Source organism: Rhinolophus ferrumequinum, chromosome 9 (assembly GCF_004115265.2).
Source record: "Rhinolophus ferrumequinum isolate MPI-CBG mRhiFer1 chromosome 9, mRhiFer1_v1.p, whole genome shotgun sequence".
Classification (NCBI taxonomy): domain Eukaryota; kingdom Metazoa; phylum Chordata; class Mammalia; order Chiroptera; family Rhinolophidae; genus Rhinolophus; species Rhinolophus ferrumequinum.
This window is the reverse complement of record NC_046292.1, coordinates 17,274,746-17,418,924: the sequence shown is the minus strand read 5'-3', so window position 1 is coordinate 17,418,924 and position 144,179 is coordinate 17,274,746. Positions and strand designations below refer to the sequence as shown.

Here is a 144,179-nt window from a genome sequence, read left to right as displayed (position 1 = left end):
TACAAAACTTCGGGCTTCCTGCTCAGCTTTCAGCTTTTTCTCCAACTGGCTGATGTTCTGCTTATCTTTTTGCTTCATTTGCACAGCATTATGTAACCTATATAGAAATGATTGTCATACAGTTTTACAATTACAAATGCCCACTATAAACCCTGGAGAAACATGGCTCCTCTTTTATCATTTTAAGGCCAAAGGAAACAGGAGGTTTGAACAGCAAGTCATAAATGTCAACTCCCAGAGTGCCCAGAGAAAACACACTATCATTATTATTTAACAATCCCTCAACACCGATAAAAAAGCTGCCGTACAAGATATAGAAGCAGACCTCGGCTCTATCAAGGTACATATTCTACAGAAGGTAATTCAGAAAATGGGACAAACAAGTTTCAATCAGAGGGACAGACAGAACTAATTCGAGTGCCCCAAAGCACCTTCAACGAAGGAACAGTTGATGGAACCACCACCACTGAAACTAGTATGGGAGGGGGAAAGTCTTTCTTTGCTTGAATATAATTATGCTGCAGCCTTTCCTTTCCAGCTGTGAGACATTTTTTTTTTGTGAGTATCCCAAAATAGATCTTGTAGAGTCACAGGATGCTTAAGTCACAGATAGAAATTTCAACCATATTCCCTTCCTTGCCTACTACCAACTCCACTATACACATCAACGTAAGGTGAGTTTATCTCATAGCAATAAAGATGAGATGTTCTCTAGTATTAGTGCTAGAGATATCACATATGTGGGTCAGAAGCAATGGAAAGGCTATTTGCTTAGAATGCTGTAGCTTTTGAGTTACATTCCTTAAAAATGTAGAAGGACTCTTCTTTCAATGGGACAAGCCCAGAAAGCCCAAAGTTTAGAACAGTAACCACTACTGTAGACACACACTGCTTAGAGATTTAACAATAGGACAGACCCACATTGAGTGAAGAAGTAATTCCAGAATGAATTAATGGAAAGCATAAAAGAATTCACAAAGAAGAGCTGGCCTTTCGCCTGCCTCTTCAAATGAAATCAAAGTTCAATGTCATTTTTCAGTTTCAGAAATCAAAACAAATATAGTCGATTTAATCCTCTGGAAACTTTCATGCAAAGGAGCAAAAGTTTCAAATTGTAGCAGAAATACTTCTTGTCAGTTTTACTTATATTGTCACAAAGGCTCAATAGTACTTTAAACTAAGAGAACAAGTTATTCAAAGGGAGAAGACAAAATAGTAATATTAATAAACTGTTTTGTTGAAATAAGTCCTTATAGATTTTATAACATGTTGAATATCTGGTATAAAATTAAATATTTTCAACGTTTTCTTGAAAAACTCCTCTGCTAGGTCCCTTTGTCATCATGATGCTTGTGCTCCAATCCTTGGAAACAAAAACTGTGAGGTCCCTTGGCTCAGCAAAGGCCCGAAGGTACACGTACTTGTTCTGCAGCAGCTCGTTCTCCTGCCGGAGCTGGCCCATTTCTGAGCGGATGCCTCGCTCGGTGCTCGAGAGGGAGCTGATCTGACTGCGGAGCTCTTGTTCCACTTGACGGCTGGCCTGCAGGTCAGCCTTTAACTTTTTAATGTCTTGTTCCAGCCTAGGAGAAGGAGAAAGGCAGCATTTTCATCTCAGGGAGGGCACCCACAGGGCTCTGTGGGAAGCCCTGGCTGAAGTCCCAGACTACTGGGTGGGTGGCGGACGACCCCCTCTGGCAGCTCCTGCGTCACCACGACTCCTGTCTGCAATTGGCTCTTTACTGAGTGCTTCTGCCTGGGTCCCCACCTCTTCCCAACAGAGGGTGACTTCTGATTTCCCCCAAATGTTTGTGAATACTGACGGGTGAGGATGGTACTTAGGAGTACCTGAGCTGCTAATAAAGGGAGAGTGGAAGGCAGGAAGGGGGTGGCTGAAGAGTAAGGTCCCTCCCAACTGTTCCCGTGCCCCTCAGCAGGGGAGAAATGTAACACCCAGCTCAGGACCCACCTGTGCGGAGGTATTTTAATATATCAGAATCTACTGTCTCAAACTCCCCCCAAACACAGGCTTAGAAGAAACCAGGGTCTGAGACAACCTCCTGAAATTGCTAACATCCTTGCTACATGATGTTCACACTTCTGGTGATTGTGACAGGAGGGGTCATTAGACTCAACGACAATGAAAAAAGGAACAAATTCCGTGCTCTAAGTATCATAAGAAAACTCCATCTGTGAACACAAGCCTTGCTTTTCTCTTCAATTCTTTACTTCTGTTCCATTTTCTTTCATACAGTAATAGTTTCATTTTAAGTGATACGTATGCAGAACTATTATGTGCACATGTATGACTGAAAAAGATCAACAAAAAGTGTAAAATCAAGCCCCTTTCTCTATGAGAGGACTCTACAATTTCATTAGGGTCCAACCAACACTTAAAATGGTTAAACAGGAACACAAGGAAGGCCATGATTAAATATATGCTAGAAGGAATAATAATGTTAAATGAGAACTTATGTACCAGCCACTGTTCTATAGACTTCAATACTATGCATTCATTCAATCTGCACAATTTATGGCTAAGTGCAATTATTATTCCCGTTTTTATAGATGAGGAAATCTAGATTCAGGAAAGCTTCCAAGGTCACACAGGCATTCTGTGTGCTAAGGTCACACAGGCATTCTGGCTCGAGTCCACTCCTCACCAGTAGGCTCACCTGTAGCTGTATCACCCATCGCATGGTATGGGTAGAAATGCCACATGAGTTCTGAGGAGAGAAGATGGGAACTGAGTTGGGCGTTGATGGCTGGGCAGATTTAGAGAAATAGAAGGGAAGGAGGCAGGGGCGTTCTAAACAAGGGGAAAAACAGGCTCAAAAGCTCAAAGACAGGAACAGCCATAGATATTAGCGGGAAAGAGCAATCAGTCTGGCCTCTGAGGAAGGCATGTACTCTGGGAACAGAGTGAGAAAGAACAGAATGGGTCTGGTAGATAGGACTGTGGACAGGACGGGCTGCCACGTGAGACTCAGAAGACACTTTTTCCTACAAAATTACAGGTAGGCAAAAATCCGTTTGCTCTGATGAGACTCTCGTGCATTTCACTAATACAACGTACCGAATCAGGATTTCTGGAGAGCAATGGTGCTATCTCCTTGGGACTGCCAGCTCCAACAGACTAAGTCCTGACAGACATGCTTCATTAAGCACTAAATCCCCCGGGCCCACCAAAGAGCAGCTTTATTTACCTATCTACCTTTAGCCAACTAAAACAAAAATCTCAAAAACAAGAAGTCACAAAGCATCAATGGTCATCTTCCAAGTACAGTAGCCCGTCCCCTGTCCAGTGACCAGGAGCAGACTGGAGACCTTGTGTTCCAGAAACACTGCCGGGTCTCCTGACAGTTCGCTCCCCAGGGAAGGGTCACAAGTCGACATCACGCCACATTTTCCCTATTGCCAGGGTTATTCCAGTTGAATGTCCTCCCGGAACGGCTCTAAACAATTACAGACTGGCATTTATACCATCCCACACCATCCCTCATTCATCCGAAGTAACCCAAGGGATGTTTTCCAAAACAGGCCGACGCTGTCAGGTTATCTCCATTAAGAAGTTTGGCTGAGAAACGTGTTAGGTAATTCACCTTTCTTGAGAAATCAATTTCACAGTTTGAAGATTGTATTTTTAGTAGAAAGGATGAGTTTTAAGATGAAAATAGGGACTTATCATGGTTTAGTAATAGGGTTTAGGATCAGGATTCTAGACTCAGCTCTGGTGCCAACTCTGTGACCCCGGGCAAAGCATGTACCCTTCCAGGACTCAGTTTCCCCATTGAAGGCTAATGATTTCTAAAGTTCCTCCCAGGTTGGTCTAGGATTTCTCGGCCTGACACACTTACTGCCGGCTGCTGATCTGTCTGTTCAGATTAGCAGTCTGAGCTGTATCATATGCAGTGGCACAGGAATCAAGTTCCACACAACCAGCTGACTGGGGCAGAGCATGTGCCACGTTGGGAAGGAAAGAAAACTTAAATCTGCACAGACTATACGTCAATAATTTGCAGTTATTACTTTTTTGCATTTTTTAAATCGATAAAAGCCAATTTTCCTACCATGAACTAAGAATAACAATATTCTGAATGAAATTTTAGAGCTCCCTAAAAAACCTAAAAATGCAGAGTTAATGCAGTTATAAGAGCAAAAAGTGCAAAATATCTAGAGTGTAACTTCTGGAGACCACAGAACACTTAAACAGTATTTTTTTATTTAGAACTATGAAAATTTTGTCAAAGACATGTAGTAGCACAAAACAACAAAAATAAAATGATGTGGTTTCAAGGGTACGTTCATGTTGTGAAAATTTCTAAGTTGTGTACTTAAGATTTACGTACTTTTGTGGATGTGTGTCATACTTCAATAAAAAGTTTATTTTCAAAAATAAAATAACTTAATTTCACAAGGCATAGAAAATGCTTCAGGAGTATCATAACCGCTATCATTAATTTTGTAAAACTCTGAATTATTGTTTTCCAAAGAGTTGTATCAAACCTGTGAGTTACCTACCAACAGCTTTCCCCAGTTTAAGAAACACTGCTCTACAGAAGCACTGCATAATGACATGTAAGATAACTTAAAGTGCTAAATGGTAAATTTGAAGTAATTCTTAAAATTTATGAGGGGAAATTTTTCATTATCTATCTACAGAAAGCATTAATTTAACCTTGAATGCTCAGTATATTTTAAAATCTTTACTAAGGTAGGTGGTAAAATGATTTACAATCTCTTATTAGATTTGTTTTTCTTAATTGCAAAAGTGATACCCAGTCAATATAAAACTGCATACAATAACAGAAAAGCATAAAGAATAAAAATGTAAATAACTCATAATCCTCTTCAGACAGAATCATTCACTATTTATATTTCGTTTCCTTCTTTTCTGTCTTTTTTTCTTTCTCTTTCTTCATACATGTAAATATTTTTAGTATTGGTGCGAGTACCACAAGTACTATTTACATATCTTAAGCACCTTCCCATATCATTAGGAATTTCTCATCAACAATTTAATTGCTGCATAATATTCCACTGTCTAGATGCACTATAAAATCCTATTTTCTGAGATATATCTCAATTTTTGCATATGCTCAATAGAAAAATGTATGCATGAGTTTTGAAAGAATTATGTGTATTATTCAATTGAACTATATCAAGCCACTCAAGTGCCAGGGGCATTTATTAGACAGATAACTACCACTTGTCTTTATGGTTTACTTAACCCTTTGGAGCTGAAGGTATTTCCTAGGTAAAACAGATATGTAATTTATTGATATGAAGAACCAAGAAGTACTGACTAAATGGTGCTAAGAGGTTAATGCAAAATCTTCAAATATATTCATGGGATTTAACCAAAGCATCAATAGCTGCAACCTAAATTAGAAACAAGTGGTCAAGAAGAAAATGAGGTAGAAGTAATAGTTTATAACCCTTACAACTCATTTCAGTAAACTGGGATCGAAAGAAAGGAGGAAAAAAATTCACCCATGAGCTCAGACCCCTCTTATCAGAGCTAAATCCTATTCTCTTCCCTACACTATAGAAGATCGAGGGGCAAAAGGGAAATTTCCTCCAGAAGAGCTACATCTTATCCAAAGAAAGAAACAAATTGGGCCGGACAGATCTTCACCAAACTTTGGTAAAGTTTAGGCAGGAAATAGATACACTTCCTGCTTGCCCAACTCCTGTGGTACTCGTTTTCACCCCTGCAAAGGCTGCCCAACGGTGTCACGACCTGGGATACAGACAGGGCCCGGGGCAAAGCCGGGGTCGGTGTCCAGTAAACATGTCCATTTCTGCCCAGTTAGGCAAGCCAGGGCTCTAATCAACTCAAATGGTTACCTTTTAGGTCCAGGCACCTTTCCTAGCCACTTTACTGATAATTTTAGAAGACAGCATCCAACCTCTAACCTTGTGAAGCTCCGGCTGAACTCCAGCAGACTACCTAGCTCACCAGCAAGAGATGGGACCATCCAGAGTGGAACTTTCCCAGGTCTCCACTCTGACGGCCTGGGCTGACTTCAAAGCAAAACTGCCAAGCTGAGGATCCCTACCTGTACCCACTCCCAACCTGAACTCTATCTCATCTTCTCTCTCATCCCTCCCAACTGTGGTAAACTACAATGTGAGGGGTTGACAATTATTTAATTTTAATAGGAAAAGATTTGCATTTTAGTAAGGGCAATCTCCAAAAGACTGAAGCTCCAACATTAGCCTTTCAGGCAGGCTCAGTAGGAAAGGTATCTTTGAGTATCTTGAAGTACACCTAGTAGAAAATACAGTAGTACTCAAGTGTCAGTTTTTAGTTGAAAGGGGTATTGTTTTTAAGTATCTGAAAAGGTAGGAAGATACTTATGTCTAAATGTTTGCAGTCCTCATTTTTTGTGAATTACTTGAATTACAGCCCACAATACTATGACTTCATTGAAAGTTTAAAAGTCTCCAATGGGTAGTGCCAAAAACTTCATGGTTTTTTAAAGCCTGAGGCTTTATGAGGCCTGACTGATAGCACAGAGGAACTTGATGGCTTTGGAGCAGTAAATTTCCCCAGGAAGTAAATCCTGCAAAAAAAAAAAGAGGGAGACCTTTTCTCCTACAGATGATTAGCTTCCCCAAATACTCTACGAGTCACACTCCATGCCCACTCCAGAAAACTACCTAAGTGCGTATTTCTGTGGGCTGCTGGCTCGACCCCATGAGCCCACCAGGAAGACAAGGAGCCTCGGCTCTGCTGGTTATCTCTGAACTCTAGAGAGATAGCCAGAGACGCTGTAGGCTCTGCGAGACAACACAGAACCTATAATTCAGCTTGCTCTGTAAGAAAAGGGACTTCAGAAGGTCATCTCCGAGTCATATAGCCAAGTGACTGAAGGATGGGTTTTTCTAACAAACCCGTCACATGAGCTAAAATGACACTCCTTGTTTCCAGACATCTTCTGCCTTTTATTATAGCACCCCTCTGGGAGGGAACGGCTTCCAATTTTCAAATCTTACTCTTCAAGGCCCAGTTAAAAAATAAAAACAGAAAACAAACTAAACAACTCTCCAGCATGAGGCACTGATCTTCAGGGCCCAAAGTTCCCTCTGCTTCTGAAATCTGAAAGCACTTACTGTTGGTGCTTGTTGTTTGGCATTAAACCATTGTCCTGCACTGCTTTTTAATTTGTTCTGGTTTTTAATCTTTTCCTGTGTATCGTATTTCTAAAAAGACTATAAGTTCTTTAAAGCCAGGGACTGATGGCGCTATAAAATTAGAAGCTGAAACTATATTTCTAAAGTTTGTTCCAATCCTTCCAGACCATGTCTCTAACTCCGATTCTGTGTCCATATCCTCAGTATGTAGATAGAACAGGGTCAGTGTGATGACATATGAGGCTCCAGAAACAACCTATCTACAGCAGGCCGTCAGATTTTTAGTTTAAATAGTGGCTGAAAGAGATAGAGGTCAACGGGTATTTGCTTCTCATGAAGGCAGGCGCTCATGAAAAGAATGAATGAAGAACATCTGCTCCATCTTGGTAGGTACCTAATTCCATTAGGAGATCCCCCGGTATACATTAATCATACAAGACAAGACTCGTTTGGGAACCACACAGCTGTCCCTGCAGAAAGCTGAGCTCATAAATCAAAGCTCATCCCCCAAAGAAATACTGTTTTACCCTCTTCACTAACTCCTCCCCGTCCTTGCCCCCCAGGTCATTCACACTGACGGGACTGGCAGCATGGGTCATTCACATAAAAACGTGAAGGTATCTCATCACTGACTTGAAGCTGTTCCAGTAAATCCTATAAACCACAGCTTCAGAAATAGCGAGATGATGCTGCCTCGGGTCTCACTGTGGTTCCTGCAACTGTTTACCAGGCACAAGGAACCCAAAATAATCAACAGCCCAAAGACCTGATTACTAGTGAAAGCATATCACACAGCACCTTATGACTCTGTTCCCTAATCTGTCAAACACGAAAGGTAGACATTCATTTTTGTTAAAGTAAGTGAAGAAATGCAGAAAAGGAATTCTAGAGACTTTTACATGACTGGTCATTTAGGGAAATGGAAAACTGATTTCTTGAAGCCCTTCAAGAATAAAGCTATGAGTACCACGAACTAGTATTTTTAATAAGATCCTTAAAGGATGTGGTCAGATTTGATAGTTTGTTATCAAAAGTCTTTAAAATGTTCATATCTGTTGATGCAGCATCCTACTCCCAGACATTTATTTGGAAGACTGCTGATATACACAAAGAAGTATGTAAAAGTGTGTTTACTGCATTATTTATAATAAGAAAAAAATCAGAAACACTTAAATATTCAACAGATGACTGACTAAATATACTGTATATTCATGTGTCTGACTGACATGCAACCACTGAGGAAGAATATTCTATGACAAGAGAGAATGCTCAGGATACAGTCAGTGAAAAAGACAAGTCACAAAACAATGTACAAGCAATGAGCTCCATTTTGTAAAAAGCACATGTATGTGTGTAAGAGAAAAATAACTGACAGGCTACATATTAAGATAGTGGCCGTCTCTTCTTTATCTTCAAAGTTGGATATAATCAACATACATAACTTGTTTTTAACATTTTAATTATTATTTTATAATTGGGGGAAAAGATATTTTAAAAGGAGGCTGTTAATCTGCTGTCCATGGCTTTTCAATGTTCATTGTTGCTCTTAGATTTGCCCACGTCATAGGCCAGTTTCAGAATAATCTGGAAGCCTCAGAGAAAATCCAACTCTTTCACTTTACCAACTTTTTAGGTCACTCCAAAAAAAGGGAACTTAACTTTTGAAGTAGAAATGCTTCAGTTCCTAAATCTACATCAGCTACTTCCCATTCATCAGTTCCTACCCAAACAACCGTTTTTCTAAATCAAGATTCTAGAGCTACAGTTTATCGCCCTGCTCTGCCTCCCTTAGGAAAGAGAGCTGGCATTGCTCTGACTTCAAGCTTGACATTATACATGTTCCAAGAGATGGTGCTGGGAGGTCCCGATTCTAAACCACCTGGCCTGTGTGTCTGTGAATAACTAGTGTCCATATCCTGAGTTTTGGTGTATTTTATGCTTTAAAATCCCAGTAGTGCTGGGTACAGGAGGCCTACGCAGTTCTCTGCACTGAACTGTTTGAGGAACACCAGAGACCCAAACTACCTTTCTAATCACAAGGCTGTCGCTGCCCCTCTCCTTCTAAGTGGTCTGAAAGCCTCATGGTCAGGTGTCAACAATAAAGGGTGTGTTCTGTGACTGGGGGTGGGGTGGATGTCAACAGGTCTATGTTTTCCAGGAGCACAAGAAACTGAAGGAGAGGAGAAGGCAAAAAGGTCCCATTAATACACGGCAGATTAGCTCATGGGACTTATTCCCTAAGAGAAAAGTCCTTCCTATAGGAGTCAAGTTTTGATTGGTAGGGCTGGGGGTAGGAGAGTAGGGAGTACAATATAAGAATAACAGGAAGGGTCAGGTGCAGAGGTTGCAAACTGGTGCGCCCATCTGGTCCATAAACATGTTTTGTTTGACCCTCCCCCACATGATGTAAAAAAAAAATGTGTTTTTAACTGGGAGATTTCACATAAACATATCTGTTTTCGGCATCTCTTCAAAACATCAGATTTAGCAACAGTGGGCCTGCAATCCCCCGCGGCCACAACTGGTTGTCCTGTTTGGAAGGATATGTGCTCCCAAACTCTAGGGTGCCCAGTGCAATACTGAATACGAATGATGCCAACTACAAACTGCCCCCTCATGCCGGCCGTCTTGCTCCCATACTTGTCTGAGTCTGCAATGCCTGCTCTAGAGCCAGGGGAAACATAAGGGCAATGGTCCTTTCCAGTTCTCGATTCTGTGCTTCTGTTTCCAATCTGTTACAGCACTCTACCAAGAAAGGTGAACTGTACCCCATGAGAGAGAAGAGTTGTCATTTTTCCCATAAAAAAGAAACCAAAACCTGTTTTAATCCTGAGAGTCCCAGTTAGCTAGAAAAAAAGGTCTAAGGGATCCCTAAGAGATTTGCACAGACTGAAGTAGACCCACACTGGCTGTCAAAGTATTCAAACAGCCAGTTTCTAAATGACAGCATGAGTAACATTTAAAGAATAGAGTTCCTTTTCCTTGGAGTATTTCCCCCCTTCGGGGAATCCACCCCTATCCCCTCAGCTGGAAATCTCAATTCATTATGAGCCAGCAGGGTTTCTGTCTCAGATTTTAACACAAAGTTTTAGAGTAGTTCCCTCTGAACTCTAGGAAGGAAACTTTCCAATTGTCTTACTAGAAATCCCTGTTTTATTAGCATAAACTCTCAAGTACTCAACATAAAAATGTTTCTAATGTGGACTCCATCCCTCAAATAAATTATGTTAGGCAAACATAAACACATGTTTACACAGAGAAAAAACTAGCTCACTAAACTTACTAAACAGAAATCTGGCTCACTACATATTTTTCCATGTAATAATTTCCAAATAATTTAGTAGCAGCTAAAACCAACATACTTAATCTACTCTAGTTAGAACCCCCAAGTGTCCAGGTTTCATAATCTTCATTCTGAAAATGTCATGAGTTTGTACTAAATTTCACCTCCGCTAGAAATGATTCTGTTACAAGTAAATGATGACACGCACCTGTGGAAGTGGAACGGCCTGCTCTGTTAGCCAGCTCTCACTGGGGAAGGTGACAGGCAAGTCACTGCAGCAGTAGTTGGTCAGCGCTGCGTGTGCCGGGGGCACAGGGAGGGAAAGCAGCCAGGGTAAAGCCACAACCGGCAAATCACTGTCTCCCTCCCAAGGTCAGATCTTCTTGTGCAAACCATTTGCAACACACAGCAAAATGTATTCCAGTGCAAAAGAGAACAAATTTGTTCTCTCTCCAGTACCAGAGATGATACGTATGTATAAGCAGTCAACACTTTCTAACGTGGGGAATTTCCTTGGAGGAAAAGTTGGAACAGAAACATGGGATCTGAGCTCCTCCAGCTACCACAATACCACAAAGACAAAGAGAATGGTCAGGGCTGGGGGCAGGGGGACCCACCGCGAAAGATGAACAAGACCCGGCAAACCGAGATTTCCTTCCAGTTCCTGTCTGAGAAGTGGCTTGTGCCAGATTCCTTGGCCCTGAAGACCAACCAACCCACTGCCAGAGCAAATGGCATTTTCGACAGCACTCCCTTAAGAGTTTTCTCCCCTTGTCTCTTATTAACTTCCAGAAGTTCTTGAGCCTCCTGCACAGGCTTGGAAAAAGTACTGACAGAGTACTGAATTTAAAAACTTCCTGGGAAATACCAAGGAATGGGGTGTAGAGTGGAAAGTCTTTTTATTTTTCAGAAATAAAATCGGTAACAACCTGCTGAAGAACAACAAATAGTTAGCCCCTGGATATCTGCTCCTTGGCCTGGTCTAACGCAATATTTAGGTTTTCCACTTTCAATTCAACTTTGAGTTGCACTGCAGTCAATGAAATTACTGAGGCCCAACCTCCCTTCTAGTATTTTCCCTGCACAAAGGTAATATTCATTCAACAAGTATTTATTATCTACTCTGTGCCAAGCACTGTGTACTGTGGCAGACGGGAGAAAAGAAGGTCCGTCCTCGTCAAGTTACATTCTATTATGGGTATAATAAGCTTGTGTAAAAATTTAAACCATATACAAATAGACAATGTAGAAAGTAAACATCCCCTACAATCAACTACAATTGACCATTCGGCATATACTATTTCAAATAATTTTCTGTGTACATGGAACTATATCCACTCATTATTTTGTAATCGGTTCATACTGGATAATCTGTTTTGCTACTTCCTCCTCTTTAATACCGTGTTTCCCCGAAAATAAGACCGAGCTGGACCATCAGCTCTAATGCATCTTTTGGAGCAAAAATTAATATAAGACCCGGTCCATCTAGGGATCTTTCCATTACCTTTTAAGATGGGTTTCTACCTTTCAAGAGAATCCCTTTATAACCTTCCCCACTTAGGACACTTCCCAGCCTTGGGGGAGGGCTAGCATGGTCCATACCAGGCCACCTCCCCCCCCCCCCCGCCCCCCCGCCCTGGGGTACCTGTCCTAGGAATGCTCTAGGCTTTACCTCCTCAATTGACTGCTGTGTCTTGTTTCTTCCTCACACTCAGGTCTCAGCTTTGGATTCTATTCTCACTTTGTGCCTGCAGTCTTGGGCTCCATCTCTGAATCTTCCTCCCCCACTTTCTGTTGTAACTTGGAACCAGCAAGTTCTTTGCCCTTCCTTGCCCAGGGAGCTAGGAGCCAGCCCCCACCCACTCCTAACCACAATGCAGGCCAGTACCTGGCCAGCTCCCTCCACGGGAAAGGAAAGATGGATAGTTGTAGGAAGAAGAACTGGTGTCTCTTTGTTGTTCTGGTAAATAGCATTAGCCCTCAATTTTCCTTGTTGCTTTGAAACGCTTCTCTAAGTTGACAAAATAGGGGTTCCTTGGATTTCTCTCTTCACTCCACTCTTTTTCAGGTTTTCACACCAAATCATACTGAATCCACTGATTATTAAAAATCAGTACCTAAAAATTGGCCCTTTCTTTTCAATGGATATATACTTTTGGTTGTGTGTGAACATCTTAAAATGTGGGGAAATGAAAACTCAGAAGTATTGTACACTGTCTCCTGTTGTTTTTCCCCAAACAATAAGACTACACTAAGGAGCCTTGTATAAGTCAGAGGTTCCACAACAATCTCAAATGCTGGGATATGGAAGATAAGATTAAATTCAGCAGTACAAAGGACTGAACTGCTTAGTCAAACCACATCTGGGCAACATGTACCACCAGCAAGTCCAGGCAAAGGGGAAAGCTGGATGCTTTTAGTTTTTGCTGTCTTCATCCCCCTTTTTAAGAGAAACATAAAATCATAAGGCATAAATACAAGGTTTATATGGGCTAGAAAGTGGAATGGAGAGCAATGACATTTTGCTCACCACTAGTTTAAACTAGAAGGAGTCACAAATCGCAGCCCACTAAAACACAATACTAATTAATACACTCATTGATGGACTAGAACATTATACAGCCTGTTGATAAAGTATGTTGGCATCAATCTATATGCTCCAAAAATTCTTTTCTAGGACACAGACCTGGCAATGTAAGTTAGATTCTAGGTATCAGTATAAGTTAAAAACCCTTCTTGGTCTAAGTGAGTAAGATTTCTTACAGTGCTTCTCTCTCCCTCCTTTCTCCCTCCTTCCTCTCTGAGGCAGGGTTACCACTTGCAAAAATCCTCATAAACGCTTTCTTCTTTTCTCCCCAGGCTCTCAAGTCTCCAAATAAGCAGAATTATATGAACAAACTAAGTTATACATAATAACATTTTGGTATACCTGAAATGGCCAAATGAATTTAGGGTCGAATAAAAGAGTGAGTATTCAATATATTACAACTTTCCCCACATTTCCACTTTCCCCTGAAGAAAAGGCTCTCCCCCATGCCATGGCTTCAAACTTGCTCAGAAGTTACTACAGCAGCAATGCACACACCACAGGCCCCCAGGCCTTCCACGTAGTCAATGGTGGCCTCTCCTGGGGATTCAAGTGATGGTTATACTCCTGGTCTTAAATCTTCCAGTTCAGGGCTCTTAAGTCTGCTGCTGTCAAGCTAAACCTACTCCAGAACTATCACTAACACGCAGATTCCATGTTGGGTGGCTCTAGGCTGTCTGGACCAGACTAATTCCCAAGTCAGATCTAACGAGAGTTAAATTCTCAGAGACCCCATAAGCTTTCAAGGGTCCAAGTGGATGATGGCCCCCTTCTATTCAGAGATAAGTATGCCCTTGTGTCTTTGGCAAAAGCAAGAATTTTTAATAAAAACACTTAGAACAGGATCTCTCTAGAAGAAAGGAAAATAAATGAATTCTGAAATTCTAAGCATTTCTTCTACAAATTTTAGCCACTGGAGCAAAAAATCTTGCTCTGGTGCCAATCCTTGGGCTAACTTTAGCTGTATGCGCATTTAAAACAAACAATGGTAGAACAGAAAAGAAACTTTGGTTCTGGTCCTGGCACTGCCACTCTAGCTGGGTCACTTGGACTAGCCATTTAATCTTCTAGAGTTCTTTTACTTCACTGATAAAAACACAGGGTTGAGAAGGCTGGTCTAGATGTCTCTTAGATCCATTATGTTTACCCCTCTAGCCCAAAAAATCTTCATTCTGAATTCTACTCCATTGTGTGAAATGCTTCTGTACTAGGCAAACTGGATATTTCTCCTTTATGACTCTTCACACCAGACATTATTCAACTACATTCAAGTTGACATCTTATTAAGAATAGGCACTGAAAAAAAAATAAAAAGATGAATCTTCTGTCTTGGGTACAAAAAAAATAAGTGGAAAGGCAATAAACCAAGAGGAGGTTTCTGCTTCAATATTTCTACAGAATATGGATCACTTCACATTGTGTATGCAAAGTTTTAAATTCTCTCCCTTAAGCAGAAAAACTAAAACAAGTGACAATCACCAACAAGAAACCCCAGTCTTTGGCTGTATTTGAGAGGGAATTCTGTGCCAAGTGCAAACAAAACTGTTGGCTCTCCTGCTTGCAGGCCCTGAAACTGCAGGAAAAGTGACTCAGGTGTCACACCCTGATCTGCCCAATCTTAGCGTGACTGCTGAATGATCACATAGACCTGCCATGGAATATTCCACATCAAGTGAAAATGAGGGTTAGGCTAAGTTGGGAAAATGATTTCAATATAATTTAAGTGAAGAACACAAAACTACACAAACACTATGGCCACAATTACATAAATTTAGTTGATGAAAATACAATAAAATTTTAACAGTAACTTGTGTCATAGTGGTGGGACTATTTTCTCCACCTAAATTTTCTATCATTTTTTCACACTAAAAATATCATTAAAGTGACCACTGAAAGAAAAAAATTTAAGCAAACTTCATTCTAATTTATATTATTTCTTTCTAACCCAGCATCTAGTTAAAAAACAACAAAAAAAAAAACAACAAAAAACTGAGTTTCCTCACTGTTTTTTCTGTTGTCTAGAATTTTTCCCATGTCAGAATTAAAAATGTTTTTGGCTACCAACATTGTAAGTCTGTTTCTAAATATCTTGGGTGAAGAATTCAGAAATCAAGCCGGCAGAAATTTTGTAAGATTTGTAAATATTTCTCAAACCAAAACAGGTCTTTGGACTGGCTTTAGCAAGTTCCCTGGGAAGGATCCCATAAGCAACACTTATTCCCAAGTTCCCCACCTTCCCCCACATTCCTTAGCCCTAGTGACCTATCAGCATACTTTTTCCTAAAGGGCTAAACAGTAAACACCATTGGCTTTGTAGGCCATAGGCAGCGACTCAGCGCTGCCACTGTAGCGCAAAGGCAGCCACAAATCCTACGTAAATGAATGAGTGTGGCTGTATTCCAATAAAACTTTTTACAAACACAGGCAGTGGGCCAGGTTTAGCCTGTGTGTAGTCGTTTGCCAACCTGTAGGATACAGCACAGTAGAGAATATCCATGGAGCTTGGAGAAATGGAGAAAAGACCTGAAGGACTGCTTGCTCCTTCACAGGGAATGGCCATCAAACCTTATTTTGACAACCACCCAGATCTACAAGAACTCTCCCTGCAAGTGGATTACTAATGAATTTTCCCTCCAAAAGTCACTGAATTGATTTCGCAAATATAGCAGTTCTCAGCCATGGATCCAGACAGACATAGCTATAGAATGTGTTGCAATTAATTTACTACTAATAATATAGTAATGGCTTTCAAATTATTATTATTTTTTTAAATGTTTAAAAGGGTAGTTCAGTCTTCTCCCTGCAGCCAGCCTCGACCAGTACACAGCTCTAGGTGAGTCTGTAGTAGCAAAGGGCTCCTGTACACAGTGTCAGCCCATTTACGCTGCATCAGAAGGAGTCTCAGAGACCACTGAGTCCAGCTCTCTCTGTCTGAAGATAACAAACCCACTCTCGAGCTAACAACTCAAATATGTGAAGTTTAGATCAGTTACAGTCTTAGTAATAGTCATCAAGACGTACATGAAGTCAAATAAGAGGAAACAGGAGATAGACCAGAAGGGTGAGAGGAAGTGTGATTCAGTCCTCTTATAGCCAAGTTGGATAATTTGCTCAGATAGTCTTCATTTTATAAACTTTCCTTGTTATTTACCATAGAAAAATTTGAAAGTGCATGAAAGCAAGAAGAAAAAATAAAGTCCCGTACAATACTACCATGGGGCAATAACTACTGTAATCATTTTAGTTCCTTTCCCTTCAAATGTTTTTCTGTGTACATTAAAAAAATGTTTTTAATAAAATCGTTTTCTACTTTCTTTATAAAATATTGTCATGAGCACTTCCCTATATTGTTTAATATGGCTCAAAAATACGATTCTGTAATGTCTGTATTAAAAGTCCATCAAATGAATGAACCATATAATTTGTTTAAATTTCTCCCCGTTGTTGGGTATTTAGATCTCATTTTTTTTAATACTACATTCAAAATTGAAAATAATCCTATGGATGCTTATAAAACTATTTAAGTATAATATTTTCTATTTATGTATTTGACAGAGGTATTCCCTAAAACAGAGTAATATTCTGGGACCCTTCAGATCAGGCACATCACGAGTGACCACAGGAAAAAGCATACACGCCAGGAGCAGGCACGGGAGCACTGGACCCACCTACTGGGAAACTGGCCATCTGAATGAGTCCTTGAACTTCTTACTAAAGGCAGATCAGGCAGGACAGTTGATCAACACACCAACTGGGGCCCCAGTGAGATGGTGTCTCAAGACTGAGCCTTGACTGCTCTCTCTGCAACACTCAACAGGGGAAAATTATTTTGACTTGACTGCTATTATTAAAATTGTATAAGAGAAAGGATATCCAAAAGCTTGTAGCAGATGTTTCATTTATAGCATATAGTAAATTTGTGGGATAGTCCCTTTGAAATAGAAGGTCAACTAATTGGTCTTTCTCCCAGGGGCATCTAGAGGAGGCTACTCTGCTGATTGTTTTCTCTGCAGGGCATGGTGGGCAGAATGTCATAACAAACAGATGTGGATACCAGCCTGGCATCAGCAAAAGCATGGTACACTTCTAAAAGTGGTCGGAGACTAAAAAACCTCAAGAGTCGTTAGCAGTAGAACCCAAATATATTCCCTTAATCTAGCTACCAATCAAAAAGTGAAAACAAATTAATAATCTTGTTTATATGATTTATAACGCTGGTAACCTTCCCCCCTAGAATAAACTGCTTCTTAAGCAAGCCAAAGGAAGAGGAATATAAGATAACTTTGTGAAAGGAAGGAGTTACAATTGCCCTCTTGAATTACACATTAAAAAAAAAAAAAAGCTCCAGTTCAGATCTCAGCTTCCAAATTGAAAAACATGAGGTAAAATGAACATTGGTATTTTATAAAATACATAAAACATACAAAATACAGCAAAATTAAGTCAGAGCCAGTCAAGGTAATACAACAATATTATTCTTCTAATTAAAGATGGGAAAAGAAACATTTCTGATTAAAATCATGTCTAACACTGTATTTACCCACGGTATTTTTTAAAAGAAATTACTTTCAAACCTAACTTTCCCCGAGTTATCTGGGGGATAATTTACATTTTAAGTGGAAAAACAAAAACAAGTACAAGGTGGTAAGGACAACTTTTCCCACCACCCCTTTTTGTATCTATCTGACAAAGAAATTTGCATGAACAGGACACAAAATCTTCTTTTTGTGTTTATGCCACAAGAACTTTGTAAATGCAAAAAGGAAAGGAGAAAGACTAAAGGTCTGCTTCTCAGTATCACTAGAAGAATCAAGTTACATGTAAACTTGTCAGATGTGGAAAGTAATCACGGTCACCTCTCACTCAGAACACTGGAAAGAGCTGGAGTCAATGCTTTAGGACAGTGGCACTGGGTGGCGAACAAACCCATGTGAAATCTACACTAAAATGTCAAATGCCACAGAGTTAATAGTTACAGTATCTGATCACAAACAATTCCTACAGGCCAGTATGGAAGTGTTTGCTTTTCAAGACCTAAGTCAAGTTTATTGGAAACTGTGGGTAAGGACACAGCAGGCACACTTACCTTACCAGTGCATCTGGTTTGCTTAGCTGGTTATTAGGAATACAGTTTTCCATTAAGTCCTTGTGTGTACTTGGGCTCTTGCTAGTGCATTTCTGCTTCTTCTCATTTTTACTAGATGAGGAAGGAATGCTCCCATTTGTGGCGCTGTGACTTCGAGGTGAGGAGTTCACAACTCCACTGGCATTTTTATAATTTTTTGAGGAAGCAGTGCATGAGTCCTCTTTCAAGAGATTTTCTGTACTTCCCACAAGATCATTATTTAATCTTTTACTATTGATATGGTTTTCCATATATTCAATTTCTTGTATTTTAGAGTCTACAGGTTGTAGAATATTGTTGTTATTTATCCCAAGGTTGTGTTTTTTGGCATCTTTGTCCTTTTCTTTCCCTTTTTCTCGGTATTCTATCTCTGGCAAAGTCGTGGAGAGTTTTTTATTGGCTGGGATACCTCCATTGTGATGTATAAGGATCGAGGAATCCATATCAGGTAATCCTTTGGCTGCTACAATACCAAAAACAAACCAACAAACAAAAAACCACACCGGAATATTTAGTTGTATAAAAACACAAAACAGATTGATTCAACAAACTGCATCATCGATGCTTAGAAACTCACTACATTAATCTGCAAAGTCATTTAGAAGTAGCAATAACTACACTACATCATGCTAACTTCAAGAAGCAAATCCAAATAAATTTGAAAAGCTGAACATTTAGAAAATTGCCATCACTTATAAACACCATTAATGTTTTCGCCTTGAGAACAAGATGAGGATTTTATAATTAAGTCATATTTCATTATCAGTCAAATCAAACTTATCTATCACTGGGGTGAGAGGACACAGGCAGATCATATTCTTAAGAGGCCATATTTTAAAAGATGCTTGGATTAAACAAACTGTTAATAACTTTACTGAAAAGAGATTAAATGAAACAAAAGGAGAAGTGTGATGTTAGGATATAGGGCGTCTATATTTTTTTCTTGACTCTAGTAAATGAAGTTTGTATCATTTACTAGGTTACTTGTAAAAATTTTCAGTATCAGGTCTAACCATTTCAATTTGTTCAAGTCTACTTAAAGAGATATTTTTACACCATACCACAGAATAAGATTTTGGCACATATCAACTGAAAATATGAACTTAAACTTTCAATTCTCAAACCAAAGAAAACTGGTACTGCTGTCAATTCATCTACTGAATTGGTTATATGCTCATTAGACAGGTCCTAATACAAAAGGTTCAATTTAAGCTCCACATTGAATTATATGAACCATTTAGAATAGGACCTATCCATCTTCGCTCTCTTCAGAAAAATTTTGATGTATAAAAACAATTCTATTTGTCTACATCTCCATTTTATTTATACTTTGGTTCTTGGCTTGCTTCAATTACAAACTCATAGAGTTATACATACTATTTTGCTACTGAGAATAAATATTTTAAAGTATTTGTTAACAAATAAAATATTAAATAAGCCATAAAAACAAAATATATAAAAATAAAATAACATATTTGCATACTTAAAGGCACATGGTCTTCAGACACTAGATAGAAAACATCACCCACCCTGTATTTTATGAAAAATATTTTCATAGAATTTTTTCATATTAAAAAAAAAAAATGGTTCCTAAAGAGGAATACCGTAAAACAGGAAATCCTTGGTAATTTCCCAAAGTCCTAGCAACTTTTCCAAAAACAAAAATTCTGACAGATACAATAATGAGTAACCTATTGAGCCAACAGCTTTAGGGTAAAGACCTACCTTCCTCAGACTCTTTGTCTGGCTTCTGTAACATCTGTTGCTCTGGGGGTAGGGCTTGTTGAAGAAGCTGCATGTAAAATTCGTTCTCTTTCTGCACTTCCTTTTGCTTCCTTAACCGCATTTTGTAGCTTACGTAACTTTTGAAGCCAAAGCCCAAAGTCACCACAGGGTACCCAATACTAGAAAGAAAATAATCCAGCCAGTAATTGCAGGTTAAAAACAAAACCACGTGCATCAAACACATGAGGACACCTAACACTGCAATTACGAAATAAATTCTAGGTGATGATGCTGACAGTTGAGCATTCAGTAAACACGTAAATAAATGTGAGGTCTCCTGTAGAAATCAGAGGCTGTGGGCAGTTGGTATGTAGAACAAACCCCCAGGGAACAACATGACTCCTAGACCATAAAAGGCTGCCCATCAGACTTTGGCATTCTTCAAACCAACTTGAGAAATTAACCACAGTGACTGTTGAATACAGTGGCTAATTCGTTAATTAACATTGAACTGCCTTGTACATTATTAGAACTTGGGCATCTATGCTTTTAAGAACTAACAGAGTAGAGATTTTACAGGTGGTCATAAGCAAACATTGTTAAGTGTTAAAAAAATCTAAAGGACATCATTTGGTTTTCAATACTAGAAGAGAGGGTCAAATTCAGGTGACTCTTTAATCTTCTTGCTGCTTGAGGGATATTATCACCAGCTATTCCTGGAAAATTAGTTCATAAACACTCTGTCATACATAAATTCAAGAAATCATTTAAATAAGTATCCGATATTATTAGTGCCAACATTTGGTTTATGCCACCAAATTAAACCTGCTGTACTTACTTACAACTCTAACCTGCGGAATAAAAAGTTGAAATATTTTCATTCAACTCATTAGTCTGCCTAATATCGTTTCAAAGCTTCTGCAAACATCGTCAAAACTCATATTAAACTTCATTAATATTAAAATTTATCAGTCATAGTCTAAAAGTGATCTCAATTTAAGTGACAAGTTTTATTGACCACGTTTATTTAATTCACTTATTTGTGAAAACACTTTTAAAATATTAGAAACTATTTTTTCAGTTGGCTGCTATTTATTTTGCTTTCTGCCATAAGTTTTAGCAAAAATTGGTTGTGTTTAGAAGAAACACAATTTAAGTGGTGATGTCTACAAGATATTAACAAGAATCAAGCTCACTTTTCTAAAAGGTTTCATGGTTAAGGTTAAATGAATAAAATATTTTAATATTCATTTACATTTCAAAAGGAAAACTAATATTCCTTTAAAAAGTATTAACATTCTCTTGCTTTTGTAAATGGCTAAGGAAATTATAAGTACATTAAAGCTTCATGAAATAGCCATATATTTCATCAAGACTTTTTGGAATCAACATGATATAATAAAAATAGATTAACAATTATCAGACACCTATATGCTTGGCATTAAGTTAAACACTTGGCATATATCACTTCATTTCATCTTTCCCATAACCCCATGAGACAGGTCCCCAATATACAGGTAAGAGAACTAAGGCTTAGAGAGAGTGATGTGTCCAAGGCAACAAAGCTGCTGGGGACAGAGCTGGGATTCTAACGCTCATCTGCCTGAACAGAGCAGAGAGCTCATGCTCTTTACAACCATGTTATGTTGTCTTCCGGGTTCATGTAAAATTTCTAAGAAAAAATTTACAATTGAACTTACCATTTATATTAAAAACACTGAATTGAATTATAGATTAAGAATATGCATAATACTCACCAGTGAGCAGCAAATGGACGACAAAGGTCTACATGAAAATTTTTGAGATCTTTAAATCTAATTGCTGCTTCAATATAAACAAAGAGTATCCACAGGGACACTGTGGGCAAACACACTCCCCTTTCTGTGGAAAAGCAGAAGAGAGGCAAGCATCAGTGATAAATATTAACTAACAGAACAGGTAGGTTGTTTGACAGATTGGTTCAATTACAGTAACTTTCATTAAAACTTTTACAAACCAATTACAAAGCAATCTGACTCAAACTGAAAGCTTTCATACGACAAAAGATACTATGGAATCATAGACAAAATTAAAAGACAAAGATTCTGGCAGAAAATACTTACGGTATATGTAAAACAAAGGAGTAATAGCCCTAGTATACAAAGAGCTCCTACAAATCAACAGAAATGCAACTGAATGCAAGTAATAAAAGAAAAAATATAGATGGTTAAAAAACATGAAAAGATGCTGAACTTCACTACTGATTAGGGAGACACAAATTTTAAAAATGAGAAACCATTTTTTTAACCTCTCAAATAAGCAAAAATTTAAAAGATAGGTAACAGTATAGGGAGAGTATGGGAAAAGGTTTTCTCATACTCGGCAATAATATAAATTAGGACAACCTTTTTAGAAGGCAATTTGGCAGTATAATTAAATTTAAAATACTTATACCTTTGACCCAGAAATTCCAATTCCAGAGATCTACCCTACAGAAATATAGAAGAGCCCTGGGATAAATGTGTAAAAATATTCATTATATTATTATTATTTGCAATAGTAAAAAAATAGAGAATTACTTTAAATGTCTATCAATAGGGAACTGCTTTATTTTGGTAAATCTATATAATAAAATACAATGTAGTTTTCAAAAGAATGAAGATCTGTACTAATATGAAATGATATGTAAAAAAATAAATTAAGAATGAGTTACAGCACAAAGAAATGTTTCTGACATTTAAGTACTATCCACATTTTTTTTCCCCTAACTACAAGCTCACATTCCTTTTAATTAAAAACAATTTTCAAGGCACGAAAACCAACTTGCAATAGAATAAGATACAAATAATGGGATAATTTTCAGTGATTTTAGAATCAAAATCTGTTGACTAGGTCGACCTTTGTCAAGACATGATCCACCTTTGTCAGGACATGACTAATAATGGGATGGGTATTTTATAAAGATGGACTAGACTACATAGGCATGAGGTCCAGTAACTGTGGCAAGAGCTTCTTTGAGACTGTATAAGGCAAGCAAGTTACAGAAATGAGAATAGGAAGGAATAATCAGTGACCTGAAGGACTAAAGGGCTTTTTACTAAGGATCTCTGGGATGAAACAAAAGAACAATCTTGGAACTAGAATCTTGGAACTAGAAAGACCATTTATTGAAGAGTGAAGTGAGGCCCAGAGTTTATATAAATTGGGTCCAACTTTAAGTCTACTTTTAAGGAGAACCTAAGTCCCCTTAGACCTAGTCCATGAAGAAGGAAGACATTCCAAGCTCTGTGAAGGTAGCTAATGGTCTCAACTGTTCTTACAGGTTTAATATACCAAAGAAAAGGGGTACTTTCACAATGGAGGAAGACAAACAGCAACCTAGGATAATGCATCTTCAAATTCATTTTAAGATGCATTTTCAAAAATTTATATTTCCCACTCCCTATATTAACTTCTAGCTATCATAATAAGCACGTTACAGAAAAAATAGAAAAATTGTAACAAAATACCTGTATTTCTAAACCTATCAAATAATAAAATAAAACCATGTTGAAAATATTTTTGAATAAATGTAATAGTCATGTTGTACATACATGTTATTTATCCTGTTTTTTTCCTCTTTATAGCAAGGGGAAATAAAAGTTTATAATAGTATCATTCTTTTGTGGCAATATATAATTTCATCAACCATTTCTAACATTCTTAAGGAAGAATTTTATTTATTTATTTATTCATTCATTCATTTAAGTTGCAAATGATTTTTTAATTTTTAATTCTTTCTGCAGTAAATGGCCTTCACTAGACAGATACCTCTACTTTTTTTTTTTGTCTTTTAACAATATTTTTATTAGTTTCAGGTGCACAAAACAATGTAATAGTTAGACATTTATCATTTATATCCCTCACACAGTGACAGCCCCCCTGCCCCGTTAAGGAAGAATTTTAAATTTTAACAACTGGAAGAGAAACTAATCCCAAATTATATAAATTATACTCTTATTTGTCGGGCCCAAGAAGAACATTGTTTTGTTTGTTTCAGCACTAATCATTCCAAATTAAAACACACCTCACAGCTTAGCTATTCCAACACACATTTCTGAGCCTAGGGTTGAAGAGAGCTCAGTGCCATTTATGACATTAACTTCATTGCTGTCCCGTGGGTCACTTACTGAACTTGTTCCCAATAGATTCTATTAACAGTTATATGAGTAGTGTTTTCTCAACTACTAAGACATTATTAAAGTAATTTAAAGAATCACTACAGTTCATTGGAGTCAAGGATTATCTGAGCTGGAAAGCTCCCTTAAACATTATCTAGATTACTCTACTTTCATGTGACAAAGAAGAAACTGAGACCTAGGGAGAATGACGAGTGTAAATGGCAACTCACTCAAAAATGAGGCCCACAACAAGGAAATATAAGTAAAAACTGGTTTGTAGAAAAATCACTTTAATTAGAGGGAAGCAGACCAGGGAACCATCATGCTAGCTTATAAATCAAGTGAGATATGAGAGAGTGCTAAAGGTGGAGAAACCATGCTTGTAGTGGATACTTTCAATAACAGAGCTGAACTGTGTCTTCTACATGGGCCAACATCACCCTCTTGGCACCTTTGAGAAGGGGATGAATGTTGCTCCAGAGAGCTTTTATTAGTTAGCGTTCCGTCAGTGGTCAAAATCCTACAGGTTGCAGCTGGGCCTAAGAATCAAGTTTCATGCAGCTTTGCAGACAAGTATAATGATCTCAGAGCCAATCCTCACATCCCCATGCAGCCCAAGTTCAGCTTTTCACAGTGGACTGGAGCTGTCAAAACATCTCATCTTAGTTTGAAGTAGCAGAAGTATAGCTCTAAGAAGGGAGATGACTAGCTCCGGTCAAGTCAAGACATACCCGAAATTGCACATTTTGGTTAAGAGAACCACTAAGAACCAGGGAGATCAAGATGGTGAAGTGCTTAAAACATACAAGAGAAAGGCAATAAAACCAGAGATATTTTGTCTATAGAAAAGAAGACTTGACGGGATGTGACAGTGGCCTAAGGCATGGGGGGGGGTCAATGTTTTGCCTCGAGGGGATGATCTATAGGCCCCCTGAAATTTTAAGGAAATGTTTTGTACATTTCTATATATTTTTCCTGGGGAAAGCCTCTTTATATGCTCTAAGAGATCAGCGAGCCCTAAAACAGTCAAGACCTGCAGGGTCAAAAATGTAAGGAGGAAAATTGTGGCTCAGTATGAGAAAGAATTTTCTATTACAGCTGCCCAAAAACAACAGTACTAAGTTCCTGTCACTGTAGATTTTTGATTAGAGATTAAACCACCATGTGCCAGGGACGCTGCGGGGATTCTTGTACCAAATAAGGCTTCAACTAAATGACCTTTAACTTCCTTTCAATGCTGAAATTCCAGGAACATTTTTCTTATTTGGCACATGGCTGTCTTCAAGTCTACCTAAATAAAAATCACTTCAACTTTTTAAAAAAATGTGTACCTCCACGATGAGAGTGGTAACTGAAATGCCTACAATTCAGATACCAAATCATAAAGGCTTAAACTTTTGATTCAATAATGACAAAAAGATAAAATATATTTTAGAGGTATATTATAATCCATTAGGAAAAGGCAACTTTAAAACGTCCACATTAAACTCAACTCTAAACAATTTACTCAAAGAAATCACCACATTAAAAGTTTGAATCTGATCCAATATATGGTGATGGAAGGAGAACTGACTCTGGGTGGTGAACACACAATGGGATTTATAGATGATGCAATACAGAATTGTACACCTGATATCTATGTAACTTTACTAACAACTGTCACCCCAATAAACTTTAATTAGGAAAAAAAAAAGTTTGAATCTAAGATTTCTACCCGTCTAAGAAACCATTAAGACTTACCTGTATGCCATACGTACTGAACCCATACGTATGTGCTAGCAGCAAAAAAAAGCCACTGTATGGGGATGAACAGCAGACATATTATATTTGATGTGAATGCTACACAAACAAAAAACACTGAGAAGGCCTAAAGGAAAAAACAAAACAAAACAAAAAACACATCTTAGAACCTGTTATTTTTCAAGTAGAGATGACTAAAAACATGTTGGACAATCTCTGAAAACAATCTCTGAAACTGCCATGCAGTAACTACAGAGCAAGTTACAACAGGAAATTTTAAACATTTAAAATCAACCATATAAAAAAAGCAGTGGTTAATTTAACACTAAAGAGTAATCCTATTTTTGGCCTCAAGTCATAAAGAAGAACTGGACCAGGACAAACTGAGGTTGGTTCACAGTGAATGTACTTGGGCTCCACAGGTGGGTTACCCAAAGAACTAGAATTTTAACACAGAAAAGGCTCCTCTCTCCTCACACTACATTGCTAAAGAGCTTCATTCTTAAGGGTGCAGTGTTGGAGCACAGATGGACCACAACAGTAGTAAGAACTACGCTGATGTTGATCATTTTAATAATGCAGCCTTCCTCTGGACACACCTCTACTATTGCCAACAGGACATGAGCTCAAAACCATCTTTTCAAGGCATGGATTTGCTCTGATCAAAGCTCCAGGCCCAGGCAGAAGAGTTACAGGTTTAAGATGTGGCTGCAAAACACAACAGAACTACAGGTCAACCAAGGGAACAAGACCAGGCCTGCGCCCTTGTTCTAACCCAGTAGTTCCCAATACATGGCCTGGGGATCCCTGGTTAGTCTCTGAGATCCTTTCAGTAGGTCTTCCAGGTCAAAACTATTTTCATAATAATAAGATGTTATCTATCTTTTCCATAAACATTCGCTTAGGAGTTATGGTGGTGTTTTCTAGAAGGTACATGGTATGTGATATTGCAATAGACTGAGTTCAGAAGCAGATATGAAAATCCAGCTTTCATCCATAAAGCCAGACATTATATAAATTTGCAAAAACCTTCTAAGTTTTTTGTTTGGGAGAATACAGTTATTTTTTTCATTAAAAAATGTAATTTGTATTAACAAGTACTAAGTTTGTTATTTTCAAGTTAATTAATAAATATTTACACTTTTTGTTTTAATTTCTAATATAGTAACTATGGACAGATGTAACCCATATAAATAAAAGCTCTTTGGAGTCCTCAATAATTTTTAAGAGTGCAAAGAGGTTCGGAGAACAAAACGTTTGGGAACCACTGCTCTAACTCTAACCCAATCACTAACTTCAAAAACACTTCAGAGTAAAACTGGGCAATTATTATTCCACTACTCTCCCTCCCAAAATCTTTCCTCCCTCCCCTTTTTTTCACTGGAATGACAGAGAAGGGAGTATGATTTGATCAATGGGTTTAGACAAAACAGACTTAGAGGCCAATTTCAGTCCATAGAACCTACTTAATCTCAATACAGTCACCTAAGCATTGCTAGTAAAATCTACTTTAAACAGTTTCACTATCAGTTCGTGGAGATTTTCTTGGAAGCGTTATTAAATTCATTGTACTTTAAAAACACGTATTAATAAACATACCAGTCCCTGGTATCTGAAGGAATCATAGACGCTTCTGATGAAAAGCCAAAATGGCCACAGGTATTCAAATCGGAACTCCAGGACAAAATCTGCCAGTAGGACAAGTGCCCACACTACCAGAAACTTCAGGTACAAAAATGTACTGCAAAATATAAAAATAAAGAATTAATTCGAAGTCATTTGTGAAGAACTAGAAAGAGAAAAATGTAACTGTTTTGCTTAAAAGGGACAAAAAGTATCTTTATATATCATGAAAACAATGGAAATAAAGGATAAAAAGAGATGCTGCCGTGGCACATCTAAATTTTAAAAGCTCTGGTGTTCATTCTGAGACCCACAACTATCAAAATAAGATGACGACCAAATATGCTTAATTCCATTTCAGACGGGAAAAAATTAAATCTCACCACTATTTTAAATGTGTTAAGTGTCTGACATCAGAATACTGCAACACTCTTAAAATTATAGCTTTCAAGCTGTTCTTCATTTAGAAGAAAATGTCACGGTTGAAAAGCTTCAGATTTGCTATTTCCCCACCCCTCTACATCTGTTTAACGTCTCTGAAATTCTTGATGCACATCCCTACATGCTTGAAGAATTCTTCCCTCCCCCCTTCTTGTTTCTCTATGTACTACTATTCATCTGCATTAACCAAATAAAAAAACCAAATGACTTCCCAAAATAGAAATAACTTAGGGAGCAGATGCCAATCACTACTAAGGGCTGTCAGGGCACGAAAGTGTACATTAAAGATGAAGCCCTAACGCATCCCAGCCTTGCTTTGGCCGCGATATAAATGTGTGCACCCAGTTCCCTCTGGACTTATGTTAAATAGAAACACACTTTGACAAGCCAATTAGAACACAGAGCTAACCACTGCAGAAGCTCAAAACAAGGTAAGAACATGGATAAAAGAAATTATTTTTCATATAATCTAAAAGTCCATTCTTCTAGTTTATTAATTAGAAGACCTGATAATAGAAGCGTTCAGATTTTACCTATTAATAAACCCCTAATTCTATGTCCTTAACCCTATCAATTCTGGAGCAGGTTAAATTTAGGTATAAAAGGGGGGGGTCATTTATAAGATATACAGATTTTAAATACCTAAAATCCACTTTGACTTGGGCTAGAGCTTTGCATGGTGTTTTGCAACACAAATATTACAATATTGATGGGATTAAATTAGCTGTTTGAATATACACCAGCAACAACAAAATCAAGACTTTTAATAAACAATTTTGAAATAAAGGTACAAAAAGACTTAATATACTTGGAGGGGAAACAATAAAAGCAGGATCCAGCATTGAGGATTCTTCCTATGGCCTCTCAAGCCACACAGGTGAAAAATGTCAAGAACAGACACATATGACCCTCAACGATCCAGTATCATAATGATATACATAATTTGCAACTCGGGTCAATTGCTAATACTAATTCTTGGTAGAACTCTTTGGGCTTGGTAATAAGTTTCGAGTAAGAGGTTTTCTGTGTAGAATTGAGGAACCCAAGGCAAACCAGAAGAACACAGGCTTAAATCTTAAATTCTACCTTTTGGTTTCATTTCACTAGAGTCATGTTAGCCAAATGAGGATGGGCTCCTAATTCTCACTTATTAAATCCCATTACTGGTCCAGTGGAGAGCAAGGCATATTTTGTTAGAAGGAACGACTGAGTCATGCAGGCATTCAGAAGCACAAATCTAGTTTGCAACTAGACTTCCAAGCTGCTTGGCTTTAAAACTTAAAGGCTTTTCCCCCCCTTGTTTCTAGGTTGTAAAGAAGAAATAATAGTCCCTCGTCCATGTTTCTAAGGCACTTAAGAAATGGCATGGAAATGTATTCACAGATGAATTCTTTTTTCCATGGGGCTGTCCCTGGAATGTGTCTGAATGAGACCTGGTAGTACTTCATCTTGTCTAGTTGTTATCATTCTTCAAATGGAGAAAGTAAAGTACAACCAACTGCTCTTTGCCCCAAATGCTCCCAAGGCACGGCAGGATCTAGTGGGCAACATTCCATTTCACTATTTAGAGAGCATTATCCACAGACTGGCAGCCTATTGAATACTTTTTAATAACTCAATCATTTAAACCTAAGGCAATACAGAAATGACATCTTTGTTACACTGCCTACTCTTCTTCAATTCTGCAATTTCAAGGGGATACCCTTTTACATATTTCATTTCTTTTCAAACAACTACTCTCATACCTTTGATGTTCCTTGCCAGCCAGTTCTGAGTCCCAGTTTACATGTACAGGTATCTATGGACACTTAATCATTCACAAAATGTGCCATACCCTTAGCTTTCCTTCTCCCCTTTTAGATGGGCCTGCATCTAAAAAAATCAAGAGTCAATCTAATTAACAAAGTTGACTCTACTTTAGGACTAGTTTTGAATTCTATTGATTCAGTCTTATAATGTTTAAGAAAGTTTATGACAGTTGCCTGATTTAGCATTCTCTTAGCCCTCTTTATCAGTAAATTATGCCTATTATCCTTCTATAGGTTCCTGTACAAAAGTTAAAAGACAAGTAACCTAAAATGACTGCTCATCACTGTAGAAACCCTAATTCCTTTCCTTCCATGTTCTGAAGGTCATAAGGTTTTGTCAAATCCAAAGAAACGACATTCTATAGGGGGAGAAAACTAGACAGAGTTTTAAGCCTTTACAGCATTGTAAAATATTTTTTTAAATCATGAAGGGAATGATTAAATATAAAATATTTTGTATACAGTTTATAATATGACTTATGTTAACTTGATGTTACTTTAATTCTCTGATCCAAATAAATTTACTAACAACTATAAAATATCTTGAACAAAAACTTAAAAGGATAACTACAACAAAAAGATATTTTCCATAATATAGTGAAACAAGAGCAGATTAGTAATATCTTTGGATGGTCTTACAAGTTTCTATTCTGGGTGTTAGCGTAATAAAGAAGAGACATGAGGAATTATTAAGCTTAACGGTGGTGATTTTTTCAAAGTGGATATTATCTGTAAGATTCCTTCTTCCCCATTCTATTTTTCCCCCATCCAACCTTTGCCATCTACAATTACTTTTTACCTGAATTTATTTAGCAATACACTCCCATCTATGGATTAATCACCTATGATTAATGAAAAGTAGTATTGAACATTCTCCCTTTTCCAAGTAAAGTGCACTTTCTCTCTAGTATCTCTAGCTGCGGGTCACTTAGATCATTTTCTGGAGTCCACATAATTACCAAGGGGTGGCCATCAATCCTCAGTACTTGACCTTTTCCTTAGGCGGATTAATGGCCATTTAGTTTACTTGTTCCTCACCACAGAAAAGACTCTGTGGAATACTTCACTGGCTGTGCTAGTAGCCATCTATCTCAATCCCTAGCTTTCCTGTCCTCTCTGTAATAGTAACTGTGAATTGCTTTTACCTTTCAGGATGCAGCATGACACTTCTTGCACCAAACGGCTGTCTCCTCTGTTATCAAATACGTCTCCCTATTTGGACATCACCTCTAGAATAGTCATCCAGCTGGTATTCCTGCTTAAGTCTTATTACGTATAATTAGAGTCTTGCTACTCAAAGTGTGGTCCATGGACCAACAGCATCATTAAGCATCATGTACGTGCTTTTTTAAAATGCAGTTATTTCTGGGCCCACTGCAGGCCTATTTAATCTAAGCCAGCATTTTAACCAGATCCTGAGGCCATCTGTGTATACATTAAAATTTGAGAAGTATTGGTCTATAATAAAACCTCTCATTGTCATGGAACTTCCACTGAATTTCACAATTACACTAAATGAAGTCACTTCCATCACTACTCACCCTTCAGCACACAGCAGGAACATCGCTTCCTCCAAAAAGCCCTCCCCGACGCCAAAGTAAAGACCCCATCATAAGCTCACATAGCATCGTGTGCCCTAAGAACATTTAGTCAAAATTGTATGAATAATGTTCTGTGTAATTAACTGTTTAAATGTAAAACCCTCCAGAACAAAGGAGCCCCCCATTTTGTTCCCTGCTCTATCCTCAGTGCCCAGCATAGAACCTTGCACACTGCAGGAGCTTAACAAACATTTGTTGAACGAATGGCCTGCAATGCACAAGAGTGCTTAGGACCGACAGTAGGGCTTTTATCAAAGCACACACTTACAATGACGATGGAGGGAGAGACGAGGCACAGGTGACTGACAAGGGTATCTGAACAAAGCAACACCAACAAAGATAACAAATACAGCTTCTGCCTGAAGGATTACCAGCCACCTGCTTCCAATCTGTTCTGACTGTTCTTCGTTGGGAAGAAATGAATCTAATCAGCCTTGCTCTGGATGCCAGACTATCGCTCCATTTGACTTACCTGCCACTGGCTCTGACTACAGAAGGGGTTCTCAAAAAGTCTTTTATTAGGATGACATTAAAGAAATCTGCAAAAATGGAAAACCACATCACTCTTCTCTTGGATTTATTATTGCTATTTTTATATGAACTAGTAATTAATTTAAAATTTTCTGCCTTAAAGATATAACCCATATAAACCAAAGCTATTTGGGATTCGCAATCATTTTAAATGTAAAGAGGTCCTGAGACCCAAAAAAAAAAAAAAAAAAAAAAAAGCGAGAGAGAGAGAGAGAGAGAGAGAGAGAGAAATGGTGGACTACAGAAAGTTGTGCCTAAGCCTCAAGATAAAATGGACTAGAACCAGTGCTGCATTCTAAAACTACATCCTTGTATAAAATCCAGAAAAGAGGAGCAGGCTGAGAATACCTAAGTTATTTCATATTTTTCTTTTCCATTCCAGAGCTCCTGCAGACTGCAAAGAGAACCTTTCTTTAGCCAATTACACACACACATTCAGACACATATATATATATATATATATATATATATATATATACACACACAGCTACTGCAATGACAAATCTAATAGTGGAAATATGCCAAATTTAAAAGGAATAAAAACACCCTAGAATGGAAATCACTAAAAAAAAAAGTTTTAAGAACTGTGTGGTATATAGTATTTTTACAAAATACTATGTAGACTACGGAGATATCAAGGACAGGTACTGTAACCTAATGCAACTGAAATTTGGAGTTTTGGAATTTCTGCTTCAAAAACACTTTCAATAGTGTGGACTCTGGGGTTTGGGATGGCAATGGGTTACGAAGCACATTAGGAGAAAGAAAATAACCCACAGGCCCTAGAAAAACTGTGTTAATGTTGTATAAACATTAGAAATTCATTTCATAAATGAATCAAGTGTTATGCTTCGTATCTTCAATAGTAACACTCATCTACCTAATCTAACCAGACCTCGAATTTATATCACACGCGTAACTTTTCCAAATGCTTTCATATTATCTCATTTTATTCTTACAACTGGGAAATAGGCAGGGTAGTTATTACCATTTTATAGGAAAGAAACCTGAGGAACAGGGAACTAATAAGCTGCAAGACAGTGCTGAAAGAGCACAGAAATGAGAGTTAAGAGACCGCAGAGAACAGTGAATTCTCATGTAATGCTGTGTTGCTGCGAAAACAAACAAAAAAAATTTATGTAACGAAATAGAGAAGAGATTAATTGAGGAAAAAAGCCAAGAAACTTTTATGTAAAATAGAACTCTATTTTTGTTAAAGAAATACACACATCTGCTTATATAGAAAAAGGAACTATCCTTATAAATTTTACAACAGTGATCATTCCATAGCAGGTATACGTACTAAGGTCTTTTATATTATACGCTGTCATATTGCTTTAATTTTAGTTATAACAAGCATGTATTACTTTTATTTTTGAATTGTTCATTTTGAAATAATTTTAAACTTATAGAAAAGCTGCATAAATAGTAAAGAATTCCCTTATATCTTTCACCCAGATTTCACAAATGATAAAAAGATTTTATAGTTTGTTATTATTCTCTTCCTATATATGTATACCTATTTTTTTCCCTAAACCATTTAAAAATAATTTGCAGACATACTACCCCTTTACTCCTAAATTTCTTGAAAATAAGGATAGTCTCTTATATAACCACAGCACAATTATCAAAATCAGGAAATTAACAGTGATATAGTACTATTAAGTAATCTATAGACCTTATTCAAATTTCAGTAGTTATCTCACTAATGTCCTTTATAGCGATCGATCGATAGATAAAGACAGATAAATAAATAAATCCGATCCTGGTCCAGGATCACATTCTGCATTGTTGTCATGTCTATATTGACTTTTTTTTTTAAGACTTTTTTTTTTTTTAAGAGTCTCATTTTTTTTTAAGAAGGAAAAAAGGTTAATGGCCTTGCACAAGACACTCTTGGTACCTGTTGCTCCACCTGGAAAATGAAGACAACGACACTTTCCGTACATGCAGTGGAGACTTTGAGAGGATCATATGAGTTACTACATAAACACCATTCAGAAAGGATGAAGTCGCACAATACAGTAAAACAAAAGGTGGACAGACTTTGAGGTTGGACAGACATGGGTCTCTATCAAGTAATTAAACCTCCAGCAACCTCGGTTTCCTCACTGTGAAACCAAAGCCAATATCCTTAAATACCCTTACTGGAACTAAGTAAGATAATGAAGATAAAAATGTAATAACAATAGTAGTAACAGTAAATAACTTTTTAAGTAATTTGTCTGTGTCAGGGACTATGCTAAGTATTTTATTTGACTTACCTCAATTATCCTTATAATAATCCTATAAAGTAGGTGATATTATTTACTACCTTCATTTTACAGATGAGAAAACTGACAGTTAAAGCAGATAAAGAACTTGTTCAACATCACACAATTAGTGTCAGGGACATTATTTGAACCCAAACTTATATGACTTTAAAGTCCATATGCTTATCCATCACACTGGACCTTCTCATCTCACATTACATGCTCAATAAATATTATTTTCCTTCTTTACATCTCTTCATACGTATTCAAGCTACATCATTTTTTAATTCTCCAAGAGAACCGAGTTTTAAAAAAATGAGCAGAGGTACTTTATGAAAGAATAAACCCTCAGTATCTTAATTCATAAACTATGAATCTGTAAACACACTATGAAGCTCTGTAGAAGAAAAAGTTTTAAGTGACATGCTCTTTACAGAGATAACAAATGGCACAAAAGATGAGGCAACTCAAGACTACTTTCCAATAACATTCACACTCCCAGAATGGTCACTGTAATAGAGAAACAAACAATTTAAAAATAAAAAGACAAGTCGTTTTTTAAAAAAGTCAGAAACACAATGAACCATGAGGTATAGCTTGTCAACCCTAGAAAAAGACAAGAAAATAACACATATTACATCTGAAAAAAGACTTCAGTTTGTATTTCTCTCATCTGAGACAGGATGTTTTGTATGACCATGAACATGGTACTCATTCTCTTTACAGTTCAAGTGTCCTCACTGTAAGATATGCAAAGTACTGACTTTAGTCCTGAGCAGCTTACTGGATTCTTAAAAGTGTTTTGAAGATGAACAAAGTAATAACACAATTTAAAAACAGAGCGAGATTATTTCTAGCCACCTCCCCTGAGCTGACCAGGAAACAGATCCCAAACAGCTCAAATGAATCACTGAAATCTACAGATTCCCCAAAACCGAATTTATCACTCAATTTATCACTAGCTGCATCATTTCAATCCATGAAACCTAAAAACCTCTAACTAAGAAAAGGCAACAGAGGAGACAGGGTGATGGATAAATTACTTCTGATGTCACAATCTCATGACTCAATGTGAGCACATGGTCCGTAAGGGAAGCATAGGAAAAAATACAAAGGAATGAAGGCCAGTGCTATGAAAGGGTTTCAAAGTTTGGGGATGACAGGAGTCTCAGCAGGTTGATGAGCTGAAGACAATTTGATGTCAGTTAAGATAAATGCCAAAGTAAAGATATAAAGCTTCAACAAATATATTATACTCTAACAGTCGATTACTTTTTTGAAAGTTTCCATTACTAGGATACATGTGCCTGAAGGTGAGAGACTTTGAAGAAATGGTCACTCAGGTATTTGAAGAAATCCATGTTGAAATAAAGACTAGCAAAAAATATGTGTTTCTGTTGGTATGTGCCATTACATTTATGCAGCTTGTTGAGCAGACAGCTTATTTTTCTTCTGGACCTATTTCTTGAAAAAGATCCAACTAAAATAAGTACACCCAAATCTAGTAAGTCTAGAGAATAAAGTAATCAGTATATTTGAAGAGCTTACTAAATCTCATCAGGAAAAGCAACCCAATTACATTATTTCACTTTGAAGTCTTAACTACGTTGGTAAAATTTCTATCTTACCCTCCAGACTCCATAAGATATATACTCGACAAGTTCTATCTTGTTTTTTGCCCTTAAGTGATACCTGGATGGTAGCCTAGAAAATGACAAAACAAAACACACATACACACTCATAAAACTCAAAAGGGTTAATATCAGTTGGGAGATCTGGGAGAAATGGCCAAAGAAAAAGACTCTGGAAATACAACTCTTTATAGAATATGAATTGGGTCCACCTAGGCATATAACAAGAAAGTGAAAAGAATTACTAAATTATTAAGTCTACCAAATCAGTCTCCAAATCTAGTGAGATTCAAGAAAGGCCATAATGAATCAATGTGAAGAAAAAGGAGAGTATCACTGATAAAACAGGAAGCTTTTAAGCAAATAATCTGAGGTAGATCATGTTCTCTCCTTTCCCTTCCTCAACCCATAGCAGTAATTTAAAGGGATTTTCAAAACATCTAGTGAAACTGAACTGCCAAGAATGCTCACAAAAGAAGAATCATAAATAAAAGTTAGACAAAAGTACTTTTTTTTAAAAAAGTAGTACACTACTACCAAAAATTAAGTACAAAATTCCAGTGTGGCAGATTTGTTTAAACGTATTTCATAGACACTATAAGTAAAAAGGTTTAGCAAAACACCCAGCTGGAAAGGTTAATGAAACATTTCAGTTTCCCCATTGTACCTACCCCATTGTACCAACACCTCTCTAAAACAAAACCGAATTTATCACTCAAATGTCAAGTCCAGCATTGTTGAAGTTAAAGCCTACCAAGATTACCAAAATGCTTTTAAGCTGTGAGGTTGCAACATTGGTATCTGGGGTTTCAGTTGCAGAACACATGTACAATCAAGGCAGCCAAGGGTCATGCCAACCTCCAGTGGCTTTAATAAGCATAGCCCAAAGGAGTCTAAAACTAGGCTTAGGAAATATCATTAAGGAGGCAGGAAAAACAGTAAAGTGAAATCTCTGGAGACCAGATTATTTGGACAAGGGTCTGAAAAAGGAAATTAGGAAGCTGAGAAGGATGCAAACTTTGACCATTTAAAAAGTCAAAAGCCAGAAAACTCTTCTCTGAAATAAAGATGGGAAAAGGTATCATATATTCCAGGAAAGTCCTCAGTCAGTCCTAGTTTTAAGGCATAAAACTATAAAAATGTAAGAGGCAGGTACAGTACTGCACTGCGTAAGCTTTAGGCAACATGTCAGAAGCAGAACCCAGCACGATGACAGGAAGTATTCATAAAGTCACAAGTGAAGAGGTACTTCCTTCAACCACCAGTAACAAAGATATGAAATAGTTTCCTAAAGCTTAAAGCATGCACCTTACTTAAAATTTTTATTATACTTACTTCGGTAAGTAACAATTTTAACTGCAGAGACTTTAAACATAAATGTTTCTGCCTCTGTCTTCTACTTATCACATCTTATCTCCTCATCTTCCTATTGTACAGTAATTCTCAGGTGCAAGGGAGTGGTGAGTATGGCAAGGAGAAAGGTGGGTGAATCACACAGAATCCCCTGCAGGCTTTTAAAAACTACAGAGCACTCCAACCCCACCTCACCTGGAGAATCACTGCATGTAGTTAGACATTACTGCTGGGAGTCTGTGGTACCCGTGTAAAGGCAGACACAGGGAGAGAATCTGCCATAAAACCCGAGCACCTCTGAAATGCAATAGTTAAGTAGAACTATTCTTTTTACTTTCTCTTATTAATAACTTTCGTTCATGACATCGAAAATACTTCCACATCTATCTGATTTGAGTTAGAAAATAGTCCCTCACTCAGTGTCTACTTCATCATAAAATAGCACAGGGCAAAATAAAGCTGGTAATGCAGCAGGTGAACCACTAAAACAGCCAACTAAAATTTAATTCAACATAAATATTTTTACTTGAACAGTTCTTTAGAACCTCAATCGCTGCACAAATTTAAGAGGGAATTATTATGGCTTACTAGACTGTAAACTCCTTGAAGACAAGGAATTATGTCTTATCCTGTATCCTCCATAATTCCCTGAACAACGCAGGCTCTTAAATGAGTAGACTCAATTAGCTTAGATTCATTTGTTTATTAATTCACTTACTCAACATTTATTGAGCACTGAATTCCTACTCTTTGTCAGGTTATGCATTGGCTCAGATATTTTTTTAAATGACATTGAATTTTAGCCCTTAATTATTTACATAAAAGAAAATGATCGCCATTCTTGTTTCCTTTCTCTCATTCTTGATTATTAACTCGACTGGAATAACGTATTTCTAAATATTTCAATTTTCAAACGACGGGCATATATTTAAATGTAGGCAACATTAACATAATGTCTAAAACCCATTTTCCTTCCATCTTGCCCCTGAAACAGCATTCTGTCACAGCCGTTATACTGACAACAATATCACTTGACAATCACCTCAGTCACAGTTGCTGGATTGGAGCCCATGATTAAAAGCGTATCAGCAACAGGGTTTTTTTCAACCAGACCAACAGCAACTGACCCTTGTTTTGACTACTCAACTTCTGTTTATAGTTGTATCAAATCTTATAGTCTTTCCTGCCTCCTTAAAGCCAAACATGTGATAACATGGCAAATAATATTTGTGTAGCTCGCTAGAATTTATAAAGTTTACAAACTGTATATACCTCCTTTGGTCCTCAAAACTCATTTGACAGATAAGAGAATTGGGGATCAAAGCTGTGGATGCCCTGCCTGCCCAAAGTGGCAAAGCTACGATTTTGAGTCTGAACCTAGATCTCCTGATGCCCTCAGGACAGTGCTCTCTTCACCACAGCTGCCTCTTTGCTACGCCAAAGCTCAGAAGAGTTGTATAGACTGAGAACATGAAAATAATAAGTCCATGAAAGGTTATGCTGTGAAAGAGTGGACAGTGGTTGTCAAAACTGTCAACAGAGCCTCAGGAAAAAAACACAAAGCTCGCTGTTTAATGAGACCAAAATTGGCCAGATGTTGAGAAACAAAATGGGCAATAGATTGTGTGAAAAACAATTTAGTATAGACTTAAATTTGATCATCAACAGAAATGTGATACTCACAAATTCTCAAACACCACAACTTATAAACTAGTCCACTTATTCCGTTTGCTTTAGAAATGATTGGAAATTTTCTAAATCGCTTTTTAAAAACAATTGGAAAAAAACCAACTACTATATCTTGTTCTTCAGTCCAATACTCCATACCATTAACTAAGAAACAGATAACTGGAATGCTTATTTGATATGTGATGCTCCAACGGGAAAAACAGGTAGAAATATATTTAGGTCTTTTATTGACATTGAACTTAAAGGATGCCAAATAAAAGAAAGCAAACAGATTTTAGAACTAAAGCATTGTTGGTTTCTTAAAATTTTACAGATGAAACTTTAAATCACTTTTCATAAGGTATTTACTTAATCTTTAGCATAAAAATTCAAATTCCAAATGATCATCAGTAAAATAATTTTCATTAGACAAAGAATTCACATTGATTCATACTGATTGTTGACAATGGGCAGGTACTAAACTGGACGTATTTGTTCAAATACAAAAAGAACTGAAATACAACAAAAGATATGTAAACAATATGGGATTCCCAATCTTCTTACTATATAAATGGAGGTACATCATCATAGGTTACTGTAAATAGCAGCCATTCAAATGTCACAGTTGTCCTTGGTCTACCAACTCTGTTTTATATACTTTTTCTATTCTTGTATCACTATTAATATTTAGTTGTTCAAATCTTTTTCAATAGCCAGGAAAAAAAAGGCCTTTTTTAATTCAAGAATTAAAATATGTACAACTTGAAGAGACTTTTCCCCATTATTAAATCTATAGGAGAAATGGTGTTCTTTTTCCCCTCGCCCCAGTTTTAGTTAAAATGGTCAGGTTTGATTGATTCAGCAGGGATTTTGGTCTGTTTTACTCACTGCTGTACTCTTACTAGATAGAACAGGGCCTGGCACATAGTGGATACATTTGTTGAATGAATGAATGATTACTATGATTTATGGTTCATTACATAAGAATATATCCAAGAACTTTTTACTTTGACTTAATGCTTTTAAAACTTGAAATAAAGAAAACCCTCAATGTTTACATCAGTCAGCTGCCTGTGAAAAGCAATCATTTCATACGTGTAAACAAAGCATGTGAGAGAGGTGTAGTTATGCGACAACTTACGTGTCATCAGCAACCTCACATATTTCTCTTAAGTTCCCACAGCTAAAAAGAGCTCAATTGTAAAACACCATGAGGACGCAATTAAGCCTATATCCACATGCTGGGAATTCTTTGTAAATTACTTCTCCACTGAAATAATTTCTTTATCAAGGCAAGTACCATGTAGCATTAACATTCTGAGAAGAACCAGAAAATAACAGTCGTACACAAATTTTGCTTAGGGAAGCTGTGATTGTCACTAAGTCGCCCCATGAACCTGTTGTCCTCCCCCCATCAGAGTCCTGGATTCAATTTCTATTTAAGGGCACATTGGTTTTCTTTTTGAAGGAAAAAAAAAATGCGAATTTGAGAAAATCGCTTTGAAAAGGTTCGAAGAATACCATCCGCTTGGAACTGGAAAAATAATGTTTGATGAGGAAATGATCGTCAGCTCCTTTTGAGTCTGGAGCGGGGCCACAGGGCATGATTTGGGGGTATAGATTTCATCCCTGGGTGCCAAGTTTGAGATACCGTAAGAGAAGTAGAAGGCAATAAAAAGGGTCAACGTGGCCACCTGCCCGGTCTGCCGGGGACCACGGGGCCACTATCTGTTCCCAACTTTGTCAGCCTTTCCCTCCAGTACACATGGTCCTCGAGCTGCCCGGCTCAGGTCCGCGACTCCCAAGCTAGAGCCGGGCTGGGATGGCCAGCGGAAGCCCGTCGGCCCGGTGAGCGGACCTCGGAGTCGGAGGCGCTGGCTAGGGGACTCGGGAGAGGAGGGGGCTCGCCGCCCCTCCCCCCGTCGGGGCTCGGGAGCTCCCAACGGCGGAGCTGCGGCTCCCTCAGGCCGCGCCCGCCGCGCCCTCCCAGCCCGTAAGTGGCCCTCGGCCACACCCCGCGCCCCCGGGGCGGACCTCCGGCGGACTGGCTAGGGCCCCCAATGCAGCGCTCCTCGGGAGGGCCCCCCGCGCGGGCGTGCGGCCTAGTCGGGGTTACATAACGGGGCCGGGCCCCTCTCGAGCGGCCCGGGGCCGCAGGGCCCAGGCCGGGGGAGGCGGGGGCGCTGCCGCTCACCTGCCGTAGATGCCCTCGGTGATCCGGTTCCGCTTTAGGGGGCGGCGGAGCTTACTGCAGTCAGCGTTCCGCCGCTTCATCCTCCCGCTGAGGGGCCGGGTGCCGCCGCCGCCGCCGTCTCTCAGCTCAGCCGCCGCCGCAGCCGCCGCCGGCCCGCCCCGCGTCGGGCCTGGACTCTACCCCTGGGGCCAGTCACACAGACATGGAGCCCGCACCCGGGGGGGGGGGGGGGGGGGGACGGGGAGGGGGGGACTCAGAGCCTCCTCCGCCTTCGGAAACAAAGAAATGACAATTCCGGGGCCCGCCCGCCCCAGCACCAGCCAGCCGCCTGCCCCGCCTCTTCGGCTCCGAGGGACAGCCCTCGGGGCCAATCGAAGGCGCCGCTACGCCGCTGCTGGCCAATCCCAGGGCCCGCTAAGGCAAAGCGGACTCTAGAACCCGCCTCTTTGAAGGACAGAAAAATACGCCAATCATTATGGTGTCTGGGCCGGTGCCTCGGCCTATCAGAAAAGATTTAAATAGAGGCTTATAAATAGGCCCTATAAATATAACATCCTATATTATGCCTTGTTGCGAAGGTACACTTTATTATTGGAGTGCGTTTCACTGTATTGTAATTCATACTATAGCATACCGTGCTATTTTCTTTGTAGGCTATCACTAGCACTAACGAAATCGGGAGGCCTGGGTTTGCGGCATGTGCTGTTTCTGCGTTGACATGTGCTCCAGTCAGTCGCGTCATTATGTAAGGGGCTCGCAGCATCCTCCCCATCCGGGAGCCTCCAGGGGCAACGCCGGGACTTTTTCTGCGGATCCTGGAGCGCTCGGCCAGGCCCGCGTCAGCGCACGACGGGGATATGAATGACAAAGCAAACCCCACCACACATACATACCCACACACACACAAACGCACCCTGCCAGCTTCCCGCGACGTGGTGACAGCGCGGCGGCCAATCGAAGGGAGCGCGAGGAGGGGCTACTGCGGTTCCGCCCCCTGCAGTCACGTCACGGGGGGCGGGGGCCGTGGGTGCGCGACGTCGCGCGAGGTTGCCGAGGGTGTGTGGGGCGGTGCAGCTGGGGCTCCACGTCCGCAGGGCGGGCTGGGCGGCGGGCTCTGCGGGCACAGCGCCTGCTGGACTGGGCGAGCGTCGGCGTAGGAGGCGTGTCTGTCCTCGGGCTGTGGGGACTGAGGGCTAGGCGAGAGGGTGCTCCGCGGGGGCTGGGCCTCCGCCGGTCTCCTCGGGGGTGGAGACGCCGGGCCAGCTCTCCTTCTTACCTGACACTCCTAGGGCGTTGATTTTGTGCCAGGCACCGTGGTTGGTGCTTTGCATCTATTTGTTCATTTTACTCCTCATTACTCCCCTGCAACATAGGTATGGCAAAATCACTACTAAAAAAGACAACAAAGTTTTTGTTTGTTTGTTTAAGAGAAAAAGAATACATGTCATTAAAGAATACGGGAGATGTAGATAGAAAGGCGCTGGAGGGAAAAAAAACACCTAAGTATCTCATCACCTTAACATAACCACTCTTTGTACTCTACATTTTTTCTTTTCTAGTACTATTACTGTTACTGTTGTTATTAAACAGAATAGTAATCATACTAGATATTCAATTTTGTATTCTGTTCTTTATTTAACATAAGCATTTTTATGTGTTACAATGAACCCTTCCTAAATATTTCTGATGGTTGTAAAATCTATCAAGTGGCTGTACCAACTTTACCACTCACCCACAGTGGTACTGTTAGGTGATCTTCCAGCACGTTTTTTTAAAATTCCAGAATGTAGATGGCATCTTGTTTTGTCATGAGCTTGGGTAGACCTCTCCCTGCCCTGTGATCACCCCCTTAATCAACACCCACTCCAAGGAGGAACTTGTAATTTAACCAAATGCACCCTCCTGGACCACTGCTCTCTGTTACTTTATCCTGCTCACACATCTTCCCCCAGCGCCTGAAAGAGAAAACCCTTTCTCTTTATTATGGCATCCAGAGCTGGTCACAGTGGGGGTCCACTCTCCTTTTCCAGACCTACCAGGCAAACAAGCCTTATCTACTCACTGTCCTCAAACCCACTACAACCTTATTTTCCCTCCTTCCTTCCTTTGCTCCCACACGGAGCATCTTCATCAGTACTGCTCCTGATACATGGTTTTTTTGCTGAGGCATGTCCATCCACCTAGTCAAAAAGCTTCTTGGGGTTTGTTTGGATCCATAGCCTGTGGAGATGCAGTTTAGAAAAATGGCATGAGTACTTGCTTTTTTAGACTAGGATTGAAATTCCAGCTTGGCCACTTACTAGCTTGGGCAAGTTACAGAATCTCTCAGAGTCTCTGTTTCTACTCAGGTATGTTTTAAGGCTTCCAGGATAATGGAGTTTCAAGGCAAACAAGTAATAGGTAAGAGCAAGTAACTACTGTTAACAGGATATTTGTTTTTTTATCCCTCACCTCTACTCCAGCATGTTGATAAAATGGCTCTGAGTGGCCAAGAATAAACTCTGAGCTCAAACGTTCACCGAGGCCACCCACCATTGTGAAAGGATCTGAATGGAATAGTCTGCTTGAAGCAGCAGAAAAAGGTGGATTTGTTGATGGAGGAGGATAACAGACAAGACCTAAATCAAATGGCTGGAGGCTTGAAGGCATTAGGAAGGACAGGTATATGGTGAAATCCTGGCTCCAGACTCCATGGGGACCCCAGATCTGAATAACCCTCATCTCCATGACTGCAAGGTTCCAGATTACCTGGGCCAGAGACTGAGACAACCAACTTGATGAGGCCATATCTGTGGTCCTTTCCCACTCCCCGCTGTGTCCCTATTATCTAGGACAGTGTCATAGAACACTGTGGAATGCATAGGTGAGTGATCCAGAGAAAAGATGATAGAGGCACTGGGGACACATGCCAGCTTTCTGGAGCTCACTGTCTAGCCTGCCATCAAATAGGTTCCTGACAAGGGCATTCCGTGCTGTGACAGAAGTGTGGAGCAGCTGGGAGCTATTGGAGTGTGTGGCTAAGTGCTACTGTTGGGCATAGAACTATGTGGCAGCAGAGAAAGGGCGGAGAGAATCTCAGTGTGATGGCCCAAGAAGAAGCAATCTGGAGGTCTGGGTTCCAGTCCCAATTCAGATGCCAACTCACTGGTGTCCTCAGTTGAGTCACCTGCCCACCCTGTGCCAAGATCCCTTTTAGAGACACTTCAAGCCTTATGTTTAGAAACAGGCCATGTTAGTTCCATTTTACAGATGAGAAAACTGAGGCTCAGAGAAAACAAGGTCATGCAATTGTAATGATAGAGCAATTTAGCTCAAGCTACAAGGTGAGCAAGACCAAGCCTTAAAGCTATAGGCACATGCTCTGGTGCCTGTAAATGGCTGCTGATGGTTAGGGTTGTTGATCTGGTAGTTGGCTGGAGTAGGGTGGTGGGAGTCCCCTCCTTGTGGAGAGCTCAAGGACAGGCTGCAGTAAGACTGCCTTTCTTCATTCCCTTCTCTTTCACTCCTCCTGCCCCATCTGGATCCTCTATTTTCCTGGCCCACCCTAGCCCAAGCCCCTTTGGCTCTAGCCTAATGCCAGCCTTTTCCCTCTGAGCCCTGAAATGGCCCTTTGGGATATTAAGGGTACAGAACTGGGCTAAGATGAAGCAGGCCTCCTGCCTTGCACAGAGCTCCCCAGCTCTTCACACCTCCACCACCAACCAGAAACCAGAAGAGATCAACAGTGGCCATTTTACAGATGAGTAAGATTGAAAGGGAAATCATTTGCTCTCATTCAAAAGACCAAGGCCAGACCGGAATTCAGGACTGTCCTTCCTCTTCTAGGACTTTCTGATGGGCCAGGGGTTAGGATTTGCACTTAAGCTTCAACTAAACTCAGAATAACCTGTAGAGACCACATCACACCGTTTCACAAAAAAGGAAATTGCATTCCCATCTTTCAGCAGCTTTGGATGGCCTAGCTGCCTTGAACTTTGTTCCTATCCCACAGGAATCACAAAAAGTTCAGACACTGGGATGGCCACCTCTTATGCAGGTATGTGTATCCCCCCAGAGAACCTTGTTAATGGACGGTGTTCACTGTAGTGCTTAGAACAGAAACAGGATAGAAATAACCCAGCTATATAACCCAGGTCAAATAATTGTTCACATATCCCCACCATGGAAGTCAGTGTAGAATAGAGAAGGATGACACATGGCACGGTGTGCAGTCACTGCTCTAAGTACCATATACATTTTCATCTAATTCTCACAACAACTCTATAAGGTATAGATTATTACTGACACCACATTACAGATGAGAAAACTGTGGCATAGAGCAGTTAAATAATTTGCCTAAGGTCACACAGTAAGTGATAGAGCTAGGATTAAAACCCAGGCAGTCTGGTGTCAAACCTGGGCTCTTAGCCAGCAAGCTATAGTGTTATGTAAAGATTTTCCTGGCTTGGAAACTGCTTGTGATATACTTACTGTTCATGAAAAAAGCAAGTTACCAAACAATATGTGCTATATAATCCAATTTTTGTAGGGGGGGAAGGAGGCATAAATTCACATAAATAGAAAAAACCTGAAAGGATGTATATACAAAGAAGTAAAACTGGTTTTTGGAGATGCTGAACTCATGGACGCTTATGTAAGTTTTATGCACCTCTTGATTTTCAAAGTTTTCTACAGTAGACCTGCCAAATGTGTGCAATAATAATAAATACACATATGGAGTGTTTTCTATACATCTGACACTTCATGTGTCATGTGTCCTACCTTATTTAATCTTCGCAACACCCTATGAGATTGACACTGATTTTTCTCCATTTTACAGATAAAACAAATTCAGAAATATTGATCGTCTTACCCAAGATCACACAGCAGACACAGGATTTGAACCCAGGTTGCCTGACTCCAAACCTCATGTTTGTTAAATGAATGAATAATTGATTTAGCCACATTTTAATCAGGCATGCCCAGAGCAGGATCACACCCTTGGTGTGGACAAGCTTCTCGAGAAGGAATGGAGGGCCTACGTACCTCCTTGGCCACAGCCCGTGATTGAGTTTTACAATTCTTGACTCAGGTGAGGAGGGCATGGTGAGTATTCCCAGAGTCCTGTTTTTACAGAAAATGCATGATTATGTGTGAAAGCTGCGGACCTCTCTGACTTGATTCATCACACCTACAGGAAGCCTGGCCACTCAGACCAGGATGCCAGGGTCATAGAACCACTTGCTCACCTTCATTTCTATAACACAGGTGCCAAGCCTGCTTACATAGTCTCACATTTATAATAATCCTGTGAGGAAAGCAGAACAGCTCATCTTATTTGACTCACAAGGAAACTGAGACTGTGAGTGGTTTAGTAATGGAAGGCAGAATTGTAAAGTAGTTAAAAGCACAAGCTGTGGCGTCAGAGGGAGGTGGGTTGAATCCCAGCTCTGCCATTTACTAGCTGTGTGACTTTGGGTGCTCCTACCACCTCTCTGAGCAGTAGTTTCCTTATTTGTAAAACAGAAGCGATGATGCCTGTACTCACAGGCTTGAGGGGAAGATTAAATGAAATAATGTATGCAGATGTGGATGCGTGGCTCGGCGCGAGCTCTGGGCAACGGGGCTGCCAGTTCAGTTCCTATGTTGGCCAGCGAGCTGCGCCCTCAGCAACTAGAATGAAGTCAATGAGCAGCTCCCGTGTGTCTAGATGGTTCGGTTGGAGCGCGGGCTCTCAATGACGAGGTTGTTGGTTCAACTCTCGCAAGGGATGGTGGGCTGCGCCCCCTGCAACTAACAATAGCAACTGGACCTGGAGCTGAGCTGCGCCCTCCACAACTAAGATTGAAAGGACAATAACTTGACTTGGAAAAAGTCCCGGAAGTACACACTGTTCCCCAATAAAGTCCTGTCCCCCTTAAAAAAAATAAGGTATGCAAAAGTCTTGGGCCAGTGCATGGCATTCCAGAAATGACAGTTCTTAGTCATTGAACAAATATTGAGCACCTTCTATGGACCAAGCATCGGGTGCTGAGGATACAACAGTCAAAGGTCCCTGATCTCCAGGTATGTGTTTCTGATATCTGGTGGAAAGAGTGTTTCAGGCAGAAAGAGCAGCAGATGCACCCAGCGCTTTTTTTCCTTCAACATTTTATTATGAAAAATTTCGAACACATACCAAAAAAGTTGAAAGACTTGTTCAGTGAAAAGTCATTCACCTCCCACCTAGATTCAACAAATAACATTTAACTCTGTTTGTTTTATGACATATCTTCCCTAGATCCCCTGTGCTTTGTTGTACCAGGTGACCTGCCTTGAAGATCTGTAGACAGACAATCTGGAACTGTAGTCTGAAAACAGGGGACTTTTGGAAGAGTCAGAGGGGAAAAAAGAAAACTCCCCTTTGAACAAATCTGTTGCAAGAGGCCAATTGCAGGGGACACCTCCCTTTATTAAAGAAAGCCTCTCTGTTCAATGAGGAGATTGATCCTCTTGTCAAGCACCCAGTCCCTCGCTGGGGCAGGATTAGGATGTACAGGGATTTGGGGTGCCATGGACCCAGCTAGTAGGGGTCACATTCATTTATCCCACACACCAGGGAGTCCTTCCTTAGGAACCCAGTTTATAAGAAATGCTGGTGGCCAGAAAAAGGCCAGAAATCAGAACCAGGGGTGACTATGATGGGCAGAGACTTTTGATCTCCGACCTCTAGGAGTCAGAGCACCTGCTCCCTTATTTACTGTTGAGGTAGCAGAGGGCTTGGAATCAATCATCTGTTCCTAGACGTTTCGAATTGGAGGAAGACTTAGAAGCTATCTGGGCTAGAGTTAAGCGGCTCAAGTCAGACTGCCTGGGTTTAAATCCCAGCTCCACTATTTACTAGCGAACCCTGGGCAACTCAGTGAACCTTTCTGTATCTCAAGTTCCTTGTTTGTAGCCTACGGCTAATAGTACCCACCTCCCAGGGTCATTAACTGAGTTCATACATATTAAGTAGCTAGAACAGTGCCTAGCAATGGGAAGTGCTTAGTAAACAGCTCCAGAAAACATCGGAAGCAAAAATAACCAGCGTTATTGGTTTGCAGCCAATTTTCCCCCATGCATGTGTTAACATATTGTTGTTATTATTATTTTACAAAAGTGGGACCATACTGTACACGCTGTTCTGTAACTTGCTTTTTCACCAAATAGTATATCCTCCACGCTATTTTTGATATACCTTAAAAGCATTTTCCTCTGAATTTTTCTGCATATCTTCAGAACCATCATATTGGTGGCAAGTAGTTTATTTAACCTGTCCTCTACTATTGGACATTTAGGTTATTCTCAATTTTTTCCAACTGCTGAGCAAGAAGTCAGTGATGCCAACTGATTGTATGACCTCTTGGGTCTTAGTTTCTTCATCTAAAAATAAAATGACAAATTCTACCAGGTGATAAAATTTTCCTACAAAGCACATATGAACCACTTCCAAGACATTTCTGACAAGTAGCCATCAGTTTCTGCTCCCATTCCTCTAGTGACTGGGTGCTCACTACCTCATGAGCAGTCTGTTTAATTGGGCAGCTGTAATGGTCAATGAAGTACCACTCCTGTTGGGCCAAAGTCTGCCTTCCTGCAACTCCTAGCCTAAGTTTTATTCTCTGGGGCCCCACAAATTCAGTCTGTTCTCAGTGACCAGTGGCTGGGGCTGTATAGAAGGTAAGGAAATTTGATTCCTTCTTCCTCCCTGCCTCCCTCCCAGCCTCCCTCCCTTCTTCCCTTCCTCTTTCCCTCCATCGCTTCTTCTCTCCCTCCCACTGTCTTACCCTCCAACCCTCCTTCCGTCTTTTCTTTTCTCCCTCCCTCCCGTTCTTGATGCTTATTATATATGAGACCTTCTGCTAGGCACATGGATATGTGTCATCGGAGAAGTTAGAGGCTGCAGGGTCAGACCTAGATCACAGGTGCCCTAAATCCCATTTCCGGGGACTGTCCACCACTGTGGGATGGGAATGCTAAAGCTGGTGGCCTTCCTCAAATGCACTGTAATATTTGTGAGCCAGGCATAGTCCTGGGCTGCTCTGTGAGGAGATGACCAGAGGTGGCGGCAACTTCCGTCTAGAATTGGATAAGGGCTCCTACCAGGTTTTTACTAGAGCTGGACCCAAGCCTCCTTTCCTTTTCCCTATCTACCCTTAAAAGGTTTAGAAACAAGTAGATTTAAATACAGATTCAAATATAAATAATTTCAACTGTGTAGCACTGAGGAGTTAGTTCTCTGTGGGGTCTGTCTATGTCCTCCCCAAGGTTAGTATTGTTCTTTGTTTTCATTCATTCATTGATCCCTTCTCATTCAATACATCCCTATTAATAGCTCACTGGGTGCCCTCTCTGACACCGTGGTCAGGTTGTAAAGAGAAACTTTGCAAATCCAAAAGCCACTCTGAGCTTCAGTTTCCCCATTTGTAAAATAGGAGTGTTGATCCATTTTCTGCCTTTCTTGCAATAATATGGTGAGGGTAAACTAAAGGAACCAATGAAGGAGGAGGCTTATACTCGGGTGCTAAATGAATGAATGCCCTCTTTTATACTGAGCACAGTGCCTGCCCTATAGTAGCAATGCAGCAACCACTTGTTGAATGAATAAATAAATGAATGATTGAATGAATGAATGAATGAATGTTGAAATAAATGCATTTCGTCTCCCTCCCTGTCATAGTCCCTCTGCTCCTGCGTTAACTCCATAGACAGGCCAGCAGAGCCAGCCTTGCAGCCGGAGATAAGGCCTTTGGCGGGTGTCTCCCCATCCCTCCCTGGAGTGGGTGTGGGGACAGAGAGGTGATGCCTGGTGCTGGAGGAACCACTGCACAGAGACGGACACAAGATGGGCTCTAAGTACCCACCTTCTGTGCGGGGCTGCCTGTCCCTGTGGATCTTAACACTGGAAGTGCCTCTCATTCTTCTCTTCTTCTTTTTCACCAAATATGAGAGTTCCTCAAAGACTCAGAGGGAGCTCATGGGGACCTATGGAGGTGAGTGCTCAGAGGGGAGGTGGCCACAGAGGCAAATAGCAGGGGCAGGGGAAGAGGTTTGTGGTCCCTCGGAAGCCTAGGTGTTCCTCTCCACAAAGTCTCTGAAGAAAGGGGTTCCCTCATCTCCTTCCATAGGTTACACAAAGACCCAGCCAACAATGTAGGCTCTCCTTTAGGACCAGTGTGGGCATCACCTCTTCCATGAAGCCTTCCTGGATTTGTCAGGGCAGAATGAGGGGGCCTCCTTTTTTGTGTTCCCAGAGTTCCCTTTGCCAAATAGTTTCCATAATTCTCTGCTTCTCTGCTTCCCACCACTTTTTTCTCCTTAGCAGCAAGGAATTTCACGTTGTTGATGGGTTTTTGGGGGTTTTTTCAATCTTTTTGTTGGTCTCTCTTGCTCATTTCTTTTTTATTTTATTTTTTAAATTTTTTATTGGGGAATATTGGGGAATACTGTTTCTCCAGGTCCCATCAGCTCCAAGTCATTGTCCTTCAATCTAGTTGTGGAGGGCACAGCTCACTGGCCCATGTGGGAATTAAACCAACAACCCTGTTGTTCAGAGCTCGCGCTCCAACCAACTGAACCATCCGGCCGCCCTCTCTTGCTCATTTCTGTACCAACCTTCTTTTAGAAGCTTTAGCCTATTGACCCTCTCCCACCCCAGACTTCTAACTTAGGGGCTGGGCAGTCTGCATTCTGTCTGCAAATCCAGAGCCATCAGGTATGGCTGAAGGGGAGTGTAGGATGATTGTTATTTTATACGTAGCTAAAAATATTCACAGACAGTGATGAGAACAACTGTAAATAAGACAGATGTCCACAGTGATGTGGCTTTCGCTTTTTATAAAAATTGAGATGAGTTTTCAAGCATCTCAGTGGACTGAGATATTGTTCACGATAATGGATGGGTCTCCTTGAGTGATGTTCCTGAGACAAAGGTGACACTTGAGTACCTGCTGGTTCCTAAGTGATGTTAATTGACTAGTTAACTAGAAGCAAAGGGAAGCCACCCCTGGGCCCTCAGCAGTGGAAAGTAGGACTAAGAGGTGAATAATGGGCTGACCCAGAGGGGCCCTTGGCAGAAAGGCAAGGCCCGGGCACAATTTTAATTCCTTGCCATTTACTTTAATTCCCTTCAATCCAATACAATGTAATCCAAGGCATTCATTCACTTATGCATTTAACCCTGTATTATACCCTGTGTGGGATCCAGACACATGTAATTAGAGCTGATATTTATTGAGCACTTACTATATACCAAGCACTATTCTAAATGCTTTACAATGAACCCTTACATTAACCCCGTGAGATAGGTACTATTAGGATCTCTGTTTTTTGTACAAGGAAATTAGGTGCATGGATGTTAAGTAATCTGCCCAAAGTGGCCCAGCTACCAATAACATGGCACATTTAAATTTAGGCAGCCGGGTTTTAATTTCCATGCACTTAACCATTATGCTTTATGTCCCCATTTTATAGTGAGGTTGAGTCACTTGTCATATAACTGGTAAGCATAGGAACCAGTATTCCAACTTTGTAGACTGGCTGCAGGGTCCGTGTTCCTCCCCCCATGCTGTCCTGCTAACACAGATACAAATTGTCCTCAGACACTCACTTTATATGGAAACACAGAGGAGGGCCCACAACCCAGGCAGGACAGCCGGTGGTGTCAGGGAAGGCTTCTGGACGGTGGTGACTGCCCAGCCAGGTCTTGGAGGCTCAGTAGGAGTTAACCATGTGAAAATGGAGGGTCAAGAGCACAGTAGGAACCATTGTGTTCGCACTCATTGGTGCGGACCAGGCTAGGGTTTGACAATGCAGTGTTGTTAGAGCATAAGGAGGGGTCAGGGCCTCGTGGACCCATTGGGTTGAGTAAGGAGTTTGACCTTCATTCTGCTGACCTAATAGGAAGCAGGAATGTGACAAGTTTGGGTTTGGGATATGGAGAAAGCCCTCCCAGGTCTGGCATCGGAAATGGGGGAACGGACATGACTTCAGTGGAGGAGACCAGTGTGGAAGCTGTAGTGTAGTATGGACCAGAGGACTTCAGGCTTTTCAGATTGTGCATACCATTTTTCTAGCATAAACACCATATGTATATGTTATACGAATACTCAAGTACTGCTGCGTGAATATACTTTATACATTACAATACATATGTACAAATTAGAAAATTCAAAAGAGATCAAAATGAAATATATAATATTTTCCAATTACTGCTCATGATGGTGTCGGTCAATCTCAAGGCAAGGTCTATTGTTACCGTTAATGATAGTGGATGTAAATCCATCCCTCAGAGTCTTCTTTTATTTTTAATTATTATTTTTTAAATTTTTTATTGGGGAATATTGGGGGACAGTGTGTTTCTCCAGGGCCCATCAGCTCCAAGTTGTTGTCCTTCAATCTAGTTGTGGAGAGCGCAACTCAGCTCCAAGTCCAGTCGCCGTTTTCAATCATTAGTAGCAGGGGGCGCAGCCCACCATCCCATGTGGGAATTGAGTCGGCAACCTTGTTGTTGAGAGCTCGCGTTCTAACCAACTGAGCCATCCTGCTGCCCCTCTCAGAGTCTTCTTGATAATTTCAAATTATCTTGGTTGACATCTTGTCAGCTGATTAGACTGACATTTTTTTAAACTTTGAATGTGACTGACAAAAAGTTTGCATAAGGAGACATACCACTCTGCCCTTTTTTTCTATGCTTGGCTGTCATTATTATTTTGCCTTCCATCCATGTAAACTATAATAAGTTATTTAAACCAGTCAATTCTAAAAAAAACACTTTTGAGACAATCAAAAAATCTGAATATAGCATGAAAATTATATGATATACAGGAATTACTAGTTTTATTAGGTGTGATAATAACACAGTGCGGTTTTTTTAAGCCTTTATTTGTTAGAGAAGCATATTGAAATGGAATGATGTCTGGGGTCTGCTTTATGCCAAAAAGAAAGAAAGAAAGAAAGAAAGAGAGAGAGAGAGAGAGAGAGAGAGAGAGAGAGAGAGAGGAAGGAAGGAGGTGGGGGGGGAGAGGGAGGGAGAGAGAGAGAGAGAGAGAGAGAGAGAGAGATAGAGAGAGAGAGAGAGAAAGGAAGGAAGGAAAGAAGGAAGGAAGGAAGGAAGGAAGGAAGGAAGGAAGGAAGGAAGGAAGGAAGGAAGGAAGAAAGAAAGAAGGAAGGAAAGAAAAACAAGTGGACAAAGATAATAAAAACAAGATTGGTTCTGTACGACAATCAAGGCTGGGAATGGTATGTGAGGTTCACCATGCTACTTACTCTCTCTGTTTTTGCATACGCTTAACATTCTCCATAATAAAGAGTTAAATAATAATAATAATAATAAACTCTTCCAATAGTTGCAACATGATGAATATGGAAAAACACACATCAACCCCTTCCCAGTGGCCCGATATTCCCTCAGGGCACGTTCCAAAGCTAGAACAGCTTCTAAATTGTCTGACAACCTGAGCAAGTGAGAGGAGGCTTCCGGGTTAATCTGACTATTAAATACTTGCAGAGTTGCAAACTTCACCATGTGCCTCTAAAGGCAGAATACCTTAGATCAGTGGTTCTCAGATCAGCTGCCTCACCATCCTCTGGGAACTGGTTAGAAATGCAGGTTCCTGGGCCCCAGTCCATACCTACTGATCAGAAAGTCTAGGGGTGTGGTACAGGAATCTGTGTTTTCCCAAGCCCTCTGAGTGACTCTAACACACACAAAAGTTTGAGAATTACTAGAGTTAGATTGATTCAAATCTTGACTGCTTCTTCTCCCCCCCCCCCTTACTTCTACCTCCTCCCTCTCAGTTCAAGCTGTTGTTTCTCAGTCTAGTTGTGTAGGACACAGCTCCCTGGTCCATGCTGGTGTTATGAGCCTTGCGCTCCCCTAGGCTGAGGGGGTTGGTCGCCAGTTGTCGCCTGCTGCCAGCCACAAGCATGGCATGGCAGCCCGCCAACCTCCGTCTGGCTTCTCACGACAGCTCCCGGGACAGCTGTTGTTCATAATCTTAGCTGTAGAGGGCACAACTCACTGGCCCACCTGGGAATCAAACCCACGTCCTCAGTGTTAAGAGAACGGCGCTCTAACCACCTGAGCCACCGGGCCGGCCCAACTCTGCTTCTTCTTAGCTGTCAGACCTTGGGCAAATTACTCAACCTCTCTCTACACCTACATTTCAACCTCTGTGACATGATGATAATTCTTATTTCATTAAGCTGTTGAAAGGACTGAAATAATTAACACATATAAAGACTGATACAAGTATTAGTTTTCATTATTAATAAACTTTAATTTCTCTCTCTCTATTTTTTTATTTTATTTTTTTTAGTAAAAATAAGTAAAACTAGATAGAGGTGCTAATATCTTCTTCCAGCAGCCCCTATGGAATGTCTGGACCACCTTCTGAGGTGTGTGTTCCCTACTCTGATGACACTAGTCTGGATAACCTGTGATGGGGCTAAATGGGCAGGGAGAAGCAGAGTCAGATTCAACAGATATTTAGGAGATAAAATCAGCTGCACCAGTGAAAATGAGGAAGGACTGAAAGATGGCTTCAGATGTGTGATTTGGCAGATGAAGGTGCCAGTGGGAGGGGCAGGTTGTGGGCAAATGGGGAGGGGCAAGTTGTGGGCATATGTTCATTCTGAGTTTGTGATTGAGGTGCCTATGAGACACTTAGGGAAAGCAGAGTGTATCAGTTATCTATTGCTGCATAACAAACCACCCCTAACGTTGGTGGCTTAAAATAGCAACCATTTAATTTGTTTATGATCATGATCCTGGGATCCAGCACTTTGGGCTGGGTTCAGCAATGTGGTTCTTCTGTTGGTTTCACCTGGCACCTCCAACCTGAAAGTTTGACTGCAGCGGACGGCCTCAGATGGCCTCATTCACATGTCTGGCAGTTGGTGCTGGCTAGGAGCCAGCCCATGTGGTGCCAGCTGACTAGCCCAGACTTCTACACATGGCAGCAGAAGAGTTACCACAGTAACAGAGGGCAAAACCCAGGGTACAGGTACTTTTCAAGCCTCTGCTTGTATCATGTTTACTAATGCCCCACTGGCCAAAGTAAATACAAGGCCCAACCCAGGTGGGAGGGTTCTATACTGGAAGGCATGATTCACTGGGGGCATGGCCATAACAATCTTTCACAGAGCCTGCTCTAAGGCTGCCAGATTGGGGGACTAGCCTGGGCCCTGCACTGTGACTACCATCCAGTTTCCCACTATACTCCTCAGAAGCAGGAAGGAGAGCTACTGAGAGATGAGAGGGGCTTTGCCAGCGACATGTAAATACCCCCAAATCCTGGTACCTTCCACATCTTAGCCTTGGCTGCCCCTTTAATTGGGGAATCTATTTCTCTTCCCAGGCTGATACAGGGGTGGGATGGGAGTAGAGGCCGTGGGGAGAGGAAGGAATAGTGGGGCTCCATGGATAGTCCTAGTCTGGTGCTGCAGAGGTCTTTGCAGTCAGCAGGGGGGAGCACAGTATGGTGGTCAAGCCTAGAGCCTGAGAGCAGAAGCTGGGCCTGGCTTCAGAGCTGATGGTACTGAAGTGTCTGTGAGCCAGAGCGAGTGGCAGAGGTGAGTGGGAACACAGAGCTAGAACCACAGGGGCAGCCAGGCCCAAAGAGGGGGGAACAGTCTTGCCCAAAGTCACACAGCTGACAAGTGGTAGGCATGAGATAACAATTACTAATGCTCATTATGCACCCAATGCTAGTCTGAGTGATTTGCATGAGCCAGCAAGCTCAATGCTCACAGCAATCCTCTGAGCAGGTGCCAATGTTTCATACCCATTTTACAGATTAGGAAGCTGGGACACAGAGGTAGAGCCAGGTTGTGAACTCTGACAACCTTAGTCAAAGGCTCACACTCTTCACCATTACACTATGTATGGAGAGTCAAGATGGTGTAGTGCTTAAACCCAGAGAGTCAATATTCAGATCTCCCACCACCATTTGCTACCCTGTTTCTCTGAAAATAAGACCTAGCCGGACAATCAGCTCTAATGCGTCTTTTGAAGCAAAAATTGGTATAAGACCCAGTATTATATTATATTATATTATATTATATTATATTATATTATATTATACCTGGTCTTATATTATAGTAAAATAAAACCAGGTCTTATATTAATTTTTGCTCCAAAAGACGCATTAGAGCTGATTGTCTGGCTAGGTCTTGTTTTCAGGGAAACAAGGTAGCTGTGTGACCTTGGCTAGTTACATCACGTCTCTGTGCCTCCCTTTCCCCCTTGTGAAACAGGGATAAGAATAGTACCTACTGCATAAGGTTGCTGCAGGTTAAGGCTGTAAGGCACTTAGAACAGAGCCTAGTACGTGGAGGGCCCCACATATATGCCTGCTGTTACAAGGATGGTAATTATTGCCTCCTCTCATGCTGCTGGGCTCCCAGGTTAGACTTTCTTTCTCCAAGTCATGGGACTTTCGTAAACATCCCCGAGGGCCTGCCTTAGACTGTAAAATTCCCCTCTGGGGCCCAGTCATTGGGGCCCCTGTTGCACATCACTCCTTATCACCCCTGAACAGCTTAGAGGCATCAGCTTATCAGACCAGTGGCTGACGCAGGGGCCCTGAGATGTAGAGACTGACACCAGCGGGAATGCCCTCAGCTGGGACACAGCCCTGAAGTGGGAGTCCAGGCAGTGAGGCTTGAAGGAGCAGGTGTGGGCCTAGGGCATTGGGGGGTCGGGAGAGGAAGTGGGAAGGAGCAGGGGGTGAGAGAAGAGGGGACTGAAATCAAATGTTATTTATTGGCCAGTATGGGGTGAATGGGCTCTGTCAAAACCTCCCGGAAACTGCCACCCTAACTTCATCCCCCTGGGGGGGATGTTCCTGTCAGGAACAGTGTGGGGCCTTGGGGAGGAAGGCCCTGAGCTCCGGTCCCTGGCATCAGGGGAGGCAGCTGTGCCTGATAAAGCCCCCGCCCAAGATCTTCTGACTTTCTAATCTTTAGGGCCCCACCCCTGCCACAATCCTGGGGACCCTCCTTGCCCCAACCAAGGATCGCCACCTTGGAATATGCCAGGGCAGTGAGGTCCTTAGAGAATGTCAAGTCCAGCTCCCATGTGTTACAGATAAGGAAACTGAGGCCCAAAGAGGGCAAGGGACTTGCCTAAGTTCCCTTAGCAAGGAGAGGGCAAACAAAAACAACAGGCAGTCTAGCCTGTGGCAGGATATGACCAGGATTTCAGAGCTTGGCTCTGCTGCTGGCATGCTGTGTGGCCTTGAGGAAGTCGCAGGCTCTCTCTGGTCCCCTTCTGTAAAAGGAGAGGAAAATGGAAGGGTCTCCCTACTCGTAGAATCTTCAGTAAGTCTGAACCCTCTGCCTATAGTGTTGCTCCAAAATGGCAGCTGTGTTTTTTTAAACAGATGTATTTAATAGAAGATTGAATATCTAAAGTGGAGTGTGCAGTGTCCACAGATCCCACCACCCCCAAGTATGCATTCCACCCTTCATACACATAGTTTCCTGCTTGGCTTCTGAAAGAACTTGAGCAATCCCAAGAGGAACCCCTATACAAAATGTGCCCAGCCCACCCCCATTCCTAAGAGGATGCAAGCAAGAGACTGAGACATTGCCTGCACCTACCACCTCCTTCAGGTCAGAGAAGAAGGTACTGGAAGCTGAATCCTCCTGAATTCTCATTTCCCCACGCACTCCCCCAAACCTCAGATCCCATGGAGGTCCTGGGGTCAGGGGTCTCCTACATCCCAGTGTTGTCAGATTGATCTGGGAACATTAGCACCTACTCAAGACCCTAGGTATGTGTGTTTTCAATGAAAGTGGATTTAAATGTACCTTGAAGGGGCTTTCTGAGACTTTGCAGAGTTCTGGATATGAGCGCTTCCTCATAGTCATCAGAGCCAGGGGCTGGAGACCAGAGGAGATCAGGTGAATTCTTACTGCTGTGATGGTGATGATGATGGTGATGATGAATAGCCACCATTTGCTGAGCCACATGCCAGGCACTGTGGCAAGCACTTGAACAAAACATTACTTCCTTCAGATCTCCCAGCATCCTCTGGTGGAGGTGAGGGCACAAATAACTGCCATTATTTTGTTGATGAGGAAAGTAAGTAACCTACAAGGCTACAAGGCTATGAGGTTGAAATATATAAACTGCCATTTTTATAGGTCAAATATGGTCAAATGTTGGCAATTTAGTATGGTTTAACCTAATAGAGAATGACAGAGCTGGAATCAAACATAACTGTCTAAACTTGAAGCCGGTGCTATTTTCCTTTTATTAAAAATATTGTTTACTATCTACAACCGGTTGTAGAAAATTTAAACACTGAAAATCTTAAAAAAGTAAAACTGTCCCAAACCAGAGATAATATTCACAGGGGAAAAAAATTCCTTCAAGGTCTCTCTCTCCGAGCAGTTATATATGTTAAAAATACCGTGTTTCCCTGAAAATAAGACCTATACCGGAAAATAAACTCAAGCATGATTTTTCAGCATGGCATCCCCTGAACATAAGCTCTAATGCGTCTTTTGGAGTAAAAATTAATATAAGACCCAGTCTTATTTTTGGGGAAACACGGTAGCTGGTGTTGGTTGATAAAATAGTCTGTACTATTCTTAGTGATTCTGTGCACTATACCATTGGATTCTGGCAACCTGACAATGGTGGTATGATTATTTTCCTTTTAACAGATGATAAAAATAACAGGGCACGTGGTGCTGTAGTTAAAGGACAGGCTTCACAGCAGACCATCTAGGTTTAAATCTTGGCTCTGCCTGCTGGGGTTCCTTAACTCCTCTGTGCCTCAGTTTTCATATCTATAAAATGGAGATAACAGCACACAAGGTGGGTGAATTAAATGAAACAGTCTATGTAAAATGATTAAGACAGTGTTGGCACACGGTGACCACTTAATAAATCTAGGCTGTTATTAAAGCTCAGAGACATTAAATAATTAGATTAAGACCACATAGCTGGAAAGTGCCAGAGACCTTGATTTGAACCCAAGCTTGTCTAGTTCTGGAGCTCAAGCTGCTAACCATTTTTCAAGTCTAGAGTTAAATCGAACGGTGCACCCTTTTTCTTCTGCTGACCTCTCCTGAACATTAGGTGTATCTCTTGCACTCACCTACCACCACAGCGGCCCCTCCACCGGGTCTGAGGTTGGAAAGTTGTGGGTCACCCAGATGGCCCTGATGCTTTCTGCTGGCCCACCAGGTCCCTCTCAGAAGGTGGCAAAGGGAGAGAACTGTTTTCTGTGAAGATAATTTGGTTCTGGCCAACAGAACCTCTGGGCCTGCTTCTGCTCCCTCTTTTCTGCATGACCTGAGCCAAGCCTCTGGCTTCCGTAGCCTTATTTTCTCATGTGCATCATCGGGAAGTTGAATTTGATCCTCAACAGCAGCAATAATTACCTTTACTGAGTGTCAGCTACTTGCCAAGCACTAGTCCTAATGCTCTACACTTGCTCATATCATTATATTTAATAATAACAATAATTGCTACATTTCCTGAGTATTCACCATGGGCCCTGCCTTTGTGCTTAACTAGCATTAGCTCATCTAATCCTTACCTCAACCCTGTATAGAATGCATATACTATCCCCATTACTCAGATGAGAAAACTGAAGCTCAAACCTGACCAAGTACTTTCAAATGATCCCTGTTGTCCCTTCCAGCTGGCATTCTGTAAAACTCTAATTTCATGCAACCCTCTACCTTGTTTGCTTTTCTTCCTCCTCCTCCTCAACATATCCTCCTTTAGCCATCTTCCAAGATGTTACCGTCATGGCGGCCCTCGGCTTGGGCTTCCTCAACTCGTCTTTGTGGAAACATGGCTGGAGCAGCGTGGCCTTCAACCTCTTCATGCTGGCCCTCGGGGTGCAGTGGGCAGTACTGCTGGATGGCTTCCTGAACGAGTCCTTCTCAGGGACTGTGGTCATCAATCTGCCCAGGTAACTGGGTGGCTACTGGATCACTTTTGGGTCCTTGAGAGTAAGGGGCCCAAGAGGGTGGGTACTACAAGAGCCAGATGTCCCCTTCTCTTTTTAGCACTGAAGCCATGTAATATTTAGGACATACTTATACTGACAAATTATTCATTGTTTATCTGAAACTCAAGTTTAATCGGGCATCCTGTATTTTATCCGTCAACCCTAGGCCCAGATCTACACCTCTCCCCAAGTCCTTTCTTTATTATTGAGTATGATTTTGTAAAGTTATCCAATCAATAAGGATTTAATGAAAAATTAATAGAGATTAGACAAAAAGAAATAGAAATGTCACACTCAAGAGAGACAGTCTCTTGAAAAGAAAGACGTACTCTTAGTCCTCAAATGCTGGTAGACAAGAAATAGCTGTGTCTTTACTTTCTTTAAATTAATTTTGGTCCGTTGAGGTGCATTTACATGAAATTCTAAGAACTAGCAAAATTAACCCACGTTGCTAGAAGTCAGAATAATTGTTACCTGGGGAAGGCAGGGGTTATTAATTAGGAAGGGGCACAAAAGAAACTTGTGGGATGCAGTAAATGTTCTCTATGTTATCCTGGGTGATGGTTACACAAGGGTATATATATATAGCTTTACGTGATTTTTGTGGGTTTTTTTTTTAAAGACACTAGCGCTTGTTGACAGGAGGAACTAGGTAAAATTTTTCCTTAAAAAATTTTTTTGTTTGTTTTATCCAACTCTGTATCTCTGTCATGCCCAGATGATGGTAAATCCTATTTCAGGCATCTTGGGGAACCTGTCACTTCTTAAGGTCACTCCATCCTCCTCTCTAAGACCCTGCTGGGCACTGCTGTTGCACATCTCTCCATGAGCCAGGCACTACACCAGGTGCTTCACAAACATTTTGTGTAATTCTTCCAGTAAGGATCTAACCTGGTATACAGGCAAGGAAACAGAGACTCAGAGACACTTGCCTAGGCTCACACAGCTAAGTGGTAGAAATGACTTTAGCTTTACGTATGCCTTCCAGCATACTCCAAATAGTTATGATATGAAATACAGTCTAGTCAACTCCCTACTGGTCCTGGAAAAAAAAAATCTCCACATTTTTTCTCCTAAAACGTTTTAGAGCTAATCCTCGTGGGAATTCAATAACTCCAGTAACTCCATGGGAAGTGACCAAGGGCACTCTGGGGACTCTGACAGTGGTGGCCCTGGTCTGGCGTTTCTGCTGCCTTTGCATAAGGTCACACAAGCCTTCATCCTCCTGTGCGTCAGTCTCCGGGCATCTCTGAGCTGTTCCCTCTTCTGACATCCTAACTGCAGGGACCTGTTTGTTCTTGGCTCAATCCAGGGAGACCAAAAAAGTCATTTGCAGCCTGAGTGAACTCCCCTGCCCAGCCTCTGACCACTTGGATCCTCCCAGCTGTGACCCCCTCCTGGGACTAGCATCACAGATTTGAACAATGGGCACCTTCCTGACCATCCCAGCTGGGTTGGGCTGGTGGGCAGTGCCCAGGCCGGCCCCCCAGATTAGCACTCTCTTTCTCCCTGAACCTTACTCACTCCCTGCTACCTGACTTGGCACTGAATTGTTCTGCCTTGAGTCACCCATGTCCAGTTCCTAGGGCAGGGACCTGTCCTATTCAGCTTTGTCCTTTGTTTTCCTCACGTAGTAAGGACTTAGTATGGTTACTGGAACAGAAACGAAAATAAAAGGAATCCTAAAAGTTGTGATTATTTTTAACGCCATATTTTTGAAAGGCCCAGGAGGGCTCCCCCTAGAAGATAATCACGATAACCAACCCTGTTATTGTGCTTGACATATTAACTCACTTTGCCCTCACAAATACCTCCATAGACCTTGCCTCTACCTAATAACAGAACACTGAGGCGTAGAGTGGTTAAGTGAATTTGCCCGAGAGCACACAGCCAGAAAGTGGCTGAGTCAGGATTCCACCTTAGGCAGCCTCAACACAGACTGCACTCCTAACCACTGTACTTCACTGTCTCAACACCTTCCTAGCCCCAACTGGCCCCTGAGGTCTGAAATCCCCCCAGTGGCACACATCTGTTTCAGTTATGCCTTTGCCTATTAAATGAGCACTCTCTCGAAAGACATAACACAGCCAGCCACAGCAAAACATTGAGTAACCCCCTACGCTAAATAATTCCTGGTCCCTGTGGGACTCCTTCCCATGCCCTTTGCCCTCTGACCTTCCCTCTGAAGTCCTCGAGCCTTAAGCAGGACGCTTCATCGGCAACAAACACTGGGGAGGCTGTGTCCAGACTTCAGAGCACAGGCTTTGGATCCAGGCCAGCTAGGTTTGACCCTCACGTTTGTCATTAACTAGCTGTGTGGCAATTGCCAAAAATATCTTCTCTTCTAGTCTCAATGTCCTCTTTTGTAAAATGGAGGTACTGAATGGTACCCTAGCACCATTTACATAGGGGTACTTGGAAGATTAAAATTTAAATGAGGTGACATAGTTGCAACCCTGTTATACATAATGCTATAAATTATTATTATTGTGGTGGTGGTGGTGGTGGTTGTATCATCATCATCATCAACTCCCAGGGGGAGGAGGGGATCGCAGAGCAACGTGCCCAGAGGAGGGTGGATTGGTTTACTCAGTGACACCTCCCCCAGGTAGCCTTCCCTGATGAGTCCAGTCCACACAGTTCTCTCCCTCTAGTGAATCCCTCTCGCCTCATTATATCGCGGATAGTGATATCAAGGCTCATGATGTCAGCCCTGTCCCCCCAGCTGAATCCCAAGTGCCTCGAAAACAAAAATTGTTTTCTTCTCCTAAATCCCCACCTTGAGCTTGCTCATTTGTCAAGGGAAGGAAAGAATCAATAATAGCGCTGATAGTCCCAGCTTCTGTTCCTGGGTTAGGTCTTTGTGCTGTCACGGTGCTCGACACACATGCACGGATATTCCTCCTAATCCCCACAGCGCTGCCTTGAGATCATTGTATATTCATTCTTATCCACAGATGGAGAAACAGGCTCAGAGAGATTAAATAGCTCCTCAAGTGGAAAAGCTGAGACTGGCTTGTCCTATTTCCAAACCCAATCTCTCCACTAATGGAGAGACGAGGGTGGCGGGTGGGCTGGTAGGTGAACAGCGCCCTCTGTTGAGCATCTGTGAGTGATGACGGCAGAAGAGGAAGCCATGAGCAGAATCTCGGTTGTCAGATCCCAGCAGGAGACTCTGAGGGAACATTGCTGTGAGAACCTCAGAGAAAACTAAGTATGCATGAGTGTGTACAGATCAATTCCTAGGAGTGTAAATGCCACCCTCATGGGGGAAAGGGACGAAGGAGACCCCAGGCTGGGCAGCATCAGTCTCCATGGAGGTAGAAATTTTGTCTTCTTGTTCTCCTACTGTGCCCCCCGTTTCTTGAACAGTGCCAGGCAGACAGTAGGCCCTCAACAAGTGTTTGCTAAATGAGTGAGTGAATGAATGAATGAATGAGAGGCATCCTTCTTCATCATCCCTGTCTCCCCTGTCTCGTCCTCTCTCCCCAGTATTCAACAGGCCACCATGAGTGCTATGTCTGTGCTGATCTCAGTGGGTGCCATCCTGGGGAAGACCAACCTGGGGCAGCTGGTGTTGATGACGCTGATGGAGGTGACAGCCTTTGTCGTCATGAGGATGGTCAGCAAACAAATGCTCAGCGTGAGTCATGGTGCTATGAGGAGATGGAAGGGGAGGGTGCCACCTCCATTTGGAGGCTTCTGCGATTTAAAAAAAAAAAAAAAAAAAAGACAGGCCCAAAAGGGGTTACAAAGTGTGGTCTATACTAATTGTTTAAACATAGCAAATGAATGCCTTTAACTCCCAAAATATAATACTGCAGGAATCACAAGATAATTATGGGATGTATAAAAAGATAATTAATTCCCAGGGCCTCATTGGCTATGGTCCAGCAAGCTGCATGGCCAGTGTCTGCTTTCAAACCAGTCAGCGTGTGTCACTAACTGTACATGTGACGTCATTGGTGGAGGTTGTCAAAAGTCTAAGCCTGAGGCCAGCTGTGAAGGTGATGCCATGCCCAATGGCTCTTCCAGCTCCTCTGCTGTAGCCGTGACCTTGTGGTCAGGTACAATTAAGTAAGATAAGAGCTGCTCACAGATGAGAAAGCTGATGCCCAGAAAGGGGAAGTGATTGCCCAAGATCACACAGCAAGATAGTGGCATTTGTCTCATTACTGAGGATGTTAACTCCGATCACTTGTTAAGTAGGGTCACCGACGGACACTTGTCTCATTAGGGAGACCACCTCAGGGATGATGTAGATGCCTGATCACTGCACTGTACACCTGAAGCTGAAGCTGAACAATAATGAATGTCAACTACAATTTTATATATATATATAAATATATATATATATAAATTTTATATATATATATATAAATTATATATATATATATATAGAAGTGGAGTACAGCATTAGGAATAGAGACAGTGGAAATGTAATGGCCATATGCGATGTCAGAGGGGTAATAGATGGGGGGAAATGGGTTGTCACTGTGTGAGGGATCTAAATGAAAAATGTCTAACTATTACATGGTTTTGTACACCTGAAACTAATTTTAAAAAAAGAAGGTTATTACAATAATTTGGGGTAATAGTGAGCATGGCTTAAACCGTCAGTGAGGTGTGGTGGTAAAAATTCTGCCAATTCTGGACATTTTTTGAAGGCACAGTTGATAGGATTTAGCGGTAGCCCACGATGTGAATTATTAAGGATTAGTAAATTTGACATTCATAAAGCAAAATTAGCATATATCTAGAATTTACTAAAGACGTCAGTTTGGTGTCATAAAAAGTCTAACTTTTTTATGTTGCAAAGTTTATATCACTCACCTCTCCATGAAATTCTGCTGAAAAGTAGGAAGCAGTGGGGGGTGGGGGCAGTGGCCATGTAGCTTTTGGCCGCACCTAAGTGGACCTCAGCCAAAAGCATTTAAGAGCTACTGATAAGACCAACCAGCAACCTCCCTGGAATAAACACTCAGCTACTCATGGAGCACCTCTGAAAGGGGAACCGCTGGGTTGGGTAAGCTCAGAACACTCATGACTTCCAGCCACATCTCCTACACAAAGCTCAGAACTTTCTCCAAGGAACATCAGGATTTACCAGTGGGCAAAGGGTACTGACGCTCGCTGGCTTTTGTTGCAGACTGAAGACCACACAAGTATGATGCACATCCACGTGTTTGCGGCCTATTTTGGGCTGACTGTGGCCTGGTGCTTGTCAAGGCCTCTGCACAAGGGAGCGAAGACGAAAGATCAGATGGCCACAAGCCCCAGTTTGTTTGCCATGCTGGGTAAGGACAAGGTGGGTGGGTGGTTTCATACCTGAGTGAGAAAGAGGCTCCAAAACGGTTCTGCGGAAAATCTCCTTTCCGGGGTGGCCAGTTAGCTTGGTTGATTATGAGTGTGGTCCTAATAACACCAAGTTTGCCGGTTCGATAGCCACATGGGCCACTGTGAGCTGCACCCTCCTTTAAAAATAAAAAGAAAGAAAGAAAGAAAAAGAAAATCTCCTTTCCCAACCTGCCCTGGGTGTCTGAAGTCCCTCTATAATGACTCGTTTCCTTAAGCGGTGTTTGATGAATTCACACCTTTGAATGAAACCTTCCTCTCTAGGGAACCTCTCTTCATTCATATCCAAAGGAGAGGAGAGACCGTTACATTTGAGTTTAAATAAGTGTATCCAATCGTTTTGTCCTCACCTTAAAGGAGAGTATTGGAGGAGTGATAAAAGTAGGGCCCTGAGGGGAGGAATGAAAAGGGGTGGGAAGAAAAGAGTTACAATGGTATATTTTGAAAAGCTGTGTGAAAATGATGAACTCAGGCTGTTGGGAGAGGCTTAGAGGAAGGCAGGCAGTCGGCTGGCCAGCAGGTAACTGAATGCCAGGCCATGGGGCTGAATGAAAGAGGCATGTTGATTCTTTTTTTAAATAAGCCTATGGTCATCACCGGCCAGATCACCGGTCATCACCATCAGGAGGCCTGGCATTTGGTGATTTCAAGTCTCAGAACCTTAGTTTCCTTGCCTGTGAAATATGTTAGCTGGACCGTACCAACCTGAGATTTCAGAAAGGACACATGACTTGCCCGAAATCACAAAGCTAGAAAGTGATTAAGCTGGGACTTGCCCGCTCCTCTGAGGCTCAGGCTTTGGAGCAGCAGTGCTGGTTCTGCCAGTGATCCCCTCTGGCCCCCAGGCACCCTCTTCCTGTGGATGTTCTGGCCAAGTTTCAACTCTGCTCTGCTGTCCTCCCTAAAGAAAAAGAAGCTTGCCGTGTTCAACACCTACTATGCTCTTGCAGTCAGCGCAGTGACAGCCATCTCCGTATCAGCCTTGGCTCATCCCCAAGGGAAGATCAACATGGTGAGGCCGGGGGTTGCCCTTTGGGGGACACACATATTCATGTCTCTCCTACCCCCATCCTGCGCCAGCCCCAGGGCTCGGAAAAGAGCTTGCTGAGTTGATAAAGCCTTGTCTGCAGTTTCGTAGAGCATAAGGAAGAGTGCTAGGTTGTTAAAATGGACACTGGAACTGAGGAGACTGGGAAATGATCAAAGGCTTACGGGGGGAGTAATTTAGTCCATCAGCGTTGATGAACTCAGTGTCTGCTAAGTTTGAAGCCGTGTCTGCTAGTTACCAAAGCCAGCCACTCTGAGCAACAGTCAGCACAGAAAAAGTAGAATAGAATTAGTCAGCCTTTCCCCTTTCCCTAAGAAATTTTTATTATTAATTAATTTATTTATTTATGTATTTATTTATTTAATGGGAGGCACATCTCACACAAGAGCGTGAACACCCAATCATCACACTTTCCCTAATAAATTTGAAGATTGGAATGATCAGGATCAGAAGTGAAGAAATATATTACCCTAGCCATGTTCCCTTGGTCAAGCTGCTTACATTTTTGAACCTCAATTGCCTTATATGTGAAGTGGGAATTAATAGATAAAGCATGTAAAGTGCTTCCTGTAGAATAAGCGCTGGGCAAACGTTTGCTGCTATGATCAATGGAGCTGGGAGGTCGTGTGTGAATTCTGGGGGCAGAGATAGGTGAAGAGTGTAGCGCTAAAGACAAAACAGGTTTCCATGATGATTAGGGAATGGGGTCAGCCAGCCAGAGGCGGTGGGGAAAAGTCTACACAGTGAGGCCCGGAGAAGAGAGAATGTGGCCATGGGGGATGGTTAACAGTACAAAGGGGAGGTCTGTGTCCCTACAGGTGAACTCCATGGTGACTCAGAGTCTAGGATCAGATAAGGTGGAGACATCCAGAGAGGCAGGTTTGGCTATCAGGTCAGGGAAGCCCAGAAGCCAGTCCAGGGGCCCAGAGCTCCTAGACCTGGTTAGAGTTGAAGGGGGCTGGGGTAAGTGTATAAGAGCACAGCAAGGCCCAGTTCTGGCAGAGACATGACCCAGGAACACAGGCCAGCTTATTGGGTCCAGTCATACAGGGTGGTATAGGTTACAAAGCAGCCCGTCATCATCATCGTCAGAGCAATAATAATGGCTTGCATTTATTTGGCGTTTACTCATTTTCGATGCCAGGCCCTGGGGCTAAGGGTTTTACATGTGGTAACTCATTTAATTCTTACAATACCCTATATTAAGCAGGTATAATTGAAACATCATTCTTCTGGTGGAAAAGTTGAATCACTGAGCTGTTAGGTGCCCACGACACATCACTAATGAGTGTGAAGGTGGCTGGATGCTGAGTAACTGTGTTTTCAAGCTGATTCCCTAAATGCCTGCCAATCAGGGTGACTGCTCCCTGAACCTGAGAAGTCGGGTGAGATAAGAGCCTTGATAAGGGCTGGATAATCTCAACAGAGGGGAGTGGATGACTTCAGGATCAACGAAGCAGGGAAGACATTACAGTGTTGCCTTGCTACCAGCTTGCTGAGTAACTTCGGGCAAGATGCTGTCCTCTGTGCCTCGCTCCATTCACCCACAAGCTATTTCTTTGCAGGCTCATATCCACAATGCAGTACTGGCAGGAGGTGTGGCTGTGAGCGCCCCGTGCTACCAGATCCATACTCCTTTTGTTGCCATGGTGCTGGGCCTTATAGCTGGGCTAATCTCCATCGGGGGAGCCAAATGCCTGCCGGTAAGGAGCTGGGCAACTAACATCCTCTGTTTGGCTTAGGTCAGCATGACCCTGGAACCATAATAGGCCATTGTGTGTTGCCATGGGCTGCGCTAGGCAGGTGTTGGCACCTTCTCACGTTGGCTTCAAAGCCAAACTGCCCAGGTTGGATGATGTATTTGTTGGGGTCTGGGGAGCAAGTAACAGAACCCATTCAAGCTAATAAAGGGGAATTTGTTATAAGGCTCCTGGGATGTCACAGAACCCAAGGACAGCTGGCACTAGGGACAAAAAATGTTGCGGGGAGCCCGAGAAGTCCCTGCTCTTCTTCTTTCTTTGCTTTTCCTGAGTATTTGCTTTATTCTCACTCTGTAGACTTTCTCCCTCTTCTCCTCCTCCTACTCCACATGGTGGAATGTAGTCTCTCTCTTCAAGAAAGCAGCTGGGTGGACTCTCTTGACCCCGATTCCAAGTTCTCTGGAGAAAGAGAACTTGGTCTAATTTGGATAATGTGCCCACATTTGGCTGGGGTGGGGGTGGGACAGGTTGTACAGACATAGCCGCTGCCCATGACCATGTGAACGGGGGTGGGAAGGTCAGAACCCAGAAGAAAGATGTTGGGTTGATAATCTAGGTCATGTCCACTTCTGATTGTTTAGTTTTTCTAAGTGGATAGATTTTTCTTCCTTCAATATTCAACAGGTATAGATAATATGAGAATACTTCATTATAGCCAATTCGTTATAACACACTTCTAAAAGAAATATTTAGGAACAGCAAATCTTCATAGCTTTGAAGGCTTGGTGGGGGAGAAAGGAGTACACATTTGGGTGGCACAGGATGCTGAATTGGGTGAACAGTGGATATTCAGGGAGAGTTTCAACCCCAAATCAGGAAGAACTTACCAACAATTTGATTTGACCAAAGATAGGGCAGTCTGCTTTTCACTTCGCAATGGGAACAGATGTCTTTTATTTCCTCTGGCTTGGAGGCCGTAATGATGAAAAGAGGACGTGCACAGCAAAAAGGTGCATAACAAGTTATCACGCTCAGAGTCCATCACTTTCTCTGTGCCTCAGTTTCCTTGACTCTATCACTGGGAGAAGGATTCAAAGATGATTGATTGATTGATTCACTCATTCATTCATTCGTTCATCACACATGCTTTCACATTTATCCTGCTTCCCAAGCTGTAGTGTAATGGGGGAAATGGACAAATAAACACAACTCCGTGTATAACTGATCCAGGAGCACATCTAAGCTACCCTGTGATGGGTCAGGAAACGCCTCCCAGAGCAGCTGAGCGTTGACAGATCACTAATATTGGCCAGGCAAAGAAGTGGGAAATGTATTTCAGGCAGAAGGAACAATGTGTTCAAAGGCTCAATGGTGAGAAGAGCATATGGCTTAGCCAGGAAACTGAGAGACATTCTCATGGCTGAAGCATTGGGTTCACCTGGGAGTGTGATGGGACCAGAATCTTGAGAGAGAGCAGGTGATCAGGTATGTATCCTGAGCTAGTTGAGGAATCTGGGTCTTTATTCTGGATACAATAAGGAGTCCAAGGCGTGAACTAGCATGATCAAATTTGCATTTGAATCTACATCTATTAGCTTATGGCCATCTGGGTGGCTAAGTGGTGAGGTGGAAGGAGAACTGTATGGGAGTCTTCAGGTGTGATCAGATTTTCTTCTGACTTATTCTAAACAGCTCTGTTGTCTTTGAGATGGTAGTTAAGTTTGGGCTAGACCAGTGGGTCTCAATCACCTCTTGGGGATATTTGACAACATCTGGAGACAATTTTGGTTGATACACTGGGTTGGGGGTGCTACTGACATGTAGAGGGTACAGGCCAGGGATGCTGCTAAACATCCTGCAATATGCAGGGCAGCCCCCCTCACAACACAGAATTATAGCCCAAAATGTGGGTAGTGCCTGGGCTGGACCCTTGCTTCTCAAAGTGTGGTCTATGGACCAGCAGCACTGCCATCACCTGGGACTTGGTTAGAAAAGCAGAATCTCCAGCCCCAGACTCACAACATCTGGCTCTGCAGTTGAACAAGCTCCCCAGGTGATGTGAGCGCATGTTCAAGTCTTCTTTAGGTGAGCCCTACAGCCTATCCCCATTTGGTGGCCCTGGATGCCAAGGATCTGTGAAAAGGGTGAGTAGAGAATGTCAGTGTCACATGTAGATCTGCTTATAATGACATTTCTCCCCAGGTGTGTCTTAACCGTGTGCTGGAGATCCATGACTCCTGCGGCGTGCACTACACCTTTGGCTTGCCGGGTCTGCTCGGAGGGATCACCAATATTGTGCTGATGACGCATCACACGAACTGGACCAAGCATCCCATGTAGGTCACTTGTCTTATTCCCTTAACACCCCCACCGACCTCAGGAAGAAATGTGCCCAGAGCCCTTAGCTGGGGTGTATGCATTCCAGGCACTCATAGGCCTCAGCAAATATTTCTTGGCCAATTTATTCAGAAATTCTGCCCAACCCCTAACTTGTACGGAGTCATCACCTCTCCAGGCCCCTTCTTTCCAAAGGTGACAGCCTAGGTGCAAGGTAAAGGCGGATAGCCCTGAGGCCCCCCAAAAGCAGACAGAACAGGGCAGTCAAGCCCAAGCCAGTTGAGTCCAATTTTCAACCGCTGATCATTTAGGTGATGGTGAAGAGTGTGGCGAGGAATCAGACTAGTCAGACCTCTTACTAACTAACGGGGCATGCCACCTCGCCCTTCTCAACCTTGATCGCCCAATTGTAAATGAAGGTAACGCTCATACCTCCCCTCACGGGGTTGTTGGAGGCTACTTGAGGCCAGACGCCATGTGGTTAAAAGGATTTAATAAGTTAATATAGGAAAATGCCAGGTACAGCCTATCCCTGAGGCCTAGAGAGGGAAGGGGCTTGGCCAAGTTTTCGCTGTGAGGCGAGAATGTTGGCCGTGGACCAGAGTCAGGTCCTGTGCCCCCCAGACAATGACAGCAATAATCGATTTGATGTACTAGAGCCCTGGCTGGCCATCACCTCCTGGAGGTTGTGTAACATCTTCTGGACATGGCTCACATAAAATGAAAGAGTGACTTGGACATGATATAGGGATAGATTTTTTTCCAGATGAAACTGATACAGTGATAATAATATTACTGATGGCAATCACTACTGTTTATTGACTGCTTCCTAGGTGTTAGGCATTATGTCAACTCATCCATTGCAAGCACCCTGTGAGTACATTATCATACGCTAAGAAGTGATACTTAGGGGGAATTACCTGCCCAAGACAGACGAAGGTCACATTTACCAGTCGTGTGACCTTAGGCATGGTCCTCTCTTTAAATCTGTTTTCTATCTGTCAAATGGGATAATAAGATCTGGACTGCCGGGGGTGGCCGGTTAGCTCAGTTGGTTGGAGTGTGGTGCTGATGGCACCAAGTGTGCGGGTTCGATCCCTGCATGGGCCACTGTGAGCTGCGCCTTCCTTAAAAAGAAAAAAAAAGATCTGCATCGTGGAGGTGCTGTGAAGATTCAGCAACACAAACCATTAAAGGGCTCAGGACAGCGCTTGACGTGGAGTAAACGTTTACCCAACACACGGCCTCTTTCTTTATGATGATTATTGATGCTGCTGCTTCCATAGGAGGAGCATCTATATACGAAGACAGGACTTAGCTGCAAGTCAGAACACTTCATGTGAAATGTGCATCAGCTGCTTTATTAGCTTGGGGTCATTGGGTGAGCGGGTTGACTTTCATTCCTTCCACAAACCACATTGGCCAATTTCCTATTCAGGGCAGCAAATGTGAATGAGTCAGGTGCTGTGCTCCGAGCCTGGAGGAAGACACATTTAAAGAACATTGAATCACACAGCGCAGAGGCTCTTTTTCCATTCTCATTCAGTGCTTTGATTCTATCAGGGAGAAAGTCTCCCCTTGGTGCCCAGTGTCTGCACCCTTCGGACACTTGCTGATCTGACTTTCAGTTTGCATGACAGCAGAAGCAGCCCGAGGATAAGAGACTTGGCCAGGCTGCAACATCTGGGGAAGATTTAGCAGCATTTTGTTTTCATTAGATTTTTTTTTTTAGTTACCTCTCATTTCTCTTCCACTTAAGCTAGTGACACAAAGTTTCCTTTTAAATACATTTATTTAACTTTAAAAAAAAATCTATTTAAAGAAAAATACTTTTTAAAATAGTATTCCTGGAATGCCGATTTGGCCAAATTTGTGCTGAAATCTGGAAAAGATCTAGCCAGACTTTGTAGACAGACCTGCCTGGTTTGAATCCCAAAAGCCACCCATGCCAAGCCATGTGACACTGGAACCCTTGGTTCACTTTCCTAACCTGGACCTCCCCATATGTGAACTCGGGACCCTAATAGCTCACTCACAGGGCTGCTGTGAGGATCACAATGAGATCAGATGATAAAGCATCAAGCTGAGGGGCCTGGCACGGGAAGCCCACCTTGCGTGGACACTGTTGTTATGGTGATTTCTATTTCATCCATTTCTGCTTTCAGAAGGCATCAGGATAGAGTGAATTGTGCGTTGTCACTCAGCAGATCTGGGTTTCGCTTCTATCCTGCCACTTAATATTACCTTAAGAAAAACCATTTTTGTAGTTTTTTTACATCCAGAAAAGTGCAAACCTCATAAGGTACCACTTGATGAATTTTTTGACATGCCCCTGTGACATTCTGTGTCTCATCCCAGAGTAACCACTAATCTGACTTCCAATAGCATTGATCAGTTTTGTCTGCTTTTCTCTTCTATACACATGGACTCATATAGGAAATTCACGTTCTCGTGTGCCTGGTTTCTTTTACTTAACATCATAGTCGTGAGATTCACCCATGTTGTTGAGTATCTCTGTAGATTGTTCATTTTCAGTGTTGAACTGTGCTTGGGTTTAATTTATAAAGGTGACTGAGTGACATGGAGAAGTCAGTGCCATTGAAAGGAAAGTTTAGTGTTACAGTTCCCCTGGAAGTGAGAGCCATAACATACCTGGCAAGCCCCACGAAGAGACCAGGCAGTAGAGAGAGAGGGGGCCTGAGACGGTGCCTTTAGGACTATAGTGGTGGGGAAGTAACGAGGTGGGGACATCCCCTATTAGGCAGAAAGTGAAAACACATATGTTAGAGTTTGTGGTTGGGGGGTTTATAATATGAGTTTTGCGCTCCCATGAAAGCTGACTTGCAAAAGAGAGGGGTAAACAACTTGGGCCATTAGTTTGGCCCTGTGATAAATGAGTACCAAGTAGACAAATTATAGAGTCTAAGAAAACACAGTTGAAACAAGTGTTCTGTTATGTGAACACAACACATTTTATTGATCCATTATTGATGAGCATTTGGGTTTGGAGCTATTATGCACATTCTAGTATTGATGTTATAAACATTCTAATGCTTTTTAGGGGGAAACATATAAATGCACTTCTGGTGAATATATGCCCAGAAGTGGAATTCTTGGATCATAAGTATTCATATATCCACTTTAGTGGATGCTACCAGTTTTCCATTGTGGTTTGCACCAATCCATATACAAGAGTTCCCTTTACCCCATGTATTCTCTAATACTCCACAGTTTCCTTCTTTTTAATTTTAGCCATTTAGGCATCAAACTTATCGTTTGGATTTTAATTTCCCTGATGACTAATTAAGTGGAACACTTTTCATATGCTTTTAGGACATTTGAGTATTTTCTCTTGTGAAATGTCTGTTCAAATTCTTTTGCCCATTTTTCTTATTGATTTGTAGGAATTCTTTATATGTTATGAATATAGATCCTTTGTCAGATATATGTATTATGAATATCTTCTCCCATTTTGTGGGTTATCTTTCACTTTCTTAATGGTGTTTTTTGATGAATAGTTTTTAATTTTAATATAGTCCAATTTATCATTGTTCCCTTTATGTTCAGCTCTTGTATATCCTGTTTAAAAAATCTTTGCCTACTTCATGGTCATGTAAATGTCCTCCCAGGGCCCCTTCATGGTTTAAAGTGAAGTCCTGGGGTTGCCCTGGAGAGCAAACAGGGAAGTGTGTTCAGGGTGGGCCTGGGAGATGGGTCTGATAAACTGTACCACACCTTGACTTAATATTAGGTTGCTGCAAAAGTAATTGCGGTTTAAAAGGTTAAAAATAATTGCAAAAACCGCAATTACTTTTGCACCAACCTAATAGAAATAAAGCCTTCATCTTTACTTGCCTAAGGAGGAAACTTGGGGCTCTGAGAGGTTAAGTGACTTGCCAAGGTTCACGTAGCTAGTGACAGAATTGGGACTTAAACTTGGGTTTTCTAACTCCTGCTCTAGTACATTACCCATGGGGTTTGAGGATTCAAGTAAGCCAAAGAGGATCTTGGAATTCCCCCTTTCCCTTCCTCCATGTCTGCATGGCTTTGCAGGAAAATGACAGGGGAATATACCACCAGGAAGAGGACACTTGTTCTCCTGATGAGCCCTTCCTGACAGTGCAAACAGTGCTTTTTGTCCCCAGTAACCTCTGCAGCCTGATGCTTCAATGTGACTGCCTCTGCTTGGTCATTTCTAGAAACGGCTACCAGCTGCTCCTTAACTCTGGTGCACTCAGCTTTTCCATCGCTATGGGTCTGGCATCTGGTCTTCTGACAGGTAAGTGTGAGACCACCCTTCTTCTGTCATTGCCTAGGACATAGGGCCTGGGTCCAGAGTGCACTTGCCCCCTGGCTGGATACGCATGTGCTCATCCTATTCCCCATGAACCTCCCCTCAGCTCCACACAAATGAAGCAAAGGGCTCAGACTTTGATTAAAAAACAGACGAACACAGAATCCCATCATTTAAGAAGCAGAAAGGCCGTCAGAGGTCACCTGCTATAGGTGTGGACTCTGAGGGCCAGGGAAAGGAAGAGATATTCCTGAGGTTATAATTAGCGAGTGGTGACATTGAGCCTCTTGAGTCCAGGGCTGGTGATTCCATCCAATTTTGTACAGAAAACCAAGGAAACCCTTATGCCAAAAAGCTTACCTTTATTCCCTGAGGACATTCATAATATTTGGTTCAGCAAATACTTATTCAATATCTACTGAGTCAGGCTCTAGGAACAAAGCACTGAACAAAGCAGTGAACAAAACAAAGTCCCCGATCTCATGAAGTTGACATTCTAGTGGGGGAGGGGGCTGGAGCTGACATTCTAGTTGACAATAAATGGAGAAATAAATGTGTAATTTGTAAGATGGTGATAAGTGGTGTGAAGAGAAGTAAATCAGGGTGGGGAAACAGAGTTGTATGAGGGTGGGGTGCTCTTTTAGGAAGGTGAGAAAGGAAGACCTATCTCATAAGTTGACCTTTAAGCAGAGACCTGAATGGAGAGAGGGAAGGAGACATACCACATGTGTATTTGGGAGAAAAGCATTCTCTGAGAAGGGACAGCAAGTGCAAAGGCCCTGAGGCAGGACCATGCTTGGCATGTTTGGGGAACAGCAAGGAGGTCAGTGTAGCTGATGTGGATAGAGTGAGGGGGAGAGTGACAGGAGTTGGGAACAGCATGGTAGAAGGAGCCAGATCGTCCTGAGAGATGGAAAGCCACTGGAGATCTTTAAACAGAGGGCTGAAGTATGTGTTTGCTCCTCTCATATGACAGAACAGCAAAGAATCTTGGGGAGTTACTAATTTGCCAATCTTACATATATGCCCAGTGAAAATATGCATTTTGTTCAGAAATGTTCACTTTTATTCGATAAGCAAACAGCTTTTATTGATTAGACATTCATACATTATGGCCCTACACAGAGAGTGGATACCAAATAAGAGACAAAATAGTATAAGCAGACACTAATAAATTGGTGACATTAGGCATATCGCTTCACACTCTCTGGCTTTGGCTGGCTTCTCTGTACAATAGAAGGATTATGGTAACTAAACATTTAGCTTCTGTTCAGCTCTGAAACATGTATGAAGGTACTTCTTGGAATTATCTGGGTAATTTTAGAGAGTGAGATTGGCTTGAATTACCTTAACGTACCGACTAGCCTCAGCTGTGGATGCAGTCTGAGGTGATTATTTCAATATGGAAGAGAAAAATGCCTCCCTGCATAAGTTTACATTCTATCCAGGACAGCCCAACCTTGCGTCGGGCTGCCAGATTTAGCAAATGAAAGCACAGGTGCCCATTTTTTAAATTAAAAATTAACCAAGTATCCTGTATTTTATCTGGCAACCCCATACTTGGGTTGTCCATTCACCATTGTCACTGGTATTGACAAAGTGACACGACCTGCACTGTCTTATAAATACCCAGGGACGGCTTTCCTTATGCTTCACTGGAATAAAAAAAAAGAGAATAGAGGAAAAGACACCCATGTCATTCCTTTAAGAGTTAAAACCAATGAGCTTTCCTCTTTACATGTTACTTTGGATGTGAGGGAACTGGTAATTAAAAAGAACTTGGACAACAGAAGGCAAAAGAGGACTTCAAGCAGCCAAATTGTCCCCCAAAGCCAAGCATTTTACTTGTCAGTAGACCCTGTTATTTGGGGTCTGTCTATACTATCTAAGAAACAATTCTAACAAGTATGGTTGTTGGGTTTCCCAGTACAGGAAGATTAGAAATAGCCGATTAGAGATGGGGTAGGTTCCTAGAAGTAAGGTGCCTGGTAGAAGTTAGAAGTGAAAGCAGAGAGCCTAACAGAGGAAAAGAAATTCTTAAAGTCAGACACAAGAACATGAAAAGCTTGGGCTGCGGGAGAGCAGGCTAACACCCCGCAACAACTATATACCTTCTCTGTGTTATACAACAGCAATTTCCTAAGTGGATGTTCCTAGCAATGGTTCTGATTTTTTTAAAAGTCTAAATATGTTCATGGTTGACTCATAAGACAAGAAAATACAACATGGATTTATGTATTTAGATGGATTTTCATGAGACTAAGTAAGCCTCCGCTATCTGTAAAATTCACGTAGGCGATGGAGATAATTTCTGAGTAATTCTAGCTAAATGAGGTGCACTAAATGCATCTTACCTGCCAATACCAGTAAAAGGCGTGCACAACGAAAGGAAAATATGAATATGCCCGCACCTCTCTTGTTAATCTTGCTGTTTAATACATTGGAACTGATCATCATTAAAAATACACAGCTAAATCTATGAATGGCATTTCCCTACTTCATGTGAAAGGTAACGCTCACTTCATGTACCCTGGAAAATTCGGCAGACTTTGTGCAGCTGGGGGGACGCACAGGGCCAAGCTCTCTGGGCAGAGGCTGGACAGGTGAACAGAACAGACACAAGTGCAAGTAGTTACAAACTACTTCCCTAACTACACAAGTGGAATCTTGAGCTGAGGTTGCTGGGAGTTTATTGGGCCTACACGGGCACCTACTTTGAGTCGCTCTCCATGGTAGCTCCTGTGTGTTAAATGGATCAGCTTTAGGTGGTGGCACCTGATAAGGCCCTTCTAGTGCATCTTGGGAAGCATGTCAGATCCATGGCGATTGTATACCTTTCAGCGTAATCTACATCTTTTGCAGATGACTGCTCTTGCCAGTTCCTGTTAAAAGATGTCTATAGAATTAATTAAGCTGGTCTAGGAAGAACAATGCTTCAAGGTGCCCGTCTCCTGCTTATGGAAGAAAAAAGGATTTCTGTTGGGACACCATAGTTGACATATGATATTTTGATTAGTTTTGAGATAACAAATACTGTGCTCCAAATGTTTAACATTTAATTATGAATTTAAACAGGTTTACTCTTAAAACTCAAAATATGGAAAGCGGTAACTCCTACAACAAAATATCTCCATGACCAAGCTTTCTGGGAGGTAAGATTCTTAACCTGTTAATGGCACAGATTTTTGAGTGAGTAAACTTAAGAAGGTATCTAAGCATATATATTAACTTGATGCTCATGAGAGTAAAATAAAAACAAATGAAAATGAAGTAGAGAACACTAGAAGAGGAGCAAATCCGTGTGTGTGTGTGTGTGTGTGTGTGTGTGTGTGAGTGTGTGTTGGGGTGGAGGATGGGGAGGTGGTAAAGACTAGTTTCCCTGACACCTTACAGTCCCTGAAGGTCAGGGGTAAGAGAACTGTCACTAGCCACAATTCTCTCCACCTGGAGTCGTCAAAATGGACAAATAGTTCAACGTGAAGGTGACAGAATCTTGCAATGCAAGAGCCAGAAGGACCACAGGGACCAGCAACTCGAATCCCCTCATTTGACAGATGCTCAGCATGGAGCCAGGACTGTTAAGTTCTCACAGTGATTGTGCAGCGGAGCTGAATCTAACACACAACTCTTGATAAATTATAGCTTGTGGACTCAAGAAAACTTGTAGTGTAGGAGTCTGGGGTCATTCAGTTCAAACAACTCAGCTGCCACTGAGAGTCTCTGTGTTACATCATAGCATTTGTTGTCACGATTGGGCTAGACACTGTCACCCCACTGTCCTCCTCCTTTTGACCTATACTCACAGTTCACAAAGCACTCTGATGTGTGTCACCTTGGGTAATCTTCCAATCAATGCTGAGGTTGCTGGCTGGCAAGTAGGGATCAATACTGCCAAGTTACAAATGGGAAGTTGGGGCCGACAGGGGTCAAGCGAATGCCCAGCAGCACACCTTTGTGAGTGTCAGAGACAAGACCAGGAACCAGGCCTTCGGAGTCCAGGCAATCCTTTTCCCATCTGTATCCGAGATCTGATCAGTAATGGGCCAGAGAACCAGCCTTATTATTATGGGCCTTAACATCGGTGTCTGTAGGGGCAAAACAGAAAACCTGCAGAGAATGTGCCTCTCCTCCTTTGTCTCCTGCCTCTTCTTCTTCAAACAGCTTTATGGAAGTATCATTGACAATGAACCACACATATTTAAAAGTCTACAATTTGATACATTTAAACAGAATTCTACACCCATGAAACCATCACCACAATTAAGATAACCAACAAATCCATCCCCACCAAACTACTGCCTCTTTGAAACTACTCCCTATCCCGTCCCCAGGCAACCACTGGGGCCATCACTATAGTTCGCATTTTCTATAATTTTATGTAAGTGGAATCACACAGTATATACTCTTCTTTGTCTGGCTTCTTTTACTCACTGTCATTATTCTGAGAGTCATCCATGTGGTGACCAGACTCACCTTGCATCAGCTTCTCTCTACAGTCATTGACTCTTGGCTTTTCCCAATAGCCAGTGTCTTCCCGTCCCCTCCAAGTGTTCTTGCCCTTTTAGCAGAAGCAGGATAATCTAGTGAAAGGACTCAGAAAACTGGTTTAATCCATCCATTCATTCCACAAGTATTTTATTGAGCAACTATTATATAATAATACCAAGTATTCTGCTAATCAACCAGAGATACTACAATCAGGACAAACATCCAGCTGTTTCTTGAGTTGCAATAAATATTTGCTGAATAAATGAAGGAAATCTGAGGATCCCCACCCAACACTAGCCACTGCAGCAGCAGGTGAAATGGAAAAAGTGTGTACCTGGAATTAAAGGTTCTGGATTCCAGTCACCATCTGCAAGGTATCATGTAGGCAAGTTCCTTGACCTCTCTCATGGATGAAATAAGAATAGTAATCTTGGTTCTACCTCAGTGGGTTGTTTTGGAGACCAAATGAGATAATAGTATCTGTTAACTACGTTCTATATAATGCAAACTACCACGTGAATGTGAAAGTTTATTACTAGGAGTTTAGCCACCTGGTGCTGTATCCCACGAAGGAATGTGTAAGCATAATAGCTATCATTTTTTGCTAGCCTACTGTTTCCGATTTTGTGCTAGCTGCTTTTTAACATTATCTGATTTTATCTTTGCAACAACCCTATACAAGAGTAAGTGTCCCAACTTAAAGATAAGGAGTAACTTCTCTCAAATGACAGAGCTAGTAAGTGGAAGAGGAATTTGACTTGGTGTCTGTCTGGCTCCAAGGACACAGCATGTGTGTATGTGCTGTGGGCAGCTACTGGAGAAGCTATACTCTCCTTCCCCTCAACTTTCTGATTTACTTTCTTACAGCTCAGTAGAACCATTTATTCAGCAGTGTAACACTTACAGCTTGTACTTGAAAAGCCAAATATCCATTATAGACGCAAGATTTAAAACTTCCAAAGCTGATAAATCCAGGGGTGACTTTTTTTTTTTTTTTTTTGTAAACCATCTAGAATGACAATTTTTCTCCCCTAGCATGGTTAATCAAAATTTTTATTTCGTTACTAGTATTTGGCATGCATAAAACATTTATTTCCCATACATATTCACTTTATGAGTAAGGTTTTGTTTGGATCAAATGACATTTTAAATTACTAAATGCCCTTAATGCATTTCCTAGAACCAGAGTGCTGGGAGTTGGAAGGGCCATCCTTGTGCCTGGGGACATCAAGGTGCCTGGCACTTGCTGGGATGGGGCACTCATACTCCCCAAGGGCACCCATCTCCTCCAAGGATGGTTCTGAGATGCACTCGTTCATTCACTAATCCCATTAAATGTATTACCTCTTATGTGACAGCTCTTGTGTGAAGAGCTAGAGACAAATCTAGTTCTAGGTCTCAAGGAGTTACAGACACTAATCCTCTAACTTCTGGTACATTACAACCATCTTAACCCATGTACTGGTTTACAAAAATTCCGTTAATAACACCATGTTTCATGTGCTTTCACTAAGAGAATAAATTACTTCCTACAATGCTTTATTTCAATTTAATAAACCATGAGTTTTACTTCTTGCTTTCCAAGCCCAAGGACCCACTGACTTCCACTTACTAAAATTAATTCCACAGTTAGCCTTTCTGAAGAAAGGACACTTTTTGTGACTCTACCACGGATAAGCCCGTTTTGAGTATTGTATGGCAAAGTAGGGCTTTAACTACTTTGAAGGACTGGATTTTCACATGTGCACAGCTCTATCTATTAAGTACTAAAAATGTAATCCTGGCAGTAGCTGCTGGAAAATTAGAGAAGGGAGTGGTCATAAGTTTGGGGAGGTCAGGGAAATGGAACTTGGAGTTGTGTTGAGTTTGGCCAAGTGACAGGACGTGAAAGGCATTGCGAGGGCAAGATTGTGAGCAAGAACAGAAGCATGAAGGAACCTGGCTCAGCAGAATTGGTGAAGAGAAGAGCTAGAGCCCCCTGAATCATCCTTTAGGCAACTGGAAGCTCCCAAAGGTTTCCATGGGGAATGATGCAATGAAATGAATGTTCTGGAATTGAGAATGATAGAAGTCAGCATGTAGGAGGGATTCTGAAATGACTTCAATGTGCTGAAGCTCATCTATTGGCTTTTCAACAAGTATTTAGTTTCTTTTGAAAATAATTTTATTGCCAAGAAATATAAATACCACCACCGTTTTGGCACAAAAACACAACAAAATGTGTTAAGTTTCTCCTGCTGTTTTATACAAAATTCTCAAAACCAAGCCTTGTCACACTGGTATCACCCTGGCTTCTGATTGAAAATAAATGTTCTAGACACACAGTAAGGGTCCAACAAATGCTTGTTCATCCAAACTGAGGAGAGCTTGCTTTCAAAGCAAAAAAGGAAAACAGATAAGGAACCTGCCAACTGACTCCTCCCCTCTTGGAGAGGCCCAGTGCAAAGAGCCTTGTTCCAGGAGGCCGATCTGAATTCTAGTCCTAGCTCACTACTGGCAGGCTGGTGCCCTCAGCCAAGTTGCTTTACTTCTCTGGACCTCCGTTTTCTCATTTGTAAAATGAGATCAAATTCCACATTCTGGATTCGGACAGACCTGCGTTCTGCCACTGCTAACTCTGTGATCTCTCAGAGCTTCAGTGGCCCCCCCATCTCTGAAATGGAGATAATAGTAATGTCTCCCACATTGTAGTAAGGATTTAAAGGAGATAATCACTAATTAGTACACTGATCCATACGAAACACTCCATGAATGTTAGCTACTCTGATTTCCAGTTCTAGAATTGTGACCCAAGCTACTCCATGAGCAGTGACGTTGTATGGCAAAGTATAACAGGCCACACCTGAAGAATTCAGGATATAGTTAGCTTGCAGAAGAACCAAAAGAGACCTAAGAACAATCCTCAAACGCTTAGAAAACTGTCACGTGAAAGGGAAAAAAATAGCCTGCAAAATGGAATGAGCTCCTTCATGTGGTAGCCAGTTCACTGTCAATGCAGGCGTTCAAACGAAAGTCAGACAACTATTTAACAATGATCCGTGTAAAGAACTATACTAAATGGGATCTAAGAGCTCTTCCAATTAGAATTTATGAAAGAATCTCTAAGGGATTTGTGATGTGACAACATTTTGGTCAATATAAATTTCAATAGATCAAGGCAGAATCAGTATGTGCACAGATTTAAGAGTATAAGGGTTCATCTGTAATAAAAATGTTTGCTTTGCTTTTACAGGTTCCTCATTTGGCTGTTGGATTCTAAGCAAAAGCATCCAAGGAAAACAAGGACTATTCCAAAACAAGAGCACTTCCTTTCACTGTTGCCCATCTAGTTTTTGGGGGTGACAAATACTCATTACTGCAAAGTCTCTTTACAATGAAACAAGGTCAGAAATAAGATTTGATTTTAAAAATAAAAGACTTGTTCTTGTTTAAGTGGTAATTTCATAACAATTTAAAATAAATGTTTAGTGTCCTTAAAAATGATGCTATCAATATTTTCTTGGGTGCAGAGACATAATCAAGGTTTTGGTTAAACTTTACTGAAAATTCTTATGATTCTTTTTCATGTTTACCAAAATATGCTACCCAATTAATTCTTTCTTATTTATACCAGCAGTGCAGATGATAAAAAATAGGGAAAAATTAAGAACTCACTTATATTAGTCCTTGCAGACATTATGTTTTTATTATAGCAGTTTTCAAGGTAGTTCTTATTCCCTGAGCACATGCTGAATTTAACTGCAGAGATGCACTGCCTCAACGTCAAAAAACTAGTTCTATGATCTGGAGAAAATCATTTAAATTTCCATACTCTGGGTTCTCTCATCTGTAAAAAGAGGTGAACTTCAACTTCTAAAATCCCTCCCATACTCGCATTCTATGGATCTAAAAACTCACCATGACTGACCTGCTGTGGGATGACAGTTATTTATTTGAATAGAGTCTTGACATCAAGGCCATATTCAAAACATACATACTGGGAGATAACTACGGCTGACATGGAAAAGAGTACCACAGGTTTAAATCACCTGAGATATTTTGTGTTTAATGAAGGGATAATTGTAGCAATTTTTTATTGAAAGAAAACATTTCAAGCTGTAGTTCTAAAGAACATGTATCCCATAGTTAGCTAGTCCATTAAAAAAAAAAAAAATTCCAATTTTGCCAAGGTAGGAAGCCTGGGGAGGAACAGACTATGAGAATTCCCAGGAGTAAATGTTTATAATTATAATTGACCTTGCTGGTTTATTTTGAGCTTAGTGGTTTAGTACAGAGACACAATGAAACATGGAATCCAATTTATTACCAAACCAGCAACAACAAAATTTGTCACCTGAGTAGAAACTAGTGTCAAGTCCCTATCCTTTTCGTCTTTAATGGTAGATGTGGAGTGACTGTGGTCCCACCAGGACCATGTGTCACAGCAGAGTTATTACCCCCCCCACTCTGTGCCCCACTGAGTCGGTGGCACAGAAGGGACATTTTTGAGGAGCCCGGTGGCTGGATCAGGAGCTGCTCTCTTCTGACATGTTCACTCACCTCTTGGGAGGCCCTTAAAAGCTACTTACACTGAAATGTTCACAGAATTTTTGGCAAAACTGTACAAACCAAACACAAAATATAGTGAGAAAGAATTCTGACCACCGAATAGTTTTTAAAACCACGAAAATGTTTATATTTCACTTAACATTTGACACAGAAGAGGCCACATTTACATAAACACATTATATTTGCAGAGCACTTTAATTGCAGTTTTGGACCTTGGATATGACAAATATAAGATGTATTCATAATTTCTTTTGTGATTTATTTTTACAAATTACATCATGATAAAACTAATAAAAATTACTCATGTGAAATATTTCTCTTTAACATTTTATAAGTTAATCAAATGTATACCACAATAGATCTTGTTGTTGTTTACATAGGGAGTTCACATGATTTCAGTTTTACATAAATTTAAGCTGAGACTACACTCAGAAATAAGTTTAGAAATGGCATTACAAAAGATTGGAGTGAGTAGCAAAAATGAAAACAAACCCATGCGGGGCTGCTGTACAGTAGTAGTAAATCAGATGCTTTCACTGCCATAGGTCTTCAGTGCGGCCAAATTTAAAAACCAGTCCTCTGTGAATAAAATAAGAAACACCACATGACTAGCTAAGTTTGGGAAAAAGAAAGAACATGTGAGATTTAGAATTGTGGGAAAATAGTATCAACGAATAATTGATGAATTGTATGAAGAAAACCATGGGCTGTATCAGAACAGAAACTGATCATTCTAAGGTGGTAAATTCTGCCACCGTGCTCAGCTGTGCTACTCACCACCAGCTTCCCCACAGCCTCACCTATGAGGACTGGAGACATACGCATATGTCCCTCTTAAAAAGTTGGCCAATGCTTAGTATATCAACATTATATGTCTGACTTGATCAAATTCATTCAACAAACCTTTTTTGAGTGTCGAGGTGCTAGGTGCTAGATGCTAGGGCTATAAAGATAAGTAAGATTACAGGGGCAGCTGTATGGCTCAGTTGGTTAGAGCGTGAGCTCTGAACAACAGGGTTGCAAGTTCAATTCCCACATGGGCCAGTGAGCTGCGCCCTCTACAACTAGATTGAAGACAACGACCTGCCGCTGAGCTTCTGGAGGGGCAGCCGGAGGGCTCAGTTAGAGCGTGGGCTCTCAACAACAAGGTAGCTGGTTCAATTCCCACATGGGATAGTGGGCTGTGCCCCCTGCAACTAAAGATTGAAAACAACGACTGTACTTGGAGCCGAGCTGCACCCTCTACAACTAGATTGAAGGACAACGACTTGGAGCTGATGGGCCCTGGAAAAACACACTGTTCTCCAATATTTCCCAACAAAAAATAAATAAACAAACAAACAAATAAGATATAGTCCCTGCCCTTAAGTTGTTTGTTGCTCACATTCTTGATGACGCAATGTGGTTAAGTGTTTGGGGGAAAACCAGGTATATATGCCAAATGTTAAGGGAGCATAGAAACAGAATTTATTCTGCCTGAGTGTGTTAGAAAAGGATTTACGGAGGTGGTGATGTTAGACAAGCTTTGAAGAATAAGCAGGAGTTTGAATGGGAGGTTGGTGGGTACGGGAGCTAATGGAATGATGAAAGATGAAGTTCAAGGACAGGAAACAGTATAGCAAAAGGCAAATAGGAATAAAAGACCATGGGGCCTCAGGAAAAGCCCAGGAGATCGATGTGTCAGGAAAAGCCCTCACAGAGCTTACAGTCTAGGGTTTAGGTGGGGAAGTGTCTATAGTTGTCCTTAAGGCTTCAGTTTAAGAGACTCAAGAGGACAATTGATGCCTAAGAAGATATACTCGTATATGTATAATATCTCTGTAGATATAGACACAGATACCCGAGGTGTAGTAGAACAGGGCAGAGGCCAATATGGCTAGACTACAGTTTAGGAGACAAGGACAGGGAATGGAGGTGGCCGAGATCTGGTAAGCCAATTGACCAGGCTGGCAAATTGCCTACAGGGACCTTAGGTGCGTCCAATGAGCCAAGAAGACAGGTGCCAGCCTGTATGCTCTACTAAGGGGGTGACTGGTAATCCGTCGCAGACAATGAATGACACGGGGCTACGTGGAGATGCATCCCTTATTTAAAAGGAACAACTATTCAGCTCACTGTGGCTGTGTGGGGCCCTGGGTTGTCAGATCTTCCAGTTTTTCAAGAAAAGCCAAACCTTCGTATTTTTATGTAAAATCTCTCGATTTTTAAATGTCAGCTCAGTAAGACAGGAAATGACTGTATAGGCTAACTAAAACAGAACTGTGGGCAGCGTCTGGCTAGATGGCCACTAGTGGGGATCTCTTCTGTAGACAACTGAGTTCTGAAACATGGAAAAGTAAGATGGAAAATGACAGGATTATTGCCATATTTTAGCAGGAAAATTAACAAAGGAAAATTGGATCTAAGGGGGGAACCAGTTAGGGATGCAAACTACTCAGGAAGGGATGATGAGGACTGAACACTGGAAATGGACAATAAGATCACAGCTTGGAGACAATTCAGACGCAGATTCAACAGGGCTTGCATGTGAGGGGTAAGTGCGAGGGAGAAACTGAAGACAGAAGTGGACACTTCCATGGCATGCGCTGGTTTCCATTCTGTTTTCCCATTGTGGGTGTATACTCAAGGTTAAATTCCCAGTCATAATGATGAATTTAAAACAGGTATCATAGGCCTTTATAAAGGTAAACACTGAGTGTTTCTGATGAAAACAAAAACGCAACCAGGGAGTCACCTATAGTCTCTCTTGGAAGTATATTCCTTTCTCTTTATAAGGGATTTCATACACCTCCAAAAGGTGATTTGATTTCTGCTCTTCCAGTTAATATCAGAACTACTGCTCCAAAAAAGAAAAACCCAAGTTGGTTATTAGGGGCCTCTACTCTCCAGATAGCTTAAAAGACATTGTAACTTCAGAACACTAGTTAATAGATGTAAACTGTGAACTGAAATGTCTTGGGCAAGAGCCAGTCCCTCTTACGCTGTCAGATGGTCACCTTGGTACTGACAGTGGTTCCTGATTTCTGAAATAGTCATTTCTAAGCTATTGCTGAGTATTGTTGTTATATTAGAATGGTAGGCAAACTCTTCTGATAGTGTTTTTAAACTTAAGTTTTTAAACTTAATAGGCACACAGTAACAAATGAGAAATTAACCAAACTTGTTGCATATAAAAGTAATTTCTTATAACTAATTTGAGATGGTAATGAATGGTTTCCAAGATTTTGTGAAACGTGGTAACTACTGAATGAACTTATGTGTTTCTTCCTTCCTTGGAAGAGAGAAAATTTTCCCACAAATCTTCCTCTCAATCCTCTGTTCCTATCTGCTGTGACGGAGTCACTTCTCTGCCGAAAGCAGCACCTCAAGGTGGATCGTGCTTTATTATTTATCTTTACCAGAGTAAATCATGATGAAAATAAAGAAGGCTGCCGCTTGCCCCTCCCTGGCTGGTTCTCAGTAAATCCCCTCCGCGGCACTCCATCCCGAAGCCTTTCTTACCCGCCTCAGACCCCGTTACACTCCCTTCCCTTGGCTGAAGTTGTGGGGCACTGAGTTCCCCTGACCACCTCTAACCCTGTGGAGATACTGGAGTAGTGAGCTCAGGATGCCTGGTCCTTCTTTAAAGATGCTCAAGCCTCAGCACTGCAGCTTAAAGGAAAAGAAAGCCTAAATATCAACACTGTCCCTCTCCTAGGCACATGCCTCACTACCCTACAAAATAACAAACTCGCCCAAATGTTATTTCATAAGTTGGAGTTTTACTCATTTTGTACTTTTCAAGTACAGTGTTACAGTCTTTAAAGAAAAAAAAAAGAGGAGGAAGGAAACAACTAACATTAAACAACTGGTTGAAGACTCAGCAAAGGGAGAAAGTGTCAACTGAATTCATCCTAAATTTCAAATTTCATCATCACGGTAGCTAGAGCCTGAATACTAGAGTCAGACAGCCAGAATTTTAGCCACATGATCTCAAACAAGTTACCTACCTTCTCGGTAATTGCTTTCTCACATATAAAATGGGGAGAATAACAGCCACTCTCAGAGTTGTTACGAGGATTAACTGAGCTTACATGTAAAGGATTAAGAATGGTGCCTTGAACATAACAATTGCTGAATAAACTTTGGTCATTATTTTCTGCATAAAATCAATGACTTAAAGAAAATTTTTTAAAAAACTCTTTGGGTTTTCTCCACTAGTTTCAGGACACAGGACCCAATGAGGTTGGGTACCTTGCCTCATCTAAGTTCATTTTTCTTATTCCCAATGGATTTTATAAAATTGCAAAAATGCCAGGTGGTGAAAGGGCGTAAGTGTGAATAACCGCTGCCTATCACTGAAGTGCAATTATGACCATTAGCTTTTCATGAGTAGTTAAAGGAGATATGGGGCTTCTATTTCCTTTTTGGGGGTGAGGGGGAAGGGATAGGGAAAGGAAAGTCCTAGGATAGACTGTCCTAGAATATACAGCAGTTTTTTAAAACCTTTTTTAGATTAGGGACTTCTCTGAAAATCTCTTCCCCGAAACAAGCAGAAACACCAATGTCTTGCATATGGAAATGGCTGGTGGTTTCCCACCATCAGAAGCCTACCCATATAGTGGAGGTTAAGAACCCCAGATGCAGAGGATAAAGAGGTGGTTTTGTTTTTGTTGTTGTTGTTTTTTAAGGTGGGGGGGGAGAAGGAATAGGGAAAAGTGCAGGCCCTAAATGTCTAGGAAAGAATAAACATTAGAGAAGATTACTGATAAAAGTATTAAGGTGTTTAGGAGTTCTGTTCATCTTTTAATATGTCATTGTATCAGAAGGATAAAACATATTATGGCTTTTCCTCCACACCTCAAATCTCATGCACAAATTATAACAACACCAAGGAGAGAAAGAATCCAGAAACAAAATTTTAAGAAGAAATGGTGTTAAGCTGGCTTTTATTAAAAGCGACTGTTATTAGAGATACAGATTTAAAATGAACATTGTCAGTGTTACATAACTAAATGTACACTAATCACAGTTCTTCATTAAAGGGGAGGTGACAGCAATTTTTAAAATCAATGTGCGTTCTCAAGGTTAGCAGCAAACCAACCATGTATAAAAAATCTCTTTCATTCCTCATATTTTATGACAATAACATTGAAGGAGGAGCGTTGGACAGGGTAAATTAAGCCACTAACTAGAGTAAATGACATGAAAGAAACTATTACAAAAAAAGAATTTAAAAAGTTAGGATGGAGAATACAAAACAAACTTACCCAAAAAAGATGAAGGCATTTTGGAAAAATACGGCAATTCCAGGGTATACTACGGATTTTTCTGTAAAAATAATGGGAATACTTAGTGGTTTATCATCTCAAAACATTTAGTTTCTGATATACTGGTGCACATCAGTTTTCCTGCCTAACAGAATTGATTTTCCTGGTAATTATGGTTGGTTTGAGTATTAAATGACATAATAGGCATGACACAGTCTAGCACTGGTTTAGTAAATGATAGCTCCCTTCATTCATTTAACAAATGTTTACTGAGTGCATGCTATGTTCGGCACTGTTTAATGTGCTGAGGATACAGCAGAAAATAAAACTGGCAAAATTTTTTTTGGCCTTCATAGAGCTAGACAATCTAGAGAATAAGTAAGGAGAAAACAATAAAACAGGAAAGGTACAGGAAGTGCAATGAATGATGACATTCTATAAAGGTGGACAGGGACCTCATGAGAAGGCGACACTGGGTAAGGACAGGAAGGAAGTGCAGGCAGGGGCCATGCAGAAGCAGAACAGCAAGACAAAAGGCCTGAGGTGGGAACACACTGGGACATTAGAGGAATGGTCATGTGGGCAACAGAGAGAAAGCAGGAGACAGATGGGCGAAATATGAGGGACAGGCTGGGGGCTGAAGATCCTACAGAGCCGTGAGGTCATGGCGAGGGCTCTGACTAACTCTACGTGAGATGAGACGCCAGTGGAGGTTTTGAGCAAAAAAGTGACACAAGCTGACATATTTTAACAGGATCCCTATGGCTGCTGTGCTGAGAGTAGACTAAGGGGAGCAAGGGGAAAAACAGACACCAATGAGGAGGCTATTTCAGGAAAACAGGCAAGAGACTGTAATGGACTGAACCAGAGTGGAAGCAATGGAGATGGTAAAAAGTGGTTGGATTCCAGGTATATTTTAACAGTGGGATCAACCGGATTTGCTGATGGACTGGATGTGGAGTATGAGAAAGAGAGGAGTCATCTTTGACAGGCCATAAACACCCAGGGTTTTTGGCCTAAACATCTGGAGGGATACAGTAACCACTGCCTGAGACGGGCAAGACTGCCAGAGGAACACTTTGCTCTGATTTTATCTTGGACTAAAGTTGAAATTCTCCTAAGTTTCTACTACCAGCTGTCAATGATTGTGCACTGACAACCCAAGGCATGATGAATAGATGAATTGTCAACTTTTTCTCAGAATAGTTTTAAATTAATCTGGTGTTCACTATAACATCTGGTTTGTACAGGCATTCACTACCAGAAAGCCACATTAAATAGTTCACATTAAATAACTATTCTCACTAGAATGGCTCATAAAGATCCTGAAGAAAGGCAACTTTTTATAAAATCACAGATCTGTTGCCAAGATCTCAAAGCATAAACCTGGCTCCAGAAGCCTTTTGGAAAATAACTTAAAATGCTATGAGGGGGAGGCCGGATGGCTCAGTTGGTTAGAGCAAGGGCTCTTGGCAACAGGGTTGCCGGTTCAATTCCCACATGGGCCAGTGAGCTGCACCCTCCACACTAGGTCGATGATGAGCTGCTGAGCTGCCGGTGGGGCAGCCAGATGGCTCAGTTGGTGGGGGCGCGAGTTCTTAACAACAGGGTTGCCAGTTCAATTCCCGCATGGGATGGTGGGCTGTGCCTCCTGCAACTAAGATTGAAAACGGCAACTGGACTTGGAGCTGAGCTGCGCCTTCCACAGCTAGTTTGAAGGACAATGACTGATGGGTCTTAGAAAAACACAGTGTTCTCCAATTAAAAAAAAAAAAGAAAAAAAAGATTAAAAAAAATGCTGAGATGAACACATTCTTACAAAAAGGGATGTGTATTAATAGTCGTATCTGGGAAAGAAGAATTACCTATCATTTTATTTCCTTCTTTGAGCTCTTTTATAGTCTCCGTTTCTACAATAAACAAGCATGATGCAATTCAAATGATAAAAAAGCAATTTTTTGTTTTTAAAATATGATGGTGACAAAGATTTTGTAGCAGCAAGGGAACTACTTATGACGTCACATTAAATGCAAAAGGCTGGGCTCAAAATTGTTTTTATACTATGATTCATAACTACATAAAAAACAGAAGAGACCATAGGAAATATACCAATTATTTAAGAGGACTAAGATTATTATAGTTTCTTTTATGTTTCTTTCTTTTCTACATTTTTTGGAACACTGTTTGATAATAAATATATAAACACAAGGAAAAAAATATAATTTTTTTAAATGCCTATCATTCCTGACTATAAGATTTAAGTGATTTTAATAAAAATTTAACAAGCCCATGATTTTAATCCAAGATACATTTTACTAATGTATCCAAGCTACATTAGGAGGGTTAAATGATGAGCTAGAGTAGATTTCTGCTGGTCCAGTTTTTGCAAATCATTAATAATGTATGTGTACTATGATAACCACAGTCAGTATTACCTGGAACATTAAGTGGTTTCCATGTTTTTCTGGGGTCTCTCAGGGCAAAGTTTCAGCCGAGGTTCTAAGGGCAGGACCTTTTCCTGAGTTTGCCTTAAACTGGCCTTATACAGTAGATGCATACTAAATGCTAATTTACTTTTCTATCCAAAAGATGATTTCATACTATCAAGGAGACTTAGCTCAATAAATTTCAATTCTAGGATGTTACAGCTTTGTATGGATATTATTCAGCAAGTCAAAACCTGCCAAATAACTAGACAACATATATATTCTGTTTTTGCGGTTTTTAGAAGCCAAAGAGAGCAAGGTTTGGAGCTATGTCCCTTTCCTTCCAGGCTCTAGATTAGAAGAAAAAATATAGATGAAAGAGATACTAAAAACATACTGAACAAACGAAACAAAATACAGATAGGAGACGGGAGTTCCCAGGCATAAAAGCATTGCTAGTAGTTGGCCTGTCTATATGAAAAAAAGCTTTATTCTAAAATAACTAACTTTATTGCACGATTTCAGGATTCCATTGAAGTAAAATGTAAACTTTGTCTTACCTTTAGCAACATAACCTCCAAAGAGAATCCACATAGATGCTATCAGAGAGCCAAAGGCCAACATGAAACCAATGAACAGCCAAATGCGAGCACCTTAAAAGAAACATTTTACCAGAACGGTTTCTCATATGGCAGAAGTCAGTTCAATCAACTTTTCAAAAAGAAAACAAAAACCCGTTCCGACAAAAATGTGTGTTTGCCATTAAAGTCTAAAATAAGAAGAGTGGGAAGATGTGTTGAGTATCTTTCAACAGTGAAGACACTGGCCTTTTTCTTGTTGGCCAATCTGTGTATTTTAAGTGCTTGTATTTACTTTCCCTAAATATGTAAACCGAGAAAAACTTTCCTCAACCATCCAATAAAAATCTCACAAAATATGTTGCACCACATTTACAGCTCATTTTCCATTATTTTTAGAAATTGTGCTCCAAAATTTAAAGTTCTCCAAGAGACCTTTCAACAAAAATACAGGTGTAATTACCCAAAAAAATTCATATTCAGCAACGTGAATCTAAACACTAGTATATTTCACTTTCAGGGAAATCCGGCAGCAAAATAAATTCAAATTTATTGTGGCTGGCACTTAGAAAAGCTGCATTAAAATTATATTAATAGAGGAAGACAGTCAACTTTTAAATCACATTTATACAATATTTATGATGGTTTGCTATAAACTAAATGATGTCATTAGACTCCCTAAAATGAATTCTGAGCTGTTCCTTTAATTAGCACGAATAAATTTTAATAAAACCACTGCCTTGTTCAATAAAGCATAGCAAACAGAATGCTATATATACATTTCTGATTATCCAAACCATAAAAGTTATGAAATAATAAGCTATTACTCATAGATGTGATAGTAAAACAAACTGGTTCTGAACCCCCAAAACTATGCTAACAAACTTTATTTAGAGATGTGATGGCCATATTCTAGTCCTAGCTCTAGCTACTATTGTCTTATTATTATCAACTAACTGCTAACATTCACCTATTCTTTTAGCATTTACAAGGTTATGGAGGATCCGTGTTTCTGTATTTCTTCTACCTAAGTTCGTCTACGAAAAGGGTGAACCAAGAAGAGAGTCTGAAACATCAACCACAGCTGACTAATAGTAGTTTCTCCTGTTTCAATTAAAAAAAAAAAGTCACTTGAAATTTACCCATATCCAAATTTATTTTTGTATAAATGCAGTATTTTAGGTTTACCATTGAAATAGCTTAATAAGTATGTTTCCACTCAAATCTTTGAGTAAACTGGACCCTAGGGAGCTGTGCCACATGTGTCCTGTATTGTGCTACCTCGGGTACATGGCAATGGAGTCCAGGAGACATGAGTTCCTCAGTTGAGAAGGAAGGGCCTAAGTGAACCCAAGCACTAAATTCTATTATTATATTCAGTTTTGCAAGATGAAAAGACTTATAGAGGTTGGTTGCACAACAATGGGAATGTACTTAACACTACTGAACTACTGTACACTTAAAAATAGTTAAGATGGTACATTTTATGTTGTATATTTTAAAACACACACAAAAAACTATGATTCTAAACTATTTCAAAATGCTAATTCAGTCAAACAAGGTTGGAAAAAAGGGAAGAAAATAATTTATATGGTATAGCTGAAAGTACTGCAAGTTCTATTTTGCATATGAGTATATATTATATACTGTTCTTTACTGTATATATATTCTATACATTTATACCTACACATTACTGCACAGGATTATATGCTCATAACTGCATATTTGTACTATAAAAGCAACTTAGACCAAATGCAAGTTTTACCTTATGCCTTGGAATCTATAACGTCTGCTCTACATACGCCTCCATCCTATTCCTGATCTGAAGGGGTTAGACAAGTGGCCTTTCCAAGTATAATTCTCATTTGAAGGATACATAGTAAGATATTGTTTGCATCAATTTACCTGTTTGCCCCATGCAACCTTCACTGTAACTATCACCCCGGACTTGTCCGTTCGATACTGCATTGATCCTGTATGAAGAAAATAAAACCAAGAAATCAGGGTCTCTGACTCCAAGAGGAGACTATCCATGACATCAAATTACCAGACACAATAAGCTAGAGTTCCTCAAATTTAAGGTTAGGTCTCATGAGTCTTGAGTAATGGGTTCACAGGGTGCTAAGCTAGTCCCATCAACCAGATACCCCCTAAAGCAGTGGTTATAGTCCCAAGACCAGCAGAATCAGTATCACCTGGGAACTCACTAGAAAAAAAATTCCCCGGCCCCACCCAAATTTAGTGAAGCAGAAACTCTGGGTATGGGGCTCAGCAATCTGAGTTTTATAAAGTCCTTTAGGTGACTCTGATGCTTGTTAAAATGTGAGAGTGCAATTCTCAAAATAGTAGTTAATTATACCTCATTAAAAGAAATTCTCAAAACTGTATCTGGCTAAGATAGGAACAATCTTTAGCTTGGTCCTATCTAGTTTTCCATTTGTACATATCAGACATACTCAACACAGAGATTCAAGTGGTAAAATCTTGTTTTTTCAATTCCTGACACATGTTCCAAACATAGTCTTTCACTGACTTCCACAGAATACCACTCTAAATTGAGATAGCCTTGCCTTCTTCAGAGGTATCCTTCAAAAAAATTTTAAATGTCATGGGAAAATGTTCACAATGTATCAAGTTAAAAAGTTAAATCTTATATACATTTTATACACAGGTGAGGGCAGGGGCTGTGTCTATCTTGTTTCTCATTTTTATTCTCAGTGCCTAGTATAAGTCTTGGCACATGTAGGTGCTCAATAAATGTACTGACCATCTGAACCCTAATTTTCACAATAATCTGACGTTTTACTCATTCAAACCTAAGTTTTAGAATGATCAAAATACTCATAATTATTTTCAGTAACCTCTATATTAACTAAATTACTTGGTAAATAAAACAAATATATTTTAAACAAACTTCGTATTTTAAAAAATGCAGCTATTCCTAGGTTAGTGGTTCTTAGCTCTTGTTTTTCCTTGCTGAGCCATTTGAATGAACTTCGTAACTTTGTGTAAACAGCCATGACTCTGCCTTGTCAATCTTCCCTATTAAGCACAATCTTCCCTATTCTCCAACAAGCTCTATTTGTTCTCTGGCATTACTAGTTTTATATATAAACTTTTATTTATAACAAAAGTTGCAAGTATAGTTCAAATAAACTTTTTTCCTGAAACATTTGAAAGTTGCCAACATGATGCCCCATAACCCCAGAAATTGTGATTGTATGTTATTGTATGTGATCGTATGAACCCCAAGACATGTGATTGTATGTTATTTCCCACAAACAGGGCAGTTCTACAGAACCACAATATAACCATCAAAATCAGGAAATGAACAATGATCCATTATCACCGTTTAATTTTCAGATCTCATTCAAGTTGCCCAGTTGTCCCAATAATGGTCTTAAGCAAAAGGATCCTGTCCAGAATCATGTGGTACATTTTGTTCTAATGTCTCTTTAGTCTCCTCAGTCTGGAACAGTTCTTCAGTCTTCTTTGGCTTTTATTACCTTGACCCTTTTCTCCAGTCATACTGGTATCCATGCCATAGAGCCTTTGTACTTGCTGTTCTGTCTGGAATGATCCTCTCTTATATATCCCCATGATGAGTTCCTTCATTTCTTCATCTTTACTCAAAAATCACCTTTTTAGTGAGGCTTTCCTTGACCCAATTTAAAATTTCTACACCCCGTTGACATCTCATATCTACCCTCTCTGTTTTCTCACTAGCACTTATTATCTAACATGCTATGTACTTATTTCTCTCTTATTACTATCTGTCTGCGCTTGTCATTATCTAACATGCTATGTATTTATTTCTGTCGTTACTATCTACGCTTATCATTATCTAACACACTATGTATTTATTTCTCTCTTGTTACTATCTGTGCTTATCATTATCTAACATGCTTTGTATTTATTTCTCTTTTGTTACTGTCTGCGCTTATCATTATCTAACATGCTATGCATTTATTTATCTTTTGTTACTATCTGCCTCACTCATTAGAGTATACATTCCATAAAGGCATGGATTTTCCCGTTTTACTCACTACTATATTTCCTGTTCCTAGAGCAGAGTCTGGGAATATAAAAACCGAAGAAATATTTGTTGGAATGAATAAACAAACCCTTAGACAAAGTACATGGTTTCTGACCTAAAATAAAGTTATAAACATTAGCAGTACAGAAATGAAAGGATAGCTGACAGAAGCTGGGAGAAGTGGGAGGAGAGCGGTAAAAGAACAGAAACGAGGGTTGCTGCTTTTCTTTGTAAGTGCTTCTCTACTATTTGACTTTTAAACCATGCCTAATGTTAATTTAATAATATTTCAAAAATTTAAATCTCCTCAACTATATATAAAACGTTTTTATTTTGTGACCATCTATGTAATTAGTGTGACTAACAATGAACTTACATTAGGAAGGCTATGGTTGCTATAACACCACAGGCATGGTATGAATGGTTGAACTCGTCCATAGAGGGGTAAATGACAGCTGCATCTATGATAATCCACCAGCCTGTAAAAAACTAAAACAAACAAACCAAAAAAGGTGATACCAATGAGAAATTACAGTAATTTCATATCTTACAGGCTCAAAAGAAAGCAAGGTATCTGTGAAGCGATCCCTTCTAATGAATTTCAAAATTTTTGTAAATGTTCCATCAGTTTCTTGCTTGTAATTTGCACATGGCTTAATATCTGATTGAATATTAGAAACCCTTAAGTCTGATGGCAATTAGTATTTATTAACATAAAATTATTTTCTAAGTCTACTTCAATCATTATTTTCTATTGTCATAATAAAGTCTGTAATCTAATTTTGTGAACTAGAAATAAGCTACACTATCCCATGACAGGAGAAAGGTAAAAAGTGATTCAGATTCCAACTGACAAAAGGAGTGGCCTCTTGCCGATAGATTATAAGCCTCCAGAAAGATATATTTATTGAAAAGTAAAAAATAATTCAATAATATGGGGAACAATTACTGTTGATAGAATTTTAGCTATCTTCTTGGTGCTGTGAAATAGGAAATGGCTGCAGTTCTGCTTTTTCCTTTTGATTAATTCCAGTGCAGTCTACAGATGGTTTCGGATGTGATGCTAAATTCAATTTAAGCACCAAATTATAAATTATCTTACTTGAATTTGATTCTGGATATTATCAAGGATAAATATATGATGAAAAAACATTAACACTGCACAAATGTTTTTCATCATCTGAGCAGAAACTTACAATAAAATATTAAGCAAATTCTGACAAGTAGCTTAGGTTTTGAAAGTAACCCTTTTCCCTACTCCCACTCCTAAACCTGACCCAATTAGCTGTGGAAATGCTACCTTCTGACAATTTTTTAAAAATAATTATTTCAGGCTAATCAAATTATTTTTATGATGTTGACAGATTCACATTCTATTAATGACATTTTTACTGGCTAGCACAAGTACTCGTTCACTTTTTTTTGTTGTTGTTACCCTCAGCTCAATATATTCAAGATATTTATTTTCCTCATAGGCCAAAATTCAAAGTGTTTTGTGTTGTGTTTTTTTTGATAAGAGCAGACTTCTATAGTAGTTTTATATTTGGCCATTACTTTGGGGAAATTTTTGGATAAATAAGAATTTTATACTATAAGTTACTTCTAAACATTATATTTTAATGAGTTTCCTGTTTTGTTTTGTTTTTTTTTTTAGTGAAATTGAGAAAGCTAACTCTGGATTATGGAGAAATGCAATTAGATCTCTGGACTGGTTTTGACCTGATTGCTTCTTAAACACTTCTTGGTAACTTAATTTACTCGTTCAGTGGAGGCATAATCCATATAATGAATAAATGTATAAAATATACTGTCTTATTATACCATGTTACCATGCAATTAAAGAAAAACAGTCAACCTACTAATAAAATTCCAAACCGTAATTTCAACTAAGAGTTGGAATGAAACAAATAATTCAATCCTCTCATAAACAAAACAAAGTATCAACATGAAAATAAATTCAGTAATCAAAGATAAAATAAAGAGTACATTTTAAAACATCATCCAGAATTCAAAACATAAAAACAAACACACCAAAATAATGAAGGCCCAAATTATCAACGACACTTACCAGAACACCAGCAGCAATGGAAGCAATAGTATTGCGTTTTTCCCCCCAATCAATGCATTCTGAGCATCTTAAGCCTTCTAGAAATCCAGACATTTTTTCAGGTCACTTCAAAAAACAAACAAACAAACAAAAACCAAATAAAATACTTGTATTTACTTCCTTCAAACCTGACTATGTTCTTAGAAAATATTTAACAGTTCAGAATTAATTTAATAAAAGTGAAGTTACAAATACAATTGACCCTTGAACAATGAGGCGACTTAAGAGTGCCAAACCCCAGGCAGTGGAAAATCCATCTAACTTTTGACTCCCCCAAAACTTAACTACAATCCCTCGGTATTGCAGGGGATTGGTTCCATGATCCCAAAATCCAAGGATGCTCAAGTCCCTTATATAAAATGGTACAGAACAATGCAAACAGTCAGCCTTCCCCATCTGTGGATTCTGGGGATGGAAAACCTGGAGATGCAAAGCCCAGGGATATATAGAGGAATGACTGAAACAAATTTATTGGAAAAAATCCATGTATCAGTAGACCCATGTAGTTCAGACCTCTGTTGTTCAAAGGTAAACTGTACTTTAGTTTGGGTACATATACTTCTTTAGAATATTTGATTTAGCTTTCGATAAATTTCCACATTATAACTTTGGAAACCAAAATTTGGATTAATTTAGTATTTTTCTTAATTTAAAAGATGGTTTTTGCAGTTATATAATAAATAAATCCTGGGGACGTAATGTACAGCATGACTATAGTGAATAATACCGTATTGTATATTTGAAAGTTGCTAAGAGAGTAGATCTTGAAAGTTCTCATCACAAGAAAAAAAATTGTGAGTATATGTGGTGATGGATGTTAACTAGACTTACTGTGGTGATCATTTTGCAATATACTTGTAAGCATATCCAATCATTTTGTACACTAAAAACTAATATAATACTATATGTCAATTATATCTCAATAAAAAAATAAAAGATGGTTTTGGTATATTTAAGTAATATAACAAAGGTTGGCTTCCAAATATTTTAAATTTTTATGATTATTAATTCCAAACTAAGTTATTATATGATTTTGATATTTACAGTCCAGGAGCACTAACATAGTGGAAAGATAAATAATAAACTTTGGCCTTGAGTTAAAGCATGAACTTAGATGAATATTTCTCTTAGGAATTTATACATATTATTAAAGAATGTGTGTTTCTTCACACTCAGATTAAGAAATTAAATACTGTATTGCAGATCTTCTACCACATCACCTCCTTCACTTCCTTATTTTTTCCTTTTCTAAGCCTGGCTTTTCGTGTAATTTCTATGAAATCACCCATTTCATTTTAATATTTCTATCTCTGATTCCCAGCCAAAAGACAAAAGTGAAATTAATATTAATTCAGACAAAAAGATCCACTGATAAATTCCCATAGCCGACCTAAAATGTCTTATTAAATTACATAAAACTGAGCTGTATAGACTTGGCTTGAGACACAGCCATTTTATCTGTTTCAGAGTATGAAAAAGCCAGAATTACGTGTAACTTGCTAATAATCAAAAAACACCCAAACTCCTACAACAAATCTGAACCCGTCCATTGAGTTACTCTGTAGCCAGCAATTATGATTGTCCAAAAACACGACATCCTAAAAAACAGCAATAAATCCAATTGTGACCTAACTTTTAAAATAAATATTTTAAAAAACTGTGATTATAACCAGTGCTAATTTGCCCGTAGGACAAGTTTAATTTTGAAAATTCACTCGTTTTATTCTTCCCTGGAAGGAACAGCACTCCAGTATGTGTTACTTTCGGTTCATCCCAATGACTCCGCCCTGAATCCATTTTCCTTTGCTCTATTACTGGCACACTGATGTCCAAACTCTGCCCTCCAGACTCTGGGAATTTTAGGGGTAGAGTGAACTGGGACTTGGAAGATCTAAGAACTAGTTCTAGCTCGGCCACCTCCCTCGCTGTGTGAACTAGCCGGGTCTCACTTTCTCCAGCTCTAAAGTAGGGGTGGCAAGGTGATTTTCAGGGATCCTATGAGTTCCGGGGAAGGGCGCGGTACCGCAGGCTGGCGGAGTCCAGAGTGGTCGCACTCTCCCGCTGCCGGGCGGACACAAGTCAGGAAGAAGTGGCCAGGAAGGGTTCTGCGAGGCGCAGCCCAGACTGCAGCTTCCCAGAGGTCGGAGGCAACCACTCAGTCAGCATCAATTGGGCAGAGTCCTAGGTCGGAGCACTACCCGGCCTGCGGCGGTTCCTCCCCTTCCCCCACTCCCGCCTGGCACTTACGTCCAGCCCCGCCCGTTCAGTAGGTCCGTAGTCCGGTGTCGGGTCGCGCCGGGCAGTTGCACGCTTCCAGGCTCAGCCAAGAAAACAAAACAGCGACAGGCCGCTGAGTCCCCGGATGGAACGGCAACGCCCCCGGGCCTAGGTCGCGCAAGCGGAGTCGGAGACTGAGGAACAGGAGCCGGATAGGGAGGAGAAAAGGCGGAGGGAGGGCCAGAAGGAGCCACGCCCACCGCGCCAAAGTCTCTGCGCATGCTCCGGTTGCCAGCTGCGGGGGCTTCCCGCTGCGCTGAGTTCGCTGCTGGACTTCGGAGGTGATAGTTCGAGTACACCTCTCAAGGGTGGGTGTGAGAAGTCGCTGGTCCTAAACTTTCGAAAGGAAGGCGTCTGTTGGGCATTTGTATCCGTCTTGAGTGAGGTGGTAAATTTTCTAGTGCTGGGATCGGTCTCGCAGGTATCTCAGGTGTGGGTGACAGGAAAAGTGCCCGGTTCCACGTGGTGCAAAAGGTGGGTGCAGGTTGGCGGCTCGCAGAACTAACCACGGCTTTTAAGTCTTGTTTGTTTTCTCAGAGCCTGGCCCCGCCCTTGCCGTAGCTCCGCCTCCAAGAGGAGCTGCTCAAATCAGAGTATGAAATTTTGTGAATTTAACTTTAAATATAACTTTGTGAATATTGTGACCATATTTTTTAAGTCACTCCCAGGAGGTGGGGACGTCCTGGTTCTGTGTGCGGGATACTGTGCGTCCCTAATCCCAGCGCCGTCACCCACTTGTGGGATTTGAACTTTTTCCCTTTAAGGCAAGGTTTCTCAGCCTAGGCACTACTGACATTTTGTTTATGGGGGGCTGTCCTGTGCACTGTAGGATGTTTATCTGCATCCCCCAACTTACTCTTTCGATGCTGGTGTCATTCCCTCAGTTGAGACAATCAGAAATGTCTACAGACTGCCAGGTATCCTCTCCCCTGGCAAAATGGTCCTGGTAAGAACCGCTGTTTATGAGATAACCAGGGTTTTGGGAAGTGACTCTTCAAAAGCCGGAAGCAACGATGTCTTACCCACGTGAACACCTTGTGGCCGTTTCGTCCCCCCTCCCAGAATCTCTCAGTCTATGTTGTCCGGGAATCGGAGGGGATCTCGTTCCAGAAGGCGCCACCAGACAAAGTCCAGGCGCTGCTCATGGTCTTAACTCGGGGAGCAGGTCGCTAACCTGCAGCCGGTCCAGCTGTTGAAGAAGGTCATCTTACAGAAGGGCTTACGTGATCACGTGGAGGGGTGACAGTACAGCTCTAACCGTTTGGTATACCCAAAAGAACACAATAGTTGGAGGGAGAGATCCAGGAAGAGGTCACGGAACAGAACCTGGATTCACTTAAGTAAAAAAAGGGGGGTGGGTCGGCCATTTGTCCTTAAGAAAGGCACGCGAGGGCCTGCCGGTGACTCAGGTGGTTTGAGCACCCTGCTCCTAATGCTGAGGTGACTGGTTCGATTCCCACAAGGGTCAGTGAGCTGCGCCCTGTAGAGCTAAGATTGTGAGCAACAGAGCTCCCTGGAGCTGGGCTGCTGTCAGCGGCTGGCCACCGTGAGCCAGCGGCAGCCATTGTGAGCGGCCAGCAGCCGAGGAGAGCTGCCCTGAGCGGCTTGTGAGCAGCTGTGAGCGGCCAACCGATGACTGGCGAGGGACTGACTGGGCGTGGGGGGTGGGGGAGCGCGCAAGGCTCATAACACCAGCATGGGCCGCGGAGCTGTGTCCTACACAACTAGACTGAGAAACAACGGCTTGAACCAGAGTGGGGGCGAGGCACACAAGTTCACCTTTTTTTACATCTAGGGAGACAGTATATGAGTCACCTAAGGGAACCAAGGTTGTTGGGTCCTTAAATTCCTTTGATTTCCTTTGATGCATGAAATCTCTGTAACTTTGGATTTGGGGGGGCATTAACTGACTAGTGAACAAAATGGGACAATACAATCCATAGCCCATTTTTAAATGGACATCATTCTTACTCCTCAGGATTAAAGATTAATTGTGACAATTAAATGGCTCAGGGTAGAGGAATCTAGTGCAGGCAATTCTTTTATTATTTATTTATTTATTATTTATTTATTTATTTATTTATTTATTTTTCAGGCAATTCTTAATGGAACCTTGTTAATGTTTGTTAATGACTTAACATTAGTTTACCAGCTCTGAGCAGCCTTTAACAAATCTTGCCTTCAGCACTTAATAAGTCAACGAATGACTGTGGGAAGAATGGTATTTTTTGTTTTCTGTCTCTAGCCTTTTTACATTTACTTGCACTAACATGATAGTCAAGTATTTTATAAACATAAGTGCGTATCTTCATATTGCTTCAATCTTAGCCTTTTTGGAATAAGCTGTAGAATTAATAAATGTTTTTCTTTTGTTCTTTGTAGATAAAATGGAACTGTTAGAAATAGCAAAAGCCAGCACAGCTAAATCTTTAGGAATAGCCTACCTTGACTTGCTAGCTAGTCTCAGAACTGTTCCTGTAGCTAAAGAAAGAAACTGGTACAGCTGTACCAAATACTGCAAAAGTTGAGGTAAGCCAGATTTATCCAAACAAAACCTCCAGAGAAACTGCAGAAAGATCTGGTTAACCGTTTTTTATTTGATTTACCTTAGACTATTCTCAGAAAGTCTAGCTAAATATAATTGCTAAAATCAAAATAGCAGATCTGAAAATACTAGATATGCTCTCTCTCATGAAAATGGGACAGTAATGAACTTAATTTTTGGTGACCAACCATTCCAGTTTGAGACTGTCCCTGAGAATCTCATGTTCCAGCAAACCATTCCTGGGCAAAAAAAGTCCTGGTTTTCAGCAATGAGTGCCAAAGACTGTAGGGGGAAGGATACAAAACCCATATTATGGCCTCCAATAAAGAGGCTGTAGACAATACCATTTATAATGACAATATAGTGATTGTCTGCCTTCTGTTGACCACTAATACTGGCCACCATGATTTGTGGTTCACAGTAATGGATCCATTGTAGCATTCTCTCAGAGTAACTTAAGTTCTAATCATGAGTGTTTAACAATCCAATTATCTGCTTTGTATGGAGATAGTATGAGTTTAATTTTAACTGTGAATATTGTGACCATGTTCTCTAAGAGTTCAGATAATGAAAATGAGAGTGAATACGATACCAACGCCAGCATGACCCAGTCAATAACAAAAATGAAGACTAAACGGCTGTGTTATTTTAATGACAGATGGAAGAACACATACAACTGGATCAGGGAGGTAAATAATCCAAACAGAGCATACTGTACAGTATGCAGAAAAGAATTTGGGGTTGGGCATGGTGGAGAAGGGGATGTGAAAATACATATGAAGACTGATTCCCATAAGTCTGGGATGAGACAAACAAGTACTTTTTTTTTTTTTTTTTTAAGATTTTATTGGGGAAGGGGAACAGCACTTTATTGGGGAACAGTTTGTGTACTTCCGGGACTTTTCCAAGTCAAGTTGTTGTCCTTTCAGTCTTAGTTGTGGAGGGTGCAGCTCAGCTCCAGGTCCAGTTGCTGTTAGTTGCAGGGGGCGCAGCCCACCATCCCTTGCTACTGGCAGCCTTGTGGTTGAGAGACCGTGCTCCAACCAACTGAACCATCTGGCCACCAGGGAGCCGAGGGGCAGCTCATTGACTTCATTCTAGTTGCGGAGGGCGCAGCTCGCCAAACCGGCAGCCCCGTTGCCCAGAGCTTGCGCTGTAACCAACTGAGCCACCCGTCCGCCCAACAAGTGCTTTTGAATCAATTCAGAATGTTATTGTCTCCCCAAAATACTCAGTCAAAAATAGTAGCCGCTGAATTAGCTTGGGCATACCACACAAATGAACATGCATTATCATATCGCTCCCTTGATTGCTCTATGAGACTGAGTAAAATTACATTTCCTGATTCAGAGGTTGCAACTAAAATGTCCTGTGGACAAACAAAAGGGGAAATTTTGATTACGGATATGTTGGTCCCTTACAGTGTAGAGCTGATTCTGTCAGATCTTACCAATGATCATGATTTCAACAGTATAACAAGTGATACGTTCAATCATGGCAATATAAAAGTATTCCCCCCCAGCTCCTAGGTACTTTGATTTGAAAAATGGAGTTTCAAATCGTCTTCTTGATTTCTATGAAGATTTTAATAAAACCTCAGAAAACATAAAACAAAATCGTTGATATCCTGTCCAAGTACAAACTAGACTTTGCACACCTATCTGCATATTCAGCAGATAGTACAGATGTAAATTTTAGCAAATTCCATTCAGTCTATAAACTTCTTACCAAAGAAAATGAAAAGATCTTACGTGCTAAATGTCCTGTACACCTTGTACACAAGACTCCTAAAAAGTGGTGTGATTTGCTTTTCGGTGACATTGAGGCTTTCATAGTGAAAGTTTTTGGTTACTTTTCAGTTTCTTCAAAACATGCAGGAGTGGGGCTGGCCCAGTGGCTCAGGCCGTTGGAGCTCTGTGCTCCTAACTCCGAAGGCTGCCTGTTTGATTCCCACAAGGGCCAGTGGGCTCTCAACCACAAGGTTGCTGGTTGGATTCCTCGAGTCCCGCAAGGGATGGTGGGCAGTGCCTCCTGCAACTAGCAACTAGCAACGGCAACTGGATCAGGAGCTGAGCTGCGCCCTCCACAACTGAGACTGAAAGGACAACTTGACTTGGAAAAAAAGTCCTGGAAGTACACTGTTCCCCAATAAAGTCCTGTACCCCTACCTCAATAAAATCTTTAAAAACAAAACAAAACAAAAAACATACAGAAGTGCTTAATGAGATTTTTGAATTTGTAGAAATGGAAGGAGATAGACTCCTTAGACATACGCATACAGGGGGCTATCATTGTTGCCAGCCATAGAAAAAATGTTAAAATGTTGGCCTGCCCTAAAATCCTATTTTCAAAGTGTGGGAAAAGAAGAATGTCTTTCTCTAATTTGGAAATACATTGAGGATGAGAATGGAGAAAAGGATTACAGTACAACAGAAATTTATATGCTGTTTCTCCAGAGCTGCTTGATGATCTTCGAAAAGGCCATATAAGGAGCCTAGAAAAAGATAAACTGTCTGCACCTGAGTTATTTGATATCATGTGTTAAGTTGAGACAAAAACTCACCCAGCAAAAAAATGATTCAGTTTTTGGAAAGAAGACTGCTCTTAGAACTGAAAAAACTGTCACCAGAAAAAAGGCACCCAAGTTAAACAGGACTTTCTGAATTTCTTTGCTAGAACTATAACTTTTTTGGAATCCAATTTTGATTTTACCAATTCAAATTACTTTTGTGCTTTAAAACCATTTTCCCTGAGAAAGAACGGTTTAACTAACGATGGCCTCCTGTGTGCTTCAGAATGTTTAAAAATGATGGACATTTTAGACATAGATAACCTCTGTGATGAATTTATAGATGCAAAGGACCTGATTGACAAACAACTGGTCTACCAGAACAAGCCTATAGATAAAAAATGGATGGACATCTTTGGAGAGCTGGAAACAAATTCCTACAAGTCTAAAAACCTGCTGTTGCTAATAAGCAAAAATCCTAAGTTTTCCATGCTCAAATGTTTTTGTTGAGAGGATATTTAGATTAGTGTCACCACATTGGACTGACACCAGGAATCAGTGTAATGTGGACTTGATAAGAGCACAGCTGCAAGTCAAAGAGAACTTTACATTTGATTGTCTTCAGTTTTACCACTATATAAAAGAAAAGGAGGATATCCTAAAGGCTGCAGTCAGTTCAGAGAAATATTATTGGAAAAGGGAACACAAAGTAAAAATTTTCTACTGTATCATAAGACTGGAAGAAACATGCCATTGTGATTTTTAATAAATATAAGAAATGTCTTTACATTTTCCACAGAAGACATACCAATGGCCAATAGGTGTATGAAAAGTATCACCAATTATCAGGAAATGTAAACAAAACCATAATGAGATGTCATCTCACACCTGTTAGGATGACCACTGTCAAAAACAAACAAGCAAAAATATTACAAGTGTTGGCAAAGATGTGGAGATATTGTAATCTTGTGCACTGTTTGTGAAAATGTAAAATGGTGCAGCTGCCATGGGAAACAGTATGGAGGTTCCTCAAAAAATTAAAAATAGAATTACTTTATGATCCAGCAGCCCTACTTCTGTGTATTTATCCAAAAGAATTGAAATCAGGATATTGAAGAGAGATTTGCACTCCCATGTTTATTGCAGCACTATGCACAATAGCTAAGATGAGAAAGCAACCTAAATGTCCATTAGTGGATGAATGGACAAAGAAAATGTGGCATATACATACAATGGAATATTACTCAGTCTTTAAAAAGATGGAAATCCCGTCATATGCAACAAGGATGCGATTCATTCATATCATGGATGAATCTTGAGGACATTATGCTAAGTCAGTCATAGAAGAACAAATACTAATGATTCCAATTGTATGAGGTATCCAAAGTCATCAAACTCATAGAAACAGAAAGCAAACGGTGGTTTCCAGGAACTTGGGTTCAGGGGAAGGAGGATGTTGCTTTTCAATTGTGTATAAAATTTCAGTTATGCAAGATAAAAAACTTCTAGAGATCTGATGTACAACATTTTACTTATAGGGTGGCCAGATGGCTTAGTTGGTTGGAGTGCGGGCTCTCAACCACAAGGTTGCCGGTTTGATTCCTTGACTCCTGCAAGGGATGGTGGGCTGTGCCCCCTGCAACTTATGGCAGCTGGACCTGGAGCTGAGCTGCACCCTCCACAACTAAGATTGAAAGGAAAACAACTTGACTTGGAAAAAAGTCCTGGAAATACACACTGTTCCCCGATAACGTCCTGTTCCCCTTCCCCAATAAAAATCTTTTTTAAAAAAAAGAAGACTGGGAGGTGCTGGATGGCTGCCTGGTGCTTCCCAAATTCCTCAAATTACCACTTTTATAAGCATTCCATATGACTATTCACCATGTGACATAATTTCATAATGACTCAAATTATGAAAAACTATTGGAGTAACTGTTCTAGGATAGTGAGAAACATCTAAATCAATAATTAATCTGCCAATTACATAACCCAGATAAGTCCATTAAAGTGGCTTCAGGAACTGCTCCTCCACCATCTGGACCATTTGAACATTGGCAGTTGGATTTCATTCATTTGCCTCCTTCTATGGGCTATCATATGTACTTAACAATAGTATGTCTATTTTCTAGATGGGTAGAAACTTTTTCATATTGGAAAGCTGATGCCACCACTGTAGCAAAGAAATTATTAGGAAATGTTTTTCCACTTTGGGGAATCCCAAACTTAATTTCAAGTGATAGATTCACTTTACTGGACAGGTTACAAAACAACTAAACAAGGTTATTCAAACATGATGACACTATCAAGGTCCCTATCCTCAATCTTCAGGAAAGGTTGAATGTACCAGTCGCATTCTGAAATTAAAATTGGTAAAATTAACTGAGACCTCTGGGTTACCTTGGTCTAAAGTTTTTCCTTTAGCTCTTATGAAAATAAAATCAACAACTTTTGGAAAACAAGCTGACGCCTTATGAAATCATTACTGAGCGACCCATGCCCTTAATGGTAGAACCCCAAGTTCATCCAGCTCTTGCGAACTCTGACATTACCCAATATGGAAAGGCTCTACTGCAGTATACAAAAGCTTACTTCAAACACGCCAAAGAGGACTTTAGAGACCCTCCACCTGATGAGGATTTTGTACCCCACACATTGTAACCTAGTGACGGTGTTCTGGAAAATACATCAATGAAAACTGCACTTAAACCTTTATAGAAAGGATCCTTTTTAATCTCTCAGCAGTCAAAATTACAGAGTGTGGAACCGTGGGTTCATGCCATTAAACAACAACAAAAAAGCTCCTTTGGACTCTTGGACATATCGACCCACAGCTAACTTAAAATTAAGGATATCCAGGAAAAAGGATATCCCCAAAAGTACACAACCACATTTCTTAAATATCTTTCCCAAGTTGGTGGAACAAGACCACTGGTGCCAAAATTAACATGCTTCTGTTATTAAGAATTATATTAAGCTTTACTACTGTTGAGTGTAAACACTCCTTAATGGACTCTGTACAAAAAAACAGCATCTGTGACTAATCGAATAAAATGTTGGATATTTACCCAGATCGATGAAGAACCTGATATGTTCTTAAAGTTATATCCTGCTAACAAACAGTTTCCTGTCAACTCTATGGGATATGGACACATCCCCAATGCCTACCTAACGAGGCCTCCCAATATTTCCTACTCATTCCTCAAAAAAAAGAAAAATTTTCCCTTTGTATTTTTAGTAATCAAACCAGTGGTCTCTCTGGGATTTATCACTCCTCAATTGTGTAATGAAACTGTTTGGATTAGACTTTCTCAACAAAGCCATACCAGGTCCTACTTTACCAATACTGTGACCCCAATAAAATTTCCCCAACTGGATGTTTTTTAATCTTCAATCCCACAGCAAACTCTGCTTCCTAAATTCAGTAATTGGAAGCACTGCTTACTCATGGTTCTTGAAAAAATCCAAGGTATCCAATGTACAAATTGCCCAAACCAAGAACATCAAAATTTAACTCTGTCCCTAAGGGCAATGGTACTTTATTTTCAAGGCAACACCACCCTATCTCTGGAACTTCCCCAAACTGGAACTGTCATTGTGGATTAGGACTATTAACTCCCAATATTCAGATACAGGAGAAAAAACTATCTCTGCAAGTGAAACCACCAATCTTGGTTCACTTATTCATAAGATAACAGCTCATAAGTGATATCCATGAAGCATCAACACTCTTACTGCACGTAATACTGGATTCCACTCATTTATCACAGCATTAATTCCTCATATTGGTGTCTGTAAATTAGAAAAAGCTATTATATATAAATTTAGAAAAAAGCTTCAATGACACAGCTAATTCCCTCCAAGCCTTACAACTAAGGTTTCTCACCTTGTTTCAGTAGTCTTGCAAAATAGACGAGTCTTAGACACCTTAACTGCCCAATAAGGAGGTACATATGTTGCAACTGGTGAAAAATGTTTCTATGTTAATAAATCAGGAACTGTTACCCCAAATGAAAGGATCTTAAAGATCATATGTGAATCTTTCATTAAATAGGTGCCACTTCATCTGTCGATTTATTTGTTTAGTTAAATCTTGGCTCCTGGGAATTTCTGCTCTGGGGAATTTTTCAGTCCTTGGCTATTATTCTCTTCATAGTCATCATATTAGCCTCCCTAGTGTGTTGTATTCTTTCAAGAGATTTAAATGCCTTTCAGCAGCCACTCATACATGAAATGATATCCATCAGGATGAGACAGCTGGAAGAACTCAATGATCAACTGCCCATGTCTACTATTGCTATGCAACTGTCGGTAATAGCAACTGCATGACCATCCATCCCAATGACATCAACAGTGGTACCCAAAAGTAATGTTATATTTGAAGAGGGCAGGGCTCAGAAAAGAACACTCAAGTTTTTTTCTAGCTTCCAATGCCAGGGTACACAAGTTAAAAAAAAAAAAAACCCATGCAGAGCTCAGATCTTATGGGAGAGAAAAGACATAAGCAGAAAAATCAATGACCAGAAGAATATATAATAAAATATAGGTATAGACCATTAGAGAATGAGGGTGACTCAAACTATTAACAATATGAGGCGTGAACTTTCCCTTGTAGTACACACAATTCAAGAAATAATAAAAATAATAATCTTGTCTCCAGTGAACAAAGAAAATCATTGAAACCTTTGGCTTTAGAGCTACACCCGAGTTTAATGCCTGGCTTGGGCACCACCTATGTCTGTAATATTGAACATATGGTTTAACCTCTAGGCTGCAGTTTCTCAGGTTGATAGCAATACCTCTTTCCCAGGCCTGTGATGAGAATTACACAAGTATGGAAAAGGTATTAGCATAGTTCCTGGTACCTAGAAAATGCTCATGGGTATTTGTTGAAGGAGTAAATATGAGCTAGTAATCTTAGGACCTAAAAGCAGGATAGAATCACATGAGAAAAGCTTTCTAGAGGAGGTAAGACCATGGAATATACATAAAATGCAAGAGGAAGAAGGGTTCCAAGGACACTGATGGAGGAACAATAAAGCAGATGGTTAAGAAATGGGCTTTGGAGGCAGTCAAATTTGGGTTCAAATATAAGTTCTGCCACTTAATAGTAGTGTGACTTGAGCAAGTCACCTAATTCTAAACCTTGTGAACAAAAAAAATTGACGTAAAAATGGCAAACCTCTTTTTATTGTACTGAAATATACATAACAAAATTTCTCATTTTAACCACTTTTAAGTGTATAGTTCTGTGGTATTAAGTATATTCACATTGTACAATCATCTCCACAACTCTTTTAAATTCATATCCATCAGGATGACTATAATTTATTTTTTTTAAAGAAAAAAAATTTTAAGGAAAGTATTGATGAGGATGTAGAGAAATTGGAACCTTCATACATTGCTGACAGGAATGTAAAATGGTGCAACCACTATGGAAAACTATTTGGTAATTATGCAAAAAGTAAAACATAGAGTTATCAAATGACCTAGCAATTCCACTTCTAGGTATGTACCCAAGAGAATTGAAGACATGTTCACACAAAAACTTCTACATAGATGTTCATAACAACATTGTTCATAATAGTCAAAAAGTGAAAAGAACCCAAATGTCCATAAATCAATGAATGGATAAACAAATGTTGCATATCCATACAATGAAATATTATTCAGTCATGAAAAGGAATGATGTACGGATACATGCTACAACATGGATGAACCTTGAAAACTTGCTAAGTGAAAGAAGCCAGACACAAAAGACCACATTGTATGAATCCTTTTATCTGAAATGTCCTTAATATGCAAATCTATAGAGACCAAAAGTAGATTAGTTGTTGTGAGGGTGAAGGAGTGAAGGGAAAGAGGTATAATTGCTAATGGGTAGGGGGTTTCTTTTTGAAGTGATGAAAAAGTTCTGAAATTAGTGGTAATAGTTTTACCACCTTGTGAGTATACTAAAAACCACTGAATATTGTAGAACATTATAATGTAGAACATTATAATATTGTAGAACATTATAACATTATAATGAATATTGTAGAACATTTTATACAGTATAATGTATAAAAATCTCAATTTTAAAACTCCTCTAATTTACCTAAATCTATCCTGAGAGTCTCTTTTCCCATTTATTTCTTGAACCCCTCTAGTATAATTTTCAGTTTAGTTATTGTATTCTTCAGTGCTGTGATTTCTGTTTGGTATTTTTTAATATTTTCTGTCTTTGTTGAAGTTCTCATTCTATCTATTCTTCTCCAGAGTTTGGTGAGCATATTTACGATCATTATTTTGAATTCTTTACCATGTAGATTACTTATCTCTGTATCATTAAGGTATTTTTATGAGGTTTTCTCTTCTTTCATTTGGAACATATTTCTATATTTCCTCATTTTGCTTGACTGTATTTGTTTCTATGTATTGGGTGAAACAGCTATCTGTCCTAGTCTTGATGGAGTGACCTTTTGTAGGTGATGGAACTTACCATTTAAACTTGCCCAGCTCTTGGTTGTCTCTCCAACCTTTGTGATTTTCTAAATAGCCTGATATATATATATTTTTTTGATATATTCTTAATAGGTCCCTATTGTTGAAGGTGTGCAAAGACCTGTCAGTGTTCCAAGGGGAAGAATCTTCATTTAGCACCAGTTTCAAGCTGATCAGCCAGACCCTTAAACAGCAGCTTTTAAAGTATGCAAATATATATGCAGTCCTGTGTGCACACAATCATAAACCCTGCTGGTCTCTAGGCCAGGAGATTTGGAGGTGTCCCTTGGGTGACAGTTACAAAAATCAGGGCTCAGATGAGTGTATGAGCTCCTTTCTGGAAGGTATTGTGGATGAAAGAGGGGCCACATACTAAACCTGAGAAGCTCAGGGGAGGCCAGCGTAGCAGACCCTACAAACCCAGAGATCGAAATTAGCCACATAGGATGATCTGAACATAAAAATTCCTAACTAAAAAGGTGATAAATGGGCATCCCCTATGTGGATTGCCCGCTTCCCGCTCCCGCTGGTTTTAGCGAGGCAGCTGGAGAGTGTAGGGGTTGAGGGATGCTCACAGTCTTTAGCAAGGTGTCAAGAAAATGCGTTAACCATGTGCACGCATGGGATGCAAATGTCTTGTTTGGGCTGGCTGCATTCACAGGCTTTAGGGAGGGAGCAGGAGAATGCTGTGATGAATGGAGCTTACAGGCCCCAGCTGGTGAGCTGAACAGTGTCCCAACTTCCCTGATTTCTGGTTTCAGCAAGGATGCAGGACAGTGCCATGAGCACTGCCACCCCCTCACCCCATCCCCACCACCCCCCTGTCCTAGCAAGGCAGTGGGAGGGTGCCATGTGTCCAAGCTTTCCCCACCCCCTCATAGGGCAGGTGGAGTGTGAAAATAACCTTGGCCAGCGCCTCCTGCAGAGTTTCAGCTTTCCCCTACCCCTGCAGCAGATGCTTTAAGGTTAGTAAATGAATCTCCTTCAGGTATGGTCTAGGCACTTTTCAAACTTCTGCTTTTGCACTGGGGCCCAGATGGTGAGACCATATGCCAGCCCTTTAAAAGGAGAATCTCGGTTCCCTATAGCCCTTTGGGCCCATTGGATATCAGCCCCATTGGTTTTCTAAGACAGACCTTTTGAGAGCTCATCTCTCTGGTGCAGATCCCAAGGGTTGGGGTCCCTGATGTGGGGCACAAACCCATGGCTCCTCCTGGAGAAGCACAGGACTGGTGAGATCCCTCTCTATTGTGTCTCCTTGCACCTGAGGATGGGTATTTTGGCAAGAGCATGTCTCTGCCTCTCCTACTCCTCTCTAGGTGGTTCTGTTCTTTTGTCCTACAAGAGCAGTTCATCTAGTCTTCAGATCTTTTTCAGAGGGAAATGATCTATATGTAGCTGTAGATTTGGTGTGTCCATGGGAGGAGATGAGTTCAAGGTCTTCCTATGTCTCCATCTGGAACCCCTTCTCTCCTATTTTTTTCTCTTAAGCCAACTCCAATCTGGTTGCCATTCCCAGTAACCACTCTTGTCAGTGTCACTTATGCCCTTGTTTCCTGTGCTTTTAATGAAAATCTTTTTAGCAGAATGTCAAGGAAAACTAAAGAGTTTAATTTTTCTTCAGTAAATAAATTTGTCCTCATAACAAAGGATTCTGGAAGTTGTAAAAGGAAGCTTAAGGTGTTCATTTTGGGCAGTATTCTATCACTGTATTCTATAATGCATAATAAGGTGTGAGATTATGCTTTTTTTGTAGTATAGTTGACTGTTTTAGGTGTCTGTTTAAGAAGAGCATATGTTAAAGTTGAATGCCTTTTGAGCACTATTCCCCTGAAAAAGACCAAAAGTTTTGACGTTGGAATATTGATTTTTTAGCTGGTTATTAAGAAAAGACTCAGAAATGGGGTGGCTGGTTAGCTCAGTTGGTTAGCACGTGATGCTAACAACACCAAGGTTGCCAGTTTGATCTCTGTACAGGTCACAGTGAGATCCTTTAAAAAAAAAAGAAAAGGAAAGGAAAAGAAAAGACTCAGAAATAAACTTTGACCCACCCCCCTTTCCTGCCTAAGAGATTCAGATGGAAAGACCTACATCAGGAAGGAAATGTTAGGATGTTCGCTTTAGCAGCCTAATTTGAATTGAGTGTGATGGATGGGAGGGCCTCAAGCTGGGGCCTGTTTACTAGATTACTCCTGCGTCTGTTGTTTCTGGGTTGCCTAGCAGAAATTTACTTGCCATGTACTGCTCTTCCTCAACGACCTGTAAATTGCCTACTTCCTTTGAAATCTCAGACCCCTACCTGCCTTTTCTCCTTTGTTGAAAGTAACAACATAATATATGTACCCAATTTTACCTCACAGTCTTTGGAATTTTCATGCTTATGTGAATTCCCCGAGTTCTCCTGTTACTCCGCCTCTGTTAATTTGATTATTAGCCCAGCTAGAAGAGCTTAGAAAGTGGAAGGAAAAGTATTATTATTTTTTTAGCCCCACACCCCAAGTCCAGCAAGTGTTCTCTTCCCTCGAATTCAGTTAAGTAAAGCTATCTACCATGTCCGTGTATCCAGTCAGCTTTTGAAAGGTAGATTCATATTACTGACAAACTAGGTAGGACCTTGCTCCTTGATAAGCAGATAATTACATTCGTGGCTCACCACAGTCTGCCCCGGCTCTATGTATCCAGCTTTGTCTTCCAAAATTCCCCACCCCAAACTCTTTGCTGTAGCCAAGCTGGTTTTCTGTCCGTCCCCAAATTGTAAAATGGGCATTTATATGTCTAGGATTTTGCTAAGGCCTTTGTTCTTCTCTAAAATCTTCTTTCCTTTCCCTTTGCCTGTCCTTCAAGACTTGTTTCAGATTCCATTGATGTAGAGTATTTTCTTTGTGCTGGGATGGTGTCCCATGAAACCGAAGAATGGAAGCACGGACCAAGGAGAGGTGAGGAGTTGTACAAGAGGATAGTTTATTAAAAGTGAAGAGTAAAGAGTCACAGCTCTTGGAATGAGACGGGGTCCCGACTGGGTTGCCCAACATGGGACAAAAGCTCTGGTTTTTATATCTTCCCTTGCCTGCTTGGAGAATGGGGCTGGCGCCTTCTAATGGCATTCGTCTATCAGGTTTGTCCTGTTTGCCCACCCTAAAGGGATTAACAACCCATTCCTATCTATCAGATCTGCTCCTTTGGCTATAAGAGAATTATGAGATAATTTATTAACCTCAAGGCACATTCTTATACCTTTGTCCTGGGACTTCCCTGTCTACCTAACAACATTCTAACTAACCTGTCTCACTATTTTCATTTGTTTATTCCGTAAACACATCTGAGTGCCTAGCATATGCAATGCACTCTCAGGAATGCTAAGGTACAACAAAACAATGCCTATCCTATGTAATTTATATCCTAGCAGGAAAATGATACATTACAAAATGAATTAATTTTTAATTGAAATAAAATTTAATTACTACAATTGAGATAAATGTTGAAAATATGAGGCACAGGAAAATAGGACTAACTTTAATGGGGAATGAACCAGTTTAGGTGATCAGAAAGGCTTTCTCCTACATTGTTGATACAACCTTTTTAGACAGCAATATGGCAATATATTAACTCACACAGATCCTTTAACCCAGTGATTACATTTTTGAGACTTAATCATGTAACAGTAAAAGTACCAGTACTTAAAGCAGCATGTGACTTTAGTTCCTAGAAAAGCTGCAAATGTTATAAGGTATGATATCTAAGCAAAGCTTCCCAAGAGGTCATGTCTCTAAACTAGCCTGGTGGATTGAGGTCAGCAAATGAAGGTAATCCAATGTGCCACAAAGTACTATTCAAGGGGGTGGACTCACGAGATGCGTGTAGAGAAAAGGACTAAAACACTTTTCTTGATCTACCCAACAGAATCTAATATAATAAACACTCTATAAATATTTGTGGAAGGAGATACAGGCGATGGGGAAGGAACAGGTTTAAATATGTTTGGTAGAGAGAAAGAGATAACCATTAAGCGATTATTGGCATGATGAATCATTGCAGAACCTCTAAATGAATAGTGGGAGGGAGTGAAAAAGAGATACTTGATCAGGCTGGCAAAATAAAACAGAAAAAGTGAAGAAAGCAAAGTAAAACAAATAATAGACACCAATGGAAGAGATAAGATCAACATTGTACAACATTGTAGTTACTCCAATGAATGTAAATGGATTGAATTTACCTATCAAATGAAAAAAATCTTTCATATTGGGTGTAAAATTCAGCTAGGTGTTGTGCATATAAAACACATAAAACCACGTGAGCATATAACAAGAAGGATCCTATTCACAATCCACAAATACCATCAAAATATTTCAGAATACACCTAGCAAGTGTAAGATGTGAATGATAAAAGCTATAAAATTTTAGTGAATGTATTAGTTTCCTATTGCTTCAGTAACAAATAACCGCAAACTTAGTGGCTTACATCAACCCAAATCTATTATCTTACAGTTCTGTAGGTGAGAAGTCTTACTGGGCTAAAGTCAAGGAGTCAGCAGGGATGCCAGATGGACTGGACTCTTCTTGGAGGCCTAGGGGAGAATCAACAACAACTTGCTCAACCAGGTGTTTCAGTTCTATGAGGACTGAGATATTTTCTTTGTGATTGTCACCTGGGAGCCATCCTTAGCTCCTAGCCGGCTCTCTCAGGTCTTTGCAGAAAGCTCCCAACATTTCAAAGGCAGCAACAGGGCAAGGAATTCTCATGCTTTGAGTGTCTTTTGTGATTAGATTGGGCCTACCCAATCAGGATAATCTCATCCCAAGTTCCTTAATTTTAGTCACTGTAAAATTCCTTTTGTTTTTTAAGGTAACATAATCTCAGGTTCTGGGAATTAGGGTATGGACACCTTTGGGGGCTATTAATCTGCCTACCACAGTGAAGGACATAAAAAAATTTAGAGAAAAGTGTCACATTCTTGGATGGGAAGATGTGGTATTGTAAAGATGTCATTTCTGCCTAAATTAGCCTACAAATTCTGTGCAAGATGCTTTAATGATGATTTGGAATTGGGCGAGTGGATAGATGCTCAGAGAAGACTGTACTGTTTAGAAAAACAAGGGATCACTGACATCCCTTGTAGACTTTAACTCAAGTAGATTGCACATATTCTGGAGACAAAAAAACACCAGTATTCTGCACGAGAGCAAAATAACGTTTCCTGTTGTGTTTTCAGTACTTTTTCTAGTCACCATATTTGAGGCACATATTTGACTCATACTATAATCTATCTACAGATTCCTACCACTTTTTCCTTATTCATACCAAGAGCTCAAGCAAGATTGCATCATTTTATATAATTTCACATTATTTCCCCCAACACACCATTTTTACACTTGTCAAATCTGAAACTCATTTTATTTTTCGGTCCATTTACACAGCTTCATGAGAACTTTCAGAAAAAATTCCTGGCAGATGGGCACTGTCTTCTCAGTTTACTTGTGATAGCACTTTGTTTCTAAAGAAACATTTCTTCACTTATTTCCATCATGTTTTCCTCAGAGAAGTGGATGATACTGTGGACAGTGCCAAGCAAGACTGCTAACACCGGTGGGTGGATTCCATGATAAGGTTTTTTATTCCCTCCACTTCTGTGTATTTTTGGGAATGTGGGGGTGAAGGTGAACAAGAGAAAAATGAGTTTGTATCTCCAAGTAAAGTGGCTTTTGTAAAAATGCCACCCTTGATTGCAATGTAATGACTGACTCTCACTCTCCCCACAGATGGTTAGTTGATTCAATAAAAAGTGATTTCAAGGGAATTGTCATGCTTTAATTAGCAACAAGTATGTTTGGAATGTATCCTGTTTATAAATCCTTGGAAATAGTCACGGTTGTTTAATCCCCAACATGAAGCACAGTGAACTCAGAATGATATCTCGGACATCATCGACCCCTTTGATTAAAGGTCACCTAAGGGTGTCTTTGCATTCTTTCTCTACCTATCTTACACTGACTAGACAAAACATGGAAGTAAAAAGCTTTTCTAAGTTAATATTGCATTTTCAGGAATCCTGTGACGCCGGGAAGGATCCGGAAGCGGTCGCCCCCCACCCCGCGGCCGGCCTGACCCTGGTCCGGAGGCAGTGGCCAGGAAACGTCCAGGGAGACACAGCCCGGCCTGCAGCTTCCCAGAGGTGGAGGCAACGACGCAGTCAGCATTAGCTGGGTAGAGAGTTCTGGATCCCGGCGTCACTCCGCGCAGGATCTCCTCACCCTAGGGTTCCAAAACAAAGCCACCACGGGCCGCCAAATACCCGGATGGAGCAGCACCACCTTCCCTCCTCCCCCAGCCCCCTCCACACACTTCCCGCCAAAGGCTGGGTCGTACAAGGGCCTCCAGGAGGCCTTTGCGGGAGGCCAGGGGCGGGGCGTGGGGGCAGGGAGAGGAGGCCACGCCCATTGCACCACCGCTTCTGCGCATACTCCGTACTTCAGCTTCTGGTACTTTCGATGCGTCGGCCGACGCCCAGCTCATTCCGCGTCGGGACGTCGGAGGTGTCGTGTGTGACATTGCTGCTGGAGAGTAGCTGCCCCAAAGCCCCGCTTCGTCCTCAGCTGTGGAGGAAGGCGTCCGTTGGGCCTTTCTCTTCGTCATAAGTGAGGCGTCGGCGACCTGTGGTAAATATTCTGGTGACGGGGTCGGACCCGCGGAAACCTCAGCGTGGGTGGCAGGGAAAGTGCGGGGCCCTGTGTGGCGAACAAAGTGGGGCCGGTGGGGCGGAAAGCTCGGCGTCTGGCGTCGGCAGCACTAGGATCAGGCGAGGCTCGTTCCTTTCCCCGGGCTTCCCCGCCTTCTCCCGCGCGGCTTCCGGAACTTCATTCCCCTCCCCCACTTGTTTGTTCTTAGGAACAGACTGTTCCGGAAGGAGCCTCCAAAACAAGGAAGCGCCACACCGGAGTCCGTTATGTCCAACTACGTGAACGACATGTGGCCGGGGTCGCCGCAGGAGGCCCGGTCGACGTCGGGCCGGTCCAGCCGGCTGTCCTCCGTGACGCGGAGCCACTCGAGAAGCTCGCGATCCAGTTCCGGCGTCTCCAGTCAGTGGTCGTCCAGGAGTCGGAGCCGGCCCCGGCGCCGGAGCAGGTCCGGGAGGTCCAGGTCTCGTTCCCGAAGGCGCCACCAGAGGAAGTACAGGCGCTACTCGCGGTCGTACTCGCGGAGCCGCTCGCCATCCCGCAGCCGCCGCGGGTACTGGGAGAGGCACTACCCTTCCTCGCGGAGGTACTACCGCTCTCCCTCGCCAGACCGATCCCGCAGCCGGTCCCGCTCTCGGGGACGGTCGTATTCCCGAAGGGCCTACGCCGTAACGCGGGGCCGACGCTACTACGGCTTTGGTCGCACGGTGTACCCGGAGGAGCACAGGAGTGGGCGCGGGAGATCCAGGACGCGGTCACGGAGCCCAACCCCATTTCGCTTAAGTGAAAAAGGTGAGCGTTTGGGGTCGAGGCGCAGGTGACTTCTCCTTGGGCACCTTTTTATGCGTGTGGCGGTAGTATGAGCCGGCGAGGGAACCAAAGTTGCTGTGTAGTTACAATGTTTTTGTTTTGTTTGGTGCCTGAAATTTCAATATTTTGGGAGGAAAGGGAGGACTTAAAACTAATAGTTAACACTGCACTGTAGTTGACACCCAGTGTTCACATGGACACCATTTCTTCCCCCTTTGGGATTAAGCTGTAGGTGTTAGATGGCTCAGGGTGGAGGTAACTTTTTCTCCTGGTGGCTGGCAGTTCTTAGTGGAGTCTTCTAAATGTTAAGTGACTTGTTGACTAGCCTTAAGCTCTGCTAAGATGACTATTGAACGGGAAGAAGAGAATCAAAACACTGCTTTTAAAAAAATTAACATTGTATTACTAAAAAGGATTTTGTTGCAGTATTTTATCCAGTATTGTGGTATACTGGATAAGATCATGGAACAGAAAGAAGGGTAAACATCTTTCTTTTGCTATTCTAAATAAAACACGAGCTTATTTTGTGATTCCTGAGTCCTTTTGGGGAGATAGTACAGGATTAATGAATATCTTGTGTTTCTTTTGTAGATCGAATGGAGCTGTTAGAAATAGCAAAAGCCAATGCAGCAAAAGCCTTAGGAACAACCAACTTTGAATTGCCTCCTAGTCTCAGAACTGTTCTTGTATCTAAAGAAACAAGCCGTGGGACAGCTGTAACAAATAATGGTGCAAAGTTGGAGGTAAGTATTCAAGGATTATCCAGACAAAATCTTCAGAAAGCTACTGCCAGAAAGAGCTGATTAGCCATTTTTATTTGATTTACCTTAGACGACTACTTGGAAAGGCTAGTCAAACATTTGTGAAAATCAAAATAGCAGATCTGATGGTACTAGACATGGTCTCCCATAAAAATGGGAGATTAATGAAATTTATTTTCAATTGACACAATTACTTTCATGATTGTAGCTGGTACCTTGGTGATTTTTGTGTAGTTATCAAATTTTTCTAACTATACAGAGTATCTGTAGCTTGCATTTGCAGCATTTTGTTCCCTCAAATTCTGTATTCAACATACAGTATAGTTTATCTGCTTTATTTCTGTCTTATAGAAATCATGAATGTGGTCTCCAGACATTGATGAAGAAAATCTGTTGGTAATTGATACATGGGCATTAAGCATCAGATGTTTAACTAATTTGAAGTTTATGTTCACACACTGAAAGCTTAGTTTTTTTGTTGGTAGATCCATGTGCATGCTAGAATTTGGGATAGGTACTATTTGGAAAAGATATTAAAGACAATTTTTAAACAAAAGTACACTTTGTAATGGTGGGGCATCTGTGATATAGATGTCTCTTTCATAATAAATGCAATATATTCCAGATGGTTTGAGAGATTACAGAAGAAGAGGCCTGCTTCACTTGCAGATAAGTTTCACAATTCTCCAGAAGTGTGCTGGATGTGCATTGGCAAATTGCACTGTGCTTTTAAAGTTATGTGAAACCCAAAGCATAAAATCCATAGCTTTGAAGGTTTAAGGTAGTTAGGAATTGTTAGAATCAGTTAAAAGAGGAAAGATGTCTAGATGAACCTATCATTCAGACCCAGATGTAGATATGCTTACGTATTAGTAGTAGACAAAGACGATCTTACTTCAGTTGTTCTTTTCAGATGATTAGATGCCCAACTGGCAAATGCCTTAGTTCTTTGAAACTATTTATTACCTGGTATAATTTTACTGTCAGTTACTTTATTGGGGAATAGAACACTGCTTTATGGGGTAGAGTGTCTTAATCAGGCCTATTAGGCCAATTTTGTGCTCAACAGAGTACAGTGTTGTTTAGACAGTTAACTATATGGTTAGCTCCAACTTGATTTGTGTCTGTACAACCAAATTTATATATAATTGGGCTGCTTTGTATACAGTACTGTAAACCAAAGTTACGGTTTTTAAAAAATAAATTTTCTCTTACCTGTCTAGCTGTTGCAAAAGCTAACAGAAGATGGAACTAAAACTCCCAATGAAAAGACTTCCCAGCAAAAAAGCATAGCTTTTAGCTCTAATGTAAGTATTGACTAAAAAAGTAGACTTTGAATGTGTGTACATTATGTGGGCTTTAATTTTTGTTGGCTCATTGTTTTTGTCTTTTGGTGATAATTGGGGGCCTGCTAAGCCACTTTATAAATAGAATTAACTTTTTTTGGTGCCACTTTTACAAGTGATCAGTTTAATAGGCTCCTTCTATATTACAGTCCCTTTATACTTTTTAAATTATTGAAATACTTAAAAAGAAAATCTCAATATCCCATAATCAGAATATTTTAAAATCAGCTCTAAGGGCTTAAGAAACAAAATCGTTGCAGATGCCTGGCTAGCTCAGTCGGTAGAGCATGAGACTCTTAAACAAAATTGCAAACTATTTTAACACCTCACTACTGTAATATGCCCTGCATGTCTGATTTTACTTGGTAGTTTGTTGGCCTAACAGTTGAATGGAATCAAGTTACAAACGAGGTCCACACTTTGCATATGATTGGTGTCTCAAGTTTCAATCTTAAATGGAATTATTTCATGTATTTTTGTAAAAAGCATATGTTAAGTATGTACAGTGTCTGTGTTTGACTTGTTAATTAAACTGACTTAATTTGTTCTCTTACAGAATTCTTTAGCAAAGCCAGTGCTTCAGAAATCAGCTAAAGCCACTGCTGAAGAGATCTCTTCAGGATCACCAAAAAGAGAACAGAAAAAAAGTCCATATGAACTGTGGAAACCTGTTTAAAAAAGAAAACTGATGGCTAAGGTTGCCTGAAATGCACTTTATTGCAAGATTGTGTTTCTAGCATTATTCCATTTCTGTGAAGCGATTTTAGTTGTAATTTGTTGCGTTACAGACAACCCAAAAAGATGTAGATACTTTATATTTAAAATAATAATTTAGATTTCTCTTGCAGGTAGGAGATAGCACAGATGGACCAGAGGGTTACGTACAGGTGTGAGTCTTGTTTATATACTTGTAAATTTTTTGTGTAACGGATTGTTTATGTAGAAATGAAATTTCTAAGGCACACAGTAATTAAACTGTGTTGTACATATTTAATAAATTTATTGTTTTTATTATCTTAGTCTCACTTTATTATGTATGTGTTACATAATGGGTCTTTATTTAACAGAAGAATGTGAAGATATTATCTCTTGTTTAAAGTCTTGCTAATCCCAACTCCAGATCCATGGACTGACAGGACAGGGCTCACTGACCTTACCTGGGAATTTGTGGGAAATGCTGAATCTCAATTTCCCACCGCAGACCTGAATTAGAACCTGAATCTTAATATTTTCTCTTGAAGTGGATATTTATTAACATTTGAGACGTTTGGCCTAAAGTTTATGGAATATAGGCATAGTATTATCCTTGAAGAGTTACACTGAGCTTCAGGGCAGGAAACTCGGCTAAAGAGGTTGAAATGGAAATGCCTTGGTGAGCTATAAAATTTGTGAGGTTTAGTTGGATTTCTTTATTAATGCTTTAAAAGTATTCTAAAATTTAAACTCCAGTTTGTAATTCTTTAATGCTGCTGTAGCTGGGAAGGAACTTAAGCACATAAAATTTTAAAAATGAGGGGTGGACTGGTGACTCAGTTGGTTAGTGCGTGAGCTGTGGGCAACGGGGCTGTCAGTTCGATTCCCACATGGGCCAGCGAGCTGTGCCCTCCACAACTAAAATGAAGTCAATGAGCTGCTGCTCAGCTCCTGGGTAGCCAGATGGCTTAGTTGGTTGGAGCGAAGGCTCTGAACCACAAGGTTGCTGGTTGGACTCCTCGACTCCCACAAGGGATGGTGGGCTGTGCCCCTTGCAACTGACAACAGCTACTGGACCTGGAGCTGAGCTGCGCCCTCCACAACTAAGATTGAAAGAACAACTTGACTTGGAAAAATCCCGGAAGTACACGGTTCCCCAATAAGGTCCTGTTCCCCTTCCCCAATTAAAAAAAAAAAAATTTAAATGAAATGTTAACTACAAAGTTCTACACAGCTGATCTATATAGACTAATTATAGACTTGTGTTTTTGCCGATTGATACGTATTAGTGGACACCAAAAGTCTAGAAAGATTTAAGCCATTTTTAGATTCTCAACAAGTGTTATTTGACTTATGAGATCAAATGTTTGAATTGAACATTAGATACCAGCTAGATTAATGAACTTACTGTGCTTATGTGCGAGGGCTTAGCAACAAAACATGCCTTCCTAGAAAACCAGCAAGAAATAAAAATCCTAGTGGTTTTGACCACGATGTATTTTTTTGAAGGTGTGTTTTTCTTTCCTACTCGCTTTCTCTTTTGCCACCATCTAGAACAGCCTTTTAAATTCAGAAAGTAAAATAGATTTTCAATAAGCAGGGGTGACAAATTAGAGAATGTGATGGGCAGAATATTAAGAGACGACAAATCAGGAAAGGACACCTAGAGACGAGATGAATAGATAAGCAAGCTGCAGTTGTAAATTAAGTAGAAGTTAAAGGATGGGAAGGTCCTCTAGTGGGACTTAAGAAATTGCTATAAACTAAAGCTGTGCTGTCTATTATTTCACCTGTACTTTTCAATAACAGCCACTAGCTAAATGTGGTTACTTAAAATTCAGTTCCTCAGTCATATTAGCCACTTCTCAAGTGTACATTAGCTAGCTACATGTGGCTAGTGACTGTCTTAGGAAAGTACAGATTAAATAGGGTATTTTTGTCATAGAACATTTTATCGGATAGAGCTGCTCTAAAAAAAATTGGACCTAATGAAAAACTTAAGTGTGCAGTGACTTGGATGTATATGTACATTCCTCGACATAATTCTTATTTTTGTATAGCCTTGGTCACATTCTTATCCCTCAAGCTAGCAGTACTTGATTTGAACAAGGGATTTCCTGAAAGAAAGGGTTGCTGCTCTGGGTAAACATTTCCATTTCACATCTAGGTTAACAATGAATTATTGGGAGGATAATGTCTGCTCCTAAAAGAGTAAGTTTACATGATTAGGTTCATTTTTATTTTGAGACCGGAGAATATTAATACTGGTTTATGCTTGTTTATATCAAAGTCAGAAAACAGCAGGATTTGATTTAAGATTTGTAACAAAATAGGCTTAACCAGAGTCTCTTGTTATTTGGTACTCAAGCATAATTAAGTAAAGCTGCAGAACTCAAGGATTTCCTTGTGAGGGAAACTTGACATAACACTAGAATCTTCCACCTTTGCTTAGCAAAAGTACCCACTCTGATTACGTATGACCTGTGTTCAATACTACCCACTCAACAGCTAAGTGACAAACTTCAACCAAACCACCTTTGAGAGGTTTGGCTAGTTGCTATGGATATGTGCCACTTCTGAGATTTATTTCTAGAGTGGTGGTCTTTCAGCTGCCTTCACCATAGCGTCTCCTTCAGCCTAACATGCTTGAGACCTCCTTATTTCCTCTTTAATTTCTCAGTCTGTTGGCTCATTTTCTTTTACCCAGTATCCTAAAAATAGTTACATTCTTTTTTTTCCCCCATAATCACCCTATGCTTGTCTAACTTGACCTTGTTCGTTCAGCTTTGTAACAAAATTTCACACCCCAGACTGGCTAGCCATTACATTAGTGGGGTAAAATTACTGTGGTATGATACTGACACTATATAATGTATGGACAAAAGAGGTGCTGCTTAACCACAGGGATATGTTCTGAGAAATGCGTAGGTAGGTGATTTCATTGCAAACAGTACAACCCCAGATGATATAGCCTACTACACACCTAGATTATGGTATAGACTATCACTTCTCGACTACAAGCCTGTAGAGGATGTTACCTCTACAAGATAAACAAGATTAAACAAGATAAACAAGATTAAATCAAACACAAGAGAAGGATGTGTAAAACAAGATTAAATCAAACACAAGAGAAGGATGCAATCAGATGTAAACAGGACTTAACGTGGCATACTGTTCACAACAAACTTTTATAAGTTAGCATGTACTATAAAATAAACCAGTAACATTTATCACGTATTATGTACTGTACATAATTGTGATATTCTTTAGTAGGTTTGTTTACACCAGTATCACCAGAAACACTTGAATAATGCATTTTGCTACATTGCAATGGCCACCTCACTAAGTGATAAGAATTAGGAATTTTTCAGCTCCAGTATAATCTTGACCACCCTTGCATGTGCAGTCTGTAATTGAAACATTGTTATGTGGCACTATATCAAGATGAGAAATTGTACCGAGAGTCTAGATTCAATGCTGTCCAATAGAAATATGAGAGCCACATTAAAAAAGGTAAAAAGGTGAATGTTTAATTTATCCCAGTATTTCTAAAATATTTCAATACTTAATAGAAATACTGTGATATTTTACTTTTGTGTGTGTGTATGTACTAAGTGGTGTGATCCAGTGTGTATTTTACACTTAAAGCACACCTTAATTTGCCCTAGCCACATTTCAGGTGATCAGTAGTCAAAGACAGTGTGGGTGGTTATTTTCATATATTCTTGTATCCAGCACCTTACTGACTTATCTTCACTTGCTCATTCTGGCAGTATCTCTGCTAGGCACGGAAGAGTAAAAAAGATGGGATGTGTCTGCTCTCCTGCAGTTTACAATGTTTATGAGGGAAACAACATGAACAAACAAGTATCTTAACGCTACTGAGAAAATTAAAATGGTGCCACATGACAGTGCTAAGGGCCTATGTGAGACATGGTAGACGGGAGACTCATCTCGGAGTAGGTGACACAGAGGATAAGGGATGAATAGAAAGCACTTCCCGCTCAAGGGAGCAGCACGCAGTTGTGATTCCTTCCTAGCTGTCCCCTACCGAGCTAGTACTACTCTGCTCTTTTCTCCCCACCTCGCCTCGCCTCTCCGAACCCTTGCCTCTGCGGCTCTCTGCGGCTGCGCTAAGGCCCTGTCCAATCGAAAACAGCTCACTGCTAAAGGAGCCGGGATTGGTCCCAAGATCCTGAGGCGGCCAGGAAGGGGCGGGTCTTATGGTAGGTAATTAGTATCTATCGGCCTGGCGGACTGAAGGCCGACGGAAGTGGTGTGTGTTGTTGCCGGAAGTGAGAAGAGAAAGAAAGATGATGGCGGCTGCGACTCTCGCCGAGGAGGTAAGTGCTACCGGCTCTACGCAGAGTTTTTTCTGGGAGAGGGTTCTGAGGGACGGCGGGGGCGGGAGGTGGAGGAGATACTTCGGTGCCGGGCCAGGGAGGCGCAGACACTCTGGGGTCCGGGTCGGCGGTGAGGGCCCGGCCCGGCCTGTTGGCGGGGGATCGGCCTGGACAGTTCCGGGAGAAGCCGAGCCGGCTCTGTCTACATCCGATCCTCCTTGCCGCAGGTTCCGGTGGACAGCGCGGAGGAGGAGCAGCCCCTCGCGGCGGCGGAGGAGCTGGCTGCCCAGAAGCGCGAGCAGAGACTGCGCAAATTCCGGGAGCTGCACCTAAAGCGGGTGAGTACTCCCCGAGGCCACCTGAGACCTCTCACCTGGACATGCCGGTGCGCGTTTGTGAAGCAACGAGGAAAAGCCTCAGGCAAATTGAAGCTTTTCCCTTGAATTAATCAGGATTAGGAGAACTGAAAGTACACTATCTTTCTCATCATGTGATTTAATATTTTCTCATGCCATCTAAAGTCTTAAGTGCCACTGTAGTAGTCCTTCCCCACTTTGTGAAATTGCCCTATCCAACTTTGAGGAATCTACTCAAAGGGACCACAGAGCTAATCAGAGGCAAAGCTGACGTTAACCCCCAAGCCTCTGGAGCAGCAAACCAGTGCAGCTCAACACGTTTTTCTTGACTATGTACAAATGCAGACCTAATTAGGTGGTTCCCTTGCTTAAAATACTTCGATGGCTCTCTGTTGCTTTTAGGATACAATGGGGTCCCCTTACCTGACCCTCAAAGAAGACAAGATTTGTTTCGATTGATTTTCATGTTTCAGCTGATGAACCTTTTGTGTTATGGTTTTAGAATGAAGCTCGTAAATTAAATCACCAGGAAGTTGTGGAAGAAGATAAAAGACTTAAGTTACCTGCAAATTGGGAAGCCAGAAAAGCTCGTTTGGAATGGGAACTACAAGAAGAAGAAAAGAAAAAGGTTTGGAACTTCTGCTATCTTTATAAGTGGGTTACTCAATCTTTCTGTTGTATTGAGACAGTAGAACACTTCCTCTGGAGCTAGACTGCCAGAGTTCACATCCTGGCTCAGCTTTTTACTAGCTGTAACACTTTGGGTAAGTCTCTGTTTTCTCATTTGTAAAATGGGGACTACAATAATAATTGAGTTAATTATGAGTTAAATGAGTCAATGCATGTAAAACACTTAAAGCAGGGTCTGACACCTCCTAAACATTGAATAATATTATTTTTTAAATCACTGTGCTTGCTCCATATATACCATAGAAGATTCCTGAATTTCCTTCCGGTAATCATTATTTTACAAGTATTGTTTGATGTCTTTATTCAGCCTTTCTTCATTTAATAAAGATCAAATAATTGCTTCTAATGTAATTGCAGGTTTCAGCTTTTTTCCTTTTTTTTTTTTTTGTTTTTTGTTTTTAGGAATGTGCAGCAAGAGGGGAAGATTATGAGAAAGTGAAGTTGCTAGAGATCAGTGCAGAAGATGCAGAAAGATGGGAGAGGAAAAAGAAGAGGAAAAACCCTGATCTGGGATTTTCAGGTAAAATTGGCTTTTACTTTATTGACTGGGCCTGTTAGATAAGCACTGCCTTTAGTGTATCTGGTTTATGAAAGGATATGCCTCTTTTTTCTTTTTTTTTTTTTTTTAAAGATTTTATTGGGGAAGGGGAACAGGACTTTATTGGGGAACAGTGTGTACTTCCAGGACTTTTTTTTCCCCAAGTCAAGTTGTTGTCCTTTCAATCTTAGTTGTGGAGGGTGCCATTCAGCTTCAAGTTGTCCTTTCAGTCTTAGTTGTGGAGGGCGCAGCTCAACTCCAGGTCCAGTTGCCGTTGCTAGTTGCAGGGGGCACCCCCACCATCCCTTGCGGGAGTCGAACCGGCAACCTTGTGGTTGAGAGGACGTGCTCCAACCAACTGAGCCATCTGGGAGCTCAGTGGCAGCTCAGCTCAAGGTGCTGTGTTCAATCTTAGTTGCAGGGGGCGCTGCCCACCATCCCTTGTGGGACTGGAGGAATTGAACTGGCAGCCTTGTGGTTGAGAGCCCACTGGCCCATGTGGGAATCGAACCAGCAGCCTTTGGAGTTAGGAGCATGGAGCTCTAACCGCCTGAGCTACCGGGCCGGCCCCAGGATATGCCTCTTGATGGAATATTATCTAAGGAGTATAAACCCAAGAAAAATATAAATATATATCTCATGGGGCAGAAGTAAAGGCTGTGCTTCACTCAGTTGGATTTTTTGTTCTTTGTGGTAATACTAAAGCTTGTATCAGCAGCATCTTCAGAATAGAGGCTATGCTTAGGTTGATGTCTTTTGCAGATAGTACTAATAATAATTTTGTTTTTTTTCTGAATAGTAATGACCAAACGAAATATATTACCTCTGGTTCTCATTTTATTTTTAGATTATGCTGCTGCCCAGTTACGCCAGTATCATCGGTTGACCAAACAGATCAAACCTGACATGGAAACGTATGGGAGACTGAGAGAAAAGCAGTAAGTGGACAGGATTAATGCCACGTTTTTCTTCTCTCATGCTGAGGTGACATAGATGACTGTGTGGGTGTATATACGTATGCACACACATACGTAAGTACATACTTGAATGCTTAGGCATGGGTTATCAACAATTGTCTTAAGAAAGATGTCTGGTCTTGACAACACTATTTATTGCTCACTCCACAGCAGTTAAGCTAACCACCTGGTTGTCTTTCTAGCTGGGCATTCTAAGACTGGGTGTTGAGTGTTTAACACCAGATCATCACAGTTACTCAGATACTGTAGGAGGCAGGATGCTTTAGGGCTGGATGGGTGAACTTTCTCTGTGAAGGACCAGACAGTAAATATTTTAGGCTGTCACAACTACTTAACTGTGCTGTTCTGATGTGAAGGCAGCCTTAGAGGATACATAAGCAAATGGGTGTGGCTGTGTCCCAATAAAACTGCAGAAACAAGTGGTAGAGTTTGCTGACCCTGGTTTAGTGGAAAGAGACCTAGGAGGAAGTCCTTTGATCTCTGGCCCTTGGCTCTTTCACTTGTAGAATGAAGGTGTTAGGTGATTTCATAGGTCCCTTCCAATGCTATATTTTCTTTCTTTAAGAAAAAAGATAAGGTACAATCCCACAGCAAATATATGTATATATTTTATCTCATCGTGAATGGTTGTTTAGTTTGAAATTTGAAAATGTGGAGCACTTACAGCTCCACAATGTTACTATAAGTCCATTTTGCTGTCTTTTCAGCGGAGAAGAGTTTTTCCCAACATCCAACAGTCTTCTTCATGGAACACATGTGCCTTCCACACAGGAAATTGATAGGATGGTCACAGATCTGGAAAAACAGTAAGTACTCAGTAGAGCAGCTTGAAATTTTAAATGCTTAAAGGCAAAATGGACGTAATGAGCTTAGAATGAATTGAATACACAAGTAGTATAGTTGCTAATTTCTGACTTAGCATCTATAGTCGTTTTGGAAATAGACTGCAAGGATGAGTTGAATCCATATGATTTGGAATGGAGAAGCAAAATCTTGATGAAATTGAATTGTTAATACAAATAATTAAAGCAGGGAAAGGTCTGAAGAAAATTATTCTTTAAGAACTTTTATTTAACAATCACTCTGCTATTTGATTTGAAGAAGTAAGAATGTTCTATTAATAGTAAATGTACCTCTGTTATATTTGGTTTTCTTTTTTTTTTCTTTTTTCTTTTTTTAAAAGATTTTTATTGGGGAGGGGAATAGGATTTTTATTGGGGAACAGTGTGTACTTCCAGGACTTTTTTTTCCAAGTCAAGTTGTTGTCCTTTCAATCTTAGTTGTGGAGGGTGCAGTTCAGCTTCAAGTTGTTGTCCTTTCAGTCTTAGTTGTGGAGGGCGCAGCTCAACTCCAGGTCCAGTTGCCGTTGCTAGTTGCAGGGGGCGCAGCCCACCATCCCTTCTGGGAGTTGAGGAATCGAACTGGCAACCCTGTGGTTGAGAGCCCGCGCTGCAACCAACTGAGCCATCTGGGAGCTCAGTGGCAGCTCAGCTCAAGGTGCTGTGTTCAATCTTAGTTGCAGGGGGCGCTGCCCACCATCCCTTGCGGGATTCGAGGAGTTGAACCAGCAACCTTGTGGTTGAGAGCCCACTGGCCCATGTGGGAATCGAACCTGCAGCCTTCAGAGTTAGGAGCATGGAGCTCTAACCGCCTGAGCCACTGGGCCGGCCCTGGTTTTCTTTTTTTAATTAGTTTCAGGTGTACAAAACAACATAATGATTAGTTATTTATACCCCTTGCAAAGTGAAAACCCTTCCAGGTCTACTATTCATCTGACATCATACATAGCTATTACAGTACTGTTGACTATATTCCCTATGCTGTACTTTAAACATATATGCATATATATTTAATTATAGTTGACATTCAGTATTACTTTGTATTAGTTTCAGGTGTACAGCCCAGTGGTTAGGCATTTGTATAATCTGAAGTGATCCCCCCTTCCCTATAAATCCCGTATTTATCTGACACTCTACATAGTCTTTACAACATTATTGATTATATTCCCCATACTCTATTTCACATCCCCGTGACTCCCAATTTGTACTTCCTTACCCCTTCGCGTTTCTCAGCCACCCCCAAGTCCCCCCATCAAGCAGCTGTCAGTTTGTTCTCTATCTATGAGTCTGTTTCTGTTTTGTGTATTTGTTTATTCTGTTTTTAGATTCCACATATAAGTGAGATCATACGTTATTTGTCTTTCTCAGTCTGACTTATTTCACTGAGCATAATATCCTCTAGGTCCATCCATGTTGTTGCAAATGGTAAGATTTCATTCTTTTTTATGGCAGAGTAATACTCCATTGTATAAATGTGCTACAATTTCTTCATCCAATCATCTACTGATGGGCATTTCAGTTGTTTGCCTTGGCTATTAATAGCGCTGCAGTAAACATAGGGATGCATATATTTTTTCAAATTAGTGTTTTGGATTTCTTTGGATAAATACCCAGGAGTGGAATTGCTGGGTCATAAGGTAGTTCTATTTTTAATTTTTTGAGGAACCTCCATACTGTTTTCCATAGTGGTTACACCAGTTTGCAATCCCACCAACAGTCCACGAGGGTTCCCTTTTCTCCACATCCTTGCCAGCACTTGTTGTTTGTTGATTTATTGATGATAGACATTCTGACAGGAGTGAGGTGGGTATCTCATTGTGGTTTTTATTTGGATTTCTATGATGATTAGTGATGTTGAGCATCTTTTATATGTCTATTGGCCATCTGTATGTCCTCTTTGGAGAAATGTCTATTCAGGTTCTCTGCCCATTTTTAAAAATTGGATTCTGTGTTTTTTGGTGTAATACGAATTTTTTTAAAAATCAATTTTGGATATTAATCCCTTATCAGATGTGTTGTTGGCAAATATCTTCTCCCATTCAGTAGGATGTCTTTTTGTTTTGTTGATGGTTTCCTTTGCTGTGAAAAAACTTTTTAGTTTGATATAGTTCCATTTGTTTATTTTTTCTTTTGTGTCCCTTGCTTGAGGAGACATATCAGTAAAAATGTTACTAAGGTAGTAACTGAGAGTTTACTTAACTATATTTTGCTCTAGGAATTTTATGGTTTCAGGTGTTACATTTAAGTTTTTAATCCATTTTGAGTTTATTCTTGTATATGGCATAAGAAGGTGATCCAGTTTTATTTTTTTACATATATCTGACCAGTTTTCCCAGCACCATTTATTAAATAGACTGTTTTTAATTCTTGCTTCCTTTGTGATAGATTAAATTACCATATAGGCATGGATTTATTTCTGGGCTCTATTCTGTTCCATTGGTCTATGTGTCTGTTCTTATGCCAATACCATGCTGTTTTGATTACTATGGCCTTGTAGGATAATTTGATATCAGGTAGCGTGATACCTCCAGCTTTGTTCTTGTTTCTTAGGATTGCCGTGGCTATTCAGGGTCTTTTATAGTTCCATATAAATTTTAGGATGATTTGTTCTAGTTCTGTGAAAAATGCCATTGGTATTTTGATAGGGATTGCACAGAATCTACATATTGCTTTGGATAGTATGGGCATTTTAACTATATTGTTCTATCCATGAGCATGGTATATGTTTCCACTTATTTGTGTCTTCTTTAATTTCTTTCTTCATTGTCTTATAATTTTCTGAGTACAGGTCTTTTATTTCCTTGGTTAAATTTATTCCTAAGTATTTTACTTTTTTTTGATGCAATTGTAAATGGAATTATTTTCTTAATTTCTCTTTCTGATAGTTTGTTATTGGTCTATAAAAATGCAACTGATTTCTGAATATTAATTTTACTAAATTCATTTATCAGTTTTAATAGTTTTTTGGTGGAATCTTTGGGGTTCTCTATATATAGTGTCATGTCATCTACAAATAATGACAATTTTATTAGGTTGGTGAGAAAGTAATGGTGGTTTTTGCAATTATTTTTAACCTTTTAAATCGCAGTTACTTTTTCACCAACCTAATACTTCTTCCTTTCCCATTTGGATGCCTTTTTTTCTTTTTTTTTTCCCTTTTCTGATTGCTGTGACTAGAACTTCCACTACTATGTTGAATAAAAGTGGTGAAAGTGGGCATCCTTTTCTTGTTCCTGATCTTAAGGGGAATGCTTTTAGCTTTTCCCCATTGAGTCTGATATTAGCTGTGGGTTTGTCAGATATGGCCTTATTATGTTGAGATATGTTCCCTCTATCCAACTTTACTGAGAGTTTTTATCACATATGGGTGCTGGATTTTGTCAGATGCTTTTTCTGCATCTATTGATATGACCATATGATTTTTATTTTTCTTTTTGTTTATGTGGTGTGTCACAATAATTGATTTGCGGATATTGAACCAAACTTGCATACCAGGAGTAAATTTCACTTGATTGTGGTGTATGATCTTTTTTAATGTATTTGCTGATATTTTGTTGAGGATTTTTGCATCTATGTTCATTAGGGATATTTGTATATAGTTTTCTTTTTTTTGTAATGTCTTTGCCTGGTTTTGGAATCAGAGTAATGGTGGCCTTGTAAAATGAGCTTGGGAGCCTTCCCTTCTCTTGGATTGTTTTGAATAGTTTGAGGAGAATAGGAGTTAATTCTTTTTTGAATGTTTTGGTGAAGCCGTCAGGTCCAGGACTTTTGTTTGTTGGGAGCTTGTTGATTACTGATTCAATTTCATTGGTAGTAATCGGTCTGTTCAGATTTTCTGTTTCTTCTTGATTCAGCCTTGGAAGATTGTATACTTATAGGAATTTATCCATTTCTTATATATTGTCCATTTTGTTGGCTTATAGTTGCTCGTAGTATTTTGTTAAAATTTTTTGTATTTCTGTGGTGTTGGTTGTCACTTCTCTTTCATTTCTGATTTTGTTTATTTGGGTTCTCTCTTTTTCTTGGTAAGTCTGGTTAAAGGTTTGTCAGTTTTGTTAATCTTTTTTAAAAACTAGCTCTTGGTTTCATTGATCTTTTGTATTGGTTTTTTAGACTCTATTTTGCTTATTTTCACTCTAATCTTTATTATTTCCTTCCTTGTACTCACTTTGGGCTTTGTTTGTGTTCTTTTTCAAGTTCCCTTAGGTGTAAAGATAGACTGTTGATTTGAGGTGTTTCTTGTTTCTTTAGGTAGGCCTGCATTGTTATGAATTTCCCTCTTAAGACTGCTTTTGCCCTGTCCCATAGATTTTGGGTCGTTGTGTTTTCATTTTCATTTGTCTCCAAGGTATCTTTTGATTTCTTCCTTGATCTCATTATTGACCTATTCATTATTTAGTTGTATGTTATTTAGTTTCTACGTGTATATGTCTTTTTCAGTTTTCTTATAATTGATTTCTAGTTTAATCATTTGTCACAGAAGAAGCTTAACATGATTTCAGTCTTCTTAAATTTATTGAGACTTGTTCTGTGAGCTAACATATGGTCTGTCTTGGAAAATGTTTCATGTGCACTTGAAAAGAATGTATATTCTTCTGCTTTGGGGTGAAAATACTCTAAAAATATCAATGAAATTCATCTGGTCTAGTGTGCCATTTAAGGCCGCTGTTTCCCTGTTGATTTTCTGTCTGGAAGATCTGTCCATTGATGTCAGTGGGGTGTTAAAGTCCTTTATTATGATCGTGTTACTGTTAATCTCTACCTTTATGTCAGTCGATATTTGCTTTATATACTTAGGTGCTCCTATGTTAGGTGCATAAATGTTTACTAGGGTGATGTCCTCTTGTTGGATTGATACCTTTATCATTATGTAATGTCCTTCTTTGTCTCTTATCATAGTCTTCATTTTAAAGACTATTTTGTCCAATATAAGTATTACTACCCCAGCTTTTTACTCATTTCCATTTGTGTGAAATACCTTGTTCCATCCCTTTGAATGTCTTTTGATCTGAGGTGGGTCTCTTGTAGACAGCATATGCATGGATCTTGTTTTCTTATCCACTCAGCTATTCTTGTCTTTCAATTGGAGCATTTAATCCATTTACGTTTAAAGTGTTTATTGATAGGAACATAGTTATTGCCTTTATTATTTGTATTTTTGATTTTTGTTTGTTTTCTCCTTTTTTCTGCTTAAAGAAGTACTTTTAACATTTCTTGTCATACTGGTTGATGGTAATGAATTCCTTTAGCTTTTTCTTGTCTGGGAAGCTCTTTATCTCTCCTTCAATTTTAAATTATAGCCTTTATGGGTAGAATAGGCATGGTTTTAGGACCTTGTTTTTCATTACTTTGAATATTTCCTGCCATTCCCTTCTGGCCTGCAAAGTTTCTGTTGAGAAATCAGCTGATAGTCTTAAGGGAGCTCCCTTGTAAGTAACTAGTTGTCTTTCTCTTGCTGCATTTAGGATTCTCTCTTTGTCTTTAACCTTTGCCGTTTTAATTTTGATGTGTCTTGGTGTGGGCCCGTTTGGGTGCATCTTGTTTGGGTCTCTGTGCTTCCTGGGTTTGTATGTCTATATCCTTCTCCATGTTAGGGAAGTTTTCAGTCATTGTTTCTTCAAATAGGTTCTTGATCCCTTGCTCCCTTTCTTCTTCTGGTACCCCTGTGATGTGAACGTTGTTACACTTGATGTTGTCCCACAGGTCCCTTAAATTGTCTTCATTTTTTTAAATTCCTTTTTGTTTCGATTGGATGTTTTCTGCTACCTTCTAAATCACTGATTTGATTCTCTGCTTCATCAAATCTGCTGTTGATTCCTTCTAGTGTAATCTTCATTTCAGTTATTGTGTTCTTTATTTCTGACTGGTTCTTTTTTATGATTTTCTGTGTCCTCCTTTATGCTTGCTATCTTTTTGTTGAAATTCTAAGTTAGTTGATCACTCTTACAATCAGTGTTTTAAATCCTGTCTCTGCTAAGTTGGTTGCCTCCATTTCATTTAGTTCTATTTCTTGTGGTTTCTTTGTTTCCTTATTCTGACTGCCTCTATGTGTTTGCTTTTATGTATTAGGTAGATCTCCTGTGTCCCTCAGTCTTTGCTGAATGGTCTTATATAGTCTGTGTCCTGTGTGGTCCAATGGCACAGTCTCCCTCATCGCCTGTGCATGTGTTCCAGCAGTGTCCCTTGAGTGTGTTGTGTGTGTTTTCCTGTTGGAGTTGTGCCTTGATTGCTTTTGGCTTGTCAGTGGGTGGGATTGACTCCCAGGCTGACTGACTGTGAGGGTTGGCTACACCCACAGTGTATGAGCTGCTGTGTGGGGGCTGACCCCTCAGAGGAGGATTCGCCCCTGCAGGCTCTTGTGCCTGTTAAGACCCCTCTTTGGGTGTGCCACTTGTGAGGCTAACCAGGTAGTGTTCTAGTGTGGCCTCTGGATGTGTCGTTTCTGGTGTCTCTCGGGAGGGGCTCCAATGCAGGCCAGTTTCAGCCTTGCCTATTACCTGCCTGTAGCTACCTGGTAGGAGCCACAAAACTATGTGATTGTCTGCTGCCTGTGCTGGATCTGGAGGCATGTGAGGGTGGCCTCACTGTGAACCAAGGCCGGCTGCCACCAGTAGTGGGCCTGAAGCAGCTTAGAAAAAAGTCCAGGGCCCCCTAGGCCTATTGCCACGTGCCAGCTGCCTGTAAGGTTAAGGGGTGAAAGAACCTCCTTAGGTGCGTGGGCTGGGCTGGTTGACCTGGTGCTGAGAGTGATGCAGTACTAGCTGGAGGGGGCAGAGTGCCAGGGAGTCACGAGATGTGGCTTGTGGTTTTTTACAAAGTTAATGCACATTTAGTTCTTATGTCAGTGCCTGGCCTGTGACTACTTCACTCAGTGCCCTGAGAACACCGCAGCCAGCCACCACTCTCCTTGGGGCAGTGCCTGGCCTGTGACCACTTTGCGAAATGCCCTTAGAACGCTGCAGCCAGCCACCAGGCTTGTAAAACCCCGAGAGCTACCAAAGTGTGGCTGCGGCTCAGGTTTTGGGTCACTGTCCACTACCAGAATCTCCCTGGGCCATCGTGGGCTGTCTGCTGCTGCAAAAGTCCTCTGTGGCTTGTGGGGCAGGACCCGCCACCCGGGTGCCCAGAGTGCCCCTGGCAATGTACCTCTAGGTGGGTGGGGCAGAGTTCCAGGAAGCTAAAGGGGGTAGTTGGTGGTTTCTACAAAGTCAGTACAGTCTTGGCTCCTGTACCGGTGCTCAGCCTGCGACCACCCTGCAAAAACGCCCCAAGAAAACCACAGCAAGCCACCACCCATCTCAGGCCCGCAGGTTCCCGAGAGCCACCCAAGAAACACTGCGGCACAGGTCTTGGGTTCCTGCCCACCAGCTAACGTTTCCTGGGCTGCTGTCAGTTGTCCACCATTGCAAAAAGGCTTCCACAGCCTGTGGGGTGGGGCCAGCAGCTCAGCGGTCAAGAGTGTCCCAGGCAATGTAGCACAAACTGTGTGGGGAGTGGGGACCCAGGACGTCACCAAGGCGGTGCACACACATGGATTCCACCAGACCAATGTGGTCCCAGCCTTGGTCTTTGGCCTAACCCTGAAATGATGTCACTCTCCTGTAGGCCACACGTGTGTCAGGCTCCACATAGGAACAATGGCTTCTGTCCCTCCAGCTCTTATCCCGAAGCCATACAACTCAGCCCTTCCCCACACGTCCCTGGGCCTCCTGGGCTGCCCCCCCTCCACCAGAGACCAGGTGAATGCTGGCAAATGAGGGAGTCCGTGTGCGGGCTCTACGAGAGGGCTTCGGGGTTTCCAGCCGCCCTCTGCTGCCCCACTGGGATGGGCAGACAGAGTCCTCGCTGATTTTCACTGCCAGATGCCATGGGAACTCCTCTTCCTGGCACAGTTCCCTGGACTGGGGAGCCCGACGTGGGGCTGGGACCCCTCCCTCCTCAGGGGTGACCTCTGCCACCAAGGTGTCCCTCCTGGTGTTCAGCCACCATCCATGGGCTTGGGGTCAGCCCACTTCGTGTCTCCCCCAACTCCTACCAGTCTTGATGTGGCCTCTGCTTTATATCCTTAGTTATAGGGGTTCTGTCCTGCTAGTCTTGAGATGACTCTTGAGGTTGATTGTTCTGTGATTTATTTGTAATTTTGGTGTGATCCTGGGATGCAGTAGGCATAGCACTTACCCAATCCACCATCTTGGACCCCTCTCCTATTTGTGTTTGTTCATACTGATAGGTGTGAATATTAGGCAGAGCAGAATGAATTTATATTTTAGGAGTTAATACATGTGAAGTATTAAGAATAATTTCTGTTAAGACTGTGCACTCCTTTCTTATCAGCTGTGGTTATTAATATAATTATTGCTATCATCATCTTTTAAGTCATACTTAATGTTAATATGTCCAGTTTCTAGTAATGTTATCATTGCTTTTTTAGAAGCATTCTGAAGATGAGTTTGTATATTTACTGAATTTCATGGTTCTTGCCTAGGTTGTAATATTACTGAGCAGTTCTGACTTGGTCTTGATGACCTTCACACAAGTGTGCTATTCTAAGTGTACTGATTCTATTAACCATTTGGCTGTGTTTTATTAAGATCAAAAAAGAAGATAAATTTTGAATTTTATGAATTGTTTTCTTCTCCCAGAATTGAAAAACGAGACAAATACAGTCGGAGACGACCTTACAATGATGATGCCGATATCGACTACATTAATGAAAGGAACGCCAAATTCAACAAGAAAGCAGAAAGGTTCTATGGGAAATACACAGCTGAAATTAAGCAGAATTTGGAAAGAGGAACAGCTGTCTAATCTCTTTCAGGAACTGTGTTTAGAAGCTTGAGAATGGAGTGAAAATTTCTGCTAGCATATTGAAGTTCTCTTCAAAGTTACACCAGTAAACCAGAATTCAGTCTATGCCTTCCCACTCAGCATTTAAAAATAAACGTTTTTTCTTAAACGTATACTTCATGTATATTTCCAAATGTTTGTGCTTGGATATAAGATGTATTTCTTGTAGTGTACTTGTTTTGTAATAATCTACTTTGTATGAATTCTAATATTATTTTTCTATGTATTTTAAATGCGATTGTTTAATCTTTAAGCATTTTGGACTTACGATTGCTGGCAGCAGTCATAAATGCAGTCATTGTTGCTTTGAATAATGTTATAAATTTGACAAAATCTAGAGCTGGGCTCGGGAGTCATTTGGGGTTGTAGACTCTGAAACTAAGGACAGTGATGAGGCGGCGGCAGTGGCTACTGGAGGGCGGTGCCGGCCCTTCGGGACCACGTTCAGGAAGTTGCAGAACTGACCTCTCATGAGTATTGGCCATGTACTGTTTGTGCCCTTTTTAAAAAGCAGATATCTTGTGGAATAAAATCCCTACTAACCCCTCTGCTTATCATTTAAAAAATATTCGTGTGTGTGTGTGTACAGATACACATACATGCTTCCATTCCACAACATTAAAATTTTTTTATTATGGGAAATTCCAAACATAGAAGACAGAATAATACAATGAGTCCCATATACCCAATACCCATCTTCAATAATCATCTCATGGCCAATATTGCTTCATCTTTATTTCTACCCACTTGCCCCTCCATGACTCCCATGTTATTTGAAGCAAATACTAGATGTATAATTTCATCTATAAATATTTCAGTATGTATCTAAAAGATACTTAAAAAAAACCAATCCTATTATCTCAGCAAGCGTTTCATTTATTAAAAGTCCAGAGAGAAAGATTGGTATAATATTCCCTGCGTGTTGACTAAATTGCTAAATACCTAATTAGAACATTCCAAATTAAGAGAAATCTGAAACGGGGAGTTTCATAAATATTTCAGCTTTAGTGTTTAAAGGCAATTTAACATTTAATACCTCTAACGATTAATTATTCCCTTTTTAAATTTAGGTGGCAATTTGTTTTCACTTCTCTGAGCATTTCTGTGTGCAGTTAATCAGGTTTGGTTACGGCCTTGATGCTACCTCTGAAAATATATCGAATATGTTTCTATTCCCATTTCTACTACCTTAATTCAAGTCTTTGATCCTGAATGTTGTAAGTCTTAAAAAATTAACTTCAAAAAATTGTCAAAAAGAATCTAGCAATGTTTTTAAAAGAATAATTTACTATGAGCCAGCAGTGTTTGTTCTAAGAATGCAAGAGTAGCTGCTTGGAGACTGTTTAGGTCTTGCCTAAAAATCTTAAAAGTTAAGACCTGAAAGAGTCAAACTAATTTATATCTTGTTAGTTTCCTGGCCAATATCAATTCTCGCTTTCTTCATTATCAATGAGAAACCTGATTTTTTGTGAATTTGGTAAAATTTCTGACTAAACACTTGTTTCCCCAGACTTACAGGTGGTCAAATACTATAGTCCTGGCTGATATGATACCATCTAATTTAATCTGTGAAATCTTTTGCTTTCCTGATAGGGGAGTGGCTACTCCTTGCATTCCCCTTCCTTCTTCCTGCTTAGATCACATACATGAGGCCTGGAGTTGTAGCAGCCGTTTTGTGCCGTGAAGTAAGCATGAGGACAAAAGGCAATGTGCTGAAGAGACATCCCCGCTGGCATTGCCGAGCAGCTGCACCAGCCCTAGGTGCCTACCTCACAGTCCTGTCTTGTGACAGTAAATTTATGACCAATGCATGGTTCAATTTCAGGACATCTGTCAACAAATGTTATAGGTACAAAAATCCATAGTTTTCTGCACTCTAGAAATAAGCTCCTAGAAATGGATATGGGAGGAAATAGTCGTGTTACAGTAATAAAAATTGACATTTAGACACAAATTTAATGAGAAGACACAGGATCTATGTGAGGGAAAATATAAAATCTAATTGAAAGAGTAAACAAGAGGCTTCTACTTCCAATCAAGATAGAGTTACAGGGAACGGATTTTGGTTGTTGATTGAAACAACCAAAAAATGAAAAAAGCATATATGAAACAACAGTTTTCAAGATAACTGGAAACCAGGCAAGAGAGGCCAGTGACCCCTGAGAGAGGAAACAATTGTAGCCCTGTGAATGCCCCAGCTTACTGCCTTTAGAGAACTTCCAGTCTCTGGCACATGAAGGGAGATAACAGGCGGAGCTCAGTGGTTCCCTTACTTGGAATAGAGCTGAAAGTCTGGGGAGACCGCAGTGGCAAGAGCTCACAGTACACAGAGCCAGGGAGGAAGGAGGGAGCTGCACATACAACTCGGGAAGTCAGCAGAGGGTCTCTTCAGGTGTGAGGCAAGAGTCTGGATCAGCACGCGTGTGAGGAAAGAACCATCTGAAAGGATAAGAGGGGACAGCGCCAGGCACTCGTGCATGCCCAGGACTAGTGTTTCTCCACCAGCCTCAGTCCTGGAGAATAATTATGTCTAGACTAAACACTGGGTCTTGCCTAAAAATCTTAAAAGGTAAGAACTGAAAGAGTCAAACTAAGTAATTTATATCCTAGAACATGATCAAGAATAATTACATAAAAAAAACAAGTCCCAGAAATATCCAGTACCCAACAACATCAAATTCACAGTGTCCAGCATCTAATCAGAGAAACAGGAAAACAGGACTCCTAATAAGAAAAATTATACTTCCCAAGAACTGAGATACTCAAATTAAGAGACAAATCAAAACAGTTATAATAACTCGACTTCTACTCTACATGGTTAAGAAGTTAAGACATGAAGATAAAGACTCACACTGACCTAGACAGGACCACTATGTGTCAGAGATGAAAAATACTCTGGATGGGCTTAAGCTGACTTATTAGCCTATTAGCCTTGCTTCTTCAAAGGGAGCAGGGACAGTGGCCCTGTCCATCTCCCCACTGCAGGGGTCCTAGCTGGGTTTTGCTCCCCTAACAGTGCTCCTCTCTCCTGTCCCTCCCCATCAGGGCAGTGCTGCCTCCCCACTGGCCCTCTTTCTCCAAAGCTGTGACATCTTAGCAGGGACACCTTCCTCATCAGCTCATTTATTTCGACGGCTGTCTCAGAAATGGGGCTTAATTATTGCTTGACTCAACTGTAGTCTCTCACTTGGGACAGTTTCCGGCCAGGTGGTGAGGCTGACCATAACAAAATGATCTCATAATTAACTGTAGTGTAGCAGAGTGTTCCGAGCTGGCTCTAGAGTAACTTTACCCCCACTGGAGTCCTCTTAAGGCCTTAGTAAAAGGGGAGCAATAACCGCATTAACCTCACAGGATTGTTGGTATTAAATGAACAAGCCACGCAGAGCCCTAAGCGTGGTGGGCTGGTGCAGAGCAAATGCCCACGGCACGTGGGTAGTTCCTGTGATCGTCATCACCTTCTCCAATAGGACTCTCTCTTGCTTGCTCCTTTCTCAGAGCAAGAAGTACCGCAACAGCCAGGAAAATCACAGACTCCGGTGCCAAACAGCCTGCATTCAAATGTCAGTGCTTCCATTTGCCAGGCAACAGATCTCAGGCACTTCACCCGTATTAGTCCTCTAGGGTTGCCATAACAGAAGGCCACAGACGGGGTGGCTTAAACAACAAACATTTCTTTTTTTGTTTTTTGTTTTTTTAAAAATAAATTTTGGATATTAAGTCTTTATCAGATGTATCATTGGCAAATATCTTCTCCCATTCAGTAGGATGTCTTTTTTTTTAATTAGTTTCAGGTGTACAAAACAATGTGCTGGTTAGACACTTATCATTTATATCCCTCACACAATGATAACCCCTCCCCCATCTAATAGCCCTCTGACATTGCATACAGCTATTACATTTCCACTGTCTCTATTCCTAATGCTGTACTCCACTTCTTGTAGCCCTATATATATAATTGTAGTTAACATTCATTATTGTTCAGCTTCAGGTGTACAGTGCAGTGATCAGGCAAAACATTTATTTTTTCATAGTTCTGGTAGCTGGAAGTCCAAGATCAAGGTGCCCGCAACGTCGGTTTACAGTGAGAACTTTCCTTGGCTTACAGATGGCCACCTTCTGGCTGTGTCCTCACCTGGCCTTTTCTCCATGTTCAGGCACTTGTGGTGTCCCCTCCTTTTTTTCAGTCCTATTGGATTAGGGCCCCACGCTTATGACCTCATTTAACCTTAATGACTTTGTTAAATGTCTTATCTCCAAATACAGTCATGTTGGGGGTTAGGGCTTCAGCATATGAATTTTGAGGACACACAGTTTGGTCCACAACATCACCCAACCACTTTATGCTTCAGTTTCCCCAGATCTAAAAAGTGTTAATAAAACCTAGAGGGTTGTTGGGAGGATGAAATGAGTGTAAGGTGCTTTGACCAGTGCCTGGCTCATAGTGAACACTGATTAAGAAAATGATTAAGTATTATCCTTTTGGGCATTTCCTCTAATTGGTCTGCTCTCTTTCCTCACCTCCAAATCCAGATAATACGTTGACTGTTCAGAAATCTCCGAGGGAGGCAGGATTTCCACGTGATGTGCTCCCTGCCCCCCAAATCTTGGCTTTTTTTTCAGGACCAGCAGAGAGATTCTCTTTCTACCAATCTGAAGCTTTGAAGAGATAGGAAACCCGGAAGCTTTGAAACCCCCTGCCCCCAGACTGGCCTTGCTTCTCCAGGCTGTCTCCAGAAGCCCATCGTTTATGCTGGATTAATTTTGCACTCTCCCTGGGCTCCTTCTCCAATCCAAGGCAGAATCAAAATTCAGTTTCTGACAAATGACAACTACTTGCAGAACCTAGGGTTCTGAGGACCAGGGGTCCCACCTGGCTTTTTGCTACAATAGAATTAGCACTTGTCACCAAATCATTAAAAAAAAAACAAACAAAAACTCATCTATAAAAATATTCATGGTTTGGATGAATAGTTTAGCTTTGGATTCAGTCTTGTCCACATGGGTGAGGTTGTCAGATTTTTGTTTTGAAACCTACAGGCTGCAGGGACCACAGAAACAAAGATACTGACAGCCTCTCACCTGGCTAAACCCTCAGTGTGTATGTGTTGTGGGGTGGGTGTGTGGTTTGCGGCACGCGCGTGCACGTGCACGTGCGTGTGTGTGTGTGCGTGTGTGTGTGTGTGTGTGTGTTGGGAGGGGATAGGTGTTTTCTTCAGCTGGAATTCGCATATATGTGAAGGTAAATGTAAGACATTTAAAATATACCAGTTTTTACAAAATCTTGTCTTGCCATTTCTCATTCTTATTAGTATAATAGAAGGCTTCAAATAAGAACGGGTCTAGTCCTCTCCTTTTGCTTAGAGGCCCTTGTGCACAGGGACAGAGCCTGAAAACAGAAGGGGTATGAGGTAGGAAAGCAGGGATAAACGGCACCTCAAAGTGATCATGGCAACTGTTTAGCGCCCCCTTGTGGGATTTGAGGAGCATAGCTTCAAAATCAGTCTCAGTTTTT

At 40.8% G+C, this 144,179-nt stretch overlaps 5 protein-coding genes and 1 long non-coding RNA gene across 8 annotated transcripts in view; 4 read left to right on the top strand and 2 right to left on the bottom strand.

Moving 5' to 3' along the window:
* Positions 1-41,128, bottom strand: part of MACO1 (macoilin 1) — a 51,598-nt gene extending 10,470 nt beyond the window's left edge. The window contains exons 1-8 of the mRNA XM_033114478.1: positions 40,839-41,128; positions 27,336-27,477; positions 25,737-25,863; positions 21,615-21,738; positions 19,858-20,036; positions 18,094-18,595; positions 1,422-1,580; positions 1-97 (exon numbers count right to left, since the gene is read on the bottom strand). The exon at positions 1-97 is cut by the window's left edge and continues 86 nt beyond it. Of these exons, the coding sequence (XP_032970369.1) occupies positions 1-97; positions 1,422-1,580; positions 18,094-18,595; positions 19,858-20,036; positions 21,615-21,738; positions 25,737-25,863; positions 27,336-27,477; positions 40,839-40,918 (1,410 nt within the window). The 5' untranslated portion in view covers positions 40,919-41,128. The remainder of the gene's footprint in view (positions 98-1,421; positions 1,581-18,093; positions 18,596-19,857; positions 20,037-21,614; positions 21,739-25,736; positions 25,864-27,335; positions 27,478-40,838) is intronic.
* Positions 41,129-49,648: 8,520 nt separating this feature from the next.
* Positions 49,649-84,165, top strand: RHCE (Rh blood group CcEe antigens). The gene is made up of 10 exons (XM_033113508.1): positions 49,649-49,831; positions 59,587-59,776; positions 63,308-63,458; positions 64,965-65,112; positions 66,016-66,182; positions 67,784-67,921; positions 70,121-70,254; positions 74,455-74,534; positions 77,625-77,701; positions 82,270-84,165. Exons 1-10 carry the CDS (start codon positions 49,684-49,686, stop codon positions 82,294-82,296), a joined length of 1,260 nt encoding a protein of 419 aa, XP_032969399.1. The 5' UTR covers positions 49,649-49,683; the 3' UTR covers positions 82,297-84,165.
* Positions 83,686-100,384, bottom strand: TMEM50A (transmembrane protein 50A). 2 transcript variants are annotated; one of them, XM_033113506.1, is made up of 7 exons: positions 100,229-100,384; positions 97,943-98,047; positions 96,251-96,363; positions 93,744-93,811; positions 91,821-91,913; positions 88,835-88,895; positions 83,686-84,164 (listed from the first exon to the last, which is right to left on the bottom strand). In XM_033113506.1, exons 2-7 carry the CDS (start codon positions 98,033-98,035, stop codon positions 84,119-84,121), a joined length of 474 nt encoding a protein of 157 aa, XP_032969397.1. In that variant the 5' UTR covers positions 98,036-98,047; positions 100,229-100,384; the 3' UTR covers positions 83,686-84,118. The 2 variants fall into 2 exon arrangements, with proteins under 2 accessions (XP_032969397.1, XP_032969398.1); XM_033113507.1 differs by lacking the exon at positions 100,229-100,384 and adding an exon at positions 100,005-100,191.
* Positions 100,385-100,588: 204 nt separating this feature from the next.
* Positions 100,589-106,892, top strand: LOC117026630 (uncharacterized). 2 transcript variants are annotated; one of them, XR_004423797.1, is made up of 4 exons: positions 100,589-100,732; positions 102,641-102,787; positions 103,361-103,492; positions 106,851-106,892. It is a non-coding gene; the product is annotated as an uncharacterized LOC117026630 (long non-coding RNA). The 2 variants fall into 2 exon arrangements; XR_004423798.1 differs by lacking the exon at positions 106,851-106,892 and adding an exon at positions 104,663-104,718.
* An 11,351-nt stretch (positions 106,893-118,243) lies between these two features.
* On the top strand, positions 118,244-122,395 carry RSRP1 (arginine and serine rich protein 1). Its single transcript, XM_033113505.1, has 5 exons — positions 118,244-118,446; positions 118,676-119,256; positions 119,866-120,017; positions 121,259-121,342; positions 121,938-122,395. The coding sequence occupies exons 2-5, from the start codon at positions 118,734-118,736 to the stop codon at positions 122,055-122,057; spliced, it is 879 nt and encodes a 292-aa protein (XP_032969396.1). The 5' UTR covers positions 118,244-118,446; positions 118,676-118,733; the 3' UTR covers positions 122,058-122,395.
* A 3,900-nt stretch (positions 122,396-126,295) lies between these two features.
* On the top strand, positions 126,296-139,001 carry SYF2 (SYF2 pre-mRNA splicing factor). Its single transcript, XM_033113319.1, has 7 exons — positions 126,296-126,417; positions 126,645-126,755; positions 127,276-127,401; positions 127,866-127,983; positions 128,849-128,939; positions 129,686-129,784; positions 138,460-139,001. Exons 1-7 carry the CDS (start codon positions 126,388-126,390, stop codon positions 138,623-138,625), a joined length of 741 nt encoding a protein of 246 aa, XP_032969210.1. The 5' UTR covers positions 126,296-126,387; the 3' UTR covers positions 138,626-139,001.
* Positions 139,002-144,179: the final 5,178 nt, after the last annotated feature.

Coding starts and splice junctions, on each gene's coding strand:
- SYF2 (XM_033113319.1), top strand. CDS start 126,388: ATGATGGCGGCTGCGACTCTCGCCGAGGAG. Junction 127,984..128,848: donor CCCTGATCTGGGATTTTCAG/GTAAAATTGGCT, acceptor TTTTATTTTTAG/ATTATGCTGCTGCCCAGTTA. Junction 128,940..129,685: donor GGGAGACTGAGAGAAAAGCA/GTAAGTGGACAG, acceptor CTGTCTTTTCAG/CGGAGAAGAGTTTTTCCCAA.
- TMEM50A (XM_033113506.1), bottom strand. CDS start 98,035: ATGTCTGGATTTCTAGAAGGCTTAAGATGCTCAGAATGCATTGATTGG. Junction 96,364..97,942: donor CCATTGCTGCTGGTGTTCTG/GTAAGTGTCGTT, acceptor TGTTTGTTTTAG/TTTTTTACAGGCTGGTGGAT. Junction 93,812..96,250: donor GCAACCATAGCCTTCCTAAT/GTAAGTTCATTG, acceptor TTCTTCATACAG/GATCAATGCAGTATCGAACG.
- RHCE (XM_033113508.1), top strand. CDS start 49,684: ATGGGCTCTAAGTACCCACCTTCTGTGCGGGGCTGCCTGTCCCTGTGG. Junction 70,255..74,454: donor AACTGGACCAAGCATCCCAT/GTAGGTCACTTG, acceptor GGTCATTTCTAG/AAACGGCTACCAGCTGCTCC. Junction 77,702..82,269: donor ATGACCAAGCTTTCTGGGAG/GTAAGATTCTTA, acceptor TTGCTTTTACAG/GTTCCTCATTTGGCTGTTGG.
- RSRP1 (XM_033113505.1), top strand. CDS start 118,734: ATGTCCAACTACGTGAACGACATGTGGCCGGGGTCGCCGCAGGAGGCC. Junction 119,257..119,865: donor ATTTCGCTTAAGTGAAAAAG/GTGAGCGTTTGG, acceptor TTTCTTTTGTAG/ATCGAATGGAGCTGTTAGAA. Junction 120,018..121,258: donor ATAATGGTGCAAAGTTGGAG/GTAAGTATTCAA, acceptor TTACCTGTCTAG/CTGTTGCAAAAGCTAACAGA.